The sequence below is a fragment of the Mixophyes fleayi genome, chromosome 6, assembly GCF_038048845.1.
Source record: "Mixophyes fleayi isolate aMixFle1 chromosome 6, aMixFle1.hap1, whole genome shotgun sequence".
NCBI classification, from domain to species: Eukaryota; Metazoa; Chordata; class Amphibia; order Anura; family Limnodynastidae; genus Mixophyes; species Mixophyes fleayi.
Window position 1 is genome coordinate 104,953,024 of NC_134407.1, and position 127,105 is coordinate 105,080,128.

Below are 127,105 nucleotides of genomic sequence, written 5' to 3' on the forward strand. Positions count from 1 at the left end.
TCTCTTTCATAGTGGAGAAAAAAATAATGAAGTTGATGCTCGATTACTGCTGTACAACACACATAATTTACACATTGTTAAAAACCATACCAAAAAAGTGAACTAAACTGAGCCAATGGGATAAAACTCCCATACAGGAAATGAAACAAACAGAAACTGATGGGAAGGGGATTCCCTTTAGAGAGACCAAAACGGAAACTTTCCAGAGGAAGAGAAAGGGAGATACAGAAAGAGTCAATCATGGCAGCTGTTCATTTGGTAGTCTCTTAAATATGGACTGCCATATTACTATTTACTCAAAAAACATTGGATTACATAGCTGGGACCACTTTACAGATGAAGAAAAATAACTTTTGATTCTGAGAACTGAAGTTTCAAATGCAGTAACCAATCATCCTGAAACCTCAGTCTGCTACCATCATGAAAAGCTTCTGCTGCTAAGATATGAAGAATTTCAGAAAACATGCTGTAATCCTTTCTTGTCTCACAAAAAAGGAGCCAGAAAAAGCTATACTATTGTCAAAATTGGAGTATGTTTACTACTTTAGTGATGGTACTAGTGCACAATACAAGAACTGCAAAAACTTTTTTAATTTATGCTTCAATAAGGATGACTTCAACATTCAAGCAGAATGACATTTTTTGCCACATCTCATGGTAAGAGTACATGTGATGGCATTGGAGGGACAGTTAAATGTCTAGCCACATGCACCAGTCTGAGGGCAGTGGAAACCCATCACATCTTGATGCCTTTGGACCTGGGCAAATGAAAATGTACATGGCATAAAGTTTTTTTACGTATCACAAAACATAATAATAGACTGCAAAACCAAGGTGCATAGCCATCTAGAAACAGCAAACACTGTGGCAGGAATACGTTCTCATCACAGATTTCAGCTTATTAGTAATGATGAGCTACACATATATCGATTGTCATCAGACAACATAAAGATGAGAGGAACCAAAGTTAGTGTCACTATGACCACAGTCACAAAAAATGTTGACAAAAGTGATCTGCAACCTGGAACATACATAGCAGCAGTGTATGATAACATCTGGTACATTGGGTATATCATTCAATGTAATGAGGAGGAACAAGATGTGCTGATACACTTAATGAAACAAAACCAATCAACAAATTTGCTGTCCTGGTCTTCAAGAGATAAGTGTTTTAATCCTTTTATTCACGTCCTCTGTGTAACGGAAGTGCCTACTATCCAAGGAAGTACTGGAAGGCAGTATACACTTTCTGCAGACACTTTAAGGAAAATTACAGACCGTTACAACAAGTTCCAAACAAGAGAAAAATAATGAGATTGTTGACTCAACTTCAGTTAAGGACTTAAGTTATGTTAAAGGTTTTAAATTTCATGGTTTCTTGTGTTAATTATGTATGCGGTACAACAGTAATCGAACATCAACTTCATATTTTTTTTTCTCCACTATGAAACAGAGTACCCTGCTGATTTTTTTTTTGTGGTAGTAATATATACCTTTTTTAAACACCCCCAAAAAATGGGATCCCTAATGTCAAATGTAAAGTGGTCCCAGATAAGTAATTCAATGTTTTTGAGTAAATAGTAATATGGCAGTCCGTATTTAAAAGACTACCAAATGAGCAGCTGCCATTATTGACACTTTCTCTGGAAATTTCAGTTTTGATCTCTCTAAAGGGAATCCCCTTCCCATCAGTTTCTGTTTGTTTCATTTCCTGTATGGGAGTTTTATCCCATTGGCTCAGTTTAGTTCACTTTTTTGGTATGCTTTTTAACAATGTGTAAATTATGTATGCTGTACAGCAGTAATCGAGCATCAACTTCATTATTTTTTTTTCTCCACTATGAAAGAGAGTACCCGGCTGATATTTTTTGTGATAGTAATTTATACCTTTTTAAACACCCCCCAAAAAATGGGATCCCTAATGTCAATTGAATCTAGCATTTTTAATTATATTCAAAAAACGTGCATTTTTGCCGTAACGCAAAACATGAGGCAGATAAATTAATTTGGTTTGGATTTTTGGATTCGGGAGAAAGTTACCTTAGGGGTCCAACTTTTGTGTCGATTCCTTAATAAACACCCGTGATACTTTAAATAAACTGAATAAAGAAGCCGCGATTAGTAAAATATTTAATAAATTGAAAAATCAATATTTAATCAACTAATTGTCAGACAGTTGGGATATTTGGCAGAAATAGTTGTTTTGACATCCTCTCTTAACTAAAAAAAATTAAAAAAAAATCTGAGATGGGTGGTGGACATTTCATGTTTTTTTGGGTGATCTGATGTGAAATGACCCTTCTCCATTATATGTGATATCTGTAAATATACATCTGCAGACTATACTTCATTCCTGTCAACTGTACATATTTATATATATATGTTTATTATCTAACTCATTGAAGTATTGTAGAAGCAACATACGTATCTTGCCTCATTATTCTGGAAAGCCTAGTTAAGACTCAGCACCAGATCACATGTAACAGGCCTGCTCTGACTAATCAGGCCTGTATCAAACCATATCCGTAACAATAGGTCCCATTTTTTGCCATAATTTGCTTGAAATTGCTCTGCGCATACTCAGAATCGTATCTTTCGCTAAAGAATGCAAACGCATGCAATTCATCTGTGAACACCAATGACACTTACTACTGCCTATGACTTGAAGGGCAGAAAGGTGGAGGGAAGGGGCAGATGAATGTAGGCAATGTGCAGTAAAGACGTTCCCAAGAAGATGTGGGTTATTCAAGTTCAGCCATACTCTGCTTGTATTTAGATGTAAGGTTTGCACCCGCTAGAAAGGCATGTGTAACTGACGGATGATAGTGATGACCAAACACCATTCATTCTCACAATCTAACCTGCACACCTGACACCACTCATCTCTTTAAACAACATTATAAGAACGTGGAAGGTGGGCATGATTTTGCCATTTTGTTTAAAAAAACAACCAAAAACTGTTGACGCCTTACTTAAAAGAGGTAGGTGAAACATTCATATGTGCGTCTCACTAGCAACGAAAGTATATTATTTCAAAGACATTGCATATGTTAGCATGTGAGGATGTTTTAAATGGTCTCACTGACACATTTTAAAATTTAGCTCATTGTAAGAATTAAAAAACACACCTAACTGTTACAAGTCGCCACAGTGCTTGCTGCCTGGCTGCGTTCTGGCCATCACCATGATGACTGGTATGTCATTTCCTCTTCTCTACCGACCTCCACATAAGCAACGGCCAGGATGCTCTCTGCACAGCGTAATGCCCAGGCATTAGGGAGCAGCCAGGCACGTGAACAGATATAATTAATTAATTATTATATTCTTGGGGCTGATTGTGTTGCCTGTGACCCTGCTCTCCTATTTGCCAGACTAAGAATTTAAGGCAGGGAGGGCTTAGCCTTCCTGCCGGTTTTAGCGTCCTGTGCTGCAGAACTTGCTGACCAGTTTTCTTGTTCCAGTGATTATTCTGTTATTCTTGATCTGATTGCCCATTGTGACCTTTGGCTTTTCTTCGGACCTCGCTAACAATCTTTTGCACCTTGACCTTTGTCTGTATCTGAGATTTCCATGTTTGTTACCTGCCCTGACCTTTTGGCCTGTTTATCAGTATCCCTGTCCGTTACGAACCCGACTTTTGGCCTGCTCCTAATACCTGCTTTCAGTATTCCGGTTTCCTCTACCTTGCGCTACGGTTAATATGTGATAAGCTTCTACTACTATGGATCTAAATCCTAGGGACTTTTGAGTACCTTCGGACAAATCAGTTCTATGGAAAAGGTGGCTGCTATAGGTAAAGCTCTCTACCAGTTAGGTTCTAGATCTTATCTAAACAGCCATTAGCCATAATACTAACAAACTGACAATTTGCATTGCAGTATATTGTTTCAAATTTTTACACATAGTTGCATACATTAGCAATACGGTTTTGTTTTAAAATGTTAGCAGTGTGTTGCCCATATCATGCAGTTTATACATACTTGTATACATTATATATTTTTTGTTTAATGTTTTAAAAATGACGTTTCATGCTTTTTAATACTGCTTTTTTATTTTAAATTGAGTTTTGACATGATACATTAAAAGTTTATATATTAGGATTGACTAAACTTTCTTAGCTGTTTTGTCAATAATGTGTAATTTCAAAGGGGATACAAAAATCTACAAAGCATAAGGGAATATTTCACAATATTGCCATCTGAAGTGGGTTTCCATGGTGGAAGAGGCCGAGGTTGCTGACCAGGAGGAAGATGATGTCAATCCTAGTCCTCCAGATTCACAAGACTATTCGGCCTTCAAGGCATATGTGAGTTGATCTTACTTTACATGTAACTACCTTTTGGGTTTGTATAAAATGTAATGCTTACAATAATGGACAAATAACTAAATTTTTTCTAATCAGTGCATTTTGTGGAACAAACAGGTAAAATAATGACAAACACAAAAACAAGTGAAACACACAGAAATCATTTTGATTTGTGTCCTCGCTTTCCCATGGCCCAATATTTCCTGTGTTGCTTGATCTGAGATGCCTTCGGGTCCCCCGACTAGCAGGTGCCACAGGGGCAGGAGAAGTAATAGGTGCCACAGAGGCAAGATGGACAATTGGTGCACAGGGGCAGCAGGGGCAACAGGTGCCAGAGGGGCAGGAAGAGGTTTAGATGTCGCATAAGCAGGAGGGGCACCAGGTGCCAAAGGGGCAGGAGGAACGATAGGCACCACAGGGGCAGGCGGGTAAACACAGTGCTCAGTGCTCAATGTCAAGCAGCAGCTGCAAGGGCAAACAAAGTATTGGCATGCATAAAAAGGGGCATAGATGCAAGGGAAGACAGTGTAATTTTGCTACTGTATAAATCGTTGGTAAGACCTCATCTTAAATATGCTGTACAGTTCTGGGCACCACTCTATAAAAAGATAATTTGGAACTAGAAAGGGTTCAGAGAAGGGCGACAAAATTGATAAAGGGCATAGAGTCATTAAGTTATGAGGAAAGGTTAGCCAGTTTAGGCATGTTTACTTTAGAAAAGAGGTGTCTAAGGGGAGATATGATTACTATGTACAAATACATTAGGGGTCAATACAGAGAACTTTCATGGGAACTTTTTACCCCAAGGACTATACACAGGACACACGGTCACCCCCTAAGGTTAGAGGAGAGGAAATTTCACAACCAGCAAAGGAAGGGGTTCTTTACAGTAAGGGCAGTCAAGATATGGAATTCATTGCCAGGAAAGGTTGTGATGGCAGATTCAATAGATATGTTTAAGACAGGGTTAGACAAATTTTTAGCGAAAAAGTGTATCCAGGGATACGACCGTTAATTAAAATGAAGGATAGTAGTGGATATAGGGTAAAAATAGGACTGCAATATTGAGTCTGGGTGGATTTTCACAATTGAAACAGATTGGCGGTTTCTTACTCTGGATCAATTTCAAATATAAGTGCAGGATCGCAGGAGATACAAAATAGGTTGAACTTGATGGACTGGTGTCTTTTTTCAACCTCATCAACTATGTTACTATGTTACTATGTTACATGCCACAGGGGCAGGCAGGTAATAGTTGCCACAGGGACAAGCAGGTAAACCGGTGACACATAGGTAGGAGAAGCAACACGTGCCCCAGGGGTAAATGGGTAAACAGTTGCCTCAGGGGCAGGTGAGTAAACAGGTTCCCCAGGGCAGGAGGAGCAATAGGTACCACAGGTACAGGTGGGTAAATAGGTGCCACAGGAACAGGCAGGTACACTGGTACCTCACGGCTTGTTAAGTAAACAGATACCACAGGGACAGGAGGGTAAACAAGTGCCACAGGTGCAGAAAGAGCAACCGGTGCTACTTGGGCAGGAGGGAGCCATTTGTTGTGTGCAAACACCCAGTTGTTGGAATGCCCTTAATTGTCTTGGAACAGCCCACTATTATGGTTAAAAGGAATATGATAGGTACTCCTTTAGTGACAAGTGAAAGAAAATCCACCATTTTTGATATGGTATAGAAGGGATCCGTGACTTACTTCCAGACATGACCTGTGAACCAATCAGTGAGGAGAATGTTGAAAGTCTCATTTGCTTGCAAGCATGAGGGCAAGCAGTTTTACAAGAATGAAGCTGCAGGTCCTTACTTGACCCATGGACTGTTGCCAATGGTAAAATAAGTTTTCAAATATGTTTTGTTTTCTAAATGTGTTTCACTAGTAATACAGTTTTAACAACATATTAGTTGCTGTGGAAATATATGATTACTTAAAAATAATGGATATGATTATGGTACCAATTCACAGGGCTGATTATGTACTGTGTGTGATTTATTAGGAATACAGCAGAAATTCCATAAGGCCTGTCATTTTTAACAAGCTAGAGTGGTAGAGAGTGCAGTAATTAGATACAGCATGTATTAGAAAAGTACTCTCAGACATTAATTTTTCGTAGCTTGAGTGCTTTTTTAAAGCTTGTATCTCTAATTATGCCAAAACCTTTAGAAAACATATTTCCCATGTACCTGGTATTTTTGTAGCACCTAAACAAAGATTAAGCAAGGTTTTGATTTCAGAGCATCAGTTGAAGATGTATAAAATTTTCTAGAAGACAAGTGAGTGTAAGACATGATAAAATATTTATTAAATGTGTCATATACAACAAGAAATAGAGAGCCAAATAGCAAGTGCAAATTAGAACAATATGCAATAACAAGAACAGAAGACTATTACAGCTACTTGCATAATAGACACTGGGAAACACGCAATACCAGAATATCCAGAGCAGGCTAGAAGGTGCAAGCAGCAGAATAATGTACAAATTCTAGAAGTACAGACAGGCAAGACCTGGGACTACAGAAAGAGGAAAAACCTCTCCAGGAAGGTTGAACAGAATGATTGGCAGGAAGTGTAAGATTCAGCCAGATTGTGAAAGGTGCCCTTCAATGAATACCTGCAGTCCTTGTTGCCCCATTTAGCTGGTGGGTATGGGAAAACTACCAGAAGAAACCACCGAATACACAGGTAAGTACACATGTGGACATAATCCAGTGCATCTCATTTCTGTACTGGAAGAAGAGGAATAAATCTTATGTACTCCTCTTTCTCCAGTCCAGAAATGTATAAAGGTTGCAAACATTTCTAGTGCCATTCTGTTGCTGGGAGCAGTAGTTCTACAGTCACAGACCCCAGGCACATCACACGGGCATGCAGGCCACCACCTCACAGATGCTAAGGAGCTCCATTCCAATCTCCAGGCACTCTCTCCTTTTGGGAGGCACAAACATCTTCTCATCTAGGGCCATGCAGTCTCCTCCTCCGTTACAGTTGTACTCACAATTAGCAGTGCTGCACCGAGACCCACCGCCCAATCCTGTCACGTTATGGGGGTCTGTCCAAGGGGTTTACTCCATAGTGTAACTGTAGGAAGGGGCTCTCCAGAATTTTCTTACACACTGCCTTTTAACCTTAGTGCCAACACTGTGTCTGCTTTTGTAGGTCTTACTTTTAGGGTATGCCTGAAGATGGGGATACCCCTGCTGGTCCTTGCTGTGGTCCATAGTTGTAAGGAGTTTGGGCTCCCCCCTTATTTTTGCTCCACACTGGCCCTTGTTACTGCCAGTTTACATGTTGTAGGAATGGACAGGTTTTTGAGAGTAATGAAGAGAACAGCGTTTACTAATTGCAGCAATGCATTTAAAAATAAGACCATAAGGTCATATTATGCTTATTCATTCTTTTATAGGATATGTTTCATTTGGAATATATGAAACAAAATAAATCTGATTTCATGATACAATATTGAGATAATTCAGCTCATTGGCCTCTTAATGACTCAAGGATTTACCAAGCCAGAACTATTTAGCAATACTTTAGATCCTTCAAATGTTAATGCTACTCTATTGTCTATGATATATGCTTCTTATTTACTTAAAATTCATTAATGCAGAATACTTCCATCTTCTTATTTTTATGAATGTGGGTGGAATGCTTATATGTGGCTTCCCCAAGATTGGTCAGGGACATACTATCTTAGCTGTATGCTGCCTGATTTTGGATTTTCTATTTGCCTGCAAAGCGTGGAGTCTGTGCTTCGATTGAACAGGATTTTTTTGCACCTTTTTACTTGATAACATGGCTGATATAGAAAAAAGCATCAATAACACAAAAGCCAAGATGATTCAGTGCTTTCAATTGTTGCAGCATACTGCTGTGCTAATATGCTGTAATAATATTTGTCAAATGTTGCATATCTCATCTATGTGACAAGTGGTCCTCAGGCATAATATAAATGTGAATTTTTTAGATTAAAAGTGTTTCTACTCTTTACTAACAGAGGGGGTGATGGCGGATGAACACAAATATGGACCATAATTCAACCATATTGATAATTCTTGTATTTAACTTTTTTGAAAAAATAAGTTTTACATATAAAAAGCAGGAACTGCTTGATTTGTCCCAATGATAGTCTTTTTCAATATCAAGTACTGTTATGCACATCTAGTTGCTATACAATAACGATTGTCGATTGCCGTAATGTGGTTCCAAAGCACAATGTGATTTAATAGCTAAAAGTAGCAGAATAACAATGAGAATAAAATAAGTACAGCCATTATTTAGCAGGCGCCCTGGATCCAGTGTACAGTCATTCAGGTCTGAAGGCTGTGGTCAAGTAGACTGGCCACTGGGTCCAGGGCTCCTGCTTATATACAGTCAGTGAATACAGTAAAACAATACAGGTGATGTGGCTTGCTTCTATAGGTCCAGGCCTATGAAGGGTCCAGTGTAATGCAGGTCATTGGCCAGTTCAAACGAAAATATCCAAGGATGGGGGTCAACTCTCCTTGAGATGCATTCCGATTTTCCCGCCAAGAATCCAGTTTAAACTAGTCTATTTACATTACACAGACAATATCATTCTAATCATTTATTCCCTATCATCGATAACTAGAGTATGCAAAGTGCGATCCCTTCGGAAAATGAATCAGACAACTGTGGAAAAATAGAGGATTAGAATGATACCAAACATGATATGTTTTCCTGTAACCTGAACCATAGATCTCACTAACATGTATATAACGTTATAGTATTTCAACATTCACTCTGCTACATTTCAGTATTAATAACTATGTGTTGCAACTAAAATTAATTTAAACTAATTACAAATATGTATGTTCATGTAAATGCATGTGAATGTGTGTGATAGTGTTTGCCACGTGCTGCGGCTGATTACTCTCTTCCACGCCGTAGCGTGTTATATGCATAAAGTCAGACAAAGACAATCAAGTTGTTAGATATTAATGGAAATGACTATATCCAATTTATCTGACTTTGACAGCTCCACCCTTTAATAGTGTAAGAAACTATCACCTAATCATGTTTTCGATGTCAGGATTCGGTGTTTACCTCAGTAACCCATTTTCCACACTTCCATACATTAGGAACACATCTGACACATAAGCCAATTACTAAGATGACACCAAAGATAAGGATAAGGAGCTTATCTATGTTAGCAACCATTTCCTGTACCCACTCTCCTAGACCAGAGAACCATTTTACAGGATTCAACCATGAGAACCATCCTGCCACCTTTTCTCCAATCTCCTGTAACGAAGAGTTATGGTTCCTCCAAAATTCCCATTTTAGTTGCAGAATTTCATCCATTTTCCGGTCTATGACTTCTTTGGGGTCATCAGTATTATTGGTGATGTATGTGTAACACTTGACACCAAACTGGGTGACCAAAGTCACACAATATCCACTAGTAATAGATGTGAGATAATTCAGCACCAGTCTATGTTACACCAACTCCTTTTTATAAGCCTGTAGCCGTATACCTGAAAGTGTCATCATACATCTCAGTGATATTGTCTATTAATTTAGCTAGGTCCTGCATATACCTAAAATTTAAAGTTCCCCGAGCGATCCTGGTGGGATCTAATGCTACCATAATGTCGAAGTCAGCAAATTGGATAAAGTCATTTCAATTAATATAGAGCAAACTTGATTGTCTTTGTCTGAAGTATCCAGCCGCAACACGTGGCAATAACAGTTTTTACACCTTTTGTATACATTCGCACACACACATTTGTAAATAGTACACATTAATCGTAGTTGCAACACATAGTTATTTATGTCGAAATATAGTAGTGTTTATGTGTAATATTATGAGTTTTATGCATATTAGTGATACATATGGTTCAGATTAAAGAAAATGTGTCATGTCTGATATCATATTAATCCCCTTTACATCAGCAGCTGTCCGGTGCATTCGGCGAAGAGATCGCACATTGCATACTCTAGTTATTGATGTTAGGGAATAAACCTTTAATATGATGCTGACTATAAAATGCTAATAGACTAGTTGTAATTGGAGTCTGGGCGGGAAGAAAGGAGCACATCCCCTGGAGAGATGACCCCCACCTTTGGATTCTTTAGTTTAAACTAGCCTGGATCCAGAGTGCCTGCTATAAGTAACGGCTGTACTTATTATTATTTCGTTTGAATTATTCTGCTACTTTTTGAGAATAAATATTTGTGCGTTGGAAACACACATTGAGATTCGACAATCGTTATTGGATAGCGACAAAAACGTGCATAACAATAACCTGGAAACCAGTGGTTTCACTAATCAGTTTTGTAGCTATGGGTTCTTCACCAGGAATCATGTTTCTTTTGCCACGATGTTCATACTGTGTGTGTATGTATGGTGGGGATGTAGTCTTATGGATACCAACCATTTCCTCATGTGTAATAGTCATGATCTCAGGAACCAGTTTACCTAAGAAACACAAACCCTTGGAACTTGGAGCTAACCAGGAATAAGCCTTTCTCCCACAAACATAGTACACATCATCTGGGAGGACATAAGGTACAGTACAATGCTGATAATATTGCACAGTGTCTTGATAAAACTTCCCATACCCATTGTCTCCATCTGTTCAAGACAAGTTTCGGTATGAATTACATCCTGAAAAGAACTCAGAGGAACCCTCCCAACCAGTACTTTTTATTTCTGTTGACGTGGCCTAGTCTATGATGCCCATCAACATTCCTGCCTATTGGTGACCTGAAAGTCTCCCTTCAAAGTAAGTGTGGCGAGCCATTGTCTGCTAAGGTAGGTCAGCTTCCTAATTCTTTAGTCTTTTTACATGTGAGATATTTAGACACAACAAAGACTTGTCTAAGGAGTATTGGCGAAGCTTCAGACTTCAGACAATGGCGAGCCATTTTAATAGAAGAACAGTTATATCGCACTAGGACAATCCTATGTTATCCAGGAGATGGAATCAATGATAAATATATCCATCTACCTGGAAAAGGTGCACCCACACATATTACTAAATGTACAAATAGACAAAGAACAAGTATGTGTTTTAGGGGCACTCAAAGGATAATTGGAATATTATAAAATTTAAAGTTTATTGATATACATTAAAATCTAGTGTGGCAATCCCTAACATACTCTCATTTCTAATCGGGGAAGCACAGACTAGTTTTATAATTAATCCCTACGATTCTGCTCAGTAGTCACTCTGCATAATATACCTCTTAGTAAGGAAATTCTTATTTACTTTTGATCGAGGCAATACTCAGTGCCTTAGCAATAAGAGTGGGCTACCCACGGACCATGTCATTTATTAAGCAAGCATATGCAGCAGAGACAGCTGTAGTGCTTTGATACATTTTATCTACAATATATTTAGGCTGATCTGTGATTTTGCTCAATAATAACTCTACATATCTTGCTTCCTAGTGAGGAAATTCCTTAATTTGGGTCCACTTATATTAGATTAGGATAATCCTTGAGTATAAAGAGTGGCTGAATCACGGGTTATTCAATCTATTAAGATAATTAATCTGACAAAGACAGCTGTAACATATTAACACGTCACACTTATAGTATATTGAGGCTGCCCTGCCGTTTCATGACACTAGAGGGAGATTGTAGAGTGTTTTGCTCCATACCACAATATTTTGAATCTATCATTGGTCCAGTTTGCTCGATTTTGCTATTACTTACTGATTATATTGTTCTGCTGCTATAAGATTTAAGAGTCCTTATAAAGTGTCTTACTCTATTCAGATGGAGTCAACCTTTTGAGAATATTAATCCTTCCATTGTATCATGAATGCTAGGTGTTTGGGTTGATCCTAAATCCAACACCCATTGACAACTTATATTTAATTCTAGGAGGGTTAGCGCGTCCTTTCAGTACGTCTGCTAGTTTTACCAGATATTGTGTATTTTGGTCATTTATTCCATTTCTAGTTTTTAATATTTCACTACTCCTATCATCATTTCATTATGTGTAATTATTTTAATGTATATCAATAAACTTTAAATTTTATAATATTCCAATTATCCTTTGAGTGTCCCTAAAACACATACTTATTTTTTGTCTATGTCTACAATGGCGAGCCATTGTCTGATCAGGTAGGTCAGCTTCCCAATTCTCCAGTCTTTTTACATGTGAGATATTTAGACACAACGAAGGCCGGTCTAAGGAGTATTGGCGAACCTTCAGACTAGGGGACCTAGTGATATTGTACTTCCCTTCTTTGGACCTCCCTCCCCATAATTCGAGGACCTCGGAGATATTTAATGGGAATGGCACTAGTCCTTCCTATGTTATGCTGTTCCTGAGGCACAGGAGAGCCCACCCAGCACTCAGTTTGGTTCAGGACCTTACCCACTAGGGAGGGATAATCCTCCAGAGGATGCCCACCCCTCTCCAGATTACTATTGGACTGGCATCGCTGGATGCATTTCTCTTCAACTAGGGAGTCACAGTACTTACAAATACAAAATCCATCAGACAATAGCCGCCCACAATGCCTCCGAGTTCCATAGCTAGTAGACCTTTTCATAACCACTGGACCAAGCTTGATAATGGGCTGAATTGTTGGTTCTATCAATCTTTCCTCCAACTCCACTTCATCAGTATCACTACCAGATCCCGTCTCTGCCATCCATTCTGCTTCACAAAAATAGGGTGTCCTACAAAAGATAAGAAAAATCCTGGAACAAAAGAAAAACAAAAATCGCCACTCCATTGATGAGATGATAGTCTGGGCAACGTCCTTGGATCAGGTGTCTTAATTGCAGGCTTTAGGTCTCCAGGAACAGGTTTACGAGTGACAGATCAGTGTCGTCGGTCTCGACTTTATCTCATACTTTCTCCAGGCTACTGACTTTCCTGCAATGGGTGGAATGGACCCAAGTGTCTCTTTCTGCAACCTTCAGAGATGTGGTACTGGTCATCAACACTTGATACGGGCCTTCCCAATGGTCTGTTAAACAACCGGAGCGTAAGAAATTGCGGATCATAACATATTCCCCAGGTTCAACATCATGACAGTTCGTTTCTGGCATACCAGGTGACAGCATTTTCAGTTTTTGCTGTTGTTGTTTTAGCTGTCTGCTCATTTTTATGAGATATTGCACAGTCACTTCATTGTTACACTTCAAGTCGTCTTGTGGACTTACTTTTTGGTCGACAACCTCATTTGATCGTATCTCAAACGGGGACAGATTAAGAGGAGGTCTGGGAGTGGTTCAGATGCTATGGAGGACTAGTGGCAAAGCTTCTGGCCACGCCAACCCAGTTTCAGCCATTATCTTACTCAGCTTGTTCTTAATAGTACAGTTTACTCTTTCTACCTTACCACTTGCTTGTGGTCGGTAAGGGGTATATTGCTATTGATTCCCATGAGCTTACACATGTTCTGGAAGATATCACCAGTAAAGTGGGTACCCCTGTCCCTTTCTATGATTCTAGGGATACCGTATCTACACACAAATTCCTGAACAATTTTCTTTGCAGTGAACACAGCAGTATTAGTTGCTGCTGGATATGCCTCTACCCAACTGGAAAACACATCAGTACACACTAACACATTTGAAATTCCTGCAAGGTGGTAATTGGATATAGTCAGTTTGCATTACCTGAAAAGGTCCGTCTGTAGGAGGGATATGGGATGGCTCAGGTGGTATAGTTTTCCCAACATTTTTCCTCAAACAAGTAAGACATGACATTGCCTTCTTACCGGCCTGAGAGGAAAAGCCAGGTGCACACCAGTATGCTCTCACTAGTTTGCACATACCTTCTTTACCCAGATGAGTCAGACCATGTGCTTCCTCAGCCAGGCCTGGGTAATATGCTCTGGGAGTCACAGGCCTACCTTGTCCATCTCTCCAGAGTCCTGAGGACTCTTGACCACATCCCTTCGCCTTCCAGACCGCCTTTTCCTGTAGGGAACAAAAATCTTGCATTTCAATCAATCTCTGAGTGTCTAATGTCTGAAAAAACATTATTGTCTCTGTCGATACAGTTATAGGTTGCCCTGCTGCCCATTTAGCAGCTTTGTCCGCCTTGCTATTGCTGATTGACACCGGGTCTTATTCAGATGTGTGGGCTTTACACTTTATGACAGCTACTTTCTTGGGTAACTGTATTGCTGTGAAAAGTCCTTTTATGTGTCGTGAGTGTGCTACTGGTGTGCCTGCTACTGTCATAAAGTTTCTAAGACGCCAAAGGGCCCCGAAATCATGCACTACCCCAAAGGCGTACCTAGAGTCAGTATATATATTAGCTGACCTACCCTCTGCCAACTCACACGTTCTCTTTAGTGCTACTAGTTCAGCCACTTGGGCTGAGTGAGGTGGGCCAAGGGGTTCAGTTTCTACAACATCCTGATCGTCTACAACAGCATAACCAGTGCATAGTTCTCCCGTCTCAGTCTGTCTATGACAACTCCCATCTGTATAAAACGTAAAATCTAAATTTTCTAAGGGGGTCTCGTATGTCGGGCCTTGCAGTAAAGGTCTGGTTTAGATATTCCATACAATCATGCATATTCATATACCTGCAAAACTCATCCCCGACCAGGGTCTCTTCACCTCCCACCCTCAGTGAATCTCAAGACACATATGGAAGGTATGTAGCTGGATTTAAAGTGCTACATTGTTTGATGGTGATGTACCATCAGAGCTAGTTCCCACTTTGTGAACGTAGCAGAAGAGACATGTCTGGTCTGATCTGAATTTAACAGAGCAGATACCGCATGAGGTGTATAGACAGTTGAATCATGTCCTAATACTATGTCCTCACTCTTACTTACCAGAAGAGCAGTTGCTGCTACACTTCTTAGACATGTTGGGAGTGATCTTGCCACAGTGTCCAATTGTGCACTGTAGTATGCTACCGGTCTGTTAGCGTCACCCTGTTTCTGTGTCAGGACACCTGCTACACAACCATCGGTTGCAGGTTCCATACAGTATATCTTAAAGGGCTTTTCATAATTAGGTATCCCCAATGCAGGTGCTCTAGTCAGACTATCTTTAAGATTAAAGAATGCTTGTTCTGACTCTTCTGTGTGTATGACACGCTCCGGTTTTGAGGAAGAGACTAACTCCTGCAATGGTAACGCCAGAATAGAAAAACCCAGGATCCAGGATCTACTGTATCCACACATCCCCAAGAAAGTATGGATTTGCTTTTGGTTCTGTGGCAGAGTCATGTGTCGTATTGCCTTGATTCTGTCAGCTGTAAAATGTCTTAGTCCCTGGGTGAGACAGTGTCCTAAGTATTTAACCTTAGTCAGACATGGCTGTAACTTGTCCTTTGCAACCTTATGCCCTGTTTACGAAAGATGAAGTAACAACAATTTAGTATCATGTAGACATGACATAAACGAATCGGAGCACAACAACAAACATATTGAATTAGAACAGACACATTGCTTGGTTGGAAGGATTGTAAACAGTCATGTAAGGCTTGGAAGAAAATACTAGGGCTGTCAATGAACCCCTGGGTAAGTCTGGTCCATGTGTATTGCACCCCCCTATAGGAGAATGCAAAAAGGTATTGGCAGTCAGGGTGAAGAGAGACTGAGAAGAAGGCAGAATAGAGGTCAATGACAGTAAAGTGACTAACAGACGGTGGAATCTGCATGAGGATGACGGCTGGATTGGGCACTATGGGGAATTGGCTAAGCTAAACAACTTTATTAATTCCCCTTAAGTCTTTTATTGGTTGGTCATGCGCATTTCCTAAGTCTTTGACAAACTTCTGACATCTGGCCAACTCTTTTCTAGGATCTGGGAAATCAGTCATAATTGAACGTAGTTCCGATCTAATCCAAGGACTATACCATCCTTGTCCGCATTCCCATTAGGAACTGCTATTGTGCGGACAGGATAAGCACCAACCGGATCACTACATTCAGGATTAATCACAGGAAAAGCTGCTTCAGTACCATGGATGTTCTCCCCTCCTCGTGGTTACTCCACTACTCTCACCCATCTCAGCCGCAGCCCCTGCTGGTGGGACCGCTCCCTTTCTATACTTGCGTTGTACCTCTAACATGTTAATAGAATGGACAATGGCTGAAATCCCAGTGGGTTCATCTTCTTCCTCAGAAACATGTTTTAAATTGACTTAAAACAGGATATAACTTGTTCATACGGCGGCGGGGGCGTGCTTGCGCTCAGTTCTCCACGCTTCTCAATGGCTACATCTGCTGTGCGCGCGCTTTTTGCCATGCCTACTTCCGCTGTACAGGCTCTGCTTTGCCATGTGTACCCTTCCAGTTGCAACAAGTTTAAACAATCATCATGTTCAATTCTCACTTTTGTTGATTTAATCAACCATACCTTAAGTATAACATTATTTAACACCTCTGAATCGAAACTACAGATCTTTGAAAAAGGCTTCACACAATCCTTGGTCATCTTGACCCATTTGTCGCAATATGCCGTTGCGTATGCACCATATTTCTTAAACATAAGAAACCTCATCGAACCAATGGGACTTCCTTAAGGCAGAACATCGACCATCTCTAGCGTATGCTTAGCTCCCATGTGAAAATCAAATATTTCTTCAACGCTACGCAACACAACTACTAACGACTTCTTCTCGTACTAAATGAGGAACACCTAACACAGAAATATCAACATGAATCACAGGGATATCAGCTCAATACCCTGTCTCTCCAACAAATCTGCTGAGCATATTACAACTGGTAGAATTGGAGTTACCCACCTTGCCAGCGTACTTGTCTCCAGCTGCTCTCCCAAGTCACAATCAGAGTCTCTGTACCATGCAGTCCGATCGCTCTGCTCAAAGATACTAATTATCAGTGAGCACTGTAATTGCTATTGGGTGCGCTTGCGAAAACTTCCCACCAGTATACCTGCCCCGTATACCAATCACCAGTTGTGCAACCTGCCTTGTCAGACAGCAACCGATACTCTGGCTCTCTAAGACAATAAATCAATTCTTTCTAATCTCACAATCACACAATATACACTTTTGTTTTCTGTGCAGAAAATAAATCTCCCAAACAATAGTAATAACGTTTCAGAGGCTTTAATAAGTGATTATACTATGCATATATAACAGACTATGAACACGGCCATTTAAACATGTGGCAACAACACATACTCAATGCAGGAAGTAACATAGTAACATAGTTGATAAGGTTGAAAAAAGACACCAGTCCATCAAGTTCAACCTATTTTGGATCTCCTGCGATCCTGCACTTATATTTGAAAATAATAAGCAACCGCCAATCTGTTTCAAATCCCCCCAGACTCAATATTGCAGTCCTAGTTTTACCCTATATCCACTACTATCCTTCATTTTAAAAAACGGTCGTATCCCTGGATACACCTTTCCGCTAAAAATTTGTCTAACCCTTTCTTAAACATATCTATTAAATCTGCCATCACAACCTGCCCTGGCAATGAATTCCATATCTTGACTGCCCTTACTGTAAAGAACCCCTTCCTTTGCTGGTTGTGAAATTTCCTCTCCTCTAACTTTAGGGGATGACCAAGTATCCTGTGTATGGTCCTTGGGGTGAAAAGTTCCCATGAAAGCTCTCTGTATTGACTCCTTATGTATTTGTACATAGTAATCATATCTCCCCTTAGACGCCTCTTTTCTAAAGTAAACATGCCTAAACTGGCTAACCTTTCCTCCATAACTTAATGACTCCATACCCTTTATCAATTTTTTCGCCTTTCTCTGAACCCTTTCTTGTTCCAAATTATCTTTTTTATAGAGTGGTGCCCAGAACTGTACTGCATATTCAAGATGAGGTCTTACCAACTACTTATATAGTGGAAAAATTACACTGTCTTCCCTTGCATCTATGCCCCTTTTTATGCATGCCAATACTTTGTTTGCCCTTGCAGCTGCTGCTTGACATTGAGCACTATTGCTAAGTCTACTGTCTACGAGCACTCCCAAATCCTTTTCCATTATAGATTCTCCTAAATTAATTCCATTTAATTTATAGATTGAGTTCTTGTTTTTGATCCCTGAATGCATAACCTTACATTTATCTGTGTTAAACCTCATATTCCATTTGGCCGCCCAATCCTCCAGTTTATTTAAGTCCCTCTGTAGAGAAGCTACATCTTGCTCTGATTTTATTACCTTACAGAGTTTAGTGTCATCTGCAAAAACTTTACTCTCTAAACCATCACCAAGGTCCTTAATAAATATATTAAAAAGGAGTGGCCCCAGCACGGAACCTTGAGGTACTCCACTTAAGACTTTTGACCAATTAGAAAATGTTCCATTTATCACAACTCTCTGTTCCCTATTCTCTAACCAGTTACAAATTTTGATTCCTAGACCCAGTTCCCTTATTTTGTAAACCAACCTCTTGTGTGGCCCTGCAGCAAAGGCCTTTGCAAAATCTAAGTAGACCACATCTACTGTCCTGCCCTGGTCTAAGTTCCCACTAACTTCCTTGTAGAAACTAATTAGATTAGTTTGACATGACCTATCCCTCACAAATCCATGTTGATTCCCACTAATAATTTTATTGCGTACCAAGTAATCCTGAATACTGTCCCTTAAAATACCTTCCAGTAGTTTCCCCACTATTGATGTCAGGCTTACAGGTCTATAATTCTCTGGTTGTGATCTTGTTCCCTTTTTAAGCAACGGCACCACATCTGCTATTCGCCAATCCCTTGGTACTGAGCCTGATGAGATTGAATCTCTGAAAATTAAGAATAGCGGTCTAGCTATTTCTGAGTTTAACTCCATAAGGACCCTTGGATGTATGCCATCTGGACCTGGAGCTTTATTTATCTTAATATTCTTCAGTCTCCTTTGGACTTCTTCCTCTGACAACCAAGTATTAATTAATGGCATGGTTTCATTTCCATTTTTATGTATTACTCCTGCCATGTGTTCCTCTCTGGTAAATACTGAAGAAAAGAAAGTGTTTAATACCTCTGCTTTTTCCTTAGTATCATTTATCAATTCACCCATCTCACTTTTTAGGGGTCCTATATTATCTTTTTTAATCCTTTTGCCATTTATATACTTAAAAAACTTTTTGGGGTTTGTCTTACTTTCTTTTGCAACGTGCCTTTCATTTTCTAATTTAGCCAATCTAATTTCCTTTTTGCATGTTTTATTACATTCCTTGTACCTACAGACTTAAACAATTTAAATGCACGCTTCTTCCTTTGCATTTCTTCCCTTACCTTTTTATTTAGCCACATTGGTTTAGACTTAATTCTTTTACATTTATTTCCCATAGGAATGAACTGATACGTGTATGTTTCCAACAACATTTTAAAGACAGCCCACTTTTCTTCCGTATTTTTTCCTTCAAAGGCTGTGTCCCAGTCTATGCTCTTTATAGACTCCTTTAGCATATTAAAATTTGCCTTTCTAAAGTTTAAAGTCCTAGTTGATCCCTTATACCGTTGCTTCTGGAAACTAATTTCAAATGACAATGCCTCTATATTATCACCAATATTCTCGTATATAACTTCCTGAATACTTGGTTTTAATTCTGGCTTAATATAAAGACATACTCCTCCTCCCCTTTTATTTACCCTATCCCCCCTGAAGAGAGAATAGCCTTCCAAGTTGACTGCCCAGTCATGTGTATCATCCCACCAGGTGTCCATAATACATATAATATCATACTGCTCATTCATTGCTACTAGTTCTAACTACCCCATTTTACCTGTCAGGCTTCTTGCATTTGCAAGCATACACTTAAGTCTATTGCCTCCCTTAGGTATTTCTTTTTGCTTTAAAAAGCGCCTCTCCTTATCGGCTATGCTTCCCTTTCCCCCCTCTCCACCCCCTTGACTTTTGTTAAATTTCTCCTTACTACTCTCAATGTCTATCCCATAAATACTTGCTTGCCCCTCCTCCCGGAGCCTAGTTTAAGGTTAAGTACACATACGCTATGCAATAAAATACATTTAAAACCCAAAACGACAATAAAAAGAAACAATTTTCTTTCTAGTCCCTAGATTTAAGTTTAGATTCTGCAAAAACGGACATTCGTTGTTGTTAGATATTAATTGAAATGACTATATCCAATTTATCTGACTTCTACAGTACTAACTGAAGACAGTACCTCGAACGGGTTACCCATTAATACATTGTAATTGTAAGGACAGAAAAAACTGTTATTTCTGCACGGTTCATGATACTTATGGATTATGTATGATCCTGTCACATGAAAGCTCATATTGTAAGTTTGTTTATCTTTGCACTTTGCATAAGAATGCATAATGTTTGAAATGTATAAAGGTATGTCAGAAAACTGATTACTAGAAACATCATTGATATGCATCTAATGAACATCTGATGCTGTATTCTCACTTCCTGATTGGCTTTTTTGCACTCAACTTGGAAATAAATGCTGGGATACGACTATGACTTGAAGTTTTTCTTATCCACCTTGGGTTGGGAGGTGGTTCCAGGTATCTAACATCTATAATTTGTAAATAGCTTTCTTATATCATTACCTGTCTTTGGAGTAATAACAAAATCAAGCAAATAATTCAATGGTAAGGGGTTCTACATGGACCTAAAACCAAATATCTTGTAATTGTAACAGACATTCTACTGCCTCTACACTCAAAATGTTTAAAAACTCATACTGTAGAACTTTCAAGATGTCTCACCAGGTTGAAGAAGTGGTGTAACAAGTAAAGGCACATTGCCACCAAGCGAAAAAGTTATAAATGTTCTTCTGTGCAGAAGTTCCCCATATGCTCATACTTGACATCAATTATAGAGTTATATCTTGCCTTGCACTGCATTCGCTAAGAGGTGAGTACTGCAATAGTTGTCCTTAAAAAAAGTGAACTATTGATTAATATGTAGACCACCATGTCAGTACTCAGAATGTTGGCTTCAAATGCTGTTTCCCTGGAGACAGCAGATTATACCTTTGGTCTATCTGGTTTTGAAGTTAGCACAGTAAGTAAGATCCTCATAGTGATCAATAGGAAAGTATTTATCCCAGGGCAATGTACAGCATTAGGCTTTTCCCACAAGTACCATAGAGAGCACCAGGAGAACTTGGTTTGTTCATGTGAGACAGAACATATTATGTTATCACATAATCTCACTGTAGATAGTGTTTTAGTGTGAACAAACTCAATATTCCAATCTAAATCATACTTGGATGCAAATATTTGCACTTTAAAAGCTTAATTTCACCAGTGAAAGGTGCAACCACACCACACAGTCAAAATTGACCATCATCTTGTCAGCTCTATTCATTGCTGATAAATTCCCCAAAATGCAAATTTACAAATACAGTGGACATCCTCCTTCATGATCAGCCTTTCCAAAGAGTGGCAATGTAATACAGTACACGTGGGGGGTAGACCTGGGGGTTCAGCGGAGTAAAACTCTATAGTAAATCAAATTAAATGTAAAAATTTCTAAACCTTTTTAATAAGGAAAACCAAGAAGGTTAAAAAATACAATTTATTTTTATTTTTGCAATATTATAACACTAGTGTATGAAACGATGAACATAGCATACATTTTGAAAATGTTTAAAGATGTGGATTAATTGCACAAAATCGCAGTTGTATGCAATTTAGTAAATAGCTACTAATACGCCAATAGCCATGTAGCTTTACATCATGAACTCAACTATAATGAACATGACAGTATCTCTGATAGTTAATTTGCTAGTGTAAAAACCTTGACTCAAGCTTGTACTATGTAAACTATGATAACACTTATAATTGTACGATGCGGTAACTATTAAAATATATAAAGTATGGGTTTTGTCATTATGTTTTCCTTTTTTAAAAGGGCATTGTGCGAGGTCAAACAAGAATATGTGATTTTATGCACATCTTTTTTCACCAGTACTTGCATTTTGCTATTTATTGATGTATGTATTATTCATCACTGTGTATTTATGTGTGTCCCCAGTACTGCAGCTTAATCATTCCTGAATGGGTTTAGACTCCCCCCCCCCCCTAATTAGCAGCTACACTGGTGATGTAAGGAAAGTTATGGTATGGTGTACTTATTCACATGTTTTGCACCTGAGGAAGGTGGGCTGTCAAACGGGAATGAAAATGGCTATGTGTAATCTTTGCTGAAGCCTTTGCGTACCCTAGTTCTTTCTCTGTTTTGATAACCTTGATTGAAAGTTTAAATGGGAAAATTAAGTGAAAAACAAAACAAAAAAAATGTTGGCAACACAAATGACTGATCTAAACAATCTGGATAACTTATCAGTGTTACAAGTCTTTGAACTTTGGTACTTGTGCTAATGTTTGTAATGGTCAAAATAAACAAAAAGTTTTAAAAGCAGATAGAAATATTGGCAAATCAGGCTTTGCGATGTGCTGGGAGTCTCCAGCTGTACATTTTGACCTTGTTGACTTAGAAACTGACTTCTAAAATAGCTCTTACACAGAACACACATTGTACTGTGCCTGTTCAAAACAGAATTTGTCTACACTTTTAACTTCTGCCATCTCTTAACTAATAAAAAAAAAATCTCCCTTTCTAGATTAGGCAAAGCATTTAAGTGTACAAAACCTAAATCTCTTAATGTCAAATAGGAAATTTAACAGAAATATCGTGAACACAGATTGCTCAAACTCATATTCTGAATATATTTGTATCTGGCTAAAAAGTTCTGCTTTACAAATGGAGCCTTAGCCTAAGCAATATAACTTGTATTCATGAATGCGTTATTATTAGGCTTGAGTATTCAGCTTAACAGGGGAACAGGTGCAGAATTTGATAAGATTGATGCAGAAGGCTGAAAGATCTGAATTTCAAATTCAAGTTCTTAGAGAATAAACAAGCAAAAAAAATCTACAGAAAATGAAACCAATTGACATGGTTCGTGTTGTTCTAGTAAATAAAAAGATAAAAAAACATAGCTTGAGAAACAAATTAGAAGTATTTAATTTTTTTTTGAGGAAAATAGGCAATACGATGAAGTATAAATTGCTCAATTGATTTATTGAAATAGTTTGATTAGATACCTTTGAGGATTCACACGAAGCAGCTTAACTTAAGCATACTATGGATAGTGTGCAGTGCCAAGTGTACCCAGACTAATGATAAACCAATTTCTTTATTATTTCATAATCATTAGATTTGGGGTAATTTGATCATTTAAAATTATTTTTGGCAGCTATTTTACTAAATAAATCTTAACTATACTGGCGCCTTTTAAATGCACACATCCAACTTAGAAGCACTGTTGTAAGATACTGAGTACACTCAAAGTTATTGCTACCCCAGTGACATATTATCATGAGCTCACTCGCTTGTTATTGATCCCAACACAAGTCACTAAGGGTAAAGCGGGACGTGACATAATTATAGTAGAGGTATTTTAGGCATCACTTCAATGCTTCTAACATACAAGGAGATACATGCCCTTTCTATCACAATTTGTGTATATACAAAGGGTTGGTGTCTGTCCCATATTCACTGATAACACTACCCATTGCTCTTTTGTATCTTTCCTGTTATATTAATGGCTATTTTATGAACTGTGGCAAATTTAACCTTTCAAGCGGTTCACTACTGTACATGTTACTGAATGTGTACATGTGCAATAGTGTATTGCTTGACTAATATCCTTTAGCTAAACCTTAATACAGAGCCATCTCCAGTAGAACTCATTATTAATAAGTTTATATTATCTGATGTTAGTAAGATTATTTTTAAGGTTTTTGCAACCCTAGCAATTTATGTTATTACAGTTACTCTTTTGTTGAACATAGTTTTATTGTGTGTAACCTGTGCATTGCACTCTGTACATAGTACGTAGATTCAGGCTAGAACACCACCATGACCATCGGTCTCACTGAGCTGTAAGTAGGGCGCTCAAGTGATTTCAATAGTGTACTATGCAGTAATGGAACTCTGCGCTTATTGAGAAACTGTAAAATGGCTGCAAAAGTATGGGAACAGTGAAAAAAAGGGGAGGAGGGTTCCACCCTCCTAGGTAATTAAACTAACAAAAATTCCCAAGACACCTCAAAATAAGCACTAAGTGAATATTTAATGGGTGAATCAATATAAAAACATATTTCAGTAAATAGCATATTTTGACATGTAGTACAAATGGAGAAAGATGCATCAATCGTATAACTGTAAGGGATCAGTCAAAATGCTGATGAGCATGCAGGTAATAAACTCCAGAGAGTCCAAATAGACCAACACTGGCATAAACCAGTGTCCAAAACAGGTATAGGATGTGTGGGTTCAAAAAGGAACCAGTTCAAGAATACAAACTCTCTATGTTTTTATATTGATTCACCCATTAAATATTCACTTAGTGCTTATTTTCAGGCGCCTTGGGAATTTTTGTTAATTTAGTGTACTACTTGTGTTCAAAGACCATCAATGACCTGAATTAACAGCATGGTGTGTGATATCCAAAGGCATTCCCTCATCTGACCGCTATTTGTATATGATATAAGCAGCGGCAAACTTTCAGGACTGAACTGAATTACAGGTGAATTGGTGGGGGCTATTTAAATTACATGGGAGGGTGGTTGAAAATGAATAATGAACAAAGTTGTTTCTGATATTAGCTGAAATGTACCGCAACACTCACAAAAAATATATTCTATATATGAAGGTGGGGGTGACCAAATATTGCAACTTAAAAAGAGGGTTTAGCTACCTCTGGTCTAGAACCTGATTACAACACTTGGAAAGTGGGACTGAAAACATTTTTTGGGGTTGGTTATTTCATTTAAAAAAATACTTCAACAGCAGCAAATCTTATGTTAAAACAGCATGGTATGCTGTTCAATGCAATTAAATGTGTTATTTTTTGTTTCTTTAATGGTCATTTAAAGCCCATTGTAGATGGGATTTGCAATCATATAAATACAATCAATGTGGTTTAGATTGAAAAAAAAATTAGTAGATACTTTGCAGTTAACACACTTTTATGGTGAGCTGTCTTAATATTAGAAAGTAATATTTGAAATATCATTATTAAAATTTAGGTTTGTCACTTTGACCAAACGGCCAACTGCTGATTTATTAGTCACCCATGCATCCTAGGTATTGGAGGTATAACTTCCCTCAGAAAAGTAGTTATTAATGTGCTCTATGGCAACGACAAAAATACAGGAAATTTAAATGCTTCAAACATTGTGATTGATAAAGAAATATTGGATCTTAAGAGTTCGCTCAAAACTTTAGAACTTCTCATAGAAAACGTTCTTGCCTTGGCTTATTTATAAAAAATGTAAAATAACAGAGCAAGAGCCCAGCAGCTTATTTTTGAAGGTTCAGAATTAACTGTTACCAATTACAAAATAGCAGCATCATAAACAAAATCATTGGTTTAGGTGGCTCAGTTTACAAAACTCGGCACCCTTGCTATTATTTAACAATAGCAGTCATAAAGGTATAAACAGACAACAGTTTTCTTTTCCAGCATGCCAGGATCTGAATTATAATGCATTGAATGGGTTGAGTATAGCCTGATCATTTTACACTTCTGACTATGCACATTCATTGCCATTCTCACTTTATGTTATTTTTCGTGATGCCATTGTGATTGTGATTCGACAGTCACTGTGGAATTCCTGAATTTGAATGTTGTCATATTTGCTTGGATAGGACCAGTTCCTCTGTCCTGTATTAAAAGACCAGTTCTTTTGGTACTTCCCAAGAGAATCCATCTCTACCAAAATGCCCATAACATGCAGTGTTTTGGTAAATGGACTTCTTCAAGTCAAGATCCCTATAAAAGACAAGTATTGGCACACAAATTTTTAAAAGTATGGAACAGTTAAGTCATAATAAATGTTAAACTTGATACACTTAAGTATTTCTAAACTTTGCTAATCTTAGTGAGATCATGTAAATTAACTGTATTACTAAGTAGCCAATCTATATTAAGGGCTACCATGTGTTCCCAATTTTCCCACAGCAGTCTTTAATTTTTTACCACTGGAAATCTGCTACCTAATTTGCATATTCTTTATTTTTTTTCAGAGTTTCAGACTCTGTATTTATTTTGTATGTTAACATAGTCAGTTATACTTGGTTCCAGTACCTGTTATACTAATATTATGCCAAAACAATATATGGTTGGCTTTCATGATCTAAGCAAACATCACTTCAAAGTGTCCTGGTTTGCACTTTCAGTGGGGCAACTAAAAGAATACACAGAAGGCCACCAAATATTGTATTCTCACTCATGGTAAAAAGCTATACACTTGTATTTTTGCACGCTTAGTAATTTAAACTTTGTCAACTGTTTGTCAATGTATTACTCTTGTAGCCCTCCTTCTGGTAATAAGTAACTTATGATAAAGCCTTGTGCATTCCATCTCATTTACATCTTTTAATTGCAGAACAGAATCTCATTTTAGCCCATTAAGTGCACAGATTGTCATAAAGTTGTGACTTGATTGTAAATGATAGAATACCATAATCTTCCCACCATACAGATGAAGAAATGTCTACCTTATTAAGGACTCTATCCTGGAGTCCAATCAAGTTACAGAGGAAGCAAAAGCACTGCTGTGCAAATTAACACCATTGTATTTCTACTAAGGTGCAATTTTTCTGCATGTTAAAAGGCATTAAGCTTTTAAAAATCATGGTACAACAAGCATATACTTAAAAAAGAAAGTTTCAAAAAATTAAATTGAGTTTATGAATTAATATTTTATCCACTAATTTTTTAATCATTTCTACCTGACAATGACTCCAGGTCTTAGATCAAAGTTCTTATTGACAATGTCCAGAAGTTCCTTCTCATTTTTCTCAGAGGTCCCATAGGTGAAAAGTGAAACTGATAATGGCTGGGCCACACCAATGGCATAAGACACCTTAGAAATCAATGTGAAAATCCATCACTTTACATGTGCCCATATACATGCAACTATACATCAAATAATATATTTGTATTCATAATAATATTGTTAGGGATCACTTGTTGTTCCTTGCTTCTTTGCTATAAATTAAACCTGAGAAGCTGTGCTGGTGTCTCCCTCTGAATAGCTGATTGGTGAGCTTCACTGTATAAGACCTCTCCTACCTGCCTAACTTTGCCAGTGTTAACATTACGTGCAAGCTTATTTATTCCTGATCCATGGCATTTTATTCATCTACTCTTTGGTTCCTAGTCATTGACATTGTATTCGACTGCACTCTGGTTAATATTCCCAGGCATTCCTCCCTAGTTCCTGATCCATTGGAACTACAGACGGTGCACTGCTGACCTATGATTCCTTGCTGTGAACTCATTGGAACTTTTTATCATCATCTCAGAGAATTTCTTCCTGTCACGCCTCGGATCCGCTTGCAGGCATCTGTACCGTTATCCCTTTCTCATGAAGAGTAATGCCGGCATCAGTTGCCTGTATCGTGGACAGTTTGCTCTGCGCATGTGAAGTATCGTACTTAACCTATTGGAGGACTCCTCTCTTCCCTCATTGGATGCAGGATCATGGCTCACTATTTAAACCTCCCAGGTATACCTGCCTATTGCCTATTCTTCAGCTTACTTCCTGTGCTCTAGGATCTGGCTCCTGTTTTGCTCATGGTATCAGCTGCTCTACTCCAGCATTGAACCCACTGTTCCAGTGACTCCTTTGTCATCACCTGAGTTACCTGTATCGTGTCAGCCTCGGTTCTATCCATCTGCTGGCTCTCTGAGCTACCGCTGTTCCTGTGACTTCCCTGCAGCAGCTCCAAGTTACTTATGTGATATCAGCCGCTCTACTCCAGCATTGAACCCACTGTTCCAGTGACTTCTTTACCATCACCTGAGTTACCTGTATCGTGTCAGCCTCGGTTCTATCCATCTGCTGGCTCTCTGAGCTACCGCTGTTCCTGTGACTTCCCTGCAGCCGCTCCAAGTTACTAATGTGATATCAGCCGCTCTACTCCAGCATTAAACCCACTGTTCCAGTGACTCCTTTACCATCACCGGAGTTACCTGTATCGTGTCAGCCTCGGTTCTATCCATCTGCTGGCTCTCTGAGCTACCGCTGTTCCTGTGACTTCCCTGCAGCAGCTCCAAGTTACTTATGTGATATCAGCCGCTCTACTCCAGCATTAAACCCACTGTTCCAGTGACTCCTTTACCATCACCTGAGTTACCTGTATCGTGTCAGCCTCGGTTCTATCCATCTGCTGGCTCTCTGAGCTACCGCTGTTCCTGTGACTTCCCTGCAGCCGCTCCAAGTTACTTATGTGATATCAGCCGCTCTACTCCAGCATTGAACCCACTGTTCCAGTGACTCCTTTGTCATCACCTGAGTTACCTGTATCGTGTCAGCCTCGGTTCTATCCATCTGCTGGCTCTCTGAGCTACCGCTGTTCCTGTGACTTCCCTGCAGCAGCTCCAAGTTACTTATGTGATATCAGCCGCTCTACTCCAGCATTAAGCCCACTGTTCCAGTGACTCCTTTACCATCACCTGAGTTACCTGTATCGTGTCAGCCTCGGTTCTATCCATCTGCTGGCTCTCTGAGCTACCGCTGTTCCTGTGACTTCCCTGCAGCCGCTCCAAGTTACTTATGTGATATCAGCCGCTCTACTCCAGCATTGAACCCACTGTTCCAGTGACTCCTTTGTCATCACCTGAGTTACCTGTATCGTGTCAGCCTCGGTTCTATCCATCTGCTGGCTCTCTGAGCTACCGCTGTTCCTGTGACTTCCCTGCAGCCGCCCAAGTTACTTATGTGATATCAGCCGCTCTACTCCAGCATTGAACCCGCTGTTCCAGTGACTCCTCTACCACTATCTGAGTTACCTGTATCGTGACAGTCTCAGTTCTCTCCAGTGCTGCCTCTCAGAGCTACCACTGTTCTGTGTTCTCCCTGCAATCACCTCCAGCTACCTATGAGGTAACTGTCGGTTCTCTCCCTGAATTGAACCCGCTACCCAGTGACTGTTTTCTTTCTATGCTGCCTTCTGTATTGTGCCACCTTCAGCCTCCTGTCTCCGTTTGGCTCCTCCTCAACTCTCTGCTGCATACACTCTCTCTCAGGACCGCGAGTTAAGCCCATACTCCCTTGCGGGGGTCCCTGGTGAATACCACCTACTCGTTAGACTCCGCGCCTGCGAGAGAGAGCCCAGTCACCCTGCAGAGTCCGGGGATCCATCGCTCTCTTAGGCCAACCGTGACACTTTTCCTACAGCATGCCACTTACAGGTAGCTATACACAGTAGTAGAGATGTTCACTAACCCCTGTGTTCTGGTTTTGGTTTTGGTTCTGGATCTGAATTAACTTTGTGTTTTGGTTTTGGCAAATCCGCCCTTGCGTGTTTTGGTTTTGGATCCTGTTTTTTTTCCCCCCTAAAATTCCTATTTTTCTTTTTTGCTAAAATCACATATTTTTGCTTTTTCCCCCCCCTATATTATTATTAACCTCAATAACACTAATTTCAAGTCATTTGCAGTCAATTTTGACCACCTCACATGTCACAATATTATTTTCATACACTTTCAAACAAAGACTGCAGATTTAGAAGACCAAGCCTGCCAGACCTATTTGTATTTCAGCAATGACAATTAGCAGTGGAGCAATGGAGCTCTCCTCTTTGTGTGTTACCTATATAACACAGTACAATGTGACTGCATATTTAGAAGACCAAGCCTACCAGACCTATTATTTCTATTTCAGCAATGACAATTAGTAATTGAGCAATGGAGCTCTTCTGAATGTCACTGGAGACTTTGAAGAACACTGCTACCCCTCCTCTTTCTTTTCTACCTATGATGCTGCCCAACTGCACTAGAAACTGCCAAGAACTGTGCTACCCCTTCTGTGTCCCTCTGTGAAATGACGCTGGATCGCTGTGGAGGGCGCTACTTATAGAATCCAAAGCTCGCAAAATCTGACATCCGATGACGTAACAATGACGTTTTGCCTCGTTTTCAATTCCGAGGGCGCGAAAGCACCTGGCTCGGTACTCAGATCTCATAAGTTCGGGTGTGTTTGGTTCTTGGGGAATTGAGCCTGAGCATCTCTACATAGTAGCAAGTCTCTTTGCAGCTCCTTACATCACGCATTGAGGGGGTTCGTGCTCCTTTCAGTAGCATTCGATGAGCTCTGCATTCCATATCTGTAGTGCATAGACTGCCATCCATTTGAACTATACCTGCATTTAGTGTATTCAGAACTCTTGGTATTTGTATCACCTTATCTGGTGCAAGACAGTTGCTTCAATCTGCATTGCCTAAGTTGTTCAGTGAATGTTACCATTTTATTTGCATTACTTCAAGGTGACATAGAAGTCGCTTCTACTTGCAACTGCATAAGTTGTTCCGTGAACCTTACCATACCCTGAGACTGCTCATGTTATTGCATTTCCTGTAATAAGGCTGTAATAAACTTTTGCTTATTTCTTAATGCTACCTCATATCTCTGCCTTTGAATCCTAGGACTAAGTAGAATATTGAGCTTTTTTTAAAAAAAATATATATATTTTATTAAACCTTTCAACAAATATTCAGAGATTGGGGAGGTAAAAATGGAAAAAGGGAGGGTTAAAGGGTAAATGAACAGTGCAGTGGTTGACACAAGAATATTATCAGTACACACAATACATAAAATATATTAGATACACTCGAAAATTGAGCTTTTTTAATAAAATTCTAAATATAATAAATCATATACAGTGATAGTAAATTTTACATGGATGAAAACTACAAACATTATAACATTTATTATTTATAATAGCAAAGGGAAGACAGACATACCTGAACCAGGACACGCCGACAGAGCTTGGCATGCACCAAAGATTTGGCCACCCAGCGAGCAGCATAGGCAGCAGATCGATCTACTTTTGTATAGTCCTTCCCTGAAAATGCTCCTCCACCATGGGCACCCCATCCTCCATATGTGTCTACTATAATCTTCCGGCCAGTGACACCAGCATCGCCCTGTAATATAGCACATACATTGCTGTTATAAAGAGCCAGGAAATTCAAGAATTGTATAAAAATAATCTACTATATATTCATATTATTAGGGCTAAAAGTATAGGCTTAGGATGCATAATACATTAATGAAAAGACTGAAATATGTCTAGTTTGCCAACAAAAGTCATAAAACTATTTGCAGAAGGATTCTCAAAGTATAAATAATTCTTCTCAAAGTCTATTTTGATTCTGGGTGAACACAATCATAGCTCAAGGTGGGAAGGATATGAGGTGGGGGAGGTTACAATTGGGGGCAAATATTAAAAGTTAACATAACCAAAAAACACCTAAGCATTGAGGTAAATTAGGGAATATTTCAAAACGCCATGTCACCTGGGGGCCACCGATAACGAAACGTCCACTGGGCTGTAAATGGTATATAGTCTTCTCATCTAGGTACTTGGCAGGAACAACAGCTGTTATAACTTTCGCCTTCAAAGCCTCTCTCATGTCATTTAAAGAGATGGTCTCATCATGTTGTACGGATATTACAATAGTATGAACCCGTACCGGGATTACAGCTCCATTCTCCTGGATATACTTGACTGTAACCTGGAAAGCAACTGATTAGTAAATAATGTTCCTTCATATAACTAATACATTGCACACTTAAGTCTGATAATGTTGACTGACATTATTATTTTTGCTCATTTTAACTAACCTATAATAGAGCTCAAATTACATTTTCCAAAGGGTGTACAAAAGTTTCCTCAGCCTATATTGCCAAATTAAATAAATTATACCGAATACACTACTAAATTGGGACAAATAATTTCAGACTACAGATTTTAAAACAAACATCAAGGGGTAAATGTATGAAGCTCCGGGTTCTTCAACACCCGCGAGTTTGGCGTCTTCAGCGCTTAAATTTAAAGCGGCGCTGCCTTGTAAAGGGAAACTTCCCTTTACAAGGCAGCGCCACTTTCAGTTTAAGCGATGAAGACGCCGAACTCGCGGGTGTTGTAGAACCCGGAGCTTCATACATTAACCCCCAAATGTCCAATAAACTCTCCTATTTTCTGTTGATCTCCTAAGTTTGTTTAAACTACATTGCCAAACTCTAGATTGGATAGGTGAATATATTTTCAGCTGTTAAATTAAGTACAATTCTAAAAGTTATTAAGAATGAATACTTTTTTTTCCCGTTTTATTATTTAAAGGTATCATATAACATGGACTACTGTTCTGTAGAAAGAAATAGATTCACATGGTTTCCAGTTTAGGTCTGAGGTTATAATGAGCAGCTGGAGGGTGTATGCTTACTGTTCAAGAAAGAAAATGCTCAAAGGGGTAACAGGTGTATTCAGCATACAGAGCAGTGATTATGGCAACTCTTGCTGTCACACACATCCCTCACTGCTGATGAACTGACATTAGCAGATGGTGGCAGTTCAGAACATAGTTCCAATAAGTCCACATATTTGACTTATTGAAATCTCCATTGCAATGATATAGACAAGAAAACAAATATTTATAATCTTTATTTCAATGAAATAGCAAAATACCCTAAATACATTGCCATAAAATATTTATTATTCCTAAATATAAAGCCTGTTGGTTATTACTTGTTTTAAGACAAATCACTGTCCAAGATTGAAATAAAATTGTTGCAGCATTTCATTAACAGCAATACTGATTCTTTAGCATGTTTACTAGATCCATGTGCAATTTTATGCACAATACAATATAGTGGTATAAGGAACCTGGTCTTAATGTTATAGCATATTACCAGTAGTAGACACTGAGACTCTGACTTGTTATTCCAGCATATCACACAGATGCTCGATCAGATGGAGATCTGGGGAATTTGGATGTTAAGTCAATACCTTGAACCCTTAGTCATGTTCCTCGAACCATTGCTTACCGTTTTTTTTTCAGTGAGGCAGGGCGAATTATCCTGCTGAAAGAGGCCACTGCCATCTGGGAATACTGTTGCCATGAAGGGGTGTACTTGATCTGTGACAATGTTTAGGTAGGTGGTACATATCAAAGTAACATCCATATGAATACCAGGACCCAAGATTTTAGGCAGAACATTGCCCAGAGCATCACAGTGCCTTTGTTGGTTTGCCTTCTTTCCATAGTGCATCCTGGTGCCATCTCTTCCCCAGGTAAATGACGCACATGCACTTGGCCGCGCTCATGATGTACAAGAATACGTGATTCATCAGTCCAAGCCATCATGGTCCAGTTCTGGCTCTCAGGTGCCAATTGTAGGTGCTTTCGACGATGTACAGAGGTCAGCATGGGCATTCTGCCCGGTCTGTGGCTACGTAGCCCCATACGCAGCAAGTTGTAATGCATTGTATGTTCTGACACCTTTCTATTATAGCCAGCATTAACTTTTTCATCAATTTGTTTTACAGTAGCTCTTATGTCAAATTGCACCAGAGGGGCTCGCCTTCCCGCCCCACAAGCATCAATGAGCCTAGGGCACCCATGACCCTGTCGCCGGTTCACCGGTTGTTCTTTCTTGGACCACTTTTGGTAGATACTAACCACTCCATGCTGGGAACACTTCACAAGACCTGCCATTTTGGAGATGCTCTGACCCAGTAATATAGCCATTACAATTTAGCCCTTGTCAAAGTTGTTCAGATCCATATGCTTGCCCATTTATCCTGCTTTTAACACATCAACTTCAAGAACTGACTGTTTTCCTGTGTCTAACTTCACTTGTCAGTGGTTTTAATGTTGTGGCCGATTGTTATATTTTAAATAATACTGTGAATGGACTATTGCATTCATAACAAGGACAAATACATAAACAATAAATTGGTTACTGTAGTATTACAAAAGTATTCAAATAGATAAGAAACCATTTAACCCTTCTACTGCTAGAGTTGTGTGCCGTATTGTTTGTCAGGTTGCCGACACATTTTATGTAGGTGGGAACAGAACAACCTGTAGAAACCAGATCATCTTTCAGGACATAAATGCTTCTGATAGTTTGGGAGCAATGACCTGTTCAATTGTGTGGATTTGTAAATTGGTGCAGGCAGTACCGGATTTTCATTTTTTCCACCCTAGACCACCTTTTAGTGTTCTATATTTCTAACTCCTACTGAATCATATTTATCTAAAACAAATACATGTAAATAAATCAAAACAGACGGAGCTTATAGTTAAATTCTTTATATACATTTTTTTAAAATGTTAATAGTTGGTTATTAATTTACAAAACAAAAAACTGCATGTCACTTCCCATGAGGAGGGGCATGGAGGCAAGCAGGAAGCGACAGGCTAAGTTGGATGTGGTAAGGAGCAGGTTTCTCCAAATGGTGCAAGATGACAGATATCAAACACACTTCTATATGACACACAATGCATACATCCTATTTGTTTATTTCTTACTCTGCATTTTCTGGACAGATGTAGCCTTCCTATAGTTCCACAGTTGGTTTACATGCTTTCCCCAAATAAAAGATTTTATGTAAGTGTATTTTTCTTCTTCTCCATATATCATCATCATCATCATCATCACCATTTATTTATATAGCGCCACTGATTCCGCAGCGCTGTACAGAGAACTCATTCACATCATCCCTGCCCCATTGGAGCTTACAGTCTAAATTACCTAACATACACACATAGACAGGGAGAGAGACTAGGGTCAATTTTGATAACAGCCAATTAACCTACTAGTATGTTTTTGGAGTGTGGGAGGAAACCGGAGCACCTGGAGGAAACCCACGCAAACACGGGGAGAACATACAAACTCCACACAGATGGTCGGGAATTGAACTCATGACCCCAGTGCTGTGAGGCAGAAGTGCTAACCACTTAGCCACCGTGCTGCCCACATATATATTCAAAGTCTACGGCAGTGCAGGTAAGCTTAAATAAGCGCTGGACATCACAACAAATGCAAATACAAAGAGTGAGTACAGCAATAGAATTTGTTATTTGTCTCAAATAATGCACAGATACCTGTGTTTTAGAATCTGGTCTGAGCCATGGCAGCTCCCCATTGCGTCTTAATTCTGCTAGTTTTGCATTAAGTTTGTGGGCAAGGACAATAGTCAATGGCATGCACTCCTTCGTCTCATCTGTAGCATAGCCAAACATTAAACCCTACAGCAGAAATGAAAAAGACAATATGCAAGCTTTTGGTCACAGTAGCCAATAAAAAGTTAGGTAAGTCTTGTATTTACAATGTTGATTTTATGCTTAATATGTCTGCATAAGACCACAAAGGGAAAGTTAAACTCCTTAACCTCTTCATGACTGGAGATAGTTTGCACATCAATGACAGGAACAACTTTTGCATTTTGTACTTTGTTTGCTTTGTCAAAAATAACTTTTAAATTTAGAAGTCCAAATGTGATAGTGTTTTATTTGGTAGCTTATCTATCTAAAGAATAGGGGTTATATTTGTAAAAATAGGTCTAACTTGTACATATAACCAAAAATGAAGTGGACATATCCTTGTAACTTGGTCAAATAGTTGTAACTTGCCAAAAAGCTGCAAAAGAAGTTTTAAATAGATACCACTGGGAGTAGCTGTCTTCAAATTTCTGATGTAGTGGAAAGGAAAGGGATGTGTAGTCCAGTCATATTATCTTTGCAAGCTTACTTGTAGGATAAGTCTTGTGGAACGGAGACATTGGCCTGGGCTTAGGGCAACAGAACTGTATGCCTGATCATTTAAATAACTGGTAAAAAATTAAAGTTATGTACAACAACATGAAAAATGCTACCTGATCTCCAGCTCCAATATCCTCCTCTTTACGATCTAAATGAACACCTTGTGCAATATCAGGAGATTGTTGCTCCAGAGCTACAAGCACATTGCATGTCTTGTAGTCAAAACCTGGCCCAAAGATATTAATATATTGTGATTAAAAGTACACAGTACATATAATACATGCAAAATGAGCAAAATCTTTATGTATATGATCAAATTCATGTCTGCTAAAAGAGAAGCATTTTGTGTCATAATTATTATTCTAGGAATTATAGTGTGAGCAGAGACCCTTTCTAAACAAACCCCAATTAGACAGCTGCCTGTGACTTTAGGTATGCAGAATCTATGTTATTATTTTAACACATATTTATATATGAATTAAATTACTGCTGATTGCTAGAAAAAAAAATACATTTGTTATTTATAAGCAATGTTGGAGCAGAATTCAACCCACCTTTTTCAGAATCATCATATCCAATGTACTTAATGGTGTCACGAACCACTTTCTGATAATCCACAACTGCTCGGGATGTGATTTCTCCACAAAGCAATACCATCCCAGTTTTGCATACAGTCTCTAGAAGACAAATACATGGCTTTAAAAATATTGTTTCCTCTATAGTAGGCAGTATCTTGATTCAATTTAACAATAAAATTCAGAAAAATATATCTAATGGCAGATTAAAATAAAGATGGCCATGCCAGGGATGTAGGAATCTGGGCCATAGGTGACATTTGCCCCTGGGTGCCGAACTTCAGTGGCACAATCTGTTGGGTAAGGGTCCATCCTCAAGCTTAGAGAGGAGCAGTTGCTTTAAAAAGCCACCAGTGTATCTATATTTGATGAGGCTCTGCCATCTGTCAGAAAGCCATGACTGAAGGAAGGGGCTGTCTTATGTATGCAGGCCAATAGGAAGAATGGCAATAAAGCAGCACTTCCACAGCTAACTAGGAGGATCACTCTCAGTTAAACATTAAAGTTTAAGCAAATTGTAAAGCACTGTGTAATATCCTGGCACTATATAAATAAATTTGAATAATAATGTTAATAATAACTGTTATGTGCGTATTGTCGCTAACCAATAACGATTCTCAAACCTTGTTGTTCTATAACAGGAGAGTGTAACATTAACCTTTGAGGGGTGTCCAATATATCCTGTACCTCATGTGCGACCTTCTCCGGTATATCTAAGAACACACCATCAGAAGTACAGTATATGACACATCCCATTTTACATAACAAGTCTCTCCCTAGCAAGTTAGTTGGAGCCGCTGCAGCCAAGAGAAACGAATGCTTAGTATGCAAAGGCCCGATAGTAACTTCAGCGGGTTTAGTTAGAGGATAATGTAACACTTTTCCCGTTACCCCCATAGCTGGAATAGTTTTACTGGTCACCTGTAGATTGAAAGGAGAGGTTATCACAGATCGGGCCGCCCCTGTATCTACAAGAAAAGTTTCTTTCCTACCAGCTATGTCAACTATCATTGTTGGTTCTTCACTCTGAGTCTCAGTTAACCTCACTGGCTGTAGACTACAGGTATGACCGGACCCCTAGCGCTGACTATTGATTTCCCGCGCAGCATTTGCTGCTGTAATAAGCGCGGGTAGATGTGAGTCTTCTAGTCTATGTGAATTCCTCCTTGGAGGATATCTATGTGACCCTTCATTAGGATTATACCTTCCCTTTGTACAATCTTTTCTCATATGTCCTTCTTCTTTGCAATTGTAACATCTCAACATTCTGCGTTTCCCGTTATGTGGGTTATATGCTGGTGGTCGTGTATGCATTTCCCCTAATGCCTGTATACTCACCGTCATCAACTTGTCACTCTTTTCTTCCCTTTTCCTAAAGATATTTTGCGCTGAGTTCGCCACGCTTCTCAACAGTTACTTCCGTTGTGCGCACGCTTTTAGCCACGCCTACTTCCGCTTTGCATTAGCTGCTCTGCCACGTGTTACCTTCCATTTGCCACAATTTTAAACAATCATTATGTTTATTCCCCACTTTCGTTGAGTTAATCAACCATACTTTATCTTTTACAGTATTTAGTACCTCTGCATTAAAACTCCCTATTGTTGGGAAAGGCCTATCACAACCTTTGGTCATCTTGACCCACGTGTCGCAATACGCAGTTGCGTATGCACCATATTTCTTACACATAAGAAATCTCGCTGAACCAATAGGACCTTCCTTAGGCAGTACCTCGGCCTTCTCTAGCGTTTGCTTAGCACCCATATTGAACAATAGAGTCCCAGAAATATCACAATATCCTGCCACAAAATAGGGTTCAGAAATAACACAATATTCAGCAACTAATTTTCAACACTACCGCTAGAGATATTTTACCGGCCTGTGGATGTATTTGCTACAAGCCGCGTCCACTCGCTTCCTCTTGTATTAAACAAGGACCCCTAATACAGAAATATCAATGCGGACTAAAGGGTTATCAGCTTCCTGATCACCCCTGACACTCCAACAAAATCTGTTGAGTTTATTACGTTTGGCAGCATCCGGTAAAGTCAATTACCAGCCTTACTAACGTAACTCCTCCCCGTTACCCCCAAGTCGCAATCACGGCTTTCCTTGCCATGCGGTGCAATCGCAGCGCTTAAAGCTAGTCTGTAAGCGATACGATTACCCTTGGGTGCACGTCGCAAAAACTTATTCAGTTTCCGCCCCCCGGTATACCTGCCTTGTATACCGTACACCAGTTGGGCACCTGCCTCGTCAAACAGCAACTGACACTCTATTTTACAATAGATAAAACCTTAGTGTATTTAAAGTCAACAAATCACACGACATACACCTTTTCTGCGCAGAAAATAAAAGAATACCCAACAATAGTAATAATGTCCCAGAGGTTATGCACATATAATAACTATCAAGACGATTGTTTAACCACGTGGAAAATCTACCGGAAGTTCGCGTACGCACAGCAGGAATAACACATACGCTAAGCAGTGCAATACAGTTAAAATGCACAATGACAGAAAAAAGAAACAGTTTTCTCTTTTGTCCCTAGGTTCTAGTTAGCGTGCCCTAGATAATGCAAAACGGACATTCGGTTTCACAACATAGAGTAAAATTCAGGTTTTGAACACAATGCGTTCTTACCCGTATATGACGCGTCTCCACCCTTTGTTGCGGAACCGAAATCCGTTGGTCTTGCGTATCATCGGCAACAAAACCTCCAAAGCTCTCGAGCCCCCAAATTGTTATGTGCGTATTGTCGCTAACCAATAACGATTGTCGAACCTCGATTTGTGTTTCCAACGCACAAAGATTTATTCGCAATAAGTAGAATAATATGCTCAAGCGAAGTAATAATAAATACAGCCATTACTTATCGCAGGCGCTCTGGATCCAGTGCAGTCATTCAATCCTGAAGTCTGGGGACAAGATGTCTGAACACTGGATGTGAAGCTGCTGCTTATATACACAATGAAATACAGTAATACAATGAAGATGGTATAGCTTGCATCTATTGGTCCAGGTCTCAGGAAGGTCCAAGGGGTTGTCAATCATTGGCTAGTTCATCCTAAGGAATCCAAAGGAGGGGGTCACCTCTCCAGGGGGTATGCTCGGCTCTTCCCACCAAGATTCCTTAGTCTTAAGTAGTTCATAATTCCCTATTATTCATAACTTGTGTATGCACTCTGCGATTCCCTCGCAGAGTGAACCAAACAGTAGGATATGTAACGAGGTTCATTGTGATACTACTCATGATGTGATTCCTTCAACCTGTTCCGTGTATTTCACTAATATGTATGTAACTCGGATATAACATAAATACTACTATATTTCGACATAACAGACTATGTGTTGCAACTACCATTAATGTGTACTATTTTATAAGTATGCGTGTTTGTGCGAATGTATGTTAAAAGACCAATTACTGTTGCTGCCACGTGTAGTGGATGCGTACGCCCTTTCACGCCGTAGCGTGCCCATGCACGTCGTAGCGTACCGTACGCATCTTTTCAGACAAAGACAACCAAGTTTGCTCGACTTTAATTGAAATGACTTTATCCAATTTGCTGACTTTGACATAACTGAGTTGCTCCTTCCCTTAGTGGAGCTGGGAAGTATACACTGAACAGTCTTTCTTGGGGTTCAAGAGCTGCTGTAATTCAGCACCTGCAAGAACCGTGGTTTAGCAAGCAGCCTATGGGGGTGTGAATGCACGGACCAATAGGAAGCTGTGCAGTCAGACCCCAATATGTTGCAGGGTCAGACATATTTAACTAGTTAACAATTTTAATAGAAATTTTTTAGCCTGGTAAAACTGCTCCAAACTTTAACTTTAACACCCACTTGTGTCTGTGGCCAAAATGAAAACACACCTTGTTACTTGAGGATAGCTCTAGGGCCAGCTTAATAATAATAAAAAAAAAGAAAAAAAGACTCAGTAATTGATATGTTTTAGCGACTGGGGCTGAAAATCTGGCTATCTAAGGCTTGCAATCTGTATATATGTGTGATCATTAGCTAGTTGCACTGCTTCAGTTACTTGTCATCTGGCAGCCAAATACCAGATCTGTACAAGTTGCTCCTTGTGTTGCCAATTGGGACACAGATTTAGCGACCAGACTGATTGACCAGATCTGCTTCTATGTGGGCAGATGAAATGTGTACATGTTGTAATGTGCTGAGCTGGAACACACTTTAAAATTGGAAGCATTCAGAGCAATTCCTAGCCTTTTGACCATTAGAAACTACCCCAACCCCACAGGAAACAGAAAAACAAATAGCACACTTCGCTGCTCTCCTAATATATTCTTCGACTGGCAGACACTACAAATTTCTGAGACAGCCACAGGAGCTAGTAAACAGAGAGAAATAAATTCCTACTTGGCTGGAGTCCAGTAGTAATAGAAAAAAGAGAAGTTCAAATGACTACATAATAACTACTTCATGTTCAGTTTAGTCACATACCATATGACTGCACAGCATTTCCTCTTCTTCATTCAGATCAGGGGGTGTGATATTTCACAATGGGAGTGCCTAGCACTTGTGAAGTGCTAGGCTCTCCCCGTATCTCCTCCCTTCCCCAAACACCATTCATTGCCATGAGCGCACCCATTCTCCACTGCTCTGACATGCAGACAATACCTTCCAAATTTCTCAACGCTGTCCCTATTGGAATGGCAGAACAGAGCCTTCATAAATCGACACTGTTTGTTACCAACTGACATAAAAAGTGTCCTTTTATCATAGTGCTAACACATAAAATACATTACTATTACTACTTACCACAAGCAACCTTGGCATCTGGATCCTGTTGTAGATGGGAATCAAGAACAGCATCACTTATCTGATCACAGATTTTGTCTACAATAACAACACAAAATATTGTAATGAGCACTCAAGAGGGCAAGAGCCAAAAAACATTATTTATTTTATCAGGCAAGTGTGTTATTTTAACTGCCTGCACCAATCAAGTAGCAAGATACCGTAGTCGAGTTTTGCCCTAAATCAAGATATATGCAATTTGCAACATTCTGGAGTTCATGTAAACTTGAACTTATGTTTTGTTTTTTTTGCACCAAAACTGTCATGTCCCACGGTATATATGTGTTTAATATGCTGTTAAGTTACTGTCATGTTATATTGTAAAGCCTTGCATCTTATTAATTGTGTCCCTCCTGATTCCCTGTTGCTAGGTTCTGATGTCATTAGCCCTTCCTTCTTTTTATCTCTAGTTCATTGTGTATCTGCCATTTTAGTCTTCAGTTGTTTCCTATTGAGTTCTGGTAATTATCATCTTTTCACCTACTAATTGTGCATAATTACAAGAATATCAGTTAGAAATAAACCTTTTATCTGGATTCTTCATATGTGCCTTTTTAGTTGAATTGACACTGTCTGACAACATTTATTGGTGTAAGTACTGGTTCAATACAGACATACACAGAGGAAATGTGGCCGGAGCCTTACACTTACAACCTGGTTATTGAGTCAGAATAAAAACTGTGGACAAATATATCCCTATGCAGATTAGGTTGCATCTCACACTTGCACGACTCCTTATGCTTAGATAATTAATAACACTGTCACTCTTTTGTCTTACGTATATGACGTACATCACATTTATTGGGGGTCACTCAGAATATTGCAACAAAGCATTAACAACCTCAAGGCTACAAATCAATATCCACAGACCTTCATGTTCCCAATGTACTTCAAGTTATCGGATATTTAAGAGCCATGGCACTGTAGCCAACCTCCCTGGGCATGGCCGCAAGACAAAATTTGATCAAAGATTGCAGTGCAGGATTGTTGTAATGGTGAAGAAAACATCTCAATCAACTTCCAAACAGTTTGAAGCTGACCTTCAGACACAAGGTAGGACAGTTTCAGCTCGCCCCATCTGTCGCAAAATTGACGAAAGGGGGTTATGTGGAAGGTCCCACTGCTGAGAGGGACGTAAGAAAGCCCAACTGGAGTTTGCCAAAACAAACACGTAAAACAAAACGAATTCCTTCTGGGAGAATGTCTGTAGAAGGTTGAGATTAAATTAGAGCTGTTTGGTAAAGCCTAAAAGGAAAAAGAAAATCCAGCACTGAGCTGTAATAAATTTTATTAAAGAGTATTCACAACTGTAAGAAGGAGTATTAGCTAAATCCCCTTCAAAAACGAATAAAAAGATAAAAGAGGTATATATCGCTGAAACCTCTAGTTGTAAATGCAATTGAATTAGCAAATAATATACAGCTTTAACTATGGCACAATAATGACAATAGTGCTCATAAGATGCAGTTTAACAAAATAAATACATTTAATAAATAATTAATCATACATCTATCACTAAAGATGCATATAAAAACAAATGGTGAACATTAAGAATGACTGGAAAATGACTTTGTACAGCAGATAAGAAGACTGTTTTAATGTCTTTAAATATGTGTAGATCCCTGATCAGTATATGGACATCAATAAGATCCTCTCTAGACTGTAATGAAACCAATTTTGTAATATGTCATCTCCTTTAGAAAAAACTGTGCTTATAGCAGGTTTCAATGTTGGCCCACTCTAGTGATTTTGGCAATGACTGAATGAGGTTCAAATGCAGTACAACTCACAATTATGTAAGCTTCAATCAAAGTCATACAAAGAGTATTAAAGGTTACAATTACCACACAGTGTCCACCGTAAAATTGGGATAATAATGCACTGTTTTCAGTCATTCAATATCTTCCCGAAACAAACGCCCACTGATGCATTTCGTCTAACTCAGTTAAACGCTTTGAAAAAATAACTGTGAGTAATACTGCATTGGAATCTCATCATCATCATCATTTATTTATATAGCGCCACTGATTCCTCAGCGCTGTACAGAGAACTCACTCACATCAGTCCCTGCCCCATTGGGACTTACAGTCTAAATTCCCTAACACACACACACAGACAAACACACAGACTAGGGTCAATTTGAATAGTAGCCAATTAACCTACCAGTATGTTTTTTGGAGTGTGGGAGGAAAGCAGAGCACCCGGAGGAAACCCACGCAAACACGGGGAGAACATACACGCTCCACACAGATAAGGCCATGGAACCTCATTTAGCTCTTGCTGGCCATTGATAAAAGTGCCTGAGTGAGCTAACATTGGAACCTGCTACAAGCACAATAACTCTGCAGGTATTCTCATAGGTCTGTCTATTAGGAATAAACCCCACCTAGCCTGGGTTGGACAGATCAGGCAGAATACCATTAAGTCTGTTTGCAAACTTTTGCTAAAACTGTTATATCTGTATTCAAAAGAGAGAGGCCTATAATTAGAACAAAGAGAGTGGTCTTTGTGGTAATCCCAAAACCTGACAATTGTGGAAGTAGTGCAGTCTGGGTGAAAGTTCTTGCAAGTGAGAATGTTGTTGAAAAGTCAAACCAGCCTGGGAAGAAGTATAGGTTTTTTTCTGAGATCTAAGGGCAAATTTCACCTTCTCAGAGATATCATCTCAGATTAAAATAATAATTGTTTGTGATGCCGTCTTAGCCGTCAATTTGTTGACCAATAGGGTATCCACTTTATTACTTTTTCGTAGTTTGTTCTAACCACCAAAGGCTTTGTTCTGCTTTTTCTGCCTGGAGATTTAAAAGTTCTCCCCTAAGCTAGTTCAGATACCCAAGAACCGCCCCATAGGTATCTTTATGGGTGTCACGAATCACTAGGATATTTTATGGTAACTACATACCAGCAGTTGGTGCTATGGAATAAGGAAGCGTGGAGTCTAACACACCCCTGGTTTTCACCAGGGTCCCCCGCAAGGAGGTATGGACATGAACACAAGAGGCGAGCAGGTCTCGACCTTCAATGTCAGTCATTGGTGAGGTAGTAAGTGAAGAAAATTGTGAGGCAAGCCAAGTCGGTAACTGGAATAATGTAGGAGCAAAATCAGAATCCAAGGGATAGTCTGGGAAGCTGGGTGAGAATCAAGATAGCGAAGAAGTACAAATCCAATATCAAAGTAGTCAGTAAGTCTCGGTCAAGACAAAGGTAGAAAAGCCAAAGCAGATTCCAAGGAGAATAGTCAGGGATGAGCAGCAATCAAACCCAGGAGTCAAGTAGGATAAGATATGAACCCTGGAACAGGATGTGAGACCCAGCTTTAAATAGAGGCTTGAATTAGATGGTCAGTGATGTCACTGACCACCGACAGAGCCAGGAAGAAGCATGGCAATGGGCGCGCATGTGCACTGGGACCTGCCAGCTAGAACAGAAAGTAGCCGGAGTTTGCATCTCATTAATGGGCAATGAGACCTAATGATCAGGGCAACAGGAAGGCGTCTGTCCTTTCAAAGAAGCAGGTGAGTGGGGACGGGGTCTGACAATGGGTTTGTTCTAAAAGTTGAATCTTGGAAGAGATGGGGTTGGTTTGTTCCATCTGCTGCTTGCTACATTGTGAGGTGTATTTAATAATTTCACCCCTAATAACCACTTTGTGCACCTCCCAAGCAGTAGAGAACTTAACATCAGATGTACTAAGTTCAAATAGTCCAAAAGTTTAGAGGCTATCAGGTCTTTACAGTGGGGATCTTATGGAGAGTTTTTCTTAAGTCTCTAGGAAGATCTGCCCCTGGATGAAACATTTAAGTCAAGATAGACTTAATTGACAAATGGTCTAACCCAGTGGTTCCCAAACTTTTTCAGTCCAAGGCACCCTTAGGGTCACCATCATTTTTCCAAGGCACCTAAGCAAAGATACTTACCAGGTAGTCCCATTTTTTAAGTAGTTGGGTCAAAATGACGTAAGATGTATTTAGACCCCTTCACCATCACATTGTGCCTCTTATCACTGCGCCCCTTTGCCATCTCACACCCTGTGTCCTCCCTGAACAGGGAGACCAGCTTCTCAAGTGGAGCCCCAAAAAATGGGTACTCAAAATTGGGATTAGTAACTACCTAAATGGTAGATAGGGTACACAATTAACAATTAACTGGACAGGAAATCCCTGGTTGGTGGAGGCACAGAGTGCACCTTAAGGGAAGGGAGTGGTTGCCACCCAGAGCTTAAGAAAATATATAACTTACAGTCAGACTCAAGAACATGATGTGTAACTGGAGAGGAACACAACTTATATTATATAAACAGCTAGAAATCTAGTGATATACTGAGGCCCTAGTGTGGAGGGCATATAGAACATAAACAGACATTATCAGTACCTTGCGTGCAGCAGAGGAGAGTGGGAAGGGGTACCTAAACTCAATCTCAGGGACACAACCACACTCTAACCCAAATGAAAAGTAAACAAAATACAAACATAACTAGCATTATATGGGTTGAGAGCCAGAGGTCGTCTTCAGATGTCCACAGGCAGGAGAGTAGCGGAGGTTCAGGAAGCATCTGCCTTCACCCAAGGATCTGATGGAGTGTTCGTTGTTATCCACCACAAGCTGGAAGGGGAACCCACAGCGATACTTGATGCCTTGGTCTCGAAGAGTGAGGGTGATTTTGCGCAAGTCACGCCTTTCTGCTAAAGTGATTTGGGCCAAATCTTGGAATATTTGAAGCTTGGAGCTTTTAATGTAGATTAACTTAGAGTTTCTGGAGGTCAAAGCAATCTGATCCTTGACTTTGAATGAGAGAAACGTCAAGTTAATGTCTCTGGTTGAGCCCATTCAATGGCTATTTGGGAAGCATAAAAATAAGGGACCAGGTAGTAAACGTATTAAGCAGTGCTTTTTGCAAATCGACGATATTCTGCAGCTTTGCAAGACAAATTTAACAGCAAATGTCTTGGAAGGCAAAACTTTTTTAATTTTGCCTCCCCATACTAATAATTATATAAAAATATTACCTCATTTATTAAATATCAATTGGATCCTGATATTAAGTTTTTATTTTGATAACACATTTCTAATGAACTGTTGAAGTTTAATAATAGGATGAAGGTGGAAATCAAAAATTTCTACACTACAATCAGTTGCGATGTGATTAATACACAACATAATTATTATTGTAGCAACATTTATATATGTTTAACGCATTTTCTATCTTTTCATATAAAATATAAAGTGGTGAAGAGGCTAATTAATGTTTCCATCCATTGGTATCTTTCTGTTCGCAATTGCATGAGAGCGTTTCCGGTATTATTTATGTAGCGTTCGCACATTGTGAACATTCATTATAAATGATATCACTTTTCATATACCAAATAGCAAGTCCAGAAATGTCATAAAAGAACCAATTTATACAGCTCTAGAGGTGTTAGCCTGAGGAAGCACACCTGGCCACCTCAAAGAACAATGACCAGAGGAATCAACCAGTGGCATGTTGCGTTCTTGGGAGGTCAAGACCCATCAACCTATGGATGTGGACCTTAATACTGTAACTGTGTATGTTTGTGATTTCACTGTTTTTTTACAATTGTACAGTGCATAAATTGTTCACCTCTGGATTCAGAAACTAGAGCATTCAAATAGAAGCTTGTGTTGGTGCCAACGGCACAAGCATATGGATGCCAAAACTTTTTCTTGTAATATTTTGCAAATAAAACCTTTGTGCTTTGGAACTACTTTTATCGCATTTGTGGAACTAATACTTAGAAAATGGCGGCTCACCATGACAACAAGGACGTACTATATGTACCACTGGCTAAAGGGGAAATAATAGCAGGTAATATTTAGTGATCACATTACTTATTTTGTGACATAATTTAGTGGAATATTTTGATTGTTACTTCTTTTCTCCATATATGCAATGAAAGAGGACATTTTACACAATGAGAACAGAATGGAAATCTGATGGATAACCATGACAACAAGGCTGCTAATTATAGACATTGTCATGAATGTGGCTTTCTGATTGGAGAGAGTAATTGTAATGATATGGATAGACTTATTTGCCTAAAGAAGGTTGGAACCATAGAAGTGGTTTATACTGATGGACTTGTCTGATTAAGCATAATGATTTTAAGTGCAGCTGAGTTATGTTACCTCAAAGATCCAAGGATTTCCTGCAGCTATGTATACTGTGGAAACCTGTTAATCTACATATTTAATAAGGCAATTCTAAAGTGTGTAACTTGAAACTAAAATAATAATTACGTTTGCAATAGCTGATCCACTAACACAGCATACTGAGACATTTACTAATCGCAAGCATGCTTTAATCAAAAGATTTTAATACCAATCTGATTCTAGGATTTTCTCAACTCATTTTGAAAATTATAGGTTTTCAAGATTTTGGTTGATCATAATAAAAACTCAATTGCTGTGTTTCTGGATAAAAGAACTGTGAATCCAACATTAGAAAAAAGCAACAGGTAATGTGTTTTCAGATTAATGTTTAAGGCTGTTATTTAAAGAAGTGAATCCATCAGTACTGGCAGATAAATATTACTATATATGTTTTAATGCGCTTAAATAAAATTAGTATTTTTTTAACTAACGCTCTATTTTTAACACACTGTTTTTAGTTTGATTTCTGTTTGAGAGGTTTAGGGATCTAATGCCCTAATTTGAGAGCTGCTGTCAGTGATTGCTCAAGATACTACTGAATTACATGACACACACCATGACACACACTACATGAACAAAAGTATTTGGTCACACCTGTAAATTATTGGATTGAGTTGTTTCAATCAGATCCGTTGCCAGATGTGTATAAAATCAAGCACCTGGCCATGCAGTCTCCATTTGCAAACATTTGTGATACAAAATGGGTCATTCTGAAGAGCTCAGTAACTTCAGGAGTGGTACTGTGATAGGATGCCACCATTGCAATAAGACGGTTCATGAAATTTCATCCCTGCTGCATACTCCACGGTCAACTGTAAGTGAATTTATTAGAAAGTGGAAGCGTTTTGGAACAACAACAACAACTCAGCCACAAAGCGGAAGAACACATAAAATCGCAGAGCGGGGTCAATGACTGCTAAGGTGCATGGTGTATAAAAGTCACCAACGCTCTGCTCATTCCATAGTTGAAGAGTACCAAACTTCCAATGGCATTAATGTAAGCACAAAAATTGTGCAACGGGAGCTTAATAAAATGGGTTTTCATGGCCGAGCAGCTGCATGCAAGTCTAATAGACCAATGCCAAGCGTCGAATTGAGCGATGGAAATGTGTTCTCTGGAGTGAGGAATCACGCTTCTCTGGCAGTCAGATGGGCAAGTCTGGGTTTGGCAGATGCTGGAAGAACATTACCTGCCTGACTACATTATGCCCGCTGTGAAATTTGATGGAGGAGGGATAATAGTAAGGGACTGTTTTTCAGGGTTTGGGCTAGGCCCCTTAACTACAGTGAAGGGCAATCTTAATGCTTCAACATACCAAGTCATTTTGGACAATGCTATGCTTCCAACTTTGTGGCAACAGGCCCTTTTCTATTCCAATAAGATTGTGCCCCAGTGCACAAAGCAAAGACATGGTTTGATGAGTTTGGTGTGAAAGAACTTGACTGGCTCGCACAGAGCCCTGACCTCAACCTCATCGAACACCTTTGGGATGAACTTGAATGGAGATTGTGAGCCAGGCCTTCTCTTCCACATCAGTGCCTGATCTCATAAATGCTTTATAGAATGAATGGGCACAAATTCTCACAGAAACACTCCAACATCTTGAGGAAAGCTTTCCAAGAAGACTGGAAGCTGTTATCGCTGCAAAAGGGGGACTAACTCCATATTAAAGTATATGTATTTGAATACAATGTCATTATAGTCTGTGTTGGTGTAATGGTCAAGCGTCCGAATGCTTTTGTCCATAGAGTGTATATAGTACGCTAATGAGACCAGGATTGTCGTCCCCTGGGGTAGACAGCTGCACTTCCATCACTTTGTCGAAATAAATCATACCAGTCAAATGTTTTCGTTTGACTGACCACAGCTAGTTTTATTATCCAGTCAAAAAAATACAAACAGAGACTCACTAAACTGCCTAGCAGCCTTTTAACAGCACCTTGCAGGTGCAACTTCTGATTAGTCTGCTGTGAGACTGGGAGTCCACCCTTTTCTCTCTCCATACATAACCAAAGAGACTCTTACCAGCTTTTCCTATAGCTGACAACTTTGGGAAGCTCCTTTCCATATACACATAGGGGTATATTATTATTATTACCATTTATTTATATAGTGCCACTAATTTCGCAGCGCTGTACAGAGAGCTCACTCACATCAATCCCTGCCCCATTGGGGCTTAGAGTCTAAATTCCATACCATACAGACAGACACAGACAGACAGACACAGACGGACAGACAGAGACATTTACTAAACTGCGGGTTTGAAAAAGTGTTGATGTTGCCTACGTCAACCAATAAGATTCGAGCTCTCATTTTGTAGAATGTACAAAATAATTGAAAGTTAGAATCTGATTCCATATATATATACATATATATATATATATATGTATGTATACATATTGCAATACATCAATTTTGCACTGTCAAGGGCACAGTCCTATTAGACATTTTCTTTTACATTTTGTGTGTGTTCTGATTTCTGTATTGCAATGAAAGTGAAGTTTTAATGATACAGATAGGTGTAAAGGAATATATGTGTAGCTAATTGCTTTAAGCATATAACCTGTTTTTTTCAATTTTGGATTATTTTCTATATCTAAAAGTGTTGTGGATGTTTGATGCATGGAAAAATCATGCAAAAAAACAAAACAAATATGCCAACTTTTCTTTCTGCTAAGAGCAATTAAAAGAAACATTTTCCTGTAACACAGATTACATTATCACATGTCATAGCATGACTGATTGATAAACCAGAGGTTGATTCAGGTGTCCTTTTCCCTAGAGTTCTAGAAGCTATTGCAGACTTTATTGCATGGAAAGTTTACACGAAAGTGATAGAGAACCAAGTCTATTTATAAACCCATCTCTTTTTACAAACCTTCTAGTGCCAACTACTACATCACATAAGTCACAGCACACTGAACAGTAGTTGCTTTAATGCTGCAATAAAATGTACATGTCAAGTGATTGCACTTTGGGAATGAAATAAAAAAATAGCTGATAAAAAAGTTCTGATCAAAACACAACTTTAGCATGATTAACTGTCAGTATTGATGTGCTTTTTTTTTTACAATTATTTGTGCATAACATGTTTATTAGAAAAGATTTTGTATTGTTATATCGAACTATGCATTATTTTTTCAGATGATATACTTACATAATAGATTACATTTTCTATTAGCAGCAGGCTGCAACTGTCATGATATGAAGATGAGGTAGAGATGATTAAGTTAATAAGTGATGAAAATAATCTACAAGCTTGTGCACACGCGGGTCTCAGTACTGGAATTTGTTATCATTACATTCTATAATTTATATAGCTGGCCAAAACATGGTTTGATCCTGCCACTTGGCCAGATTGTAGAGTGACAAGATTGCTGTGTAGTTTATCCACACATGTGGGTAACCAAATTGGTGGGCAAATTGGACAAGAGATGAATGTTTAGAACTCGAGCAAAGGGTTTGTAAGGAAAATGGTGCATTAGATGTAACTATTTATATAATCCATATTGTACAGTATTTTGATGGAGATCAACCTCCTTGGTCCCCTACCACCTGTTGTACTAAGCATGGTCTCAGTAATTAAATATATCTAGACCCTCTGTCACCAACCTTCTGCAAACTTCAAGTCTCTATGGAGTAGATCAGACTTACTGTTAATGAAAGCTGACTTCTGGTTGGAGGAGCAAGCACAGCTAAAACACTGGCTGATCCATATATAGGTGTACATAATCAAAAATGTTTTTATGGATTTATCTAATAAAATATACATATTTCTACTGGCGTCAACATAGGTCAATGTCTCTCATAGTTTTTTTTATAAATTAAGAAACAAATTCACATTTTAGGATTCTCTCCCTTCACTGTTAAATTTAATTTCTATAATGAACATTATGTCAATGATCAGGGGCCTGATTCATTAAGGATCTTAAATGAAGAGGTATCTTATTTCAGTCTCCTGGACAAAACCATGTTACAATGCAAGGTGTCAAACTAGTTTTCTGTTTTGCACATAAGTTAAATACTGACTGTTTTTTCATGTAGCACACAAATACTTGATAGCTTATTTGTACACTGAAATTTAAATTGATATTTGTGTGCTACATGAAAAAACAGCCAGTATTTAACTTATGTGCAAAACAGAAAACTAGTTTGCACCCCTTGCATTGTAACATGGTTTTGTCCAGGAGACTGAAATAAGATACCTCTTCATTTAAGATCCTTAATGAATCAGGCCCCAGATTATTAGATTTCATTACATTTTTTTTTTTTAAATCAGGTAAAATTTTATTGCATTTTTTCCTTTAAACAACAAAAAAACAAAAACCCAACACAGTAGATTATCCCCCCAACTATACCCCATACAGTGATACAAGTATTGTCAAGTATATGTACACCATGCAGTTAGAAAAAGCAAAAAAACATTGACATTCGCATTTCCAAGTAAAGATATATACATTTTTCCAAGATATAGTGAAATAATGGTACAGTTTTGGCAATACAAGATACAATCGTTGATCTTAATAACATAATAGGCGGCTGGATGTCTGCCCCAAGCTTCAATCAGGAGAGTTCCACTTCTCTCAATCCCTCCGTGACATACGGGGATATCCTCCATCTATACCATATTCTTTCATACTTATCCACCAAATTCCTACTGGTATACATGAACCTTTCATGCCCGACTGTACCGTTAACAAGGTCAATCCAGCTATTCAATGTCGGACCTTCTGGTGCCATCCATTTCCTAGCTATCACTACCTTTGCCAGCATGAGTAACGTATTGATAAGCAATCTAATGAGTCTACGAGTTTTTTTGTTCAGGCCTAAACCGAATATACAGAGCCTTGGAGTCAGGGCATTCACTCCCACCTCTAATCTTTTAATACAGTCCTCCACCTTTCCCCAAAAGGATGAAACCAGCGGACATTCCCAGAGCATATGCCAGAAGCCCCCCTCCTCGCTCCTACATTTGGGACACAACACTTTCTGGCCGCCACTGAACTTAGAAAGCCGAAGAGGGGTGAGGTATGCTCTGTGTAGCAGAAAAAATTGAACTTGGCGAAATCTAACTGATGCGGTGACCTCCTTTGGGCTACATAACACCATACCCCATGCCTTATCACTGAAACGCCCCAGATCTCCCTCCCACCTGCATCGCAGCTCCGGCAAGCCCCCTTCGCCAGATCCTTCCACCAAAATTGAATACATAAAGGAGATTTGCCGCCTCTGGCCCAACCTTGACAGTTGCACCCTTAAGGAATCTGCGTTAAAGCTCGGAGTAGCTTCCCGAAACTGCGAGGCCAGAGCATGTCTTAATTGCAAATATCTATAAAAGTAACCCCTAGGTAGTTCATGTAGTGTCTGAAGTTGCTCAAATGAATATAATATACCATTCTCATACAATTGTCCAATGTGTGTTATATTGTAGTTTCGCCAAGCTCCAGCCCCCTCCATCTTAGTCAGCTCTCCAAAATCCAAATTGTCCCATAGTGGAGTGCATGGATCCAGATCCATTCCACCTCCAATCTGGGATGACAATCTCCAAACCTTTATGGCCTGTGTTAATAAAGAGGGGTCCCTCCCAACTTTTCTTCCGGCCAGAAGAAACTGCACACGTGTATGACTAGATCCTGTCTCAGAAACCAAAAAATCATGCAAGTCTAGACCCAGCCTTGACCTAAACCAAACTTCAATATGTGCTAACTGGGTGGCAAAATAATAAAGCCGTAGATTCGGCAAAGCCAAGCCCCCCGATCCTCGAGAACGATATAAGGTAGTGAGTTTAACTTTTGCCCTCCTGCCTGCCCATATCAAAGAAGCCATAAGACGTTCTATGTAACGGAATGTACTATGGGGGATATAGAGCGGCGACTGCTGCAAAACATACAGAAACTTTGGTTGAACTATCATTTTGACCAGATTAATTCTACCTGTGACCGACAATGGCAGCTGCTTCCACACCCCAACTCGGCTCCTAAGGTAATCAATCTGAGGCTGGACATTACGCTGAATATATTGACCCATATCACTAGAAATCCAGATACCAAGATATTTAAATACTGGAGTCCATTTAAGAGAAGTCTGCAGAACTTGGCCCGTAGGGCAAGTTCCCCTAATCGGAGTTACACTAGATTTATCCCAGTTAATCAAAAGTCCAGAGTATCTACCGAACACCGAAACCACATGGAGTAGGTTTGGCAACGATTTATTAGGATATGACAAAAAAAGCAGCATATCATCTGCATAAAGGGCAATCTTGTCCGTCCTGCAACCCATCCTTAAACCAGTAATATCTGACTGCATTCTTACCACACATGCCAATGGCTCTATGGCAAGGGCAAACAGAGCAGGGGACAGGGGACATCCCTGTCTGGTACCTCTGCCCATAACAAACTGGCGGGACACAAAACCATTTACACAGACTCTAGCTGTAGGACAAGAATACAATAATCTAATCCACTGAATAAAAAACGGTCCAAACCCAAATTTCAAAAGCACCGCCCACAGGTACCTCCACTCCACAGAGTCAAAGGCCCTAGCAGCATCCAAGGACACCACCACTGCTTCCTCCTCCGCAGGATGGGGCAGCTGTAAATGACAAAAAAGCCTACGCAGATTTATGGCCGTAGATTTTCCTGGCATAAAACCAGTTTGATCAGGATGCACTATCTCACTAATCACCCGGTTCAACCGCGTCGCCAAAATTTTTGCTAAGATCTTAATATCCGTTGCCAGTAACGATATCGGTCTGTATGATTCTGGAAACAAGGAATCCTTTCCCGCTTTAGGGATAAGAACCATAATGGCTTCAGCCATAGACGGAGATACACACCCCATATCTCTAAAACTTGTAAACATGTCCTTCAGGTGAGGCACAAAAAACCCCAGATGTTTCTTATACAGCTCTATGGGTATCCCATCTATGCCCGGGGCCCTACCATTTGGGAACGATGATATTGCAGCTACAATCTCCTCATCAGAAATTGACAGTTCCAAACCTTCTCTACCATCTATACTCAGTTCGGGCATGGAAACAGCCGCCAGAAACATACCTAAATCAGAATCTGAGTACTCAGCTCTAGACCCATAAGCCTCTTTGAAATATGTATAAAAAACATCACTAATCTCTTCAGTCACGGTATGTACAACACCCAAAGTATCAGTAATCCCCGCCACTACAGCCGCCGCCCTTTCAGACCTAGCTAAATAGGCTAAAAACCTACCACACTTATCCGCTTCAAAGTATTGTGTATGCTTAGCAAATAGCAACTTACGCCTTGATTTATCTAGCAAATAGTCCGACCACTCTCTCTGTACTGTTATCCAAGCCATCCTATCAGAAGCCGCGTGAGAGGAGAGGTATACTTCCTCCAACCGCACAACCTCTTTTTCCAATCTATCGCCTTTCAACCTAGATTCTCTCTTGAAACAGTTGATGCTTCTAATTAAAGAGCCTCTTAAGAACGCCTTAAAGGAATCCCACACGACAGACAGAGTCGCTGTATCCACATTGGTAGCAAAGTACTCTTCCCATTGGGACTCTAAAATATTTCCATCCTGTAATAATGTCAACCAAAAGGGGTTAAGCCTCCAAAATGCTTGACCTCGAGAAACATTAAGTTCAACTGTTAATATCAATGGAGAATGATCTGAAATTCCCCTTGGCAAATATGCAGCACCAGAGACAGCCGGCAACAGTTCCCTTGATACAAGTCCTAGATCAATTCGGGAGAAGGCCTTATATGAAGTGGAGAAACATGAGAAACAAACCTCTGCCGGATGCCTCAGACGCCACACATCCACCAAACCCATTTCTGCCACCAAATCAGCAAACTTCGATCTCTTAGCATGTGTATTGTCCCCCACCTCCCTCCACCTGTCAACATTAGAGTCCAACACATTATTGAAATCCCCACAGCAAATCACCGGAGTATCAGGTGAGAGAGAGACAAATTCACTACATTTTTTTAAGACCTCACCACTATACGGGGGGGGGAGGGGGAATAGACTGACAGTAAGTTTATACGCTTGGAATCAAAAATGCCCCTTACAAAAACATATCTACCTAATGGGTCCAACTCCACCATTTCCAAAATAAAATTTACTTTCTTACGTATAAGGAGAGATACCCCTCTAGAATGACCCGTATGAGTAGCATGGTATGCCCATCCAATCCACGGTTTTTTAAGGGCCAACACCCTGCCTCCCACTAAATGTGTTTCAGTTAGACATATAACATCCGCTTCATACTTTTTTAATTGGGATATGACCAAGAACCGCTTAATTTTATCATTTAGGCCGCGGACATTCCAAGTCAGAATTTTAATAGACCCCCTATTCATCTTCCTAGTCGCCATAACACCAGGGAATACACATGAGACATTTCTGCATAAAAAAGCAACCCTTTCCAGCCCAGGCAGACACCCAGCCACCAGTCAATCACATTTGCATATATTTTAAAATAGTCAATTTCATCATCTGAAAATATTTGTATAAAAATAAAATACCACTCCTGTCACTGCATTGAAAAACCCTACCCCTCCCTGCCCTATTCAAACAACCCACCTCCCCGTATATCCATCCCCAACTTAGACATACCTGGATCCCCTTATAACTGTCCCGCATCCCCTTAAACAGCACACACAACTATCTCCACGTTCTTATGGAAATACCCGTATGCACCGAACAAAAGGAAAGGGAGATCGCGACCCTTTAAGCAAGGGAAGCCCCCCAGCCCACAAGTTTACCCTAGTACACTTCTAACCCTCCATACCCACCCAGACCCTTAGCACCAATTATAGGATCCAACAATCTCAAACAATATCGCTCCATAACTGACATTTTCAAAAGAATCCAGATACCTACAATATTAACCCAAAAATTTTTAGTCATATATAACCAGAAATAAAAGTGATATATAGTGACGGAGCATATTTCAAACATTGTAACTATTAAAGGCACACAGTCTTTAAAGGCATCATCTCAGTTCAGGAAACCAATACATCACCAGGAGTATCTTCAATCTGGACGAAGACCACTAGGAGCTCTCCTATCCAACCAGTGAGTCGCCTCAGACGATGACCCAAAGAACAGGGTAGTTCCATCCGCAATCACCCTCAGTCTCGCAGGGAAGAGCATAGCATATGGCAGTTGCATTTCACGAAGACGGCGCTTCACCTGAATAAATTGAGCTCTGCTTTTTTGCACATCCACCGAGAAATCAGGAAATACAGCAACTCTCTGATTTTGAAACATCAATGGGCCCTTAATCCGAGCCAGGCGCAGAATAGCATCCCGATCCTTATAATGCAACATCTTGGCAATAAACGTGCGTGGCTGTGCACCAGGAAGCGGTCTCTGAGTCGGAATCCGATGCGCCCTTTCCACTGCAAACTGGGCAGTGAACTCCTCTCTGCCGAATAGCTGGATCATCCAATTCTCCAAGAATGTCTCCGGAGCATCTCCCTCCGCCTTCTCAGGGAGACCCACCAAATGAATATTACTGCGTCTGAGGCGACCCTCCATATCTGACATCTTCTGTTTAACCGACACCATCTGAGCCTCCAAACCAGCAATTTTCTGCGGTAAAGGGACTGTAGTATCTTCAAGTATAGAGATGCGGGCCTCCGTCTCCGACACTCGCTCTCGGATTTTCTGAAAATCCTGCCGCATCAATGACAAATCAACCTGCACCTCTCCAATTTTATCCATTACCTTCTTTTCAGAGGCAGCAATAGCTTTCAGGACTTCTTGAAGAGTAGAATCAGTAGGCGAATCTGGATCTTTCAAAGGCTGAGGTACCTGCAGGTCAGATACAGGAGCTCCGCTTGAGGCCGTAGCAGAGTTGGAACGAGCATATTTCTCCAATCTACCAGCCGCGGTGGTGCTCGCAGAATGTTTACCCATATTGACCTCCTCTGTGCACAGTCGCTGTCAAATGCACCCTTAGATATTATATATGCAATTTAGCATACAAGGAAAGGCTGCAGCAGAGCGTCCAGTCCCGGCTAGATTAATGACCAGACTCTATACTGTGGAAGGGCCAGATAATAACTACAGATCAGCCAGAGCCCGTGCACAACCAGATATGGAGAAAGGGGCAAAGAATATATTCCTCTCACTGCCTCTGTATATAATAATGGGTATGGTTACAGCAGCTGCAGCTCCTAGCACTATATGCCAGCTCACTCTCTCCTCCGTTATTTGCTCCCAAAATGGCGCCCGCCACTCGTTCCACGGCGGGAAACCAGGATCTCAGGGACCTCTTCGGCTGCTACGTTCCCCTCCTAACAGCCTCAAATTATTGACTTTTTAAATTTCCCGCTGACCAGAGGACTCACCGAAGCGGGCATCCTGCTCCCCTCCATCAGCGCGATCTCCTTCACAGCAGAGCACCTGTAGCAAGCGCCCCGAGTCACCGCTGCAGCGTGAACCTGGACCGGAGAGGAGAGAAGAGGCTCCAGCACAATTGCAGGTAAGTTGGGCCAGCCGGTACATAGGAGGATGTATGAAAAGGATAGTTAGGCTGAGGAGCTCCGACAGAAGCGTCTTACTCCATTACCCACCAGGCCACGCCCCAGATTTCATTACATTTTAATAAATAATTAAATTATAGAATAATAAAACAAAAATAATATTAATTTGCTGTTCCTTTTATGCTATACATTATACATATGTAAAATATAGAGCTCAGTTTCTTGTACATGTACTTGGTTCTTTATAAAACTAAAACATTAACAAAGCACACATAGAAGACATTGTACAGTGACCGTACAGGCCACAGGCATGTAAGTAAAGAGAGCTAGAAAAACTGTTTACCTTTGCATATTTTAACTATTTGTGGTCTTCGCTTTAGCAGTTTATGTCTATATATTTGCTTTTTGATGCAGAATTCAGATAGTTTAGTTTCCCTGATAAGACACCTACATTCTAGACCTTTTTGTGCGTTAGTAGTAGAGGTCTATATTAAGGGAAAGTCCTAGGACACAAGATATATACAAGGCACGTGGTTGCAGATTAATCAATAAACCCAAAGCAAATTATTTGCATAATGGACCAAATGCATGCATATATACATGTGTGTAACCTAATATACAATAAGTGTGCATCACAAAATTTAGGTATGGATCTGGTGATTCTGCTCTACCCTCCCAGGCCGCATCAAGAGCACAGCAGAGGTTCGGCGGGCCAGATGGGTCTTGTGGGCATGGGGATGACAACCAAACATTGCTGGACCCCCCTCAACTCCGGGCCCTGTATGGTCACAACCCATGCATCTCCTGTAGTTCTGTCACTGCCTCTATGTAAAGGTTATTTGCACCACACTTACCTATGTTGACTTTGTACTCAAATGATATAGTAGTACTAATGTGGCAGCTCTTGGCAAAACAGTGATGAACTGGCAACTATGAAATGCCATTTTTTTTTTTAAAACACTTTTTTTTTTTTAATATATACTTTAAAATTCTCTGTCACGGTTGGCTTACAGGAAATTGTTCCCTAGGCTCTGCTGAACATGGCTAAACCCACCCACGCGCGCGGAGTCTAACAGGCAGGTGGTTTTCACCAGGAATCCCCGCAAGGAGGTATGGTCTTAGCTGCACCAAGTCTGCAGGTCGCGGTCCCGTGAGTGAGTGTACAGCAGAACGATGTGGGGGAGCCAGGTAAAGTGGATGGAGACGATGGAGTCCACAGACGAGTGGTATAAATACAGGCACAACAATAATATAGGCTGATGGTCAGCAGCCAATGAGTCACTAGGAGAATAGGTGCTCTGTGGTATACAACGAGAGGACAGAGGCTGTCACTATGAAGTACTCTGGAGATGGTAATGGAAGTACTGGAGCAGCAACAGTTCAACACAGCCAGAGGCTGAAGGCTGACTGGAGTGGTGGAGGTAACTCGTAGTACCAGCTAATGAGTCCCAGATGAAATAGCAGCTCTGAACGGTAGTGATGAGAGAACTGGAGCTGTCACAATAGAGTACACTGGAGATGGTAATAGAGGTACTGGAGCAGCGGTAGTTCAACACGGCCAGAGACTGAGAGTGGGCTGGAGTAACGGAGGCAACCCGTGGTAACAGCTAATGAGTCACAGATGTAGTAGTGGCTCTGAGTGGTAGCGATGAGAGAACACAATGAAGTACACTGGAGATGGTAAGTGAGGTACTGGAGCAGTGAAGGTTCAACACGGCCAGTGAAGGTTCAACACGGCCAGAGGCTGGAGTAGCGGAGGTAACTAGTGATAGTAGCTGAGGAGTCACAGGTTTAATAGCGGCTCTGAGTGGTAGCGATGAGAGAACCGGAGCTGTCACAATGAAGTACACTGGAGACGGTAAGAAAGGTACTGGAACAGCGTTGGTTTAGCACAGACCACGAACTGAGAGCAGACTGGAACACAGCAAACCACAAGGAGAACAGGAACCAAAACCACAGCCTGCAGGAAGTGAGCTTGAAGAACAGGCATAAGACAGGTGAATCCAGGAGGTTTAAATAGTGCTCTAGAAGTACTTAGCCAATGAAAAAGAGGGAGGAGGTGTTACGCGCTGTGGCGGCTCTGGGCACCGCCGCAACTCGCTCCCCTCTGTCTCCCCTCATCCCGGCCGTCGGCATGACAACCAGGACATCACTTCCGCCTTACCCCGAACGTTGCCAAGGCAACGGTCGGGACGCTATTAGATGCAGGGCCGTGTCCCGGCATTCAGGGAAGCCGGGCGCGCGCTAATTAAAACCTTAGCCAGGTGATTAAATGTAGGTCCTGCCCCCCGTCCCCTTCTATTGGCCAGGGCACATTTATAGGCAGAGAGGGGCAATCCTCCCCTGCTGGTTATAGCCCCTGCTTCTTGCATACTTCCTGCTGTGCTGCTGTATTGCTGTGTGATTTACCCTCTCTTCTGTTGCCGACCTTTGCCTGGATCTGACTGATTGATTGCCTGTGACCTCGACCCCTTGCTTGTATTGGACGCTGCTGATTTTTGTGACCCTGAACCCTTTGCCTGGACTTGGATACTTCTGTACTGCCTGTGACCTTTTGACCTCTGGCCTGGACCTGGACGCTGCTGTTGCTGGCTACCTAATATCCCTTGCTGGGATCTCCACTCCACTTCTGTGTAAACACCTGTGCTACGTTCTCAGGTATCAGCTCCTACTACTAGAGTACAAGACCTGGGGGCATCAAAGTACCTGTGAGTGCATCTAGCTCTACGGGAAAAGCGGTTCCTATAGGCGAAGACCTCTGAAGCGTTTCAAGGAGTTGATGCCTGGGGGCGTGAGCCGTAACATTATAACCGGCCCAAAATATACACTCGGAGTGAGTAAACTGTCTATTCGGTCCTATGGAACCTAGTCCGGCTCAAGTGTTGGCAGGACAAATCCAGACTTTGTCCCAAATGGTCCAAGAGTTGTCTCAGCGGCAAGCCGCCCAAAAACAAGCGTCAAGAGCCTCGCAAGCCACTCAGCCTTCTGTTGTGGAACCCAAGATGAACCTACCAGATCGCTTTTCTGGAGACCGCAGGCTCTTCCGCAACTTCCATGAAAGCTGCAAGCTTTACTTCAAATTGAGGCCACTTCCATCTGGATCACCTCAGCAAAGAGTGGGAATAATTATCTCCCTTCTACAAAGGGATCCTCAATGTTGGGCATTCAGCCGGCATTCTAACAGTCCTCAGCTGCAATCTGTGAACGCATTCTTTAAAGCTCTTGGCTTGATCTATGACGACCCGGCTTCAGCAGAAGCCCAGCTGCGATCCTTAATGCAAGGACGAGATTTCGCTGAAGATTATTGCTCCAACTTCAGGCGTTGGTCCTCGGACTGTGAATGGAATGACCCAACTCTTCATAGTCAGTTCCGGTTGGGTCTTTCTGAACAAATTAAGGACTCGCTTGTCCAGTATCCTACTGCTGGATCTCTTGAGGAACTCATGCAATTAGCTATTCGAATCGACAGAAGATACAGAGAAAGGAAAGCTGAGAAGGAAAATCTTTTGTCCTTTTCTCCTGTGCCTCCTCAAACCTCTCCCATCGATCAAGTTGAACCAATGCAACTGGGAGTATATCGGTCTTCGGAAGAACGCACCCGGAGACACAATCTGGGCCTCTGCTTATACTGTGGAGAGAAGGGCCATTTGCTCCGTACCTGCCCCGTCAAACCGGGAAAAGACCAGGCCAAGTGAACATGGAGAGAGTACACTTAGGCCTACAAAAAATCTCAGAAGGATTCCCAACTAATACCTGCCCAACTCATGTACGGTGGACAAGTAATCTCTGTTTATGCATTTTTGGATAGTGGAGCCGCTGGAAACTTTTTATACTTGACTCTTGCCCAGTCCCTGGGTTTCTCAGCAGTTCCTCTGGAAACTGTTATTGCTGTGCATGGGCTAGATGGGAATCGCCTGAACAGAGATCTATCATCGCTCACCTCCTCTGCAGATGAAGATGGGTGCCCTTCACTCCGAGAGTATCTCTCTGTACCTAATTCATTGTCCTTCGGTACCTCTTATCCTGGGTTATCCTTGACTGGCCCTCCATAATCCCAGTATTGTGTGGACTAAAGGTGAGATAACCAAGTGGAGCTCTCTGTGGTCCTCCTCTTGTTTACCCTTGCTGCTCAGGGTTACTCATACCTGCCCAGAGCAGCTACCCTTTCCTTTTCGGGAATTTCATGACGTTTTTTCCAAGTAGGAAGCAGATATTCTCCCTCCTCACCGGGAGTACAATTGTGCTATCGATCTTGTCCCAGGTTCCAAATTACCCAAGGGAAGATTATACGCCCTGTCTATTCCGGAGACGCTAGCCATGGAATCATATGTAGAGGAGCATCTGCAGAAAAGCTTTATTAGGCCTTCCAAGTCACCTGCAGGAGCAGGCTTCTTCATTGTGGCCAAGAAGGACGGCAGCCTGAGGCCCTGTATTGACTACCGAGGGTTGAATAAGATAACTATAAAAATTACATACCCTTTGCCACTTATCTCGGTCATCTTTGACCAGCTTAAGGGAGCTAGGATCTACTCTAAGATTGATCTTCGAGCAGCATACAACTTGATTCGTATACGTAAAGTTGACAAATGGAAAACGGCCTTCAATACCCAAACAGGCCACTACGAATTCCTCGTCATGCCTTTCGGCCTCAGTAACGCTCCAGCCGTCTTTCAAGACCTAATTAATGATGTCCTTCGTGAATTCATAGGCTCCTTTGTAGTCGTCTACTTAGATGACATCCTGATCTACTCCCACTCACTTAAACAACATTGTGAACATGTCCAACAAGTTCTTCTGAAACTCCGCCATCACCACCTCTACACGAAGTTAGAAAAATGCGAGTTCGAAGCTTCCACAGTCACATTTTTGGGGTATGTCATTTCTCCGGAAGGGTTCACCTTGGACCCCAAGAAAGTACAGGCCATTCTCGACTGAGTGTGACCCTCGAATCTCAAAGCTATACAAAGGTTCCTGGGATTCGCTAATTATTATAGAAAATTTATCAGTTCCTTTTCTACTCTCGTTGCTCCTATCACAGCCTTGACCTGCAAGGGAGTGGACACGAAAATCTGGTCTCCAATCGCTATCTCTGCCTTCAAAGCCTTAAAACGTGCCTTTGTGTCAGCACCTGTTCTGAGACATCCAAATCCAGAATTTCCATTCATCATTGAAGTGGATGCCTCTGATGTAGGTGTGGGAGCAGTGCTAGCCCAAAAAGACTTGGAACACCATCGCCTTCACCCCTGTGCCTACTTATCTCGAAGATTTTCTTCTGCCGAGGGACATTACGATGTTGGCAATCGGGAATTGTTGGCCGTCATGTGGGCATTGGTAGAATGGCGCCACTGGCTTGAAAGTGCAAAACATGTAATCAGAGTATACACCAACCACAAGAACCTGTCCTACATAGAATCAGCTAAAAGGTTATATTCTAGGCAAGCGCCGTGGTCCCTCTTCTTCTCCCGTTTTTGCTTCATCATCACCTACCGACCTGGCTCAAAGAACCTCAGGGCTGATGCCTTGTCTCTCAGTTTTATCTGTTCTCAAACTCCAGTCTCTGAACCCTGTTCCAATGATTGCCTTCCGCTTCTTCTATTTCGATTGCCTTCACGCAGGAACTAGGTAAAACCCTTCAACAATTTCAACCACAGGCGCCTCCTGAAACTCCAGCGGACAAACTCTTCGTGCCTGTGCATCTCAGAAAGTCGGTCCTCTCAGAGTGTCATGACAACAAGACTTCTGGACATCCCGGTGTTACAAAGACCATCGAAATCCTTTCCTGTGTTGTCTGGTGGCCACCATTATCTGTGGATGTTAGAGAATATGTATCGTCCTGTAATCTGTGTTCCAAGAGTAAGATTTCTCAAAATTCCCCTTCTGGGTTACTACTGCCGTTACCAGCTCCGGTTAGACCTTGTACCCACTTGTCCATGGACTTCATTGTCGATTTGCCTCCATCTTCTGGGTGCAACACCATTTGGGTAACTGTGGATCGATTCAGTAAAATTGCTTATTTTATCCCTTTGACCAAATTACCCTCAGCACGTGTCACGATCTGCCTGCAGCATACTGCTTTGCCTGGCAGCTCCTGCCTCCTGGACTATCAGACTTTATCATTGGTGTTCATTTCATGTGTTTGCAGCAGTACCTCTGATTACCAGAGGTGCTGCTATTGTGCCTGTTGTGCTCCTAGTTACTTAGGAGTTAACTCTGCTTCACTAATTATTCCATGCACCTGGGTGTGTTCTCAATTCCCTTTATATACCTGTCACTCCCAGCACACATTGCTGGTTATTGATGTCATATCCTGTTGTTGCACCCTGTGGATTCTTTCTCCTGCCTTGCTCTTGTGATCATGCTGCATTGGGATCCCAACATACATTCTGCTGCCCTGTTTTCATCTGTGAACCTGGTACTTTCCTGTGCATCTCCCTGTACTTGCTGCCTTGAATCTTTCCACACCTCCTGTTTACCTGCAACTGTGTATACCTGGTAATTTCTACAAGACCATTATTACATCATCTGTTCAGTCTTTCCAGCAATAAACATTGTTTGTTTTTTCACCTATCTATGGCTCCTTAGCTGTATTTCTACATTGATCCGTGACAGCACGCTCTCTGGCCACCTTGTTTATTAAACATGTATTTCATCATCATGGTCTGCCGGAGGATATAGCATCAGATCACAGTTTATTGCAGCTTTCTGGAAGGCTTTTTGCGCCCTCTTAGGTATTAGTCTCAGCCTATCATCGGCCTATTATCCGCAGTCTAACGGGCAAACCGAAAGGGTGAACCATTCCCTGGAGCAATATCTACGGCTATATATATATATATATCTAAAAATCACGACGACTGGGCTGACCTTCTTCCATGGTCCGAATTTGCGTACAACAACGCATGCCACACTTCTTCCCGGTACTCTCCCTTTTATTTCAACCTTGGGTACCATCCCAGAGTCAACTCATTGTCCTCTCTATCTACCGATAGGACACTCGAAACCAGGGCCACGGCCACCCTGCTTAAGAAAATCTGGAAATTAGTTCATCAATCTTTACTCTGAGCATCTTTTAGATCAAAAGTTTTTGCCAACCTACATCGCCCTGCCTGTTCTTTTAAGGTAGGAGATTCAGTGTGGCTCTCTACTCGGAACATAAAACTCCGACCACCCTGCAAGAAATTAGGACCCAAATTAATTGGACCATTTACCATCATAAAACAAGTCAACCCAGTAGCATTCAAACTAAAGCTTCCTGAATCTCTAAAAATTCCCAGTACGTTCCACTGCTCTTTGTTGAAACCTGCCCGGTCTTCTAGAAGATTTAAACCTTGACGGTCCTCTAGACCTCAGCCAGTTTTGGTGGATGGACATCAAGAATTTGTAGTCGAGAAGATCCTAGTTTCAAAAAAATGTCCAGGGTTAGGTCCACTATTTAGTTCATTGGAAAGGGTACGGCCCTGAGGAACGGTCCTGGGTGCCACAAAGGAATCTGCACTCAGATAAATTACTTGCTGATTTCTTTGAAAAGTTTCCTGGAAAACCGGGTTGTCGCGGTTCCTTGACTCCTCCTCAAGGAGGGGGTACTGTTTTGGGCACCGCCGCGACTCACTCCCCTCTGTCTCCCGGCGTCCCGGCCGTAGTAATGACCGGGACGTCACTTCCTCCTTACCCCGACCATTGCCGACGCTATTAGATGCAGTGCCGCATCCCAGCATTCAGGGTAGCCGGGCGCGCGCTAATTAAAACCTTAGCCAGGTGGCTAAATGTAGGTCCTGCCCCCAGTCCCCTTCTATTGGCCAGGGCACATTTATAGGCAGGGAGGGGCAATCCTCCCCTGCCGGTTATAGTTCCTGCTTCCTGCATACTTCCTGCTGTGTTGCTGTATTGCTGTTAGATTTACCCTCTCTTCTTTTGCCGACCTTTGCCTTGATACTGACTCTGATTGATTGCCTGTGACCTTGACCCCTTGCTTGTATTGGACGCTGCTGATTTTCTTGTGACCCTGAACCCTTTGCCTGGACTTGGATACTTCTGTACTGCCTGTGACCTTTTGACCTCTGGCCTGGACCTGGATGCTGCTGTTGCCGGCTACCTAATATCCCTTGCCGGGATCTCTCCTCCACCTCTGTGTAAACACCTGTGCTGCGTTCTCAGGTATCAGCTCCTACTACTAGAGTACAAGACCTGTGGTTTTCTCCAGGAACCCCCGCAAGGAGATAACTCGTAGTAACAGCTGATGAGTCACAGGGAGAGTAGCGGCTCTGAGTGGTAGCGATGAGAGAACTGAAGCTGTCACGATGAAGTACACTGTAGATGGTAATAGAGGTACTGGAGCAGCGATACTTCAAAATGGCCAGAGACTGAGAGCAGACTGGAGTAACGGAGGTAACCCGTGGTAACAGCTGATGAGTCACAGATGTAGTAGCGGCTCTGAGTGGTAGTGATGTGAGAACTGAAGCTGTCACAATTAAGTACACTGGAGATGGTAATAGAGGTACTGGAGCAGCGATAGTTCAACACAGCCAGAGACTGAGAGCAGGCTGGAGCAGCGGAGGTAACCCGTGGTAACAGCTGATGAGTCACAGATGTAGTAGCGGCTCTGAGTTGTAGTGATGAGAGAACTGAAGCTGTCACGATGGTGTACACTGGAAATGGTAAGAGAGGAACAGCGTTGGTTTAGCGTAGACCACGAACTGAGAGGAGACTGGAACACAGGCAAACCACAAGGATAATAGGAAATAGAACCACAGGCTGCAAGAAGTGAGCTTGAAGAACAGGCATCAGACAGGTGAATCCAGGATGTTTAAATAGTGCTCCAGAAGTGCTTAGCCAATGAAAAAGAGGGAGGAGGTCCTGAAGTGCAATAGGCTTGCACCTGCACAGATCTGAATATAGCTGAATGAATGAACTGGAGAATGTCTGATGCTGGGACATGGCAGTTTCCAGATGAATGCACTGCAGGTAACGAGACAGGTACTATCTGTGGGACCAGAGCGTTACATTCTCATCATCATATTTATATAGCGCCACTAATTCTGCAGCACTGTACAGAGAACTCACATCAGTCCCTGACCCAAAAAAGCTTACAGTCTAAATTCCCTAACACACACAGACAGACTAGGGTCAATTTCATAGCAGCCAAATAACCTACTAGTATGTTTTCAGATTGTTAGAGAAAGCCTATGCAAACACAGGGAGAACATACAAACTTTACAGAGATAAGGACATGGTTGAGAATTGAACTCATGACCATAATTGAAGACATCCATCCTTAAGCTGCATCTGCAGCAACCTCTGTTCTTCCTCTCTAACTACAATGGACATAGTTACTAGGTATTTCTTTTTATTTCTCAGTGTCTTGCTTTTACTCTGAAATCCAAATGTTTAACAAATTGCTTTTCATACTCTCCTTTCATTGAGTTATCTTTAGGATTATATCATCCTTTACCTTTCCTGCAACACACACTTTTGTCCACATTGTGGCTTCCTTACCCTGCTCATTTCTTTTTAACACTCATGAACTTTTTTCCTATTTATATTCACTAACTGAAACAGCCTCATCCTGTCTCTAGAACTTTAAAGGTCACATATTATACACTCATCTTGCCTATCTTTCTCTCACTCTGCTTCTAATAGCTGGTGATACATCACCTAATCCTGAACAAACTTCAGATCACATAAATGTTCTGGTATTCAAACTTATTGGAACCTAAAACATAGCAGAAGTACTGCTGAAGTTTTGCTTTTTAAACACTTATTTTATACTGCACAGAGGGTAAGGACAGGTAACATTCGATGAGTATAATATTAGCATACAGAACTAAAGAAGTAGTACTGTGCATTTTATCCATGCTAAAGCTGCATTACCATATATGCAGCAACTTGTTTCTTACCATCCCCTGGAGTCATGTTTTGTGCAGCTGTTTTTGCCAGGACTCTTCTTTCATCTCACAGCCCCAGATAAAATACTGGGTTGTGTGACGCTGTGGAGAAGGGCAGAAGCTGCAATCACGGAAATTGAGGCACTTGATCAGTCCACCACACGCACACCACAGCAGGGGCGGATCTAGAAAACTGGTGTACCCGGGGCGATTTAGGGGGGGGGGGGGGGCGATTTAGGCCCCGTCCCTTTCTAACATCTTAGGCTGCCGACGGCTGCACACTATGTGCAGGTCCGTCCAGCCGTGACAGGCAGGGACAGTGTGCTGCCCGGCTGCTCTGATTGTGTTTTAAACACAGTCAGAGCAGCCGGGCAGCACACTGTCCCTGCCTGTCACGGCTGGACGGACCTGCACATACTGTGCAGCCGTCGGCAGCAAGTGTCTGCTAGAGGGGGCGATCGCCCCGATTGCCCCCCCCCCCCTGGATCCGCCACTGCACCACAGCAATTTTGAAGTGGTAAATGAAAATGTTCTGCCACTTATGTGGTAGTACAACTTTACATACAAGGGATAGTTTCTGGGTCTAGTTTTCAAAAGTTTAAAATGTGAGTGAAAATCAGGGAAATTTGTTAGAAAATATTTAGATAGTTATCAGTTTATTCCTAGAAATCTTGATTTGATTTAAAGTTGGGAACCTACAGCAAACAGTAAATAAAAATTATTCTAGAAGTAACAAGTGCACTTTTGCAAACAGTTTTATTTGTTTTGTTTTTTAATATCCCGGATTGAGGATTGAATCTGTAGGTATATATTCACACAATGCCATTCCAGTAAAAGGTGGCACACCCTTCCCCAAACAGGAGCCTCCGGGAGCTACCACTTGCAGCCATTTTTCCAGGAGCTATGCCAGTTTTGTAATTCCGAACCAGCAAATCAATCACATTAATCACATTGTGTGAACAGAAGGACCAATCACATCGGCTTGTACTGGGTGATAGTGCAGCTTTAAACTACTAGTAAGTCAACTGCAGATCCCCAGCAACTAAAGTGATATTCACTCATCAGATGTAGTGTGTAAGCATGTTGAATAAACAGATTAGTTACGCTGTTATTATGTAACTCAGTGTACTAGCACAATAAACAATACAATGCTGCAAATAAACATCACAAATACTTTGTGTCCTTGAGTAAATTAGTTTAGTATTCCCCTTTGCCACAAATACATTCAATATATATAAATATGACATCATATTACTAGATGCCTGGACAGCGTTGACAGCAATTAGTTCTTTAATCATTTTGATGTAAATCTAATAGCTTATCATTAAAATTAAATTTATTAAAATGAAAGTTATTTCTAAAATTACTATAATTTTTAATCAATGCTTTTCACAGTGATAACAAATTACTTTTCATTGCAATTTATTAAAATGTTATTGTTGTGGCAGCTAAATGAAACTCCTCTGGCATGACAAAAGCTTTCCAGAGCAAAGCCTTCTTTCTGCTATACTGAACATCCTCGGAGCACAGCACATGCATTAAACCAGAATATGTCTATCTTTCTCACAACAGCCTACGTTATGTGTTTTTATGTTATATCACTTGCACCAGCTACATGTCTGGTGTAAGTGTTGAGTGATAGTGATTACACATATGCTAACTAGACTATATGTTTGCAATCAGGAGCAACTGTAAAAATGCATTTTATGTACAGTAGACATTCATAACATCCTAATAAATGTATTTTATGGAGAAAAAAAATAAAAAAACTTTTTTTATTATTTTTATGTTTTGTGATTAATAATTATATTATTAACAGGTGACATCAATCGAATAGCTTTTATTTTTTTGGTGTGTTCTTTTCTGACTTTATAGTCCACATATGTATTGGACGCATGCTGCAGTATATTGTCTGTTAGAGCAGAGTTGACCAGTATTCATCAACAAATGTATCTTTCATCCGCTTCTTTTTAAATACGGACGTGCATTTTTTTAAAAATATTGCAAGATAAGTTTGTTTTGCTTGCCTTAATGAATCAGGCACTAAGGGGTATATTTACTAAACTGTGGGTTTGAAAAAGTGGAGATATTGCATATAACAACCAATCAGATTCTAGTTGTCATTTTGCAGAATGTACTAAATAAATGATAATTAGAATCTGATTGGTTGCTATAGGCAACATCCCCACTTCTTCAACCCTGCTGTTTGTAAAATTTATACCCCTAAGTGTTAAAATCTCTTTAATTTCCCAGTGATTTACCTCTGATATACTGTTTAAACCAGACCCAGACAACCTGTAGCTTTCCAGGAGTTGTGAAACTACAAGTACCGGCATACCCTGCCAGTTATCGGCTGGCAATGCATACTCGGGCTTGTAGTTTCTTAACACCTGGATTGTCACAGATTGTCCAAGCTTGATTTAAACAATTACAACTAGATTAGTCAATCACTGGTCTGCTTGTTTTAGAACTCACTTTGGTTTTACTTTTTATTTTCTGCTGCTCTTCATAATGTTTTATGAGTGGTTGTGGTGGGTTATAATACTAAAATGTTATGGTATTCTCAGGCTATATGTCAATTGCACTGACACAGTAAATTGGATATCAAGACCTTACAAACTAAGATATAAATATGTATTATTAATATGCATACATTTAATTCCTCATATAGTGTATATGAATAGTTCTTTCACTTTTTCCTTTGAGTGTATCTGTGTCATGAGTGAATGGCTATTAGGAATTCCACATGCCATTCATAGCAGTTTGAAGAAGAACATTACAGGGCAGTGAGCCAAGGCCTGATGTGTCATAGTTAATTAAAGTTCTGAAAATGCATACGTTATGGGTTTAGTAGATATTTATGTGCACACACGTGTAGGCTTCTGTACACTTAATTCAAAAGTGTGAATTCATGTAAACAATTGTGAGATTATACTATCATTCTAGGCTTGTCCAAACTTGGAGCTGTAAGTAAAACAAGTATTTATATTCAAATTAAAATAATAATCTAAAACTATCAGACATAAACAGACTCAACGTTAATATTTCACATTTTAATCTAAGTCTTCTTAAGGGACATGTATGGTGGATTTACAAGGAGCATTTCTTTACATTTTTAGATTTTATTTTATTTTTTGTTTTTTATTTCTGAAATTTTTAAATGGTTGTTTCTTCTGCTGAATAAGAAACAACTCTGTGTGTATTTAAACTCTAGTACATAGTCAGTAGTTGGTTATTGTGTATGTTTCCTTGCATTTATTTTATCCTCTATTTTCTGGTTTGAAAATGACCAACTGTACTTACCAGGATGTCCTTCTCCCACAGACTCTGATGTGAACATGAAAGCTCCAAAATCTTCCACTGAGTGGTCATTAAAACCATCTACTGGTCCATTCATGGTGTAGCTTCAATTAAAGTAGTCTGAAGTTGGAAAAAACACTGTTCCCTGGTTACTTATGTGCAGGACTGGCAGCTAAGTGCGTTCTTTCACTCAGCAAAGCTGCAAGATCCTGTAGCTGCTAATGGCTCAGTAACTTGACTGTGTGTGTTTGAGACTGGTCCCGCCTCTCCCAGTGTCACAGTTTAGTTTGACCTGTCAGTCAGGCAAGTTCTCCTATATATGGGAAATGAAAGTTTTTCAATGACCATGTGAGATACCTGGAGCACACATTTGTCTGACAGGCAACCACAGTTACCCTGCAGCTAAAATCACAAAAATAATTCTAAAACTTGGATTTAACTGGTGTGCAGATATAAAACAAGCGTTTACCTTAATGTCCCAAATTATACATTACAGGCTCATTTGGAATTGGATGTATGCCCTGTTGCTTAAGGTATATATTTTCTTATTGTTGTGTAAAGATGGTGCCCACAGAGATGCCCGGCCTCGCTGTGCCCCTGGAGGGGCTGAAGAGTCCCCAGATTGCTGAGCCCTACAAGTGGGTGAAGAGGAAAGAAGAAAGAACTTACTTACCCGTCCGGCGATCCAGCGTCGGTAAGTATTCATTCTTTCTTGCAGGTTCTGCCAGCGGAGGAAGGATGAGCCAATCAGGGCTCATCTTTCCCCGCTGGCCAATCAGCAGCCGGATAACCGAGCCAATCGCGGCTCGCGCCCGGCCGTTTAAAAGATTGGCGCCGCGGTGAGTCAATCAGCGCTCGCGGCGGCGGCTGATGACGTCACGCCGGTGACTATATAAGTCGCCGGCCAGCGCCATTTTGGCAGAAGAGAGTCGGCGGAGGAGGGAGAAGGACGTCGTGGGACGTCCGGAGCGCATCAAGAAGAAAATAAGCCGCCGGAGCAGAGATCATCGGTGGGAGCCCTTATAAGGGCTAAGAGCGCCCCCGCCAAGCAGCCTTCAACAGCGCCGAAGAGGAGAAGAGGCGCCACCGGCTGGAGGGTCTGGAAGACCCAGAGAAAGAAGAGGAAGACAGCGTGGCAAGCTGAGATTCCTGCGCAGAGCAGGTAAGTTGACTCAGCGTTAACTCGGGCACTAGGCCCGCGGCCACGGTCGGGCACAAGGACCGTGGGAGCATGTAATAGGGGCACAAGGCCCAGGGAATTGGGCACTAGGCCCCGATAAAGTAGTGGGCCAGTAGGCCACAAGTCTTAAAGGGCACAAGGCCCAGGGCTTTGGGCACTAGGCCCCTATTAGGTACTGTGCAAGTAGCCCAGTTGTGATAAATGGGCACAAGGCCCTGCTAGTTAGATAGGTAGGGGGCGTGAAGGCTCCAGGTGCAAGGGCACAAGGCCCTTAGTTAGGTAGTGGCCTAGAGGCCATAGTAAAGGCCACAGGGCCGTGGCAGGGGGCTGATAGCCCATAGGCTGAAAAGGGCACAAGGCCCTTAGTAGCTAGATAGGGAGGCCACAAGGCCTGAGTAGGTAGGGGCTAGTGCCCCTAGGTAGCAGGGCACAAGGCCCTAGTTAGTGGGCTCAGAGCCCTGAGTTAGAGAGGGGGCTAAGGCCCGTAAACAGAGCACAAGGCTCTGTATGTAGCTGGGCAGAGAGGTCCATGGTGTGAAGGGCGGAAGGCCCTGGTGGTGGTGTGATAGAGGCGTGAGAGCCTTTTGAGTGTAGGCGCGGTCCTGTGTGAGTTGAGCACACGGAGTTAGGAGGTACAGTAGAGCGGAGGCTCCTGTGATGCTGTAGCAACCAGCTGGTTGGCTAGCAGCTGTGTGCTCTGGTGAGTAGCGTACAAAGTACTGTATACTGCATTTATTTTGTCTGTGCGGCGAGTATTGTTTGTATTACTGTATCTTTGGGTGTGCTAAAATCCAGCTTTAACGTGGCGGGATATTCAAACAATTGAATATGCCCCAAAAGGTTCTGATCGGGAGTACACTTTTAGATTCACAACAATTGATTTCAAATTTATCAAAGTTTGTTCATATTTATTAAAACATTCCAAACTATAAATTCTTTGTGAAATGTTGAAGTTTAAAGTTATAGGGGCATTTTCAATTGTCGGCGGGATCGCCGAAAATCCCGCGGTCCGCGCACGATTACCGTTATTATGGTAATCGTGTGCGGAAAAACAGTTAATGCGGTAATTTACTTGCTGGATTTCAGCGCGCAGAGCTGAAATCTGGCTTAGAATTACCATAATAACGGTAATAGTTTTAACGACGTGTTACTTTGCAAGTAACACAGACAATTGAATTCCCCCTATAGAAAGTGACTAGAAAATAATGACAAAGTGATATTAAAAAGGTTGAGATAAAAACCTTATTGGTTGTCAAGATCTGGAATCAATGGGCCTGAGTCATTAAGGCACACATACTTGAGTCATCAAGGAAAGTAAGACATAAAAGGAGTATGGGCCTGATTTTGAGTTAGGAGAAAAGCAAAGAAAAGGAGGAATTTTGCACCTGGACAAACCATGTTTTATTGCAAGGGGTGCAAATTAGTTAATTATTGTGCACATAAGTTAAATACTGGCTCAGTGTCGGACTGGGGCATGAAGCGCCCACCGGGGGACTGCAACACTAGGGGCCCACAAGAGGGGGTTTGGTCAGCCATCATAGAGGCGGGATGAGACACTAGAGAGGGAGTGGTCAGTCTACGAAGGACAGCTAGTACCTTAGTGTAGTATATAAAGAATGCAGTGTGTGTATAAAGAATATACAGTCTTGACCTGCCCCTTAAATTAGGCAGAACAGTCACCAAAAATAAGGATTACCCAACTAGACCAGGCTTGGCTAACCTGTGGCACTCTAGGTGTTGTGAAACTACAAGCCCCAACATACTTTACCAATATATAGCAGCTTATTGCTGGAAGGGTATGCTGGGACTTGTAGTTTCACAACACCTGGAGTACCACAGGTTAGCTAAGCCTACACTAGATCATTTGACAAACTGTCCTACCTGTTGTTGTCACTTTTACCACCTGTGGCTGCTGGTTTCTTTAGTTGCGGCTTGTCTGGATCCTCAAATGTTGAGGGCCCTATTTGGAAAAAATAATGGGTACATTTAGAAACGGCAACCATCCCCGCCATTAAATCAACAACACCCACATTTAATAATTAGGCCTCTCTCCAGCCTTTACGTTAAAGTAATAGTGCTCATATTTGATAAATAGATCTATTTCCCTCCAACCAACACCAACATTAAATTAATAGTATTCCCATTTAATAAAGAAACCTATTACCCTCCCTCCAAACAACCCCAGCAATAAATTAATAGCATTTATGTTTAATACATCCATTTCCCACGACCATTCCTAGCATTAAATAAATAATATTCACATTTAATAGATAGCCCTCCTCCCCACACTCAGCCCCACATTCAATTAAAGACCCAAACCACCTCACCATTAAAGGTCCCATCACCCCTCCCTTAGTGTTCTCTGTGCTGCCCCCCCTCACTATAGTTTAGCATAGGCAGCGTCCCCTCACTATAGTTTAGTATAGTCAGCCCCCCTATAATTTAGTATAGATAGGCAGCCCCCCTATGTCACATAGTAGCGCCCCCAAAACAATGTTATGCCACACAGTAGTACCCCCAAAACAATGTTATGCCACACAGTAGTGCCCCCAAAACAATGTTATGCCACACAGTAGTGCCCCAATGTTATGCCACGCAATAGTGTCCCCAATTCATATTATGCCTGCAATGATGTCCCCAATTCATATTATGCCTGCAATATATTAAAGTAATTCTATCGTTTTGAAATGAGCATTGCCCAAGCGATTGTATTGTGTTTCCAACACACAAAGTAATTTATTTTAGAAGATGTAAAAAGTTAACAGTTCAATATTTGATTATAATATAATACAGCATAGTACAGCCAATACCAAAAGATACATACATACCGCTGCGTTCGCATGCGCTTCACTGCGCTCCCACGGGTACTAGTGGACAAAAGTTCACTCTTGAATACTGTGGTCAGAGAATGACTGAAAAACAGTAGGAGCACAGCTATATTATATAAACTCAGTGTTACAGTGAGAACAATGGAGATGGTGTGGCTTGCCTCAATTGGTCCAGTTATCAGGAAGGTCCAGGGGGTTGCAGATCATAGGCTAGTTCAAACTAAAGAATCCAAAGGTGGGGGTCATCTCTCCAGGGGATGTGCTCCAATCTTCCCGCCAAGACTCCAGTTTCAACTAGACCATTAGCATTTTATCATTAAAGGTTTATTCCCTAACATCAATAACTAGAGTATGCAATATGCAATCTCTTAACCGAATGAATCGGACAGCTGCTGATGAATAGGGGATTAAAATGATATCAGACATGACACATTTCCTATAACCTGAACCTAAAATAACACTGAAGTGTACATATAATCATAATATATAAACTAATAATAAACTAAATACTATCTGCTCATAAATCACTGTATAACGGAACCAATATGAATATGAATTATATAAATAACTAAGTGTTTGAGTGCATGCGTGCGCATTTTACCGTGCGATCGCACCATGCGACGTGTTACGTGGCGTACTGATCGCAATCGCACGGCAAAACAATATTATCCAATATACTTTCGTTCATTCAATTATACGACTTCGACAAATAGTACCCCCCAATTCACATATGTTATGCAATAGTGCTCTCAATTCACACACACATATATATAATATATATATATATATAGTGATAGCATAAACAAGTGGTTAAAGTCTACTTACCCATATGTTGCTTGCTGCAGCCTCTCTGCTCTTTCTCCCTTCAGTGGCGCCGGGAACATCAGCTGACAGGGGGAGGGGGCAGGTCACATGATCGCAGCTGCGATCACATTTGAAAGATGACTGGCTGTCATCTGCAGCAGCAGGGATGCCGGAGAGGACTGCGGGCACCCTGGTGAGGACAACGGGCTTCCAGGTAAGCTCCACCCATGTCTAAAAGGGGTGTAGCCACAAGGCAGCCGGACCTACCGGTGATTTTACCGGTAGCCCGCTGGGCCAGTCCGATGCTGTACTGGCTGTTTGCTCATCTAGCACACAAATATTTGATAGCTTTATTTTTACACTGCAATTTAAAGTTGATCTAGGACATGCCCTATCCCAACTATATAATCTGTCCCCACATTTTGAAATGAACTCCCCCTACAATGCAACATGGTTAAACAATGCATAGAAAAAAATATATATTCAATTAATGTTACATGTCAATATTATAGTCATTTATGATTCTACATGGATTTTCTTTCTTTTCTTGAATAACTTTTATTAGGGTCCACTTCATTTCTACAGTACATAACAGGCATATTTACAAATGCTCCTGATTGCATACACATGCATATGCATGCATGCATGCATATGTTACTGCCATAACTTGGACAAGGACTTAGACTAGGGGGTCTATTTACTAAACTGTGGATTTAAAAACTTAGAGATGTTGCCTATAGCAACCAATCAGATTCTAGCTGTCATTTTGTAGACTGCACTTAATAAATGATAGCTAGAATCTGATTAGCTGCTATGGGCAACATCCCCACTTTTTAAAACCCGCGGTTTAGTAAATATACCCCTAGATCTGTAGTTGGAGCAAGTGATACAGCAGAAAATTAGCCTACTACTGTGTGCATCCCAGTTTGACTTGGACGTGGCTGCACAAGAATGCCCTTACTGTACATTGCCTGCGTGCATCCATCCATTCCGCACCCCGTTTCCTCCCCGAAATCATAGGCTGTAGTAAGTGTCATGAAGATGACTTGTACATGGCTACGTTCTGTTGCGTATTGTCTTCTTCTGAGCATGCACAGAGTTATTTTGAAGATGATACGCACAAAATTGGCAGATACATTCCTTAATGACTCAGGCCCAATGTTTCTAGTCATCATCACCACCATGTTATTTATATAGCGCCACCAATTCTGCAGCACTGCACAGGGAATATTTTGTTTTTTAGATCAGTCATTGGAGCTTCCTGTCTAAATTCCCTAACACACATAGACTAAGGTCAATTTGTTAGCAGCCAAATTAACCTACTGCTATGTTTTTGGAGTGTGGAAGAAAACCGGAGCTCCCGGAGGAACCCACACAAACATGGGAAGGACATACAAACTCCTCACAGATAAGGCCATGGTCGGGAATCGAACTGATGACTCCAACGCTGTTCTACTGGTAAAGATCCTTTTTCTTTGTTTGCTATTATGTATGCTGTAATTAAACAATGTTTCACTTAACTGTTGTTTTTATTATTAGTTTTCAGAGAAAATCTTACTGAATTGTTCTCATATCAGTACAATTCCTATATCTTAATGATTATGTGAAGATAAAAATCACTCACTCAGTTTATATATTTGTGAGTCATATATTCCCCGTATTGATATTCTACTGTCCACAGACTAATTAGTGATTATCTATTCTGAGATTCAACTTTATTCAGATAATGCCATAACCCCTATAATTAGTGAATGTCACACTTGGAACACTAGCAGACTCCTCTACTTTGCTTGGTAAATACAAATTTCTACTGCTGTAGATTATGAATATTAAATATGCTGTATAGCTTCTATAGTACACGACTACATCTGTAGATGCTGCTAATATTTGAGTGGTAGCTCTTAGTTGCTAATTAAACCACTGCCTCAGTTAAAGAGATTTTCCCCTTGTTTAAACTTACCAGTGATATACACCAGTCAAAAGATTTAGAGCACCCATTCAAAGTGTACCGCTTGCAGCTATAAAGCGCACGTATTTTAGAATTGTTATACATAGGTATGCTTGAGTTTACTTTGCAGGGGAGTTCTTAGGAGCTGATTTTGCATCATCTATCAGGGTTTTTGTTTTATTTCAATCATACAGTACAATGTATTACAGATGAAAGACCCTTTAAGTAGGTGACCAATAAACATGGTTATTGGGGGGGGGGGTGTTTAATTTATGGCATTAAAAAGTATGCCTACACTTGTGTCTGTGTTTTATTTGCATGATTCTTTGGGACACTACCAAATCACAGCATGGCCAAAAAGACCATGGATTATGCTTGTTCTTGTAGTACTAGCGCTACTTAATGGCAGACTGGCCATTCTGTAACCTATAAAGCATCAGGGACAAAATACTTACATGCATTATTATTATTATTATTATTATTATTATTACCCCACACATTCCACTCAGGGGTGTGGGAAGGGCCATGGTGCTTTAATTACAGGGGCGGGTTACCCTGGGGAGAGGGGGAGGGTGGAGGGTTATATCTTCCTAGGGAATGCAGCCCAGAGCTGACTACTTGTGGTTGGTTGCCATTATGGCAATGGCACCCTATGCTGTAGGAGGCAAAGTTTAGTGCAGGTAATAGTGAAATTGGGTTCAAAACACTCTGTTTGTCCCATCATTTTTTGCTATTCCTGCAGCACTACAGTTGATTTAGTTGTTTTGAGGGGCCACTTTTTTTTTATTTGCCTGTAAAAATGTAATGATTTATGGGCTTTGAGCCCATAATAATGTGTGTGAAAAGGATATAATTACCTCATTCATTACAGTAATAAGAGATGATGTAAAATATATATTCAGTAGAAAAGGACAAATGTATATTAGATATTGGTTTGTGTTCAAAATGTCCCTTCATTATGGTACAAAAGTTTATAAACACACATTTTATTTTTATTTTAAAAATACACACACACCAGTGTTTGGAACAAATTTTTTTTTTTAACTAGATAAACAATCAGGAAACAAAAAGCAAAACAAAACTCAACTACTATAAAATGTTTTAATTAGTTCAACCTTTTTTTTTAATATTGTTATATATTTTTTTTTTTTTAAAAAAAAAGATAAGGTAAGGATGGGGGATTGTCAACTTGGTGTCATGGTCGTATTTCTCGATCCGATTTGGGACCCTTGGGCCTAGCTGAAGCAGAACTGAAACAGAACCTGGAGGCTTTGATGATCTCTTTGCTCATCTAGAGTACTCAGAGTAGCACAAGCAGTATAGGAGTCTTAGGAATGGATTCTGTGCCTGAGTACTGAATTAGAATCCAGGCACACGGGACTGAAACCCATTAATAAGAACTCCGATAGAAAACACACAGAATCTCAGAACAGAACAAACTGGAACTGGAGACAAGGACTAGGAACTCAGAACAGTGACACAGAATGGCAAACTCAGGACTGCGTGGTGGCCACGGACCTGGAACCCCCAGACAGATACACAGAATTGGAAATAAGCCCTAGAGACTCAGAACCAGCTGTAGCAACAGAACTGATGATACTGGTTGTCACAAACACTCTCCCAGCTGTCATGACTTTGGGGGTGGGTGTTTGCTGTATGAGGTCACACAATTCCAGCCCGCGGTCTCTCTTTATCTATCACACAGGCTATAGACCTACTGAATCACCCCCAAACAGCGCTCACACCTCACACACTTCAGGTTTGCCACCACCTATTGAATACGGGCAATAGGACCCCAATATACTGTCCCACACTGGCACACAAGGCTTCTAGCTACTCATAGACTAGCAAGATCCACAGCAGCGAACAAAGTGTTAACTCTTCACACCTCCAGACTGTTACATAAATGTAAATGCAAGCACACACTAAGCTTGTTAATCAAATATATCAACAAATCATACACTGGCATTCAAAGAGTTACTTGGTCGACCTATTTCTTCTTAACAGGCTAATGGATTCGTTATAGTATCATATTAAATTACAGATTTAATATACAAAAGTACAGGGCATACAGATATAAAAAATAATTAATAAACAATTAATAGATCGAGATAACATACACAAGCAAAAACAGTTTAAAATAAAAGGGGTTACATTCAGAATAGCACTTACTTGAGTTGCATAATCTGTTCCATGGGAAATTGGCTAGGAAGATTGACAGCTTATCAATGTGAATTGATTTCCCCAAAAGTCTGACCCCTTGCTGTAACTGGTCTCAGCTTCTGAAAGACACTTCCACACCTCTTTCTACCCCCGGGGGGTTGTGGCCTGTGACACTTTTTTCAATCACCATTTGCATGTTGCCTGAATTACTAACCAATTCTACTATGTGACCTAACTTTGCTGTGGAGTGTCACACAGATACAATTTTATTATTAATAAATCCCTTATGACTCTGTCCATCTTTTGATACCAAACATGATGAAATTATGACAATGTGACATACCTTTTCCAAAGATATGTGATTTTAGCTGTTCCCAGATACCACCCGTACCTGTCATTCACAACCCGTTGTGATTTCTGCTCTTCAGTATAGAGTCGCACTCGGATTTCCCAAAATATGAACTATGAAGACATTTTTCTTTGAAGCTCATATTTTTATATACCTGTATAGGCCTTCAAAATGCTGTCTTGGACTGCAAGGATGTCCACCTGTGACCAGCCCCACAAAGTCTATTAAAGAGTCCAAAAACTAACTTGTGTCAGAATATATCTCACAGCAAGAGCCCTTTGAAGCTGCTACAGGTGACATGGTATCTTCTCACACTGGGATGTGCAGAGCCATCAAATACACGCATACAACAGACTTTCTGTCTTCACATTTTGCACTTTAGCTAAACTTATCAATGGATTAATTTGATATAACATACCGTATTTTTCACTCCATAAGACGCACTTTTTCCCCCCAAAAAAAGTGGGGGAAAAAGTGTGTGCGTCTTATGGAGCGAATACTGCAAAAAGTAGTCCTAAAACTTATCTACTTACCAGAGCGGAACTGTTCTTCAGCTACATTGTAGCTACCCGGACAGCTGAGAGGTGCGCACCTCACTACAAGTGGAGCTCCGGACGCTGAGACTGAAATAAGTGGACAACTGAACTGTAAGTATTTTACTTAAGAAGGAGTGGGAATTGCGGTTCACAGCTGCACATAGACACCCGAGGAAGCCGCGGAACACACAGAGCTCACTCTCCACAGCGCTTCCATCCACTTGCAGCCGCTTCATGAATTCCCACCTCCCACACCAGCTACCCGCTTCAAGCAACTATAGGCGCCAATCGGGACACTACATATCCAGGCACCAGCAGACTTCAACACAGAACCAGCTACAAATCGCACTCTCTACTACAAATAAGGTAATTGCAACTACACAGACACACAGAGGTAGCAGAAGCTACACAGCCATTCTTGGCTAACATCAGATTTTGCAGTTACCAGTGACACCCTATTGCAATTGTCAAGAACTTATGCCACAATTGCCCACTTAACATATTGTCACTATATACCACCATTGCTATATTGCTATATTGTTCTATTGCTATATTGTATTTTTCTACATTTATTCCATTATTTCTTTCATTATACACTTAATACCCACCACAACAGCTATCTCATACCACATTTGAGTATACTCCTCTGTACTTGAGCGCCTGTGGACCACTCCTTCTGCACTTTAACTAGGGGACTGGTTACCCCTGTCCACGGTGCAGCCCGTACAATCTTATCAGAATATTTTTTTTCCTGTTTTCCTCCTCTAAAAACTAGGTGCGTCTTATGGTCAGGTGCGTCTTATGGAGCGAAAAATACGGTATTTACACTGCAGTTATGATTTTTCCCTTATAAAGAACTGTAAGTTCTCTTTGTTCACGACACTGGTAAAGCCACTAAAACTGCAAAATAGACACTAAATAATGCAGAGTTCTTACTAAGAAAAGCACTTTTGCTGAATGCAGAATATTGCAGGAAGATGAGCAGCTTGGAAATGCAGAGTACTTGCAGAAAGATGAACTCTGGATAATGTATAATACTTGAAGGAAGATATGCACTTGCAATTGCAGGCAATTGAAAAGAGATGTGCACTTTAAATGCAGAATACTTGCAAAGTGAAGTTCAGTTGGTAATGTAGGATCTTCAGAAAAGATGATCACTTTGCAAATGTAGGGTAATTAGGAACAGTGCAGGAACAACTGGAACCTGAAGCCACACTGGAGATTTTTCAGACGATTATCGGGCAAATCACCCGATAAACAAAAGCTCGGCCATGTATCGCATTAGTGTGCATACTCAAACAATGAACGACAATCAATCCAAAGTGCTGATTGTCGTTTCATTTGGTTGGTCATACTGTTTAATAATCTTGTTCCAATCACCTTCCAATCATGTAGTGTGTATGCACTCACGATCACGATCTCCACAGAGAGTCATGCCCATAGAGTCATGATCTTTTCAGCCGATGCCAGCAATAAGCATGTCCTGGTGGCTTAATTGTAAAGAGTGCTGTAGATGGAATACTTAGGTTGCTCGTTATGAGACTGAATATTTCGTTTCAGAGTCACAGAAGCTAACGAAATCCATAAGGAAATGTGGATAGCTATAACAAGGTAGTTTTAATCAGTGTGACAAAAATGAGTGTCTATTGTGCTGTCATTCTCTTAACTACTAGAGGACCAGATGAAGAGCACAGATCTGAAGGTAAATCGTGTCAGTGTGTACGCACGAATCGCCCGAGCGATCGGACCTTCAGCCGTTAGTAATATCGTTAGATAACACATCAGTAGGAAAGGGAGGTCCGGGGGGCAGGTGGGTGTGTGGGGGCAGGGCTCAAAAAAAATTGGATCATTCGCCCCGCCCCCAAAATGGTCACCACTATTTTGGACCAATTAAAAACAGGGGGTTGGGGCCACGATGACACGTGCACGGCGTCACTAAGCCCTGTCCCCTCCGTTTAATTCACAGAGCTGGGAGAATTGCTTGCTTTCCCGGCAGTCTGGGAGGACTCCAAGAAATTCGGGAGTCAGTAGGCAACTATGCTCTATATATTATAATTTTTTTATACATTTATACTATATTTTATTTTTTTATCACCTCTTTATTAGAATTTTATGATTTTTATACCATACATACTCTAAAACTGCAGGAATTGCTTTTAATTCAAATGTTTGCAATAAAGTTTTGGAAAAACTTTCTCTTTGGATGAAACGGCCTTTTTGGCCCATTTCCAACACCATACATGAACTTTGCGTTCCACAAGTGCGTTCCAGCACTACTGTGACTGCAGATGGCTGAGGGAAGACACTGAAACTGCTCAGTGAGATACTTCATGCAAGTTCTATCAGGATGTGACAGGGTAAGACATCTAGTTAGATAATCTAATAGGGAATGTTCAATTTACAAGAGCACTAACATTTAATGTTTATAACCAATCATTGTACATGTTATTTGATTTCATTTTTTGAGGACTGATTCTAGGTCTACATACTGATGCCTTGACTAAGTTTTTATTAGCCAGTTATTTACATTAGCAGTATGCATATTAAAAATTATCACATCACCAGCAATCGGTTTGTCCCTAAATACAACATATCATATATGTGGTTAGCAATTAGCAGACATTTAAGTAGTTTTATAGTGATTGTATATCAAGTTTTACACCTTAAACCTACTTATTGTCATATTGAATAAGGAGCAGCATTGTACAAATTATTTAGAAGAGCACTCACCAACTAATATTTTTAGTCTGTTGGATTAAATATGACATTAGCTGTTTTCAAAATGTTATCTCTGTTTCACACTTTCATAGAGACAACCAGATAATGTTAGGTTACAATGTGAAATATCTATTTCCACAGATAGACAATTGAGTGGCTTAAAAAACACACCAATTCACCACTTAAAGAAGGACTTGACCTGGACGGGTACTATCAATCGCATAGTGAATCTGAAACTTCACTATTACAGAATATGATTGATGACAGAATAAGTGACAGGTGAGGCAGACATATTACATACGATATTTGTATAAAGCCTTGTACTTTGTTAAATGAGGGCTATTACCAGCCATATTGCATCGTAATGAGCCAAATCTAACAGTTAGCTAACTTGTTAATTGCGATTAATAGAAAACTCACTTCTCCGAGTCTCAGCTCTTAAATCCTCCAGGAGCCATGGTTGCCTTTTGCCTTTGCAATTGGTCCACAGTGTGCCTGCGGTTCATTTGGCTGAGGATGGCTCTATATGCTCTTAGCTTGTCTCTCTGGGCCTGTACAGGTCATCCATTGCTGCAGTGAGCACTTTGAACTCTGCACGGGCGTATGTAGCAGACTTCATATTTGCAAGTGAATGACTTCTCAGTATTCCGCGCAGTGATTTGTTCTCAGTGCACATATGGACATAAGCAAGTCACTTGCAGATCTCTTAATTACCGTGAGATGTCTGCCTCCTCTGTCAACTGTTCTTTCATCAACCGTATACTGGCAATTGGGGGCTTGCCGATACCTTGCTAATCATACACTGACAATCACAGATGAATGTACCTACACCAAATCACACAAATCACACAAAGTTTTTGACTGTAATGACTGTCCTTTTTCTTCTCTTTAGAATACTCAAAAAAGTATTTACTTGGAAAGCCTCCACCTTAAAAACTTCACCTTGCCGTTACTTCTTCTTAGTGAGTACAATCACCTATGTCTGACCCTTACAGGGCATTTTAGTATTTCTAATGACTGTCTTTTATTTCTCTTTAGACTAAAAAATGTCTCATCAGGAGAGCAGGCAGGCCCCAGTCAGGCCTTGGGCTCCCCGACTGCAGCCTCAAAGTGGAGGCAGCCCAATTATAGTCCTCAAGAAAAATAGATTCTGGTAGAGCTGATTTTGGAGAAGCTTTACTCCATTACCCGGCAGCTCTCCAGCCCAGCCAAAGCCCAGATATGGGATGACATTACTGTGCAGGTCAATGCCATGGCTCCAATTCATTGCATGGTGACTGAGGTGAAAAAACGGTAATTTTTTTGGGAGGTCCACTAATTCATATACTGACCTCCAACCCTAGTACAGGTCAGTTTATAATTTTAAAAATTCTATGAGCTAGAATAGATTTTTGGTTTGGAGGAAGGCTTTTATTTACTTGTGGGAAATTCTTCTTTGAAAATTGTACATGGCCTTTTGTTTAATGTTTGTCAGAAAGTCCAAGCTCAATTGTATTTATTGTATATATAACTTCAACAATTTGAAGCAAATATTAGCCATTTGCCTAATTTAAACCATTATTATCTTTTCTCAATTCACACAGCTGGAAAGATTTTAAGCGTTGTCTGGAAGATAAGTTGAGGGACCAGCGCAAACATACACAGATGACAGGCGGTGGGCCTTCAGCACACTTACAACTCATTCCCCTGGAGACCATGGCATTGGCCTGCATCAATTGGCAGATGGTGCAAGGGGTAGGCCTTATTGATAGTGGATGCAACTCACCACTAGTACAACCTCTAACTCCCATAAGTACAAAATTTATACATTGTTTCACAGAACTGCATGTTTTTGCTTTAACAAAACAGCCTCGTCCTCCCCCCCCAACATTATCTGGCTTATTGGTAAAATTGTAATATACATTACAAATCCTTGCCAATTCTCCTGCAACATAGTCATCTTAATGTACATGCAGTCCACAGTGTTTAAGAAAAAGGAATAGTTACTTTCAAATTCATATATTAGTATTCAAATGATGCATAGCTAATAGTCCACCCATCATATATGCTGGCTGATATGGTGACGTTTACTTTTGGCCTCCAAAATAGGAGGTAATCTTTCAAACTTGGTAAACAGCTAACTAGGATGCAAACAATATACTTTGTTTAATATATTGCAAATTTTCTATGTTTGTGAATAACCATATATTTGTCTTTTGTCTCTTTTTACAGGTGATGAGGGGGATATTGACATCAAGAAGGAACTGATGGAGGAGGTTCGTAATGTGGAGGAGGGTCAGAGGGAGGGAGCACACTCCTTCAATTATATCACAACTTTCAACACTCCAACACTCGCCTTAAAAACAATACCTACCCAGACTTTCAGCACTACCCTCACCCTTATGTATTACAGGTTTGACACTTCCCTCACAACACTGAATTCCATGCTCACAGACATCTGCAAATTATTTTCACATATCAGTGACCTTCCCACTATGTAACTTCCAACCTTCCTAGCCAAATGTCTAAATTTTCCACTCCTTCCCCATTATCCCAATTATTCACCCCTGTCCATCCTAACATACCCACACCAGACCCTCTGTCCCTCCATCAAGCACCATTTTTCCCTGGCTATAGTCCCCACTGTTCAACTGCTGCCACTCAACCCTCTACAACATAAATGCATAATTTTCTCATTTTCTCCACCATTTCGCCTCCCAGCTCCCTCTGGCTACCCCCCAGCCAACTCTGCATCCCCCAAGCCCCCTCTGGCTGTCCCTCTAACCCACTTGTGCTTCCTCTTAGCCCACTCTACCTAACCCCCAGTCCACTCTGCCTCCCCCCAGCCCACTTTGTCTCCCCCCAGCCCACTATGGTGGAATGCACACATTGCATCTCACCAGACACATATTTCCCCCAGCCACTTCTGCCCACCACCTAGCTACTTCTGCACACCCTCCAGCCACTTCTGCCTAGCTTTCAGCCACTTATGCACACCCTCCGTCACTGTCTGTGGCAACACAGCCACAGACCAAACAGCTTAGAAAATTACTGTAATTTTCCATTTATTTTTTTATGGATGATGTGTTGTTTGGGATCTTTGTTTGTTCTTATTTTTAATATACTTGTTTTATTATGCACAAAACCAAGTCTGTTTTTTTTTATCTCGTAGCTCATTGCCTTCCCTGCATCTAGATCTTCTTACAATCTTGATCTCTTTATCACTGTTAACAATACCACCATCTCATCTGTTCCCCAACTCTGCTGCCTGGGTGTCACCCTTGACTCCCCCCTCTTCTTTGCCCCCCACATTGAATCTCTCACCCAATTCTGTCGCTTCCAACTCCGCAATATCGCCCGCATCCAGCCCTTCTTATCTCAGGATGCCACTAAAATCTTTATCCATGTACTCATCCTTTCCCGTCTTGATAACTGTAAACTCACTGGTCGCCCCCTCTCCCACCTTGTCCCCACAGGTCTATACATAACGCTACTGCGAGACTCATCATCCTGTCCCGTCACTCCTCTTCAGCCTCCCCTCTCTGTCCTCACTGGCTTCCTTTCCCCAACAGAAACTCCTCACCCTCACCTCCAAGGCATTTCACCTCTCCACTTCCCCTTACATCTCCAACCTCCTCTCTACTCACACCCCATCTTGGTCCCTGCATTAGGCGAATGACCATCGCCTCTCCTCCTCTCTGATCCCACTACAGAATCCAATATTTCTCCCGGGCTGACCCCCTCCACTGAAACGGCCTTCCACGCTCCATCCGACTGTCCTTTAACTTGTGCACCTTCAAATGGGCACTTAAAACTCACCTCTTCCTCAAAGCCTATCAGCCATCCACCTAACCTGGTCTTCATGCCTGACTTCCTCACCCCTTTTTTTTGCTCTGTCCCGCCACTCACTTCTCTTGCAGTTGATCTCCTCTGACTGCTTATTGTGTCTCCTGTCTGTTTGCCCTCCCTTTAGGATGTAAACTCTCACAAACAGGGTACTCTTCCCTCCTGTCTCTCTACCTATTCTTCTGCTCCATCTTGAATGTGTAAGCTATGTTTGGAGCTTTGAAGTACTAGTATTTCTTTTTTATTGTTCTGTATGGTTCTACCCTTTATGGTCCACTGTCTGTGTTCTGTAGGAAAACCTTGTGGCACCCTATAAATAAATATAGATAATATATATAATAATATTAATAATAATAATAATAATAATATCTAATAGACTTTAAATTGACATTTATACCAGATTGTAACAATTATTTACTTTAAAAGTAGGTGGAGAGCACATACTGCCTGCAGCGGGCTGCCTCCCCCATTTTATGAGGCCGGGGTTGTCGTCTATCTCCTCCTCACTAAAAGCCTGCACTCCTGGAACTCCACTCCTAAGGGCGATGGTGTGGTACACCACACACAGAGCAATGATGTTGCATACTTTCCTCAGCGCATATATCACTGTGCCACCAGACCAGTCAAAGCACCTAAATCGGGCTTTTAAAAGCCCAAAAACCTTCTATATGACCTATCTGGTGGTCGTATGTCCTGAGTTGTACGTGACTTCCTGCTCTGTGTGTGGGCTCAAAATAGAAGTGTGGAGCCAAGGGCGGACCAAGTATGCGTTATCACCTATAAAGGGTGACAAGAAAAACAAAGAGAAAGAAATTAGTCATGACATAAAAAACATCCCAAATATACTTATGGAATATGCCAATATGATATGGTGGGACTGTTACTGACAAAAATCACAAATTTGCCTCTAAGGGCCTGAATCATTAAGGAAAGGAAAGTGAAAAGCCCGGTCAGAAATCTGGAGAGAAAGGTCACATATACCCTGGACATTTATGGAGTTCATTTATGGAGCTCAATAACATCTAGTGACATTGTGTTTTATTTATATTGCATTGTTTACATCTGTCCGAGTACACTTACAGTATTACTTTAGGTTTTATTTGTTTATTGTCTGATTAACCAGGTCTCAGACTATATGTTGAGATCAATTTTCTGTATAGAGTAGAGATGAGCGGGCTCGGATTCCGCTAATCCGAGCCCCCCTGAACAGTGCAGATCCGAACGGGATCCGAGCACTGTTCGGATATTTCCGGCAAACAATTGAAAACGAGGCTCTGTCGTCCAAGTCTCGCGTCGAATCTCGCGAGGGGTAGGAGGGAGGGCCCAGAACAATTCCATCTTGTACCTCTTTTTTTGGCATTATGTGCTCAAGCTACCTCGGTGCAACCTTTTGGCCTAAAAACAATATTGTGAGGTGTTCAGAATAGACTGGAAATTAGTGGAAATGATTGTTATTGAATGTTATTGAGGTTAATAATAGCGGAAAATAAATGACACACTGGGCAGGGGAGGGCTGGCAAATTTTAGCCTGGGGCAAGACTTGACTCAGCAACATATTAGGAACATTTTAAAAGAATATAAATGCAGGTGGCCCAGTGACCTAGCCCAAGGTAGCCCACTATGGGACCGATCCGGATGGCAGATGCCCCCCTATCCACCGACCCAGCCTGCCCCTGACACTGGGCCTGATTCATCAAGGCATTTATCTGCTGATTTTGAGCATATCATACGCAAAATCACTCTGCGCATGCCCAGAACAAACATATACGACCGTGTACACATCAGGTCTCCCTGTGCTACTAGCAGACATTACATTGTGGGAAATTATAGTGGTTTATATGAGGAGTTGTGGGTAGAGTCAGTCACGTTTTTGTAAGATTGTGAGAGAATCTATTGAGTCCTATTCTTAAGAGATATCTTTTATATTTGTCATACACTGCATAGTAGTGTGAATGTTCAATATTTTATTTGTTGCAAATTGTATATTCATACACTTGTACCATAATAATGTACCACATTAACAATGCTTCTCTGTTTTAAAATGTTAAGTTCCAGCTGAATAATTTTTCACCAGTTTGAGTACATTAGCATTGTGCTGCTTTTTTTTGGTGTCTATTTGCAATCCGCAAATCGTGATCACGTGTTAAATCCAGCCAATAGGAAGCTACAACCATTCAGTAAAACAATCGTATCTCTCTGAGACATCAATCACAATATGCAGCAACTCGGTATATAACATCCGTGATTCCTTAGCAAAACAAAGGTTCATAGATCTTCATACTGCTAATCACTTCATTCCAAGGTAGTCCGATGTTAGGTGGATTGCAAAGTGTTCCGCTAATATTGGTCTGGATTAAGCCTAAGCGAGAAGTTAAGGTGTAATACAAAGTCCAGAATATATAATCAAAAGGTGGCCGATCCACATATTTATATTAGAGATGAGCGGGCTCGGATTCCGCTAATCCGAGCCCACCCGAACAGTGCGGATCCGATCGGGATCCGAGCACTGTTCGGATATTTCCGGCGGGCAAAAAATGAAAACGAGGCTCTGTCGTCCAAGTTTTGCGTCGAATCTCGCGAGGGGTGGGAGGGAGGGCCCAGAACAATTCCATCTTGTACATCTTTTTTTGCCATTATGTGCTCAAGCTACCTCGGTGCAACCTTTTGGCCTAAAAACAATATTGTGAGGTGTTCAGAATAGACTGGAAATTAGTGGAAATGATTGTTATTGAATGTTATTGAGGTTAATAATAGCGTAGGAGTGAAAAAAAAACCCACCAAAACTGGTTTCTAACAGGCTGGGTCGGTGGATAGGGGGGCATCTGCCATCCGGATCGGTCCCATAGTGGGCTACCTTGGGCTAGGTCACTGGGCCACCTGCATTTATATTCTTTTAAAATGTTCCTAATATGTTGCTGAGTCAAGTCTTGCCCCAGGCTAAAATTTGTCAGCCCTCCCCTGCCCAGTGTGTCATTTATTTTCACATAATGACAAGGTACTAATTAATAAAGAAAGTAAATAAAACAATCCCCAGGTTTCATGTTTAACTATAACCAGAAAAAAACTGTACAAATTTACAATGCATCATCTATTACAGACTATTTGTCAACTATGAAAAAAATTGTTGTCTGATTATGGGAAATTTAGTTTGGCTCAATGTGTTTGTACTGTCCTTGTTAAAAAAAAAAAAAAATCCTGTATGCAATGATCCAAAGTCCACTGCTTAACCAAACCTACACTCTTTTGTAATTTTGGCAATGACAATCTATTGTGTAAGAAGCAAAGATGGTGATCTGACTATTAAATTACATGGAAGTGCATGTTAAGCATAATAGATATATAAAAAATACAAGCAAATGGGGGCGCTTTGATGGTGCATTACTCCTGACAAAGTCGCGATCGACGAAACGCGTAGAGGGTTCAGACAAGGATCACAGTCTGTGGGTCATTTGAGAGAAAGGATCATAGCCCGCAGACGTGTGATATATCTATATGATGTTATGTTTTAATTTCGGTAAGTGTGTCTATGTTTTATATGAATAATATTTATTTTTTGTAATGCACCATGGAAGCCCCCCATTTGCTTGTAGTAGTTGTTCCATGGAGATCAGGATTTTAAAAGGAATGCCGTGCGGACTCAAGTCTGCTGGTGCCTAAACTATATTGTGAGAGGAGTTTGGAAGCAAGAACTCAGCTGAGATCATTTGAATGCTTGGAACTTTTGCACCTGGTAAAAGGTGTTAAGCAGATCTTGGACTATACATCTGTGCACACTGTGTAACTAATTTTATTATTATAGATATATATGTGATCAAACCACATCTTTAAATGAGTTGCACAAGGTACTAAAAGCTGCTGTAGCCTTTAGGACATATATCCTGGTGGTGGTTAACATCAGAAAACGTTGGATTGGCTTCAAAATTACACATCCAGCTTCTTAAAGACCATGCATACACATGCTTAGTATCGATAAAATGACTACAAGCCTCAGTGATTTTGAAAAATACATCTTTATATAAATGTTTTTCTATGTATGTACTTATTTCCCTTCTTTGTAAAAATACACGATGGGATACAGATGAGAAAAACTGAGCTAGAAAAGGATTTAGTTTACAGAAAGCTTAGTAGCACACACTGTCAGACAGTGACAGACATTGAGAATATGGGCTCAATACTCCCACCAAAATGTAATTTAACTCCCGCTGCCGAGGAGATAGGAGGACAGAGAAGTCCCAGACAATGGGTGACAGCAGAGTGCAGAGATTCAGCTCAGGACCACCTAGAGAGAGAGAAGGGTTGTGAGAGTTGGATAGCACTACAGATCCCAGGAGAACCTGGGAGAAAGCAAACTCAACAGGCTGACAGACAGCCTAGAGAGAAACAAAGATGGATGAAAGCCGGAGAGACAGTATGAGCTGCAGATAAACCATAAAGCAATGGAGCCAGCATCTGAGTGAATTATGTTTTGACGTTAAACTGTCACCTAAATACTAAATATTAACCTTACATTCAATCTTCCCCTTTTAGCTGCATGTGCACAGCTGTATGTGCGTAAACACAATTGATCCATCATTATTGACACCAAATTGGGAAACAGGGATCATAATCTCAACAAGCCATCGTTTATCATTTTTATTAACACCCTCATCAGCACTAAGCTTCTATCATTCCCCCTAACATGTATGACCACCACATCAGGTGACCTATTAGCTGTTGAGTGCCTCAGTCACACTAGTACCACACCTAGCCAGTGAGCCACATCATCTCTCATAATTCCTAAAAAAAAATCCAGCTGGTCTAACAGACACCCGTCGTGCTGGTCATGACACATAGGCGTACCCCAATATCCAGACCAGACATTGTACTGGACCTGCGAAAACATCAGAACAAAACAGTACAATATCAAAGTGACCAACATTTTCCCCTTATAACCACAGTAACTAACATATATTCATATACCTTAATATGAAAACCCCCAGATAAGTATCTTGCTACACAGTTATATCTTTATCCGTATAATTAAATCATAAATTACATTCTTCCCACTTTAACCCCATTTCCCCCCTTTTTACTTTATATTTGTTTTATTTGTTTTATTCCAGGCCCCTAGCCAAGCTATGGGGCCCAGTGACACACTGCTAAAGCCCATGCATATTCACTGATCAGCCACAACATTAAAACAAATGAAAAGTGAAGTGAATAACATTGATTATCTCATTACAGTGGCACCTGTCAAGGAGTTATATTAGGTAGCAAGTGAACAGTCAGTTCTTGATGTTGATGTGTTGAAAGCAAGAAAAATGGGCACGAGTAAGGATCTGATCAACTTTGACAAGGGCTAAATTGTGATGGCTAGACAACTGGGTCAAAGCATTTCCAAAACGGCAGATCTTGTTGAGTGTTCCTGGTATGCAGTCATTAGTACCTACCAAAGTGGTCCAAGGAAAAACAACGGTGAACTGAGTCAAGGGCACCCAAGCCTAACTGATGCATCAGGGGAGTGAAGGCTAGCCCCTCTGGTCCAATGCACAGAAGAGCTACTGTAGCACAAATTGCTGAAAAAGTTAATTCTTGCTATGATAGAAGGTGTCAGATCACACAGTGCATCACAGCTTGCTGTGTACCCGCAGACTGTGTAGAGTACCCAAGTTGACCCCAGTCCACCTCCGAAAGTGCCTACAATGGGCATGTAAACACCAGCACTGGACCATGTAGCAATGGAAGAAGGTTGCCTGGTCTGATAAATCACGTTCTCTTTTTCATCATGTGGACGGCTGGGTGCGTGTTTGTCTGTACCTGGGGAAGCAATGGCACCAGGATACACTATGGGATGAAGGCAAACCGGTGGAGGCAGTGTGATGCTCTGGACTATTTCCTGCTGGGGAACCTTGGGTCCTGGCATTCATGTGGATGTTACTTTAACACGTATCACCTACTTAAATACTGTAAAATGTCTGATTAACCCTTTACATATCTGCCAACATTCTTGTTTGGAACATCTCAATAAAACAGGCCACACCCAGATCCACCAATTCCCTTATCAATCCCCAAATCACATGTGATTCACGCCTTCTTTTTGGGAGACTCAGGCCTTTTTTGGATATTTCACACTCTTTTCAGTTGCCGAAAACTGTTAAGGGAAAATACCTATTGATTGGTATGCCTTTATCACAACCTTGAGGTACATTTAAAGTGGATCAAAACTCATCTTATTCTGGTCTAACATATAGATATACTGGTTGGTGAGATCTACACTATTGCTCCATTGTACATCGTCATCACTGGAAACAAGCTGTCTGTGACAGACTTTAATTATAAAGGTGTGGTCAGGAATTTTTTTTATCATTGTATATTATTTTAAAAACAATATATGTATCACAGAACAAATTTTGTTTAATAAAACCCAGTATTATTCAACTTACTTATTTATGAGCTACTGTGGCCAAAATACAATATATTGTCTATATGTGGCCACTAGAGCACCAATGAATTGCAATCTGTGGGTGATAGGGTTTAGCAGTGGAGTGATTATTTTTAATGATATGTAAATATAGTTATGATAACAAACTTGTGAATCTAATTTAAAAAATAAAAAGAGTAGCTAACTCACAAGTATCTAACACATATATGAATCTATAACAACCTTAGCACTATTGTAATATATAAGTAGTGTGCTGTGTCTTTAATTCTTTAATATTTAAGTTAGTAAAGATTTGTAATATCTGTACCATTAGAGGTTACTGGGTAAATATTTTGTTAGGTTGCTGGCTATGTACGCTCTAAATGTCTTGGCATGTGTATCTGTTGTACACAAACACAGTCTCCAGAGGAGTGTTCGGTAGAACCAATGAGATTTTGCAGAGCAGCTGACAGGTGGGTGGAGAAGTGATAGAAACTACTCATTGGTCATATGTGCACATGCCGCTTACCTTTGTTGCTTAACCCATTTCAAGCAGTGTCTACATTTGGCAAAAAATAAGATGCAAAAAGACTTGTCCATTAAGACCAACAATGTTTTAAATTCCTTTGCTTACACAGTGTGTCAAAAACAATGCCAGTTTATTCAGCTGTAATAAAAAAAAATATTATTATTTTCCACAAAAATCAAAGAACAGTGTTTAACTACTTCATCAGCATTCACCACCAAACCAAGTACATTTTATATAGTATTTTTCTGGAGGTGACAAATTAGAATTAGAAATGCTCAGGCTTAGTTCCCCGAGAACCGAACACACCTGAACTTAGCAGATCCGAATACAGAGCCGATTCAGCTTGGTACTTTCTCACATCCTCGGAATTGAAAACGAGGCAAAACGTCATCATTACGTCGTTTGATCTCGGATCTCGCGAGTTTTGGATTTTATAAATACCGCTCCACGGCGATCGATTTCACAGAGGGACACAGTAGGGGTAGCACAGTTCTTAGCAGTCTCTAGTGCAGTTGGGCAGCATCATAGGTAGAAAAGAAAGAGGAGGGGTAGCAGTGTTCTTCAAAGTCTCCAGTGATATTCAGAAGAGCTCCATTGCTCTATTGCTAATTGTCATTCCTGAAATAGAAATAATAGGTCTGACAGGCTTGGTCTTCTAAATCTGCAGTCACATTGTACTGTGTTATATAGGTAACACACAAAGAGGAGAGCTCCATTGCTCCATTGCTAATTGTCATTGCTGAAATAGAAAATAAGGGCTGGTTGGCTTGGTCTTCTAAATCTGCAGTCATATTGTACTGTGTTATATAGGTACAACACAAAGAGGAGAGCTCCATTGCTCCATTGCTAATTGTTATTGCTGAAATAGAAATAACAGGACTGGCAGACTTGGTCTTCTAAATCTGCTGTCACATTGTACTGTGTTATATCGGTAAAACACAAAGAGGAGAGCTCCATTGCTAATTGTCATTGCTGAAATAGAAATAATAGGGCTGGCAGGCTTGGTCTTCTAAATCTGCAGTCACATTGTACTGTGTTATATAGTGTGAGGAAACGCGGTGCTACAGGACTGAGAACTTCGCATTCATCACCCGTTTCTCACATTTGAATGTACTTTTTAATCCTTGGCCCAGTCTAAGAATATACACCAGAGCATCTGTGTATTATGTGTATTATTATTTCATGTTATTAGGTACCTTTTTGCCCTTGCTATTACCTGCAATATTGTATGTAGTATAAATATAAAGAATATTGCCATACTGTGTGAAAATATCAGGACAGCAGCAGTCATTTTGCTTGTGTTAGCTAATGTAATTACCGTTTGTCTCAAATGTCCATTGTTATGAGGTGCAGCTTAGATTTAGGGGTAAATGTATGAATCTCCGGATTCTTCATCTCCGGCGTGTTCAGCCTCTTCAGCGCTTAAATTTAAAGCGGCGCTGCATTGTAAAGGGAAGTTTCCCTTTACAATGCAGCGCCGCTTTCAATTTAAGCGCTGAAGAGGCTTAACACGCCGGAGATGAAGAATCCGGAGATTCATACATTTACCCCTTTGTTTGTTATCAGAACAATGTCTGAGCTTTTAGACCAGACCAAATGTTAATTAGCTAGGTCAATAGGTAATCTGAGAGGTAATGAGGTTAGAACTTTTAAATGATATGCAATGTGCCTCCACATTAATATATTGGCTGAAATAGCATTGGGAAATGTATCAATATGTATCAATATAAATGTTATTGTATCAAAATGTATCACAGATTCAGATGGTGTAACACTGCTGACACAATGTGTCAAAAGTCTTATTGTTTCATGTAAGCGTGCAGTGTCATTCCCTGCTGTAATGTTGTAATCCCATGTTTAGTGTATCCAGCCAAAATAGCTAATTGAGTCAAGCCACTCCATTGTATAATCAAGTTAACAGGGACAGTAAGTCTAGCAGCTAAAGTGTCCACTGAGAGACCCCTGCTGTAAGGGGGAGGCTTGAGACATTTGACCCTACTTCCTGTGTATACAGCGAAGAATATAGGGAGAGGAAAATGCCAATAGAGGGATTCTAGCTTGGAGGATCCTGTATACAAGACATCAGAGAAACGCACTCTGGGCCAGGCATCATGGTGCCACTGGAGGAAACCCTTCCAGGACAGGGTCTGTGTGAGCTAGTAACTGTTTTGCTAATCGGTAGTGGTAATATTGGGGGAGGATAAGACTCTGAAAGAGACTGAGATTATTATTTTGGAGTGCTGACTGCAAGAGGCTGCTACTGTAGCTCACTCAGAAACAGGAGGGGTGGCAGGGTTCAGTGCTGAAACAGAAATTGCAATAATAGGGCTGTCAGTGTTCTTAAAAGTCTCCAGTGACATTTTACTGTGCCATGGCTCATACAGAAACAAGAGGGGTGGTATTGTTCTAGTCACTCTCCAGTCTCAGTCATGATGATACTAATCCCTCTACCTCAAGTGTTAAAGTCTATGTTCAAGTGCATAGTGGTTTTAAGTCAGTGAAACAAAAATGTAAATAACAAGCTTGTACCTTTTTAAAGAAAAAAAACACCTCTCTAATAAAGGTGAAAGTTTACTGTAGAAAAACTTAAAATTGCCAACATTCCATTCTACCCAAAATATTACCAAGCATACCCTCAGCTAGATCTCAGCACCTGCAATCTACACTGTCATCAAATTCACCCTCATCAGTGTGTACATCATACTCAAACAATACTAATTCATCCCTGCTGGAATCCACCATAACAGAAGACTTTGATGTATTGCCAGTAATGGCCTTCCTCTTGGAATTTGTAGTTCATTTTACAGAAGATCTGTCACGATTTTTGGGCAAATCTTTTAAACCAGACCAAATGTCAAAATGTTGTGCTGACTAATCTGCATCACCACTGGGTGTCTTGGGAAAGCTAAGTTTTTTCCTGGCAGCAATTTCCAGAGAACATTGTGTCATGTACCACTTGAGCTGTCAGCTTGCTTACCAGGAGCTCATTGCATCTCTTGAGATCTGGGTCAGTTGGAAAGTAAAGAAAAGACATAGCTCCTAAACCTAGGATCAAGCACAGTTGCCAAAATGTAATGATCCGATTTCAAGATGTTGATAACTCTTGGATCCTGGCGAAGCGAATAAAGTACTTAATCTACAAGTCCAACATAATTAGCGGAATTGCTTTGTTTCATTTCCTCCTTCAATTTCTCTTGCTGCTTTTCAAAAAGTCTAATTAGGGGAATCACTTGACTCAAGCTAACAGTGTCTGCATTCTCTCTACAAGTGACTACTTCGAGTGGTTTCAGCACCTTGCACAACACGGAAAGTATTCTCCACTGCGCTGGACTAAAGTACATTCCCCCTAAATTGTTTTCTTCTTGCAGCTGTTGCATTCTCCTACATGCTGTTGCAGAATCCCTAAAAATTACTAAATATTTTGTAACATAGATATCATCTCCTGCATGTCATTGTCATTTTTTAAAACGTACTGTACCACCAAGTTGATTGTGTGAGCAAAACAGGGAATGTGATAAAATTCCCCCCGCTGTAATGCATACTTGCCAACTCTCCCGGAATGTCCGGGAGACGCCAGCATTTTGCGAGAGTCTCCCGGACTCCTGGGCGAGTGTGGCAAAATCCCGGATCTGCCCACTTCCTAATTCTGCCCACTTCACTAGGAAGTGGGCAGAATTAGGTCACAAACGCCGCGATTCCTGTTGAATCGCGGCATTTGGCCCCGCCCCCCGCTGTCAAATGACGCGTTTTGCGTCATGATATCACGAGGCGGGTCCAAAGTGACGCAGATTTTGGAGGCCACCCATGACCAGAGCCGTAACGAGGGTGGTGCGGGCGGTGCCGTCGCCCAGGGCGCAAGGCCAAGGGGGCGCAGCAGCCGCCCGCTAGCTGCCTCTGTATCTTCATCCCTTCAGTTCCGCAGTGACAGGAAGTTCGGCATTTGGAACGCAAACTTGCGTTCCAAATGCTTAACTTCCTGTTAGTGGAACCACTGTGGAACTGTAGGGATGAAGAAAATCTCTCTCTCTCCCCCTTAACTAGGCATGTGCGCCTGCTTAAACTAGCGCACCTGCTGGCTCTGGAAGGACTTCAGTCATCTTGGGGTATGTGGCAGTTAGACACCATCCTAACTTTACTTCTTCACAGTGCAGCACTGCAAACTTGTACTTACTCGTGAGTGCAGGCTGCAGCGCTAGCAGGGGATTAGCATGCTACTCCGTTATAACTCTACTTCAGTTTGTTTTTTGTTGCCACTCAGAGGTTGCACGCAAATAAAGGAAGGCTGGCTCCTATTAAAACATCGCTGCAATGTGAACTGCACAGTATTCAGGGTCTCTAGCTCTATCCTCTGACTCGTTTTTTTCTACTTTTTTTTTTTTTACAAAGCTTTATTAGAATTTAACAGAACACAACACAGTCAGAGCTGTCAGCAGCCATTGGATTTCAAGGGACATGATCAGAATTAAAAGTGTAGGAATAAGCAGGAAAAAAAATGTAAATATACCACAGTGTCTTTCTCTCTCCCCCCCCTCTCTCTCTCTCTCTCCCCCCCTCTCTCTCTCTCTCCCCTCTCCCCTCTCCCCTCTCCCCCCTCTCTCTCTCTCTCCCCCCTCTCTCTCTCTCTCCACCCCCCTTAGGAACACAAAAATTATCTTCCCTCACAACATGTACCCTTTAAATCTCATCTCACAAGATCCTGTACATTTTACACATATTTCTGAATCCTTCTCATCTCCTTTCAATAAATCTGCTTATATTTACTTTCTACTGCTCTTGACATTACTTTTACAGAGTGCAAAACCAATTACGGTATTTGCATAGTTGTTGAAATCATAACTAAAAGATGCTTGTGTGATATATCACTTATTACAGGTCTAAATGATTGAGCTTCATGGAAAACTCTCTTTTCTTTACAACCAGTTAGTTACAAGGCTCATTATACTTAGTTATAAGCCCTCTTTGCCCTGTGCATCTGTTCTCGGTTATAATTACACTGTGTTTCTGTTATTTTGTACTGCCCTGTACTCCGTTCCTGTTTACCTTTGCTCTATATACGACCCCTTCTGTAATGTCTTACACACACAGAATACCCCCTCTGTAATTCCAAATGCAGTAACTTCCTGTTAGTGGAACACACATGCGATCTCTCCCCCCCATTATATGTGTTCCTTTAAGGCTCCGTGGAAAAGAAAAAAATCTCTCTCTGCGGCGTCGGCACCGGCTCCGCCCGCACTGAATGTCAGGCGTGACGTCAGTGAGGAGCAGCGCAGACAGGAGTCGGCGACAAGAAGGAATGAAAAGAGAAGAAAGAAGCCGATAGAGAAGGTAAGTGAAGGAACGGAGCAAGGGGCAGTAAAGGAAGGCAGCATGGCAGAGTGTGATGAAGAGAGCCATTACTATGGCATAATATTAAATAACAGATTTTTGTCAGGTAAGGTATTCTTACTTTAACATTTTAAAACTCTTTCTTATAACAATATAGTTTTGTGTATCTTTTACTGTTATTTGAGTATTAAGTGCATGAAATATTACAATACCTTTTGGTATGTATTTTTGCATACTTTAAATGGTCATTAGGGCAGAGAACCGGTTGTTAATTTATTTGAATCCTAACTCTATATAAATTATATATCATGTATTTGCAAATATATGTAACATAATTCTCTCAGTAAAATGCTAGCCACACCCCCACATTAGGTTGGCCACACCCACTTGGCAAATGTCACTCCCACTTAGATGGGGGGGCGCCGGTGCCCTGTCTCGCCCAGGGCACTAAAATTTCTAGTTACGGCACTGCCCATGACGCCCACCTCCCCCGCAGGCTCCCGGATACCAACATTGTAAAGTTGGTAAGCATGCTGTAATGCTCTAACAATATTGGTGGTGTTATCAGAAATCACATATCCTCAGGAGAGTCCAAGAAGGATAAGCCATGTTGCAATGACATCCCTTAATTTTTTAAACAGGTTTTCAGCGGTATTACCTCTGACTTGTGCCTTGTCTCATCTCTGATAACCACCTCTCACTCCCACCTTCAAGACTTTTCCCATGCTACTCTCCACTTATGGAATTCCCTACCATGCTCAATCAGACTTTCCCACAGACTTCAAATCTTTAGATGCTCTTTGAAAACCCATCTCTTTTTTAGAGGTGACCTTATCCTTGATTACACTATTCACACTAATGCACCCTCACAACTATCCCAATCTCCACTCTGAGCCACACTCGCTCCTCTTGTTTCAGCTGTGCCCTCTTCACTTTAGAATGTAAGCTCTCTAATGAGCAGGGTCCTCCTTACCCTTTGTTTTCATGTCTCCATTCATTTTGTCTGCCTTGTCTGTTCTTGTTTTATGTATGTCTTGTTTTATTTATATTCTTGTCTTCCCTACTGTACGGTACTGTGGACCACTGTGGTGCCTTACAAATCTATGATAATAATAATAATATAATAATAATAATAATAATAATAATAATAATATGCTTCTCAGTGAAGCAGATGATACACAGAGTAACCTGCCTCTGAAAAATGTGACGTTCTTGGGTACTGGTATGACTCTGCCTATGTTTTGTATGTGGCAGCAGTACCTTTAATCCACCAGAGGTGCTGCTGTTCTGCCCCTGAACTATCCACCATGCCTGAAGGAGTTAATCCTCCTTCCTTGATTAGAACTGCACCTAGCTCAGAGCTTCTAATACCTGCCTCAACCTGTACTCAGTGCAGTTCATCATTTGTACCTGGCTGCTACTGGTCTCCTGTTGATCCCTGCTCCAGTGTTTGCTTTGCGGCCGTTTGACCTCCTGTTGTGAACCTCGGCTTGAGTATTTGTGTGCTACATGAAAAAACAGCCAGTATTTAACTTATGCGCAAAATAATAAATTAATTTGCACCCCTTGCATTGTAACGTGGTTTGTCCCAGAGAACATTTACCCATTTTTTGCCTTAATGACTCAGGCCCATTGCGTCTAATTGAATCTGCCCAAAGAGTGTAATGTCACTGGGGCACTCCTAGGATGTTGGAAATGAAAAAAATCATTAACACTTTAATTCTTTATTAATTATCCCCTAAAAATAATCTGATATATATCTGTTCATTTCCACCAGTGAAAATATTAAAAAAAACAAAATAGGTACAAAAATACAAACATGTGAAGCTGTGTTTTTAATTAACTAAAATTTGCAGTATAACTGCAATGTCATGTCTCTCTTTTATTTTATTAATATTTTATTCATTAATTTCTTATATATCTTATTACTCTTCACAATTATTGCTTCCTTTTTACTTGAGGACAATATATTTATTATAATTTCCAATAATAATTGTCAATGACATAGTAATTATAATATCCATCTGATTTTAAATTAAGACCTAGTCAAGACCTTTTATATTAAGGCTTTATATTATCTTGAATATTGCACTAGATGTAAGAGCCATTTGTAAGTCTTAAAAATCAGTTGGTTAATGTATGGGTTTCATACACTATCAATTTCTTAGGATTTTTTATATCATCCAATTACATACATACAGTATTGAATGAATCTACAGATGCCTCCCTGCCCCCAGCTCCAACAGGTTTAAAAAGGTGTGTGACCACACCCATCTGTAGCTCATTGAATAGCCGTTGTGAGTTATGCTGGAGGCAGGAGAGTTGAGACAGAGGATCAATTGGAGATGAACAAGAGGTCTGTACTAGCAAAAATAGATTCCAGGCAGTGGCGGATCCAGGGGGGGGGCGATCGGGGCATTAGCCCCCCCTAGCAGCAAAAAGCTAGGTCCCAGACGCCGATCAAAACGGGAGGGGCGGGGCTAAGCGCGAGTGGGGGGCGGGGCTAAATGTGGGCCAGCCAATCAGAGTGGTCCCAGCCGTCAATCACAACGGGAGGGGGCGGGGCCAATCGCGGGCGGAAGGCGGGGTTTAACACGAGCCAGCCAATCAGAGCAAAGGAGGGGCATGATTATGCAAAATCGCCCCCCCTAAACATAGAGTCTAGACTCGCCCCTGATTCCAGGTGACAGGAGATCAGAAAGAGGTTGCAGGATGTAGGACCATTTGAAGTAAGTTTGGTACCCTGTCCTATGAGAGCTGTATTCTGCCAGACAGAAACTCAAGAGAGTCCTGTGTCTGTGAGAGAAAGACCTAAGTCTGTTACAATGGCCAGTTGGAGACAAAAGGGTGTTGTGTTCCAGAAGAACTGGAACTTCAGCAAGTTACTGCAGTTATTGTCTGAGGAGGGAACAAGGACTATATTATTGTGTTTTTGCACCTATAAATCGTTTTAATGCTTTTGCCATCACAATAGAAATAAATATGTACATATTACATAATTATTATGAATTTATACATTTTCAATACATATTGTGACTTTCTCTGGAGGATAATTGTTGCCACTTTTTTATTTAATGTTCATGCAAACATGGTTATCTTCACTTTCCGAAGTGCACTAGGGTAAAAAGCATAAACATCTTTCACCTGTAATATTACTGGTACAGAACTTTGCTCATCCAGGGTGTTTTTATTGATCGCTTTTACAGGAAAGAAAACCTACATGTAGAAAAAGTTATACAGTAACGAAAATAAAATATAAGACAACTTCAACTGTGCAGTGTGGACTGAAATCTGGTGCACAAAAACCATTAGTCGGACAATATTATTCTTGTAAAGAACATTATCCATTAAACTCAGAAATTAAAATATGATCACATGGATGTAATTTAATTGTAATATGCAGAGACATAAGTGGGATGTTGTAGTATTTATATATAATGGTCAGGGTTGGAAATTTTCAGTTAATTTACTGACAGCTAATAAAAATAACATTACTTTTAAACCAGCAATGAGTGGTCAGTGAAAATCAGACCCCATTTGTAATTAAATAATTATTACTAGTGTGCAGCAGGAATGATTTTGAGATTGTGTAGGATTGTAAACCCTTTTTTAAAATCACTTAACCATAATTTCTGTTTTACATTACTTTTACTTTCAGTTCTTTGAAACAGCATATAAATATGAAAAAATTTAAGCAATCGGTACATATTTATACAATTTAGTTACAAAATATTTAAAAGGTTGCCAATATTGGTAATATGTTTTGGAGATAAAAAGCTATTTAGCTGTCTAACTGCAACATTTTTGCTTCAGTCAAACATGAGAGTTTATCCTCAATTGTTAACTAACAAAAGAAAAAGGATGGTTTATTGTTAATCATTTTTTAGGAAAACCGTTTTAACACTAAAATTTCTATTATGATAATATTTTATTAATTGTCCTTAGTTCACATAATTGGATGTAAGAGTGCAAGGGGGACTGCACTACCTTGTAATGAATGTCCTATTGGTTGAAGTGCTGCTTTCTTTTTATGAATTTCCCAATTCCACTTTTGTGATGTATATCCAAGTGTAAAACTTTTACCTTGGCGCACTTCCATCTAGTTAATCAACAGCTATCGGATGTGTACTTCTACCAATTTGTTGTAACCATATTAGGAGTGCTAATCACAAAGATTTCTGAAAAAAAATCAGTATGGGCTTTTACTGTTTGAAACAATAAATTCTTACATATATTTGCATAAAAAGCAAGATTTTCATAATAATACACTTATTTTATAAATATTTCATAAACACAGTGATTATTTTTATAACTGTTCCAGTCTGTATAAGAATAAGGTCTAATGACTGTTACAGTTATTTCTGTTTTTACTCTTTCAATATAGTATAACAGTAAGAAGATTTTTGATCAATCTGTTTTTTTTTTATTCCTAGTTCCATTTGGCTTTTAGTAGTCCATGTCCTTTCCTCTTTGCTGTGTTGAGGGATTATCAATAGTTGTCTCACTCCCTGTCTCCATGTCTCAAATGTCTGTACTTTATCTGCAGTTAGCCAATTCCTTCATATAGCTAGACAGTTTGCTTAAATCTCCGCTCATATTTCTCATTTATTGGTGTGGAGATCTCTCACTTTTCAGCAGCTTGTCAAAATGCCGTCCACGTTTCTCTCTCGATACTTACCTGATATTACACTGTACATGAACTAGGTGTTAGAACATAAGTACAGAAAATCCTACAATGTGGGACGATATCCAAGGGAAAAATGCATCAAGCTGCAGTGGCTTTATGAACAGGCAGGGTCTTCTGCAGCTTTTGGGAAGACAAAATCTGGGTACAATGTGCATTCCAGTTTTGAAGCGAAATGTGTCTCTGTCCATAATATTGCCCCAGTGTATAACCAACTTTTTGGCACGCAAGCTGGCAAAACAGCATTTTCACATAAAAAACAGCTGTGATCATCAGTCTGTTCTGCTGTGAATGCGGTTGGGCAGAGCCTAATTTCTTCTACTGCCTTATTGTTTTTTCCCAGCTCGGCTTTTACACATATAAGTTTATGGGCCACCTCTTTTGGACTCAGAGTGACAAGGTCTTGCATCGTCATGACAGACCTTAGAAGATGCCTCACTGACAGTTGCAGAACTAGCACTCATACAGAAAGGTGAACGCCTGATTCTTTACTTGCCACTGCATGTGTAGAATGGCACATTGGCAATTTTATATTTTTCTACAGTTAACTTTCCCTTATTTAGAGGTGTTTTTTCTTTACCAAGGTAAAATATTTTTTGGATTTCTGTTTACCTAACTTAAAACTACAATGCACTTGAGCATAGGCTTTAGCAGAAGACGGAGAGGGACTAGTATCATCATGACTGGTGCTAGCAGCTACTTGGTGCTGCTGATCTTTTGAGGACTGATCAGAGTCCATATCGATGGCACTCAGCAATGTGACTGGAGATTGGAGAGTAACAAGAACACTCTGCTACCCCTATTTCTGTGTGATTAATGGCATTCAGCCATGTCACTGAAGACTGGAAAGTGACAAGAACACTGCCACCCGTTTTTATGTGAGCAATGGCACTCAGCAATGTGACTGGAGAGTAACAAGAACACTATCTGCTACCCCTATGTGTGTGTGTGTGTGTGTGTGTGTGTGTGTGTATGTGTGAGCAAATTAACTCGGCAATGTCACTGGAGACTGGAAAGTGACAAGAACACTGCCACCCCTGTTTTTCTGTTAGCGATAGCACTGAGCAGTGTTAGCGATAGCACTGAGCAATGGCACTGGAGACTGATAAGAACACTGCAGCCTCTCTTTCTGTGTGAGTAATGGCACTCAGCAATGTGACTGGAGACTGGAAAGTGACAAGAACACTGCCACCCCTGTTTCTGTGTGAGCAATGGCACTCAACAATGTGACTGGAGACTGGAAAGTGACAAGAACACTGCCACCCCTGTTTCTGTGTGAGCAATGGCACTGGAGACTGATAAGAACACTGCTACCTTTGTTTCTGTGTGAGAAATGGCACTCAGTATTGTGTCTGGAGACTGGAGAGTGACAAGAACACTGTGACCCGTTTCTGTGTTAGCAATGGCACTTAGCAATGTGACTGGAGAGTGAGGACACTGCCACCCCTCCTGTTTCTGTATGAATAACGGCACACAGCTATGTCACTGGAGACTGACAAGAACACTGCCGCCTCACCTGTTTCCATTTGAGCAATGATGCTGAACAATGGCACTGCCACTGGAGACTCCCAAGAACACTGCCACCCTTCCTGTTTCTATGTGAGCAATAATGTTGTGCAATGGCACTGACACTGGAGACTGCCAAGAACACTGGCATCCCTCTGCTTCTGTTTGAAGAATGATGCTGACAAATTTCACTGGAGACTGTTAAGAACGATCCTACTCCTTCTGTTACTGTGAAATGGCGCCGGATCTCTGTGGAGGGTGGTACTTTTGGAATCCAAAACTTGCGAGATCTGACAACGTGCCGATGACGTTTTGCCATGATTTCCTTTGGATTGTTTTCAAAAAAATTAGCCTGAGCATCCCTAGTTTAAAGGACAATGAGTAAGACTGATGGTAATGTTCAACGTGAAATAGGCTTGGGCTCAAGAAAACAGGGCTAGGGAAGCAGGCCAAGATGTACAGAGAGTTATGCAATAGTAGAAGGAAAACACAAGGAAAGAGGGCCCTTCTAGAAGTGGAAGACACAAATAGGTGGAACCGGTTGGGGGAGTGGAGGTGAAAACAGAAGCAAAGGAGGTAGGAGGAGGGCTGATAGGCTTGAATAAAGAAATTTGTTTCAAGAGAAGAGGATTATTTAATAGAACATATTCTCCCAGGCTGCCCCTCTCCTTTGGAATGACCTCCCTCGCTCTATCTGACTGTCCCCTAATTTGGGCTCCTTCAAACGGGCACTCAAACCTCATCTTTTTCTCAATACCTACCAGCCACCCACATAATCTTCTATCCATACTTGACTACCTTACCCTCTCTCTCCCTCTCTCTTGCACTCGATCCCCTCCTTTAACTCTCTTTGTGCCTCCTGTCTGTTTACCGTACAGAATACCATCTTCGTTTAATTATTACACTTCAACAGTCCACCCTTTGAGAGTGTATCCAACACTCTCGCCCTTTCAAGATTTTACTTCAAGATTATAATATAACACTTCATTTTCTATGACATCTGTCCCTCTTAATACCATTACATTTTCATTTTCTGGGGTCACCTCAGTTGATTGTTTACCACACTTCAACACAGCAGGAACACATCTGAGATATAATTAAATTACTATAAAGACACCAGCTAGAATGATAAGGAGCTTACCTATACCAGTAATCAGTTCTTGTGCTCATTATGTAGGTACAACACTTAACCCTGAACTGGATAGCTAATGTCACTCAATATTCACCAGTAATTGCAATGAGATAATTTAGTACCATTCTATCCTGTATTAATTCCTTCCTGTAAACTTGTAGCTCCTGTATACCTGAATGTGTCATCACACTTCTCAATAATGTTATCAATTAGTTTATTTTGGGCTTGTATATATTTATAATTTAGGGTTCCCCAAGCAGTCTTTGTGAGGTCCATTTCAAGCAAGAACTTAAATCCTGTAGATTTTGTAATTAAATTTGCAGCTAATGGTTCTTCCCCTGGTGTCATACATCTTTTGACTGTGTTCATATGGTGTGTGTACATTAGGAGGTGGGATTATCTGTGAATGTCAGTCATTTTATCATGGGAAACAGTCATTATTCCAGGAACTACTCATCCTAGAAAACTCAAGTGTTTGCAAGGCGTAAAATTCAGGCACGGCAGAGACCTGTCTACCAAGTATTGGCAAAGTGTGAAACTATGGGATCTTGTAATCTTATACCTCCCTTCTATTGGTCTCTCCACCGCTGTAATTCGAGTACTTCAGAGATAATTTTTTAGTTCTACATTATTTTGTCCCTGAGCTTATGAATACACACCCAGCATTCAGTTTGGATTAATACCTTACCCACCTGTCTGTTACCTGGGGGTAAATGTATTAATATCCGGATTCTTCCCTTTACAATGCAGCGCCGCTTTAAATTTAATTGCCGAAGACGCTGAACACGCCGGAGTTGAAGAATCCGGACATTAATACATTTACCCCCTGAGCTTAGAAAATTGCAGATCATAACATATTCCCCAGGTTCAACATAATGACAGTTAGTATCTGGCATATCAGGAGAGAGGATTTTGAAATTCCTTTGTTGCTGTCTCAACTGTCTGCTGCTCTTTATAAGATACTGAGCAGTCACACCATCGCTACATCTTAAATCATCTAGGGGATCTACCATCAAGTGAGGTTATCTGTCAAAAAGTATCTCAAAAGGTGACAGGTTAAGAGGTGATCTAGGAGTGATTCTAATGCTGTGGAGAACTAGTGGCAATGTTTGCAGCCATGCTAATTTAGTTTCAGCCATTACTCTACCCAATTTGTTCTTGATAGTACCATTTACTCTCTAATTTCCCACTGGCTTGTGGCTTATAGGGAGTGTGTAATTTTCTATCAATACCCATAAGCTTGCACATAAGCTGAAAGACATCCCAGTAAAATTTGTACCCCGATCACTTTCAATGATTTTGGGGATACCTACAAAGAGATTCCTTAATTATTTTCTTAGCAGTGAAAACATCAGTACTAGAAACATCTGTATAAGTCTCTACCCAGTTAGAGAAAACACTGATACATACTAATACATACTTGAGATTCCTGCATGGTGGTAATTGGATTAAGTCGATTTCTATGACCTGGAAAAGTCCACCCGTAGGGAGAATGTGGGATGGCTCTGTCGGTATAACTCTTCCAGCATTCCTTCTCAGACAGGTAAGATGACATTGCTTTCTTACTATCCTGTGAAGAAAAGTCCGATGCACACCAATATGCTTTTACCCTCCTTACCCAGGAGAGTCAGACCATGTGCTGCCTCTGTAAAGCTTGGAAGATATGCCTTGGGAGCCACTGGCCTACCTTGTCTATTGTAAAGAAACGGCATAGTGTATGAAACCAGTGTTACAACCCCCTATTCTAATCCATACCCGGACTGCACTTTTTAGCCCTGTTGTTATCAGAAAGTATCAGTGATGGAACTGTAACATCTCCATGGAAAAATACTTCAGGTGATAAATTACACCTCCACAGGGAACACTCAGGAGTTCAGTGAATTAAACTACCATTGTTATTTCTGTCTGCTCCCTATTGTTCACTAGTGAGCACTACAGACAGCCAGGAGGACACCTGGGGAGGTAAGGGAGGGGGCTGGATAGTGTGAGAAGTCCACTAATCGAGACTATAGGTCAATATCAAATCAACTGCCGATGTGGTGCTTCACTAGGTTTGCAGCCAAATAGGTTTCCCTGAAGACCCACTGATGCTTCAAATTACAACATATAATAAACAGATGGATACCTACATATAGCACTGCCTTCATGCACAACAGGTGTACACTGGAAGATGGATAAGTGGAAGGCAAATTTCAAATGATTCTGGGTGGCATAGCCTCCACATGCACTTCTAGAAGATTGTGAGCGACCTTTCACAATGACTATCCTTACCAATTCTCTGAAATAAATGGTATTTGCATACAGAAACAGAAAGAAATGATAGTGTAGTCTGTATGACCCAGTGCATAAAAACATCAAAAAGACATATAGCTTAAATGTCCATGCATAATCCCATGTGAAATAGTGTTACATGGCACCCTGATTTCCACTCGTGACACCTCCCTTATGGGTATGTGCTTACTCAGACTTAGCTGTAATCTCGCTCTTAAACAATGAGTTGATCTCCTCTCGTTGTCAGACTCCCCACTGACGATCTTCCTCCCTCAAAAATGAAAGAAGCATATCTAGCATATTACCCTTTATTAAAACAATGAGGGTAAAAAACATAAAAATGAACCCGTACCAGAGAAAGATGATGAATTTGCATACAACAGGTGAGTATATAACATCAGAATCCTCCCACCGCCGCGACTAACATCCGTCTTTCCCACTCTGTCGGGTCCCGCTGTCCTCCAATAATTAAAACCAATGCGTTTCGACTTGTAAACAAAAGTCTTTTTCAAGGTAATATGTAACCAGCCGTGTCCTTCTTTTATATCCATATGCAGTATGACGGTGATCTCAAAACGAGGCTTGGCTACTTCCTCCTCATGACACTTTCGGTTTGTCCTCCTTTCCATTGTGAGGCTTGGTTGTCATGGAAACATCCATATACCTACTCGTACTGACTGACTAATACTTGGTATGCGCTATCTAAACTCTACCCGAGATGACAAAATCGGAATATGATACATTTACTCCCAGGTGTTATATTGTCATCACGTTTTCCAGCGTTACGAGTGAACACATTTGTTAACCAGTTTGCAATATCGATACAGTTGAACATTATTCCTATTGTTTATTCGTTATCCTAGTGTTTCACCTTATTCCCATTCTTCTATTTGCGCCCATTCCATACCTTGTTTTATTTGCCTTTGTTTGAGAATTGTCAGGACATTCTCGTACTGTGGAATTAGAGGCAGCATTTCCTTTTACCTTCCCCTATTATGTCAAACGGCCACTAGGGAGCGCTCACCGAGATATACTTGTATATGGGTTTTTTCCATTTCACGTTATTTCTTTATTAATACCATGAAATCCTAGAAACATTTTTCTTTTTCTATGGAGCATATTGATGCCTAATTTATGATAGGTATCTGGCCTCCTCTAGTCTATTTGACACATGTTATTCTTTTCCTTTGATTATCTGACCAATTAGCACAGCTGTAGTGTATTTCTAAATTAGCCTGGCTACATCTTAGCTTCAGTCTATGGGGTGACATATGTGGGGTGAGACGTATGTGTGTTTTCTGCATTAAGTGAGTTTTCTCACAAAGTGTATGAAAATGCACAGTTAGACAACACAGTTGGACAAACATTGGACTACATTTAATTACTTCCAGGAATAAGCTACATCTGCCACAGTCTATTTCTGCATTACTTGTATATCTACACGGAACACTGTAAATAGGTAATTCTTTTAAATCCCCTAACTTTTTCGCTTTGACTCTTATCACAATGTTTAACAAATTGCTTTTCTTGGTCTCTTTTCATGGCATTATATTTAGGACTGTATCATCTTTCACCCCTCCACCAACACAAACATTTGTCCACATTGCACCTTCATCACGTCACTCACTTCTAGTTAACACCCATGAACTATTGTCCTATTTATTATCTCTAACAAGTATAGCCTCCACCTGTCGCCAGAAAATAAAAGGTCACACATCTTACAATCCCCTTACCTATCTTTTTCTCACTCTGTTTCTATTAGCCGCTAATATATCACCTAATTCAGGTCCGCCACATTCCTCACACACACATACATCAGAGCACTACTGCTCTATAGCAAACCTCAAACACATCACCTATTTCCCCTCTCTTCCAAAGTCCTTTAAATGTGCCCTTTGGAATGCACGCTCTGTTTATAACAAACTTACCTCCATACATGATCTCTTCCTCTCAAAAAACCTCAACCTTCTGGCAATAACAGAAATATGTCTCATGCAATCAGACACTGCCTCACTTGCAGCACTTTCACATGGTGGCCTCCATCTCACCCACAGCCCCAGACCTGGAGGCAGACACGGAGGTGGGGTTGGACTACTTCTCTCCCCACAGTGCACGTTCACAGTTCCACCAAATGTCCCATCATTCACATTCACATCTTTTTAAGTACATGCTATTCGCATTTTTAATCCATTCTCTCTACGTGTTGCGGTGATCTATCGTCCCCCTGGAGCACACCAACAATTTATGGAGGATTTCTCTGCATGGCTCCCTCACTTCTTATCTTCAGACATCCCCACCCTCATCTTGGGTGAGTTCAACATCCCCATTGATAATCCACCTTCCAAAGCTGCTTCAAAACTGCTCTCTCTAACCTCCTCACTTGACCTCTCCCAGTGAATTGAATCATCTACTCATTAGGATGGCCATTGCCTTGATCTTGTTTTCTCTAGACTATGCTCAGTTTCTAATTTCCATAACACACCCTTCCCCCTTTCGGATCATCACCTAATCAGCTACACGCTCTCCCCCACTGCTGTAACCTCTCTATTGTCTAACTCTACCAAGCCTCCTCATACCCACAGTAATCTTAATTACAATAATAATTACAATTTTCCACCTCTCTCCAACACTTTCTCTCCCCTATCTCTACATTCTCTTCCCCTGAGATGGCAGTACCTCATTTTTTCACCAAACCTTAGCAACGGCCCTTGATCAAGTGGCTCCAGCGACACTACATACTACACATCGACTTCGATGTCAACCGTGGCACACTACAGCAACACGAAATCTTCAAAAACTTTCCTGTATAGCAAAATGTCACTGGCGTAAATCTCGCACCTCTAAAGACTTCTTCACATATACTTCTATCTAATGCTCCTAATGAAATGCTCTGGACACTGCAAAACAAAAATACTTCCAATCTCTTATCTATGCTCAGGCTTCTAACCCCAAAAGCCTTTTTAACACATTTAAATCTCTTCTCAATCCTCCCACCCCAAACCCTCCGTCTACTATCAGTGCCCAGGATCTTGCTTCCTACTTCAAGGACAAGATTGATAAGATCAGACTAGAAATGATATTCTCTTCCTCGACAAGCAATCAGCTCAATTCCTTCCCACTACCCTCTGACACCCTCTCTTCTTATCTTCCTACTCTTTCTCCTGTCCTCTTGATCCTATTCCCTCGCAAATTGGTAGATCCCTGTCTCCTGTGCTCATTTCACCTCTAACTAAAATCTGTCATCTCTTGCTCTCTACTGGCATCTTTCCATCACTATACAAGCAGTGATTACTCCTATTCTAAAAAAACAAGATTCCAACACTAACCCTCTCTCAAATTACTGTCCCATCTCACAGCTCCCGTGCCCCTCCAAGCTTCTAGAGAGACTTGCCTACACTCGACTCACACTCTTAGTTTCTGCAAACAACCTGTTGGATCCTCTTCAGTCTGGCTTTCGTTCTCAACATTCCACAGAGACTGCGTTGACTAAGGTTGTCAATGATCTGATCACTGCTGAAACTAAACACCACTACTCTCTCCTAATTCTCCTGGATCTCTTGACTGCATTTGACACCGTTGACCACTCTCTTCTCATACAAACATTGCAATCCCTAGGTTTTCAAGACACTGTTCTATCCTGGTTCTCATCCTACCTTTCTAATCGCTCTTTCACTGTTAATATCTCTGGGGCCACCTCTGCTCTGATTCCTTTATCAGTTGGAGTACTGCAAGGTTCAGTGCTAGGTCCTCTGCTGTTGTCACGAGCCGCGGCGGTACTCACAGCCGCCGCGGCTCGCTTCTGGCTCTCCCTGGCGTCCTGGCCGTCACCTTGACGACCGGGACGTCATTTCCTCTTCCTGCCCGGCCGTCACCAAGGCAACGGCCGGACGCCTCTACAATAGCGCTGCGTCCCGGCGGTAGCCGGGCGCATGCGTATGACAGGCAGCCTGTGGGCTGATTTAATTAGTGGGCTGATATTACAGGCATTAGCCTGCAACTGTGTATTTCAGGGACAAGCCCTGATTGGCCCTGCTCTGTATGAGTAATTAGCCTGCAGCAGTGTATCCAACTACTGATTGGTCTGTATTGGTATTTAAGGCAATGAGGTCTGCTGCCTCATTGCTGGTTATAGTTTCTGTATCCAGTCTGCTGAACCTGCTCTCTGCCTTGTTCCTGTCTATTGGAATTGCTGTTGTTTACCCGTGTATGACCCTTGGCTTGGATTTGGACTTTGCTTGTGAATCTTGTGACCCTGACCTCTGGCTTGAATACCTATCTCCCTGTCTGCTCGTGACCCATGACCTCAGCTTGTATACTGGTACTGTTGTCTGCTGCCGGCCCCTGACCTTTGCTTGGATTCCACTCCGCTTGCCTGGGTTCTTCCCAGCCGGTACATACTTCACGACCCTCTGTCAGTCTGCAGCCCAGTCTGTCCCCACCATCAGGGGCTCCAGTAAACACCTGACTGGCAGAGTAGACTCCGGGTTGTGTTGTGGCGGCCTAAAACAGAAGTTCCGGAGACGAAGTTTGAGATGGATGGAAGCGGAACTTCACCGTCTCCGGTGCAAGCCCTAGCGGGCCATGTGGAGTCCCTGTATCAAATGATCCAGGGATTGTCTGAGCGTTTGTCCGTTCAAGAAGAAACTGCAAAAACTTCACAACCCACTCCGAGTTCCACCTGTGAACCTAAGATGAATTTACCGGACCGGTTCTCCGGAAATAGATCCCTGTTCCGGCATTTCAAGGAGAGCTGCAAGCTCTATTTCTGGTAGAGACCCCGCTCCTCCGGTTCAGAGCAACAAAGAGTCGGGATTATCATTTCTCTCCTACAGGGTGACCCCCAGTCCTGGGCCTTTTCCTTGCCACAGACCAGTCCTGCCATGCAATCAGTAGACGCTTTTTTCGAGGCATTAGGTTTACTGTATGATGACCCGGATCGAATGGCTTCCGCTGAAGCTCATCTACGGGCCTTGAAACAAGGCCGGTGGTCGGCAGAGGAATAATGCGCTGAATTTCGTAGATGGTCACCTGACAGTGGATGGAATGACCCTGCCTTACGCAATCAGTTTCGTCTAGGCCTGTCGGAACAGATTAAAGACTCCTTGGTGCAATATCAGTCTCCTACCTCACTGGAAGATCTGATGCACCTCTCCATTAAAATTGACAGGAGGATTAAAGAGCGAAAATCTGAAAAGGAGGCATCTTCTCCTCCATCTGCCTTGGTTCCTGTTTCCACCGATGATGAGGAGCCTATGCAATTAGGAGCGTATCGTCTCTCTCCTGAGGAAAGAGACAGGAGACGATCACAAGGTCTATGTCTTTATTGTGGCACCAAGGGCCACTTCTCTCGTTCCTGCCCAAATAAGCCGGGAAAAGAGCATGCCTAGGGAATGAGGGGAAGATTTACCTAGGTCTGCAAATTGTCTCCCCGAAAAATGCTGTATTGATCCCTGCACAGCTCACGTTCAGTGCTCGTTCTGTGGACCTGTCGGCCTACATTGATAGTGGAGCTGCAGGCAACTTCCTTGACATTGGGTTTGCCCGCACTGCTGGAATTCCAATGGTAAAACTCAAATCTGCTATTACTGTCTGTGGTTTAGATGGAAGTCCGTTGACTGGTGGCAAGATTTTCTGGGAGACCCCGTCACTACAGTTGAATGTCGGAGCTCTCCATTCAGAGTCAATAACCTTCTTCCTTATCGACTGTTCGTCGGTTCCCTTGATCCTGGGCCACTCATGGCTTTGCCGTCATAATCCTGTCATGGACTGGGTAAAAGGAGAAATTATCCAGTGGAGCTCTTATTGTACACAGTCTTGCTTGTCACTGCCTCTGCGTATGATTCAGTCCATTCCGGAGCAGCTTCCCTCACAATAACATGAATTCTGGGATGTGTTCTCCAAGAGGGCTGCTGATACCTTACCACCACACCGTGACTTCGACTGTGCCATCGAGCTTATCCCTGGTTCCATGTTACCTAAGGGGTGCCTGTACTCCCTCTCTGGTCCAGAGACCAAATCCATGCAGGAATACATCAATGAAAATCTGGAGAAAGGCTTTATTAGGCCATCCAAATCTCCCGTAGGAGCCGGATGCTTCTTTGTATCCAAAAAGGATGGAGGACTAAGACCCTGCATAGACTACCGGGGATTGAATCTTATCACATTTAAGAACACCTATCCCCTTCCGCTTAACTCAGTATTATTTGATCAATTGAGAGGTGCTACTGTCTTCACGAAAATCGACCTTCGGGGAGCGTATAACCTCATCCGTATCAAGGAAGGAGATGAGTGAAAGACGGCATTCAATACGCACTCTGGCCACTACGAATATCTGGTCATGCCGTTTGGCCTTAGCAATGCACCTGCAGTATTCCAGGACTTGATCAATGAAGTTCTTCGGGACTTCCTTGGTTGTTTCGTGGTCGTCTATTTAGATGATATCCTCATCTATTCTAAATCTTTGCCCGCACATCAGAGCCACGTCAAACAAGTTCTACAAAAATTGCGAGAGAACCACCTTTACGCCAAGCTTGAAAAGTGTGAGTTTGAGGTGCAGAAGGTATCCTTTTTAGGTTACGTAATCTCTTCAGAGGGATTCTCCATGGATTCAACTAAGGTTCAGGCTATTTTGGATTGGGTGCAACCAAACAATCTTAAGGCGGTTCAGAGGTTCCTGGGCCTCTCCAACTATTATAGAAGATTCATTCATGGCTTTGCTGAAATGGTGGCTCCCATTGTCGCCCTGACCCGTAAAGGAATGGATCCAACTAATTGGTCGCCCCAAGCAGTAGCCTCATTTGAAAACCTGAAACAGGCTTTTGTCTCTGCTCAAGTCCTTAGACACCCAGATCCAGCTAAGACATTTGTTCTTGAGGTCGACGCCTCTGACGTTGGTGCTGGTGCCATCCTATCACAGAAGGATCTTCATACTAATCGTCTACACCCATGTGCCTATTTCTCCCGTCAGTTTTCTTCAGCGGAAGCCAATTATGATGTCGGTAATAGAGAACTATTGGCAATCAAATGGGCCTTCGAGGAGTGGCGCATTGGTTGGAGGGTGCTTCACATCAGATCTCTGTCATTACCGACCATAAGAATTTGCAATATATACAATCGGCCAAACGTTTAAATCCCAGACAGGCCCGTTGGTCGTTATTCTTTACCCGGTTTAACTTCCTGATCACCTACAGACCAGGTTCTAAAATTGTCCGGGTAGATGCTGTGTCTAGAAGTTTCTTGGCACACCACGTTCCAGTCACAGACCCAGAGCCTATTATTCCTCCTTCCGTAATCCATGCTGGGTTAACCCAAGATCTGAGTATCACACTTCAAAGATTCCAGAAATTAGCCCCTGATACTACCCCGGAGCGATGTCTCTTTGTTCCAGTCCATTTAAGGAAGGCGGTTCTCGCAGAAGCGCATAACAGTAGGTCTGCTGGACACCCTGGAATTCACAATACGCTGGAAATTCTTTCCCGTACGGTCTGGTGGCCATCCTTGTCGGCTGACGTCAAGAGTCATGTCCTCTCATGTGAGGTTTGTGCCAGAAACAAAGTCCCCAGGATCCGTCCAGTAGGTCAGTTAGTTCCTTTGGCCATTCCTGCAAAACCATGGACACACTTGTCCATGAACTTTATAGTTGATCTACCACTTTCTGCAGGACACAATACCATTTGGGTCGTGGTAGACCGGTTCAGCAAAATGTCCTATTTCATTCCATTAACCAGATTGCCTACTGCTCGGGATTTGGCCGTCTTATTCATTCAACATATTTTCCGGCTCTATGGACTCCCTACTGACATTGTCTCCGATCGAGGTTCTCAGTTCATAGCACAATTCTGGAAATCCTTCTGTACCCTTCTCGGAATCAAGGTCAGTTTGTCATCCGCATACCACCCTCAGTCAAATGGGCAAACTGAAAGGGTTAACCAGTCCTTAGAGAAGTTTTTACGATGCTACACATCGGAGTTCCACAATAACTGGTCTTCCTTGTTACCCTGGGCGGAATTTGCCTGCAATAATTCCTGTCACTCATCTACCAAGACCTCTCCGTTTTTTTGTTATGATGGTTTTCACCCCAGATCTAACTCTTTGTATTCACTCAAGTCCGTTGGTATCCAGGAGATCCGCTCCACTGCCAGGGATCTCAGAGTTATCTGGAGGAAAGTACAGTCATCTTTGAGACAAGCTTCATTTGTTGCAAAAAAAAATTCAGACCATCACCGTACCACCTGCTCCCTCATAGTGGGCCAGAAAGTGTGGCTATCCACAAAGAACATTAGGCTCAGAAAACCTTGCAAGAAGTTGGGCCCTAAGTTCATCGGTCCGTTCCTTATCATTAAGCAGGTGAATTCTGTCGCATTTAGGCTAACAATTCTGGGCTCATTAAGAATCCCCAACACATTTCACTGTTCTCTTTTGAAGCCGGTATTATATCTGAGTCAAATCCAGTCTTCAAGTTTGCTTGGGAGAAATTCAAACAGACCACCAAGATACGTTGTTCAGAAGATCCTGGATTCCAAAAAAGTGGAAGGTCAGGTGCACTTCCTAGTGCAGTGGAGGAATCGTGTGTTAGAAGAGCGGTCTTGGATTCCACGGAGACAACTCCATGCTCCTAAGTAGCTGAAGGAGTTCTTCAGGAAATTTCCAAGAAAACCTGGGTGTTGGGGTTCCTTAACCCCTCCTCAAGGGGGGGTACTGTCACAAGCCGCGGTGGTACTCACAGCCGCTGAGGCTCGCTTCTGGATCTCCCTGGCGTCCCGGCCGTCACCTTGACGACCGGGACGTCATTTCCTTTTCCTGCCCGGCCGTCACCAAGGCAACGGCCGGACGCTGCCTCCTGGCGGTAGGCGGGCGCATGCGCACGACAGGCAGCCTGTGGGCTGATTTAATTAGTGGGCTGATATTACAGGCATTAGCCTGCATCTGTGTATTTCAGGGACAAGCCCTGATTGGCCCTGCTCTGTATGAGTAATTAGCCTGCAGCAGTGTATCCAACTACTGATTGGTCTGTATTGGTATTTAAGGCAATGAGGTCTGCTGCCTCATTGCCGGTTATAGTTTCTGTATCCAGTCTGCTGAACCTGCTCTCTGCCTTGTTCCTGTCTATTGGAATTGCTGTTGTTTACCCGTGTATGACCCTTGGCTTGGATTTGGACTTTGCTTGTGAATCTCATGACCCTGACCTCTGGCTTGAATACCTATCTCCCTGTCTGCTTGTGACCCCTGACCTCAGCTTGTATACTGGTACTGTTGTCTGCTGCCGGCCCCTGACCTTTGCTTGGATTCCACTCCGCTTGCCTGGGTTCTCCCCAGCCGGTACACACATCACGACCCTCTGTCAGTCTGCAGCCCAGTCTGTCCCCACCATCAGGGGCTCCAGTGAACACCTGACTGGCAGAGTAGACTCCGGGTTGTGTTGTGGCGGCTGGAGGGGTTCCTAACAGCTGTTCTCTATCTATACCGCTTCTCTTGGAAATCTAATAAGTTCCTTTGGATTTCAATATCATCTCTATGCAGATGATACCTAAATTTGTCTATCCTCTACTGATCTCTCGACATCTGTGTTGTTCCGTGTAACTGTCTTTCTGCCATTTCATCTTGGTTGTCCTCTCGCCAACTCAAACTTAATCTTTCTAAAACAGAGTTAATAATATTTCCACCCACCAACAAGAGCCTACCTGACATTTCTATTTCTGTTGATAACATGACCATAAATCCCACCCCACAAGCTCGCTGCCTAAGTGTAATCCTCGACTCACACCTATCCTTTGTTCCCCACATTGACTCTATATCTAAATCATGTTATATACATCTATAAAAAAATTTCAGAATTCACACATATCTCACACAAGACACTGCAAAAACCTTAATTAATGCACTTATCATCTCCCGCATTGACTATTGCAATTCCCTCCTTACTAGTCTTTCCCAAAACAGACTCAAACCCCTATAATCTATTTCGCATGCAGCAAGATTGATTTTCCTTGCAAATCATTATTCTTCCACTAAATTACTCTGTATGTCTCTACACTGGTTGCCTGTTTTCTACAGAATCCAATATAAAATACTTTTAATAACCTACAAGACCATCAACAGAGCTGCACCAACATATATCTCCTCTCTTGTCTCAAAATATCTCCCAACTTGGCAACTCCGTTCTGCACAAGATCTGCGTCTCTCATCCACCCTCATTACATCCTCCCATTCCTGGTTACAGGACTTTTTTTAGGCTGCACCCACTTCATGGAATTCTCTCCCTCACACAATAAGACTCTCCTCTGGTCTACAAACTTTCAAGTGTTCTCTGTAAACCCACCTCTTCAGACAAGCCTATAATATTCCTCATCCACCCTCTTAACCTCACTACATTACCCTATAACCATCCGTTACACAATTTCATACAAGACAACTATCCCCTGACCAACATTTTTGTGCGACAGGATCATTTAGCTTATGAGTAACTTTTATCTTTGCAGTCTGGCTGGACCGAAATGCAAAATGTAGACTTAACCTCATGTATAAAACTCCCATTGTCCCATAGATTGTAAGCTTGTGAGCAGGGCCTTCTCACCTCTTTGTCTGTTTTACCCAGTTTGTTTATTAGTTTACTGTGTTTGTCCCCAATTGTAAAGCACTACGGAATATGTTGGAGCTATATAAATGATGATGATGATGATGATGATGATATACTTCTGGAGCTTTGAGATAACCTTTTGTATGCCCTTTAAGGGTGCGATAGAACATGTATCAACAATACAGAATATTCTACAACAGTTCTTCATGGCTAACATGTTCATCTGTCCAAAACATGTCTTTTAGCTTAGACAACATTTAAATAACACATGTTCACCAATAACATCATCCTAAGTCTATCAACAATGTAATTTACAATTTCCTTCAACCTGAGCTAGTATATACATTCTAATAATATTAACAGTTCTTTTCATCAACACTTATGGGGCGGGCTATTGTCTGTTTGTTCTTCCCAATCTCTCAATACTCAAGTTTCTTTGCAAGTGAAACAGTGTTAGGTCTGCCAAATATTGGGAGACTCCAAACTAAGGGACCTAGCTGTCTTACCTTTCCCCCAGTGACCTCCCACCCCATAATTTGGGTACCTCAGGAATATTTAGTGGAAAGAGAACTAGTCCTACCTGATGTAATCTCTGAGACACGTGAGAGCACACCCAGCACTGTTTGCTCTACAACCTTACCCACCCGAGAATGACAATCATTTTTAAGGATGCCTCCTCAAATCCGAATATTACTGGTCTCTTTATCTATGGGGTCAACGTACTTACGGACGCAATACTCCTCAGACAATAGCCACTCACACTGTCTCCAAGCTCCAAGGTTACCAAATTTTCCTTTACCCCTGAATTAAATAGAGTAATTGGCTGGACCGATTGTGCAAACAATTTCTCCTTCATCCCCAACTCTCAATATCACTACCTGAACCAGCCACTGTCACTTGTTCACAATTGAAAGAATTGACAGTCCTAAAAAGAGAATGAGATGAGAGAAACACAGAACAGGAAAGACAGGAAAAACTACTACTTCATGCTGGACAACTTTGTTGCAAAGTTCTTGGCTCAGGTGTCGTTAACTGCAATCGGGGTCTCCCAGAACAGATTCACGAGTGTAACTGGAACCTTCTCCGGGTGTTGACTCCTCTGCAGTGGATGGAATGGGTACTAATGTCTCTCTGCTACCCCTAAGGACGAGATGCTGGTCGTCAACACTTGGTACCTGTCTGTCAAACAACCTGAGCGTAGGAAATTACAGTTCCACAACTTACTCTCCCAGTCCAACATCATAACAGTTAGTATAACACCTCAGGAGACAGTGTTTAGAATGTTCTCGGTTGCTATCTCACTATTTGCTTTTCCTCTCAAGGTCTAGAACAGTCTCTCCGTTACAAACTCACCACAAGAAAAGTCAAAAACATTTCAAAAGATGACAGGTTAAGAGACAGTTTAGGAATGATTTTGATAGCGGGGAGGACTAGTGGCCGAAGCTACCAGCCACTCCAATCAAGTTTCAACCCTCATTCCATTCAAATCGTTCTAGCTAGTACCGTTACTTTATTTTCCAACTGGTTTGTGGCTGATCAAAAGTATGTAATTTTCCTATCACTGCTCATACATTATAAAGTTATTACCAATAAAATGAATACCCCTTTCACTTTCTATAACTCTAGGGATACCACATCTACTAACAAAAACACAGCAATACATTAGAAACATTTCAATACACCGTTACCCAGATATATTTCATTGGTACACCAGTACATACTTGAGGATCCTGCAAGGTGGTAACTGGATAAAGTTGATTTGTTTTACCTGAAGAAAGTCCACCTGTAGAAGGGGTCTGGGATGGCTCTATTGGTATTGTCTTCCTGATATTTTTTCTCACTCAAGACAGGACATTGCCTTCCTACCAGCTTGAAAAGAAACATCTGATACACACCAATATGGTCTTACTAGCTTGCACATACCTTCTCTTACCCAGCTGAGCCAGACCATGTGCTGCCTCCGCTAGGCCTTGAAGATACACTCTGGGAGCTACTGGCCTACCTTGTCCATCTCTCCAGGGTCCAGTAGACTCCTGACCACATCCCTTCGCCTTCCAGACTGTTTGTTCTTCAGGTAACACAAATCTCATATATTAACCAATTTGTGTGTATGTGTACAATTTAAAACAATACAAAGAAAAACAAACAAAACATTGATTTGTTTGTCCATTTGCTGTCCATTTGACAGCTATGTCCGCCCTGTTGTGACAGTCATGTACAGTCATGTGTAAGTGTTAACTTAACTAACAGCTACTTCAGTTGGTAAATGTGTCACTGTCACAAGTCCTCCATGTAATGTGAGTGTTCTACTTATATACTGCCATTGTCATACAAAGTTCTTCAGTCGCCTCAACGTCGCCCCCTATATTAGAAAAATACTGAAGATCAATGTATATAAATTGATTTACCCTCTGCCAATTCACATGCCATTTTCAATCCCACACGTTCAGCTACTTGGCTAAATGAGAAGGGCAAAGGGGTCCATTTCTATAACACTTTTGTCAACTTTAACAATATCCAGTACATGTCTGTCTAACAGTGAAAAATATAAAAACATGAAAATTTTAAATTTTCTAGGGTTTCACTTTATGTCAGGTCTTGTGGCAAAAATCCTACTCTAATGTTGTACACAGAGATGCATATCTGTATGTCTAACCTCCAGAGAGTCTCCTGTCTCCTACCACCCTGTCACAAATGTCTTAGCCCCATGACTGAGACCATGTCTATTTGTTTTTGTATCTCTTTACAAAAAAAGAGTGAGATACTGACAGAGATGTAAAGACCGAGAAATGGGAAAGTAATGACTAATAAAAACAAAAAGATTTGCAGACAAACAGAAAACAGCGAAGCAAAGTATGAGATTTTACAGCAAAAGGACAGCTGGATTGGACACTATGGGTTCTACTTTTCCACTAATCCCCTTAGCTATTCACTAAACTATGACCCCTCCCCATTCTTCTCAAGTTTAACTGGGGGTTACGTCACCCATCCAATCCAGTGTCGTCCATCGTTAGCTCGTATGGAACTCGGTATCTCATGATCATGCTAACTATATTCCTTTGAGATAGACTCATGACTATAATTGAGAAGTGCAAAGTTAACCCTTAGTTACGCATACTTTGTATCTCGCATGTGTTTCTACCTGAAATACATAAAAACAACAGTAGAGCAAATTATGTACATACTTCATTTTAAACAATGAATCTCAACCAAATAAATTATCATGAGCCACTGCAATTAGAAGAATGTTTCAATGACCCATTGTTAATTTGTCTTTCAAGGAAAGCTTTGTGCTTCTCCAGCAATCCCCTTAATCACTAAGTATATATAGTATATATATATTTCTTTGTTTGTCCTTATCTACAGAAAAAGGGGAACAAAACACAGTCAGTTTTAAATAACAAAGAAAAACAAACATTTTCATTCCTTACCATCGACCAGCGACAGGAGGGTAAATACAAGACAACATAATACAAAGAGCAAAAAAGAACATACATTAAGGTTAATTTCTCTCTGCACAATGACACTTAACACAGATTAATATTCACCCTTAGGTGATCCTAATCTCCTTGCTTTCGCCATAGTTCTTTCTTTACAATCCTTTCTCAAGTATCCCTTCCTAAGGCAGTTAAAACATTTCAAGATTTCTGTTTGTTTTGTCCCTTATAGTGGGTTTTATAAGTCTGAGGTTGTGAATGTAATATTTCTAAAGCCTGGATACTCACCATCATTAGCCTATCACTCTGCGCCTTTTCCCTTTTACATATGTTTTTATCATGTTTCACGGCAAACTCTAATTGCATCTACCATGAGTCCTCTCCAATTAGGCAAAGAGTTTTGTACCCTGGTCTTTAGATCCTCCCTGAGACCATCCATTAGTACTGTAACAGCTACTTCCCTGTGATGCACATTTTCCTTTCTATCTGATATCCCTGTGTACTTAGTCATTGCTGACAGAGCGCTAGCAAAATAGTCAGCTGCAATCTCATCCTTTTGTTTGAAAGTGAAAATTTTGTTCCGGTTCACTATCACTGGAAAATATATACACCACTCGCTAATCTTTATTAGTTGGCTCATGTGCATTACCTAAATGTCTAATAAAATTCTGACACTTGGCCAAATCTTTTATAGGATCAGGAAAATCAGACATAATTGAAAACAGTTCAGACCTAGTCCATGGACAATTCATTACTACATATTTTACTACATATTTTATTGGAACTACACCATCTTTGTCCGCCTTCTTATTGGGAACCGCTATTGTGCAGACAGGATGTAAACCTACCAAATCACTACATTCTGGACTATTTGCTGGAATCCCTGTTGCAGTACAATGAATGTTCCCCCTTCTATTAATTTCTATATTATTCTCACCAATTTCAGGTGCTGCCCCTGCTGGTGGGACCGTTCCTTTTCCTTGTCCGTGGGATTCCTCTTGCATGTTACTGGCATGGGCAATGGCTGAATGGCATTTTCTTCTTCTGAATCATTACCTTTAACATGACTTAATACATCATAAAAATTACTAGTTACATTTTTAACATTTTTGGTATCGGCGGGAGAGCGCTTGCGCTCAGTTCTCTTTGCTTTGCAACGCGCACTTCCAAAACGCTTACTTCCGATATGCTTACATCCGGTACGCATGTATTATTATCCTGCCACGTGTTGTTACCTTTCTGTTGCCACAGTTTTAAACCGTCATAGTGTTTAATTCTTTTTTTCGATGGTTCGATCAACCATATATTATTAGTTACAGTTTTTAGTACCTCTAAATCAAAACTACCTTCCTTGGGAAAAGGTCTAACACACTCCCGGGTCATCTTGACCCATTTGTCACAGTATGCCATTGCATACTCACTATTATTTCTTATGCATAATAAACCTCGCCGAACCAATCGGCCATTCCTTAGGCAGTACTTCCTTAACCATCTCTAGCGTTTCCATAACACACCACTACCCTTAGAGATTTTATTGGCCGTGAACGATTTTAACAGGCTGACCCACCCACCTCCTCCCGATTAAGTATCACTGAACAAAAACCTGCGACTGTCAGCGTACTCAATCGAGGAACACCTAACAACTGGGATCAGACAAGTACCAACTTCTCAATACCGTGCCTTTCCTAGTTTGGGTACTTTATAACTGTTAGCACTCGATATTGATCACAATATCAGCGGTTGCAGCGTATTTCCCCCCACAACTCCCAAGTCACAATCACGGTTGCACAATCAACCATGCGGTCCGATCGCACTGCTTACAGATACTATCAGTAAGCTTTGCGATTACTATTGGGAATGCAACGAAAACCTCTGGTTTTAACTTTGAGTATACCTGCCATGTACACTCTGGCGTCTATTTATACCCTGTACTCTTTTAGAATAGAATGCCACAAAGGCTTCTTTACTCACTGTTCTCTTTTCAAATAGAGTCTTTATCTCTCGGGTTATCTCTATACCCTGTTTCGTCAAACAGCACCCGATACTCCCTGTTTCTTTCAACAGTAAATCAAGTTTCACTTCAGAATCATACAATTCACAAACACATACATCTTCGTTTTCTGCGCGCAAAATTGATTTCCCAAACAATAGTAATATATTTTCAGAGGCTTTAACAAGTGATTATACTATACATATAACAGACTATCAAAACGACTGTTTAAACACGTGGCAACAATACCGGAAGTACACATACGCAATGCAGGAAGTACACATACGCTATGCAATGCAACACATTTAAAACGCAAAACAACAATAAAAAGAAACAATTCTCTTTCTTGTCCCTAGATTCAAGTTAGCGCTCCTTAGATTATGCAAAAATGGACATTCGGTTTTACAACACAGAATGATAAATAGGCTTTCAACACATTGCGTTTTTACCAGTATATGACGCGGCACTCCACCCTTTGTTGAGGAACCGATATCCGTTGGCTGTGCGAATCGTCGGGTAGCGTAACCTCCGCTGATGAGCTCCCAAATTATTAAAGTTGTCTCATTGTTTTCCAATAACCAATGTCTATGCGATTTGTGTGGTTCCAAAGCACAAGCAATTTGTTTAGCAAAAGGACAAAGAATAACAGTTCAATAAATAAGTACAACCAATACATACGCTGCGCTGCGCTCTGCTGGATTCAGCTAGACAGTTCTTCAGTCCTGAAGACTGTGGTCAGAGTGACTGCCAAGCTGATTCCAGGAAGCAATATATATATATATATACAGTAAATATATGTACAATATATGTACAGTAAATACAATACAGATGACTTGGCAAGTTTTCATAGGTTCAGGCTTCAGGAAGGTCCAGTGAAATGCAGTCCATAGGTCAGTTCAAACGATACCCTCCAAGGGTGGGGGTTAACTCTACAAGGGTGGGGGTCAGCTTTCCAGAAGAAGAATACTAATGTTCCCACCAAGAACTAGTTTAAACTGGTCTATTAGCATTACGCAGACAATACCATTCTAATCATGTATTCATTATCATCCATAACTAGCATATGCAAGAAGTGATCCTTTCGGTGAATGAACCGGACGTCTATGAATAAATAAGGGATTAGAATGATACCAGACAGATATATTTCCTGTAACCTGAACCTTACGTCTCACTAACATGTACATATAACCTTAGAATATCTAACTATAAACTAAATAGCATCTGTTCATAAACGACTGTGAATTGTAACTATTATAAAAATGAACTATATACAAGTGAATGTGTAAGTGTGAATGTATGCATGCGGTATTTATCGTGCGATTGCGCCATGACACGTGCAGGCGTATTGATTGCAATCGCATGGTAAAACAATATTGTTCAATATACTTTCTTTCATCCAATTATTCGGCTTTGACACAATGCCTCAGGGGACCCCCACGTCGGGTCCCCCTACACTCCATGCCCATCATAGGTGAGTCATTTAGGAGGGTAGCCATGGACATTGAGGGACATTTTAAGAAACCTACCCGAACAGGGAAGAAGTCGACTACGCAACTCTATTGCAGTGGCACTAGCATTCATAAATGCTGAACATATTGCCAGGCTCTCATTGATATCTTTAGCCGTGTAGGATTCCCTCAAGAAGTAGTCACCAACAAGGGGACGCAATTTCAAGGGGACTTCCTGCAGACAGTATGGAACAAATTTGGAGTCCAATCCTTCCGCACAACCCCCTACCATCCCCAGACTATCGGTTTTTGCTAGAGATTTAATGGGACCCTTAAGCAGTTGTTGCGGGCATGTACTGAGTCGGAGGTGGGAGACTGGTAGAAGTCATTGCAGCAGCTATTATTTGCATACTGCGAAGTGCTGCAGGATTCTACC

At 41.0% G+C, this 127,105-nt stretch overlaps 1 protein-coding gene across 2 annotated transcripts; it reads right to left on the bottom strand.

Annotated features, from left to right (window-relative positions):
* Positions 1-21,727: 21,727 nt before the first annotated feature.
* Positions 21,728-71,270, bottom strand: MAT1A (methionine adenosyltransferase 1A). Of its 2 annotated transcripts, none has more exons than XM_075217148.1 (9): positions 71,024-71,270; positions 41,157-41,234; positions 36,356-36,478; positions 35,915-36,027; positions 35,145-35,288; positions 31,548-31,766; positions 30,993-31,175; positions 26,975-27,108; positions 21,728-26,012 (listed from the first exon to the last, which is right to left on the bottom strand). In XM_075217148.1, exons 1-9 carry the CDS (start codon positions 71,115-71,117, stop codon positions 25,910-25,912), a joined length of 1,191 nt encoding a protein of 396 aa, XP_075073249.1. In that variant the 5' UTR covers positions 71,118-71,270; the 3' UTR covers positions 21,728-25,909. The 2 variants fall into 2 exon arrangements, with proteins under 2 accessions (XP_075073249.1, XP_075073250.1); XM_075217149.1 differs by lacking the exon at positions 71,024-71,270 and adding an exon at positions 67,733-67,829.
* Between the last annotated feature and the right edge of the window lie 55,835 nt (positions 71,271-127,105).

Excerpts from the sequence above, each read along its gene's own strand:
- MAT1A (XM_075217148.1), bottom strand. The coding sequence starts at position 71,117 with ATGAATGGACCAGTAGATGGTTTTAATGACCACTCAGTGGAAGATTTT. Across the intron at positions 36,028-36,355 it reads ATATGATGATTCTGAAAAAG|GTTTTGACTACAAGACATGC; the intron begins GTGGGTTGAATT and ends TCTTTGGGCCAG. Across the intron at positions 31,176-31,547 it reads TCGTTATCGGTGGCCCCCAG|GGCGATGCTGGTGTCACTGG; the intron begins GTGACATGGCGT and ends GCTATATTACAG.